Source organism: Oncorhynchus masou, chromosome 18 (genome assembly GCF_036934945.1).
Source record: "Oncorhynchus masou masou isolate Uvic2021 chromosome 18, UVic_Omas_1.1, whole genome shotgun sequence".
Lineage (NCBI taxonomy): Eukaryota > Metazoa > Chordata > Actinopteri > Salmoniformes > Salmonidae > Oncorhynchus > Oncorhynchus masou.
The window spans coordinates 55,913,344-56,057,522 of record NC_088229.1 but is presented as its reverse complement, the minus strand read 5'-3'; the positions used below and the strand labels follow the sequence as shown (position 1 = coordinate 56,057,522).

At 42.4% G+C, this 144,179-nt stretch overlaps 5 protein-coding genes across 13 annotated transcripts in view; 2 read left to right on the top strand and 3 right to left on the bottom strand.

Moving 5' to 3' along the window:
• Positions 1-22,091: 22,091 nt before the first annotated feature.
• Positions 22,092-27,599, bottom strand: LOC135503732 (heparan sulfate glucosamine 3-O-sulfotransferase 2-like). The gene is made up of 2 exons (XM_064921874.1): positions 27,079-27,599; positions 22,092-22,958 (listed from the first exon to the last, which is right to left on the bottom strand). The coding sequence occupies exons 1-2, from the start codon at positions 27,597-27,599 to the stop codon at positions 22,340-22,342; spliced, it is 1,140 nt and encodes a 379-aa protein (XP_064777946.1). The 3' UTR covers positions 22,092-22,339.
• A 10,372-nt stretch (positions 27,600-37,971) lies between these two features.
• LOC135559395 (uncharacterized) lies at positions 37,972-42,099 on the bottom strand. The gene is made up of 2 exons (XM_064993553.1): positions 41,875-42,099; positions 37,972-41,716 (listed from the first exon to the last, which is right to left on the bottom strand). The coding sequence occupies exon 2, from the start codon at positions 39,223-39,225 to the stop codon at positions 37,972-37,974; it is 1,254 nt and encodes a 417-aa protein (XP_064849625.1). The 5' UTR covers positions 39,226-41,716; positions 41,875-42,099.
• A 370-nt stretch (positions 42,100-42,469) lies between these two features.
• LOC135504874 (uncharacterized) lies at positions 42,470-46,498 on the top strand. 3 transcript variants are annotated; one of them, XM_064923787.1, is made up of 10 exons: positions 42,470-42,631; positions 42,831-42,857; positions 43,161-43,370; positions 43,460-43,662; positions 44,219-44,231; positions 44,321-44,530; positions 44,620-44,822; positions 45,376-45,391; positions 45,481-45,690; positions 45,780-46,498. In XM_064923787.1, the coding sequence occupies exons 2-10, from the start codon at positions 42,836-42,838 to the stop codon at positions 45,986-45,988; spliced, it is 1,296 nt and encodes a 431-aa protein (XP_064779859.1). In that variant the 5' UTR covers positions 42,470-42,631; positions 42,831-42,835; the 3' UTR covers positions 45,989-46,498. The 3 variants fall into 3 exon arrangements, with proteins under 3 accessions (XP_064779859.1, XP_064779861.1, XP_064779858.1); XM_064923789.1 differs by having other exon boundaries at positions 44,216-44,231; positions 45,379-45,391; XM_064923786.1 differs by having other exon boundaries at positions 42,471-42,631; positions 44,216-44,231.
• Positions 46,499-75,371: 28,873 nt separating this feature from the next.
• On the bottom strand, positions 75,372-116,588 carry LOC135504876 (uncharacterized). 6 transcript variants are annotated; one of them, XM_064923794.1, is made up of 18 exons: positions 116,392-116,588; positions 93,734-93,760; positions 93,508-93,534; positions 93,075-93,275; positions 92,716-92,915; positions 91,414-91,429; positions 90,605-90,661; positions 87,172-87,198; positions 86,740-86,939; positions 86,379-86,578; positions 85,051-85,066; positions 84,242-84,298; positions 80,812-80,838; positions 80,380-80,580; positions 80,019-80,218; positions 78,692-78,707; positions 78,009-78,062; positions 75,372-77,142 (listed from the first exon to the last, which is right to left on the bottom strand). In XM_064923794.1, the coding sequence occupies exons 9-18, from the start codon at positions 86,855-86,857 to the stop codon at positions 77,048-77,050; spliced, it is 984 nt and encodes a 327-aa protein (XP_064779866.1). In that variant the 5' UTR covers positions 86,858-86,939; positions 87,172-87,198; positions 90,605-90,661; positions 91,414-91,429; positions 92,716-92,915; positions 93,075-93,275; positions 93,508-93,534; positions 93,734-93,760; positions 116,392-116,588; the 3' UTR covers positions 75,372-77,047. The 6 variants fall into 6 exon arrangements, with proteins under 6 accessions (XP_064779866.1, XP_064779864.1, XP_064779867.1 ...); XM_064923792.1 differs by lacking the exon at positions 116,392-116,588 and adding an exon at positions 110,291-110,503; XM_064923795.1 differs by lacking the exon at positions 93,734-93,760.
• A 21,270-nt stretch (positions 116,589-137,858) lies between these two features.
• The window catches only part of lrrc4bb (leucine rich repeat containing 4Bb), a 13,856-nt gene continuing 7,535 nt past the window's right edge, over positions 137,859-144,179 (top strand). The window contains exon 1 of one of the 2 annotated variants that reach the window (XM_064923784.1): positions 137,859-138,255. The gene's annotated coding sequence lies outside the window, so the exon portion shown is untranslated. Of the gene's footprint in view, positions 138,256-143,094; positions 143,668-144,179 lie in introns of those variants that run through there. The other variant, XM_064923785.1, reaches the window with a different exon arrangement.

Below are 144,179 nucleotides of genomic sequence, written 5' to 3'. Positions count from 1 at the left end.
ATAGGTCGAGTAATAACCCCCCAGATCGGAAAGGAAGCAGAACCATGTTAAGTGTTCCTGAATAACTGGGCCTGCGGGGAGCATAGACCTATGTGGCCATCCTACAGTGCCTTCAGAAAGTATTCACACACCATTTTGTTATGTTACAGCCTGAATTTAAAATGGATCAAATTTTGATTTCGTGTCACTGGCCTACACACAATACCCCATAATGTCAAAGTGGATTTTTATTTATTTTTTAGAATTTGTAACAAATTAATTTAAAAAAAATGTAAAGCTGAAATATCTTGAGTTTTAACCTCTAGGGGCAGGATAGACAGTTGACTGGTAGATTATATTGACCTGTGGTATAGTAAGCATTCTGAAAAGAGTAGTGAATAAAGGCGTCTGGATACTAGGTTCGGTTTGCTCCTAGCAGAAGTCGGCTAGGCGAAGTGAACGTCTGTGCCTCGCATACTCCCCAAAAAACTGAAAAAAGCATCAATAGTACTGTTTGTCCCTCTTGAAACGTCGTAGCCAGTATACACTTCCTCAAAATAGTCCGAATGAATCTAAGATAACTCAAGAAATGTGTAATTCATTTTGACGTTTTTGCCAAGGAGGTTTTAGTCACGCAATTTTACATCTAACTAAGATGTTTGGTGCAGTATTTCTCAAGTGAAAACATTTGCATGAAAATATCTCTCGTTGAATGACAACAAACACTTAATTGAAGAATCCCTACGGTTGACCAATCACCGACGAAGTTGCGAAGACTTTGAGTGCGTAGACAGCGAGTCACATCACCGATTGAAAAGCAACTTGCGCACACCGCTAAATAGCTACAGTAGCCATTTCACATCAGTTGCAAGAGGTCCTGGTGCATCAGGTCTGACACCAACAAGCTCCTGGAAATCTTCAAGCCTGCTAAATAGCTAACAGAATGGCTACGCAGACTATCTGATGCCTATGTAACAGTATAGCTTCCATCCCTCTCCTCGCACCTACCTGGGCTCGAACCAGGGACCCTATTACCCATCGCGCCACAAAAGCCGCGGCCCTTGCAGAGCAAGGGGAACCAATACTTCAGGTCTCAGAGCGAGTGACGTCACCGATTGAAACGCTATTTTTATTTTTTACAATTTTATTTCACCTTGACTTAACCAGGTAGGCTAGTTGAGAACAAGTTCTCATTTGCAACTGCGACCTGGCCAAGATAAAGCGTAGCAATTCCACACATACAACAACAGAGTTACACATGGAATAAACAAAACATACAGTCAATAATACAGTAGAACAAAAGAAAACAAAAAGTCTATATACAGTGAGTGCAAATGAGGTAAGTTAAGGAAATAAATAGGCCATGGTGGCGAAGTAATTACAATATAGCAATTAAACACTGGAATGGTAGATCGGCAAAGATGAATGTGCAGGTAGAGATACTGGGGTGCAAAGGAGAAAAATAAATAGATAGATAAATACCAGTATGGGGATGAGGTAGGTAGATAGATGGGCTGTTTACAGATGGGCTATGTACAGGTGCAGTGATCTGTAAGCTGCTCTGACAGCTGGAGGGAGATGTGAGTCTCCAGCTTCAGAGATGTTTGCAATTCGTTCCAGTCATGGGCAGCAGAGAACTGGAAGGAAAGACAACCAAAGGAGAAATTGGCTTTGGGGTTGACCAGTGAGATATACCTGCTGGAGCGCATGCTACGAGTGGGTGCTGCTATGGTGACCAGTGAGCTGAGATAAGGCGGGGCTTTACCTTGCAGAGACTTGTAGATAGCCTGTAGCCAGTGGGTTTGGCAATGAGTATGAAGCGAGGGCCAACCAACGAGAGCGTACAGGTCGCAATAGTGGGTAGTGTATGGGGCTTTGGTGACAAAATGGATGGCACTGTGATAGACTGCATCCAGTTTGTTGAGTAGAGTGTTAGAGGCTATTTTATAGATGACATCACCGAAGTCAAGGATCGGTAGGATGGTCAGTTTTACGAGGGTATGTTTGGCAGCATGAGTGAAGGATTCTTTGTTGCGATATAGGAAGCCGATTCTAGATTTAATTTTGGATTGGAGATGCTTAATGTGAGTCTGGAAGGAGAGTTTACAGTCTAAACAGACACCCAGGTATTTGTAGTTGTCCACGTATTCTAAGTCAGAGCCGTCCAGAATAGTGATGCTGCACGGGCAGGCAGGTGCGGGCAGTGATCGATTGAATAGCATGCATTTAGTTTTACTTGCATTTAAGAGCAGTTGGAGGCCATGGAAGGAGAGTTGTATGGCATTGAAGCTCGTCTGGAGGTTAGTTAACACAGTGTCCAAGGAGGGGCCAGAAGTATACAGAATGGTGTCGTCTGCGTAGAGGTGGATCCGAGAATCACCAGCAGCAAGAGCAACATCATTGATGTATACAGAAAAGAGAGTCGGCCCGAGAATTGAACCCTGTGGCACACCCATAGAGACTGTCAGAGGTCTGGACAACAGGCCCTCCGATTTGACACACTGAGCTCTATCAGAGAAGTAGTTGGTAAACCATGCGAGGCAATCATTTGAGAAACCAAGGCTATCGAGTCTGCCAATAAGAATGTTGTGATTGACAGAGTCGAAAGCCTTGGCCAGGTCGATGAATACGGCTGCACAGTAATGCCTCTTATCGATGGCGGTTATGATGTTGTTTAGAACCTTGAGCGTGGCTGAGGTGCACCCATGACCAGCTCTGAAACCAGATTGCATAGCGGAGAAGGTATGGTGGGATTCGAAATGATCAGTAATCTGTTTGTTAACTTGGCTTTCGAAGACCTTTAGAAAGACAGGGTAGGATAGATATAGGTCTGTAGCAGTTTGGGTCTAGAGTGTCACCCCCTTTGAAGAGGGGGATGACCGTGGCGGCTTTCCAATCTTTTGGAATCTCAGACGATACGAAAGAGAGGTTGAACAGGGGTTGCAACAATTTCGGCAGATAATTTTAGAAAGAGAGGGTCCAGATTGTCTAGCCCGGCTGATTTGTAGTGGTCCAGATTTTTCAGCTCTTTCAGAACATCAGCTATCTGGATTTGGGTAAAGGAGAAATGGTGGGGGCTTTGGTGGGTTGCTGTGGAGGGTGCCGGGCAGTTGACAGGGGTAGGGGTAGCCATGTGGAAAGCATAGCCAGCCGTAGAGAAATGCTTATTAAAATTCTCAATTATAGTAGATTTATCGGTGGTGACAGTGTTTCCTAGCCTCAGAGCAGTGGGCTGCTAGGAGGAGGTGCTCTTATTCTCCATGGACTTTACAGTGTCCCAGAACGTTTTTGAGTTAGTACTACAGGATGCAAATTTCTGTTTGAAAAAGCTTGCCTTAGCTTTTCTAACTGCCTGTATATATTTGTTCCTAACTTTCCTGAAAAGTTGCATATTACGGGGGCTATTCGATGCTAATGCAGAACGCCACAGGATGTTTTTGTGCTGGTCAAGGGCAGACAGGTCTATTAGCGCCACCACCGCTAACTAGCTAGCCATTTCACATCGGTTACACACACCCTCTGTAATATTCATATGTGTAAACATACTGAATTGTAATTGGATGCTTTTTTACCTCCATATCATACTGTGCTATGATTGGTTAAGACCACCCAAATGGTTAGGTCATGGTCAGTTTTGATCCTGGTTGGCGATAAGTGAACATGCCAGTTATAGCTAGCTAAATAAAGAGCTACGTTAAGAAATATCCTGTAGTACTGCATTTTATTATTTTGTACAAAGTGTGCAAAACAAGACATGGTGTCAGAGTAAAAGGTCTTACAAGTTGGATTTTTGTGGAGTTCCTTCACCTCGAATGGACGGGGAGTCTACGAACTTACCCGATGCATGGCGTAAGTACAAACAGCATGTGGAGCTAATGTTCACGGGTCCTCTGAAGGACAGGGGAGAAGAGGGAAAATGCAGCTACTTGCTCCTCTGGATCGGTGAAAAAGGGAGACATATTTACAACACATGGACACTTACCGAGGCTGAATCAAAGGCACTGAAAACATACTACAATCGCTTTGAAGCATATGTTGCGCCGAAGACCAATGCGATTTTCGCTAGGTACAAATTCCATGAGAAAGTACAGGGAGCTAGCGAGTCTTTTGAACAGTTTGACTGAGCTGCGTCTGCTTGTGAAAGACTGTGATTTTGCAAACAAGGATGAGATGGTCAGGGACCGTATTGTATTTGGAATACACTCACCGCGAGTGAGAGAGAAACTTTTGAATGTTGGGTCTGAGGTAACGCTGGACAAAGCTATCGACATAGCCAGATCTAAAGGCAAACAGTGTACTAAATGTGGAAAATGGAATCACTTTGCAAAAGTGTGCAGAGCTTACAGTTGAAAAACAGTACACACAGTGAGTGAAGATGAAATGTCAATCAAAGAGTCAAACGCTGATTAACTGTTTATTGATTCAGTGACACAGAAAAGTCATATATCAGAGACAGAGCAAGCCTTTGCTGACATTGAGATAGGAACACAAGGCACAAAGCTAAAGTTCAAACTAGACACTGGTGCACAAGTAAACATTATTCCTCTGAATAATATGAGGATTCTGTGTTACGCAATATAGCCCGTTACCATATATGTGATTGAATATTATCTGCTGTTGGCTTGTGTGGATGTATGTGTTATGCAACATAGCTGACTTGAGACATTGTTAACAGTTTCAGGGCCATGGGCCTTTCTCATGATGGAAAAATACAGAATAACATGAAGACAGGAACTGTGCAATGAGTTGGGGGGGCACATTCAGAACGTAGTGTTGCGAGAACAAACAGTCTTTTGTTAGATAACAGGAGCCAGGTGCCTGATAACTGTATATTCTACACAGCTACAACGACTGACCACTGGGAGGGGCTGGGTCCAGCCTCTGCGTCAACAATCAACGATAGGCTGGGTGAGTCTAAACTACGCCCAGTCTCTACTCTGACAGGCCAGCTCGGAAGCAGGAACTACTTCTGTCATCAGAGTATATTATAATATCTTTGTCAGAAACAAGTCAGTTCTCCGTTTGCCCTGCGAGGTGGGACAGAGAGCACGTATATACGAAAATTGCATTTACCACTTATTGCTTAGCTAATAAAAAATACATAGTATACAATCGGTGACTCAATGTCATATTTATCCTGATACCAGATTCGAATTGACGCGACCCTAACAATAAGTACCGCAGCTTGACATCTGAGTGCGAGCTACAACCCACCACACGCAGACTGACTGGTTATGGTGGTGAACAGCTCCCAGTAAAAGACACATGCACTTTCAAATGCAAATACAAGGAAAGTGACATAATGTTGGACTTGTATGTTGTTGACACTAGAGCACCTGCAGTGCTAGGTCTTAAAGCATGTTTAGACATGGATCTCATCAAGCTAGTTTTATCAGTGACAGCACCAGTAGAGACAGACAATTTACTGGAGGAGTTTGCTGATGTTTTTACAGGAATAGGATTATTCCCAGGAGAATGTACCATTCACCTTGACCCAGACGCAACCCCTGTGGTCTACCCACAGAGAAAGATTCCCCTTGCTCTCCGTGCCAGTCTGAAGAAAGAGTTGGAGAGCATGGAGCAATCTGACATAGTCACCAAGGTTACAAAACCAACTGACTGGATAAACGCGTTAGTGGTGGTGGAGAAACCACGCACAGGCAAGCTCCGAGTATGTCTCGACCTAAGAGACTTGAACAAGGCTATCAAACGCCCCCATTACCCTTTACCGACGCTAGATGGCATCGCACACTACCTCAGTGTCATGGACGCTAGATAAGGCTACTGGGCTATCAAGCTCAAAGAAGAGTCATCTAAGCTCACAACATTCAACACACCATTCGGACGCTACAGGTTCCGTCGCCTGCCTTTTGGGATTATCTCAGCCCAAGACGAGTTTCAGCGAAAGATCGACGAAGTATACGAAGGCCTTGACGGAGTTGTGGCAATTGTGGACAACATCCTTGTCTATGGTCGAACCAAAGAGGAGCACGACCGACACCTCTTCGCGATGCTGCAAAGGTCCTGCGAGAGAGGAGTCCGGCTCAACCCCGAGAAGAGCACAGTTGATGCTACAGAGGTCAGCTACTTTGGACATCTTCTCACAGCGACTGGAATCAAGCCAGATCCACAGAAGATCTTAGCCATAAAAGAAATGGAGCCACCAAAGAACCGTGCAGAGCTGGAAACAGTGCTTGGCATGGTCAACTACTTAGCCAAGTTCGCACCCAGCCTCTCCAACGCTAATGCACCTCTGTGTCAAATGCTAAAGCAGTCCAGTGAGTTTCTCTGGGACAAGCAATGTGATATTGCTTTCCAGAATGTGAAAGACTTGATCACGAGAGAACCAGGACTAATCCTTGCCTACTACGACCCTGACAAAGAGCTCAGACTCAAGTGGAGGTGTAAAAGTATGGACTAGGTGCAGTGCTACTGCAAGAAGGAAAGCCCACCGGCTACGTTTCCAAATCTCTCACAGACTGTGAAATCAATTACGCTCAAATTGAAAAGGAGTTCTACGCCATTCTGTTCGGATGTAAACGTTTCCATCAGTACATATATGGACGACAAGTCATTGTGGAATCCGACCACAAGCCCCTTGAGTCAATTATGAGGAAACCACTAGCCACAGCCCTGCCAAGGCTACAGAGAATGATCCTTCAACTACAAAAATACGACTTCACAATCACTCACTGTCCAGGCAAAGACATCCCTGTCGCAGACACACTCTCCAGGAAGTTTCTTACCTATAAGGACAGCAGCCTCAGTGAAAGCATGGACATGCAAGTGCACACTGTGTACAGTAACTTACCAGTTAGTGACACAAAACTGAAGGAGATCCAAGCAGAAACAGAAAAGGACTCAGCTGAGGAAAGTCATACAGGATGGATGGCCTGAGGAGAGGAGAAAATGCCCTCACAGCGTCTCAGAATTCTGGAACCATCGTGATGAACTATCACAGATCAACGGAATAATTTTCAAAGGAGAGAACAGCATTATTCCTACCAGTCTCAGAGAAGAGATTTTGACAAAGATCCATGCTGGACACATGGAAAAGTGCAAACAGAGAGCATGGGACATTTTTTTGGGGCCCGGAATGTGCAAACAGAGGACATTGTTGGTAAATGTGCCATATATCTTGAACTACGCCCCTCAAACACCAAAGAGCCAATGTTACCTCACTGTATCCCAGACCGACAATGGCAGGTCGTGGCAACCGATCTGTTCACCTGGAACAACGAGGACTACGTCGTAACAGTGGACTACTACAGCAAATACTTCGAACTCATCAAGCTTCACAGCACCACATCTGCAGCTGTGATACACAAGCTGAAAGCAGCCTTTGCCAGGCATGGCATTGTAGAGAATTTAATATCTGACAATGGGTGCTGTTACAAATCAAATGTTTGAATCCTTCACAAAAGCATGGGAGTTCACACGTCACCACAAGCCCACATTACCCTCAAAGTAATGGCCTTGCTGAAAAATCTGTGCAGATTGCTAAATCACTCATGGACAAAGCAAAAGCAGACAAGAGAGACCCCTACCTCAGTCTCCTTGAATACCGCAACACTCCAGTTGACAACTTCAATTCCCCCAGCCCAGCTGTTGATGAGCCGCAGACTTCGCTCAATCCTTCCCAGCACCAACCAGCAGCTGCAACCTGAGGTCGTCAGCTACAAGGAAATGCAAGAAAAACATGCACGGAGACAACAACAACAATACTACGACAGATCAGCTAGACCACTGCCACCACTGATCGACGGAGAGTCAGTTAGAATCCAGGAGCATGGCCTCTGGAAGCCAGCAGTCGTCATCCAGCCAGCTGACACTGAACATTGTTATCACGTCCACACCGCAGAAGGAACGGTGTACCGCCGCAATCGTCGTCACCTACTGAACACAAAAGAACAACACACTGATGAGATGAACTGTTCCCCTGAATGAGAATGTGATGGACTAAACACACACACAGCACAACATACACCATACTTACCTGCAACACCACAAGAGCTGACTGACACAGAAGCATGCTCAGCATCATATTGCACAAGGTCAGGAAGTGAGGTCAAGCCCAGAGCTGTCCTAGACCTGTGAAATGTCAAAGGGTGTAGGCGGATCGCTGCCCTAAAAGAGTTCCAGACTGTAAACTTGTTATTGAAAGTTCACTTAAAATGCTTTGGTATTGTATTTGTTTGAAATGTTAAGATGCTATTGCTACAGTGAAAGCTGAGTTGCTGAGAATCCCTTGTTTGAAAAGTAACAGTATGTTGGATTATTGTTTCAGAGTCTATATTGATTCAGTTGGTGTAGTATGCAATATAAATGGTTACTTACCTTGAGTTCAAACTACAGAGCATGTATTCAAAAGAAACCCTTAGAATATGTAAACATTTTTATTTTGTTTTAAAAGAAGGGAGGTGTAATATTCATATGTGTGAACATACTGAATTGTAATTGGATGCATTTTACCGCCATATCATACTGTGCTTTGACTGGTTAAGACCACCCAAATGGTTAGGTCATGGTCAGTTTGATCCTGGTTGGCGATACGTGAACATGCCAGTTTTAGCTAGCTAATAAAGAGCTACGTTAAGAAATATCCTGTAGTACTGCATTTTATTATTTTGTACAAAGTGTGCAAAACAAGACACCCCCCTTTTGACCTCATTTTCCACAGCAACCAGTGATCCGTGTGAATAGCATCAATGTAACAGTATAGCTTCCATCCCTCTCCTCACCCCTACCTGGGCTCGAACCAGGGACCCTCTTGCACACACATCAACAGTCACCCTCGAAGCATCGTTAACCATCGCTCCACAAAAGCCACGGCCCTTGCAGAGCAAGGGGAACCACTACTTCAAGGTCTCAAAGCGAGTGACATCACCGATTGAAACGCTATTAGCGCGCACCACCGCTAACTAGCTAGCCATTTCACATCGATTACACCTAGTCACCTTACTCCTATACATATTTACCTCTATCGCTTCAGTATCCCCTCACATTGTAAATATGGAGTTGGAACTGACTGTCTATATGGCTTCTTACTTTCGTGTGTTCTTCTTATTTTTATTTGTGTGTTTTTATTCTACCTTATGTTATTTTTAGTGCTACATTGATATTGATTTCTGCATTGTTGGTTTTGAAACATGCAAGAAAGTAATTTCACTGTACTTGTGCACATGACATTAAAAACTTGAAACATCAGGAAATAATGTTGCGTGCACGAACAGCAGAAGATCAAAACAAACAAAATTGTCACAAAATGTCCTCATAATATATGCAATAGCTGTTCAAAACTGTTGGGGAAGCATGGGGACGCCTTAAGTGAAGAACACCTTGATAGGGGAGGTACAGTGCCTTGCGAAAGTATTCGGCCCCCTTGAACTTTGCAACCTTTTTCCACATTTCAGGCTTCAAACATAAATATATAAAACTGTATTTTTTTGTGAAGAATCAACAACAAGTGGGACACAATCATGAACTGGAACGACATTTATTGGATATTTCAAACTTTTTTAACAAATCAAAATCTGAAAAATTGAGTGTGCAAAATTATTCAGCCCCTTTACTTTCAGTGCAGCAAACTCTCTCCAGAAGTTCAGTGAAGATCTCTGAATGATCCAATGTTGACCTAAATGACTAATGATGATAAATACAATCCACCTGTGTGTAATCAAGTCTCCGTATAAATGCACCTGCACTGTGATAGTCTCAGAGGTCCGTTAAAAGCGCAGAGAGCATCATGAAGAACAAGGAACACACCAGGCAGGTCCGAGATACTGTTGTGAAGAAGTTTAAATCTGGATTTGGATACAAAAAGATTTCCCAAGCATTAAACATCCCAAGGAGCACTGTGCAAGCGATAATATTGAAATGGAAGGAGTATCAGACCACTGCAAATCTACCAAGACCTGGCCGTCCCTCTAAACTTTCAGCTCATACAAGGAGAAGACTGATCAGAGATGCAGCCAAGAGGTCCATGATCACTCTGGATGAACTGCAGAGATCTACAGCTGAGGTGGGAGACTCTGTCCATAGGACAACAATCAGTCGTATATTGCACAAATCTGGCCTTTATGGAAGTGGCAAGAAGAAAGCCATTTCTTAAAGATATCCATAAAAAGTGTTGTTTAAAGTTTGCCACAAGCCACACCAAACATGTGGAAAAAGGTGCTCTGGTCAGATGAAACCAAAATTGAACTTTTTGGCAACAATGCAAAACGTTACGTTTGGCGTAAAAGCAACACAGCTCATCACAAGGAACACACCACCCCCACTGTCAAACATGGTGGTGGCAGCATCATGATTTGGGCCTGCTTTTCTTCAGCAGGGACAGGGAAGATGGTTAAAATTGATAGGAAGATGGATGGAGCCAAATACAGGACCATTCTGGAAGAAAACCTGATGGAGTCTGCAAAAGACCTGAGACTGGGACGGAGATTTGTCTTCCAACAAGACAATGATCCAAAACATAAAGCAAAATCTACAATGGAATGGTTCGAAAATAAACATATCCAGGTGTTAGAATGGCCAAGTCAAAGTCCAGACCTGAATCCAATCGAGAATCTGTGGAAAGAACTGAAAACTGCTGTTCACAAATGCTCTCCATCCAACCTCACTGAGCTCGAGCTGTTTTGCAAGGAGGAATGGGAAAAATGTTCAGTCTCTCGATGTGCAAAACTGATAGGGACATACCCCAAGCGACTTACAGCTGTAATCGCAGCAAAAGGTGGCGCTACAAAGTATTAACTCAAGGGGGCTGAATAATTTTGCACGCCCAATTTTTCAGTTTTTGATTTGTTAAAAAAGTTTGAAATATCCAATAAATGTCATTCCACTTCATGATTGTGTCCCACTTGTTGTTGATTCTTCACAAAAAAATACAGTTTTATATCTTCATGTTTGAAGCCTGAAATGTGGCAAAAGGTCGCAAAGTTCACGGGGGCCGAATACTTTCGCAAGGCACTGTACAAGCAAGCAGATGAGGGCATTATATCGTATATATATTTATATCGCACTATCATATGGATTACTCTAATTATGTATTTTTTCTTATTCTACTACAACAGTACCCCCAGAATCCACCACAAAAGGTGGAGCATGTGGAAAGCCATGGACAACTACTAAATACACAAGACGAGTAGCCACACTTAACCTACATACTGCATAAGATCTCGGCTACGTTGTACAGTGTCCAACGAATCCCAGCCCACTCACTGAATGTCTGACATTCCCTTGTCAATAACCAAGTCTGTGTGATGTGAGAATGCAGTGAAGCGTTTCAGTCCAAGATACAGCCAACACGTGTCTATCCTACTCCCACTGACACTTCTAGTCTATAGGCTGTTTGAGAAGTGATTGACAGAGATGTTGATTATGCGTCTTCGAGCCAGGTGGCTGGCAAGGAAAGAAGCGCAGCGCACCAGATTGCTGCATCAGCCAAAGTGTAAGGCCGTCAGATTCTGGCACTGGCGTGTCTTGACAAACATCACAGGAATATTAAAGAGATCTGGAGCTGTCAATCAAAGTGAATTGTTGTTGCTTGTTAATCCTCCACTGCCTTCCAAAAATGTGTATTTTTTTGTTCCAGTATTTTCTCATTATTTTTGTCTCACCCCTTTCTTTTACTGAGTGTACAAAACATTAGGAACACCTTCCTAATATTGAGTTGCACTGCCTTTTGCCCTCAGAACAGCCTCAATTTGTCTGGTCATGGACTACAAGGTGTCGAAAGTGTTCCACAGGGATGCTGGCCCATGTTGACTCAAATACTTCCCACAGTTGTGTGAATTTGGCTGGATGTCCTTTGGGTGGTGGACCGTTCTTGATACACACGGGAAACTGTTGAGCGTTAAAAACCCAGGGGCGTTGTAGTTCTTGACACTCAAACCGGTGTGCCTGGCCCCTACTACCATACCCCATACAAAGGCACTTAAATCTTTTGTCTTGAAAATTCACCCTCTGAATAGCACACATACTGTACACAATCAGGGTATGTAAGGGATTACATCCCCTATGTAAGGGATTACAAAAAAACGGTAACTGTAATCCGTTATGTTACCAACAAAAATATTCTAATCAGATTACAGATACTTTTGAAAAACTAGATGATTACTTCAAGGTTTACTTTTAAATTCAGAAAGGATGTTTGCAAAAAAAATCTTGGACACTTCTCTGTTTTCTCAATGACATTCAAATCAGAATTGAAAAAGGTGCAAGTTTAAGTTTGTTCCACCTGAGCAAGTCTGACCACAAGTCCGAGACCACTATAGTGACACACCAAATGGGTTTGATCGATCGCGGGAAAAGAGCAGGAATAGGTTTTTGTAAGCTACAGTCCAAGCTATGTCTTCCAATGGTGCGACTGCTGTCAGCATCCAAAGATTATCCAACTTGAATAAACGCTTGGAGGTAAGGATGACAGCAGTGGTGTAGTCTATGGAGATACAGATATCACTTATTATTGATATCTACATAGCGCATTGATGTGAATCGCACAGCTGCTCTCTCATTTAGCTATTTGCGCCTTACGAATTGTGTTTGTTGTGGGTGGCTGTTCACAAATCTAAATGTGTATTTGAACATAATAATAGTTGAGTTCAATAAGTTTAAGCTGTCTATCAATCATTGTTTTTGAAACCAGTGGACAGCCAGTGAAAAATATGCTCTTGCAACAGCTGCATAGTGCGGATCCCAGCCTATGAAATAAAATGCGGCTTTTATTGCTGAATCTAATTTATGCTGCTAAAAATAAATTCCATAGGCCTAATGGACATATGCTCAGACTTGCACACTTTTGATAGACTTAAAGAGGCAATCTGTAGTTGCTACATCCATTTTTGGACTTATATGCTATACAGTACTAGTCAAAAGTATGGACACACTACTCATTCAAGGGTTTTCTTTATTTCTACTATTTTCTACATTGTTGAATAATAGTGAAGACATCAAAACTATGAAATAACAAATGGATTCATGTAGTCACCAATAAAGTGTTAAAACCAATCAAAATATATTTTAGATTCTTCAAAGTAGCACCTCCTTTACCTTGATGACAGCTTTGCACACTCTTGGCATTCTCTCAACCAGTTTCACCTGAAATTCTTTGAAGGTGCTTTTCCTTCACTCTACTGTCCAACTCACCCCCAACCATCTCAAGCACTCCATCACTCTTCTTTTGGTCAAATAGCCCTTACACAGCCTGGAGGTCATTGTTCTGTTGAAAACAAATGATAGTCCCACTAAGCACAAACCAGATGGGTTGGTGTATCGCTGCATAAGGCTGTGGTTGTCATGCTGGTTAAGTGTGCCTTGAATTCTAAATAAATCACAGACAGTGTCACCAACAAAGCACCCCCACACCATCAAACCTCCTCCTCCATGATTCACAGTGGGAACTACACATGCAGAGATCATCTGTTCACCTACTCTGCATCTCACAAAGACACAGGTTGGAACCAAAAATCTCAAATTTGGACCAAAGGACAGATCTCCACCTGTCTAATGTCCAAGTCTCTTCTTCTTATTGGTGTCCTTTAGTAGTGGTTTCTTTGCAGCAATTCGACCATGAAGGGCTGATTCACACAGTCTCCTCTGAACAGTTGATGTTGATGTGTCTGTTTCTTGAACTCTGTGAAGCATTTATTTGGGCTGCAATCTGAGGTGCAGTTAACTCTAATGAGCTTATCCTCTGCACCAGAGGTAACTCTGGGTCTTCCTTTCCTGTGGCGGTCCTCATGAGAGCCAGTTTCATCATAGCGCTTGATGTTTTTTTGCGACTGCACTTGAAGAGACTTTCAAGTTCTTGAAATTTTCCACATTGAATGATCTTCATGTCTTAAAGTAATGATGGACTGTTGTTTCTCTTTGGTTATTTGAGCTGTTCTTGCCATAATATGGACTTGGTATTTTACCAAATAGGGCTATCTTCTGTACACCACCCCTACTTTGTCACAACACAACTGATTGGTCCAAACGCATTAAGAAGGAAAGAAATTCCACAAATGTACTTTTAACAAGGCACACCTGTTAATTGAAATGCATTCCAGGTGCATTCTACCTCATGAAGCTGGTTGAGAGAATGCTATGAGTGTGCAAAGCTGTCGTCAAAGCAAAGGGTGGCTACTTTGAAGAATCTCAAATATAAAATACATTTTGATTTGTTTAACACTTTTTAACGTGGGATTCCATATGTGTTATTTCCTAGTTTTGATGTCTTCCCTATTATTCTATAATGTACAAAATAGTAAAAAATAAATAAAAACCCTTGAATGAGTAGGTGTATCCAAACTGTTGACTGGTACTGTGTGTGTGTGTGTGTGTGTGTGTGTGTGTGTGTGTGTGTGTGTGTGTGTGTGTGTGTGTGTGTGTGTGTGTGTGTGTGTGTGTGTGTGTGTGTGTGTGTGTGTGTGTGTGTGTGTGTGTGTGTGCATGTAGGTATGTATGTATATATATATATATATACATATCCATTGATTCTTGAAGAATATAACTTGAGCCCCATGAGCTTCGTTCAACTGTCACATTCCATGAGAACCCAAAATTGTAAATGAAAATAAACACTGTATAGCCCCATAACATGGTTAAAACAATACTTTTGATATCATGGATGGTCAGTCCTTGCATCTACAGGTCAGTCTATTAATCTGAGAGTGGTTACATTTCTCCAGCCACATCCCCCAGCTTTTTACCAAAACAGAGGCGGGGCGACCATTTTGTTATTGTTTCATCTGTGAATTTGCCATTTAAACAGCTGCTTTATCAAGATATCAAAGTGTCACCAACAAAAAGGTCAACAATAGGCCTATAGCAAATTCAGCATATGGTATACATTTTTCCCATGTAAATAGCACGTTTCAGGAGTATTCAAAGCATGCCATTCCATGAGCACAACATTTATTTTTCAACTTGAATAAATGAGCCCAATCATTCCTCCATGAGAACAAAATCATAAACAACAGAGTAGGGATGGCTAATAAGTCCTTAGTTTTGGGGTTATGCTCAGGTAAAACTATTTGGCTAATCTATACATCCATATTTCCAAGTCCTATTCTTGAAGATCAAGGGGTATAATGAATATTGGAATGACTGTAATTCTGATATAATTTTATCTTTACATTAAAACCAAAGTCTATCATATTATTTTTTTTGTAGGAGAAAGTGATGGGTTAGAAGAAGAATCCTATGTAACCAACCCATAAAGTAAAACGTAACATCCATATATGGCCAGCTATGTAAACTTTAACATGGATTTATCCTGCAATAGACGTCGTTCAATTGCTAACATACATTGTTGTCTTCTTCTAATGCCTTTTAAGGGGCAATTAATCTAAAAGTAACTGAATGGAATCAGATTACGTTACTGAGTTTGGGTGATCCAAAAGTTACGTTACCGATAACAATTTTGGACAGGTAACTAGTAACTAACGGATTACATTTAGAAAGTAACTTCCCCAACCCTGTGCACAATCCATGTCTCAATTGTCTCAAGGCTTAAAACTCCTTCTTTAGCCTGTCTCCTCCCCTTCATCTACTCTGATTTGAAGTGGAGTTAACAGGTGGCATCGATAAGGGAGCTTTCACCTGGATTCACCTGTTCAGTCTGTGTCATGGAAAGAGCAGGTGTTCCTAATGTTATGTACTCTCAGTGTGTATTGTATCATGTGTCTTCAGAGGTTATTTTTTCCTCTTAAGGTAGGTGATGCTTTTGATTTTGCTTTTAGTTACGATGCAGTAATACTGGGATGCAAGAAATGGAGATGGATTAAAAAACCTTCCTTTGTTGGGGAAGTGTGGCCTAACTCTTTGATCTTGCAGTGTATCATGCAAGCATATATTTCATAAGCTATCTACACACATGCGCGCACACACATGAATGTGTGCACACACACACACACACACGCATGCCCACAGATGAGAATTTGTCTCATTTGTCTCATCAAGTGAAACATATATTGGTGTTGTGCTATATGCACACCACCGTTTCAGAGTGAAAGCTCCAGAAATGAAGGTGGGTGCATCTCTGTCCTGTTCAGTTTTTGAGGAAGATAAATTAGTGTTTGGATGAACATAAAAGCTAATGTATTCATAAGAGCTATGATGAGCGCAGCTGTCAACAAGCACCTGACATCCAATCTGAAAACAAGCCGCACGGGAGGTGGCACACTCTCTATAGTGTGTGTGTGTGTGTGTGTGTGTGTGTGTGTGTGTGTGTGTGTGTGTGTGTGTGGGCGCGCGTGCACATGTGTATGAGAGTTGTTTGTTTTCTGCTTACAGTGAGCTCTATCTCAATATCTTTAAAAGTGCTAGAGCATTCCTAAGAAGTTGGCGCACACAGGATTTGCAGTAATTTCCCTACTGTCAAAGAATAATCACCATGGGAATGCTTGTTTTAACCCTCCGGCTTGGCTTAAATTGTGTTTCCTAATTGATTGTAGCTAGGATAGGATTCCTTGCATTTGGTGAAACCTGGAGTAGATCATTCGGTTCTGTTGTTGGCACCCACGTACGTTGAAGTGTCGTATGCCTTGTACTACAAAAAAATATCACAAAAGACATTTGTGTCGCTTTCACGTTGCTTACATCATTAAACTAACGTTATAGCTAAGGATAACACATTTGATATAATTATTTACTTGAATCAAATGATGTCAAATGGCATGTAATTTACAGCAACACTCGCTGTGCTCTGAAGATAAACGCAGGACTCATGTATAGTATACTGTGTTGCTATCTATTATTAGCTAACCACTACAGGTGCACGTATCCAGCCTGGGTTCTGTTTCTACATCCGGCTGACGTTTTGGTTTGCGTCAGACATAACAGCTAAGTTCATGGGGAGGAGGTCTCGGGATGGGGCCTCGTTTTGTTATTCTCCTCAGTAAGCCATCAACCATCCTGTGTATCCTGTGTAATTAGAACTCATCTCCTGGTGTGAGGACCGTCGAGGTCTGGCAGATTCACAGTTTTAATCAGTCCTTCAACTCACTTTATCTACTCCACAGAAACGCGGATAGAACAGACTCTCAGCAATCTGACAAATTGATTCAACAACAAGGCAATGGGATTGAACAACTGCTTCTAAATTGGAGGGGGGGGTTTTTACCTTCCGAATTTCGGAGAGCTGTGCGACAATAGGGGGACTTGCATTCTATCTCGCTTCATCTTCGTTTCTCCCTCTGTTGGAGTTGAAATAGGGGGATGTTGACCGCTGGTTGATTTGTGGAGTAGATGTGATGATTGGAATGAACGAGGTGAAAGTGAATGGGTGTGCGTTTCATCGTCCTTCAGATGACTATCAGAAATAGAAGTGCAACACAGCATACGCATTTTAAGCTTCTATTCTATTTTCAACATTCCATCTCAGGAATTCACACATGGACAATAAAGGATTATATTGGAGGTTAGGGGCCTATAAGGATTTCAGTAAGTTTCTTTATATATCGAGTGACATACATTGAGGTGATCCTATCTGAAAGCTGCTGTTCTCATTCACTGTATACAGTACCTTCTTGGGCTGTTTCCGGATCAGTTTGTACGAATGCTGATCCTCGGCTGCCTCACCTCTTTTTTTTTATCCACTTATCTGACTGCGTTGTGCTCACACAGTCAGTGAACAGATCTCTCTGGGAGTTTTTCCCGGTTTGGCTGATGTTGGAAGGCAGAAGTACAGGACATGTCTCTTGTATCATTAGCTGCTGGGGAGTGTGCTACAGTTGTCAGCACTTCATTTTAATTTGGCTCCAAAGCCACTAGCGGCTTTGACCACAGGGATTTCCTGTCCTCTGTGGCAGTTAAACTAAAGTAAGTGTTTGGATGGAGGTAGACAGGGTTCCATAGAGTTGCAATGTCAGCTGGTATATGTCACATCTTGATACCAAAGTACCTTATTCAATCTTGTCTGAACATCCTGAATCGAGATAACTTGTAAATTGGTCTAAAGTCCTTGTATGTAACAAAAGCACAGTACATGTCTCCTAGACTCACTTAAACTCAAAACATTTTGCTTTGCCCAAGGAAAAGACAACAATGCTTCTCAGGGTTGTCCTTGAAGTCTTATCCGGGTTTGTACACAGGGCTGTTTCTGCAGTAATAACTGGTTAGAATTACCAGAGACCGTGAGATAAGAATGAAATACCATTGGGGGGCATTCAAGATATGAAGGCACAAAGAGAACAGTGCACTGAAACGTCCTTTCGAGGTTAACGTTATCGCTCTGGGTTTCATTATTGCAAATAAGCCCAGATAATTATGGTTAAGCCTTCAAATAGCTTAGTAATGAACCTTTTTAAAAAGGTTCAAAATCAAATATATCCACTATAGATGGAGCTCAAAGTCATATTTCATAGTGCGGATATCATCAGGATATCAGGACCTTAGAAAAAGTTAGTTTAAAACGGTAACAGTGAATTGTAGTTTCATACCTCACAACACTTTTCATTCGTCCAGCCAGTATTGCAATGTGTTTTATACGTCGGGAGCCTTGCACATACCGTTGCCTTCATATAAAAAACAAGAACAGTACATTCCAACATCCTACACCCACAGTTCCTACAGTCATGAGTTTGCATAACTTGCACGGTTTCTTATCTAAGAGGATCCATATCCACACATACTCTCCCATAAAGCCAGAGAGAGAGAGAGAGAGAGATTGAGATCCTTGACCTCCAGGCAGTCTCCAGAGGAGCTTTTTTTACTGTGAGAGTCTAATCAGAGTGTAGCTGACGTGTGTCCTGCGGATCGCTCCTCTCCAGTCCCCAGGCCTAATTAGGACCCATGTGTACTGTACATAGAGCTGCCTTTCACACTGCCTGTTGGAAAAAGCTCACCTGTGTGCTCTCAATAGGCCACAGAAATGAGCTGCTGGAGAACATGATGACAAGCAGGGGCAGCGGAGGTAGAGGAAGTCCCTCAAACCAGGAGGTCCTTTCAGTTTAATGAATGCCAGCAGAGCAAGCCAGACAGAGAGAACAATTGGAGAGGGAGCGAGAAAGGGAGACAGTTGGAAAGAGAGCGAGAAAGACAGAATGTGGCTTTGGCAACATTTAATCACTTCTGTCAAGACAGTACAGCTTGTTCGGGTTTGGGAGAGCGAGAAAGAGAGAGAGAGAGAGAGAGAGAGAACAGAGGATATGTAAAAGAACAAGTCGTCTTTCTTCAACCATTCTCCTCTGTGCTCTCTAGGCTAGCATTAACACATTTATGATGGTCCTTCTCTGTTTTTACTGAGTGGTTATTTACAACTCTTGAAATTCCCCATGGCACACTAGTATGTCTGGAAGAGAGAGAGAATCATGGTTAATGAATTCATGTCAATCAATAGGATCCTTGGTTTGAAGCCCGGTATCTGTTAAATAACAGCAGAGCTTCGAGGTAACTCGATGGCACGAGGGTACCGGTCTCCTACTTTTCCTCTGGACAATGAACATGTGCTCTAAATTCCGCTCCGACAGTTCTTTGAGGAGTAATGATGAGCTACCATGGCTCTGCCACACAAAGACATGAGGACTGTTTCATTGGGTTAGAGCTCAGGCTTCCTCTCGATTCCATTTGTAGGGTCAACGTTTCACTTTTAAACACACAAAACATCGGTAGGTAAGGCTTCCATTGCATACAGATGTTGTATAATATCTGAACATAACATCAATCCGTAACACACTTAATGCTGTTTCATGAGTCACGACTCATGACCAACAGATACAGCAAAAGTATATGTACTGTACATGCTGTATTTAGAATAAGCTATCATAATTGTAAAACACGTATTGCCCCATTTAGATAAGTGCTGTTAATGTTTCCTATTAAAAATACAGGCAACTCATTTCTTCACTGCAGAATTTTGACACTCGTTTTGTAAGCCTGAGGCACACGCCTCGGTAGCCTAGTTTCAACATTCCCAGCATGCATCCAAAACTAAACTTCTTCAATACAATCATGTGACAAGTGGGATCCAAGTGGTCCCCAAATCAATTTGACAACCTGCCACAACTAGGCGCTCCCTCCTTTGTCTTTGAAAAGCTATTGGAATTCCGTACCCAACAAGGATATTCCATCACTACTAAACACAACTCAACAATTTGTGCAAATTCTATGATGGCAAAGAGTCATAAATAATAAGAAAGCTATTTATTCACGGAATTCACGAAAAAAGGACAATCAAAAATCTAATTTCTATAGTCTGATGAGCTGAAATGATTTGTCCAAATAGACCGTGTAGCTGTGATGGTACGGCCACACACTTCAGTTTTCAATTGTGACACCAACCTTTTGATTTAGCGGAGATTGATGTGAGTAAGATTGTAAAAGGCAAGAGGAAAAAAGTGTGTATGGGTTACCTTGGGAAAAGGGCGAAATGTCTAAATTCAAACAGAAGTGAGGCCACTGTATTAGAGGTGAACTTCACTGACAGAGAAGGGCTCATAAAGTATTGATCTGATTTGATCTTGCGGGGATTGGGGGATTATATATATTATATTTCTTAAATTTTTTTTTTTATTGAAACATGATAACCTTGCATCATCAAAAGCAGAAGTAAAGTGTTACATGTTACATCATTCTTATCCATGAAATGATACTGGTTAATTGCTCATTTAGTCCACAGCTAAAATCAGAAACAAATGATTGGGAAATGTTATGGTTTTGTGCTATTGCAGTCACATTGTGAGCTTTGCTGTACACTGTAAAATCTTTCCTGTTGTTTTTACGGTAACTTACAGGTTACTTACTTACAGTATGTAACTATGCTGTATGCCACGGTATCCAATACTGTTACTGTAATCTTTTACCATTGTTTTATGGTAACTTACAGACAACTGGCTGCCTGTAAGTTACTGTAAAACAACAGTACAGTGCATTACTGTAATATGTTTTACGGTAATCACAATGAATCAATTAATGAATAGTTGAATTATTTAAATTAATTGAGGGGAGATGGGGTTTGTATTTTACAGTATTTTACCATAATTGCATGGGCTTGGTGCAAGCAGGTTGGCTGCTAGGTAATGTGTTTGCATATTACAGCATATCAATGAATGGCAGTTCTGAAATGTTTGTTAAGGCCTCTAGAAGTGTAAGTGATATAAAATTCACCATTTTTGTATTTTATATCACCTGCACTTTTAGAGCCCTTAACAAAGGCTTCCAAACTGTCAGTGACTACAGGGCAAAACAGACCAAAGGACATGGTAAATACTCAACCATTAAAGGTTTGAGACTAGTTGCCATTCCAATAGGTCCCCTATACACATTTAATTGTTGGGGCACAACTATCTCACTAATGGGTGGCCAAATGCAGCTTCTTACAAGGCACGCTTCAAAATAATAGTCGGTGTACTTATGTTAGTAAATCATATAAATGCAGTACACATCTTGTTTTATAGGTTCACTCCAGACCCTCAATGCTGTGTGCTTACAGTGACGTACTGTTAAAGCAAAGTTTCTTTGTAATTTACAGTATCATTTACTGTTTACACCTAAAATCACCCAGCGTGCACTGCCATTCATGGCAATTTACTGTAAATAATTAATATGGTACTTTACTGTTAGTTTTATTGTATAATACTGTCAAAACAGCAAGAATGTTTTTCAGTGTATACAGTACATGAATCGACAGAGGCTTCCCAGCTCCCACCTCAGTTTTAGTTCAAGCCCAGAGTGCCATTTATCTTTTACAATAATATCCCTCTATGAAGATGATACTCACATTTTCCATGGTCTTGCCCCTAATCACAGTTGAGATTAGTGAGGGGAGTTACATCTATCCCATGACATTGGCTTATTTTATATATTAGTCGGCAACAGAGGAAAGCTAGTCAGCAGGAAAAGGCCAAGAGATGTTCAAAACTTTAGCGGACACTTCATCTTCACATCTAAAGCGACTAACGGGACAGTAAGTACAGTACATTCAAAGTATTTAGACCCCCTTCCTTCACTTTATCCACATTTTGTTACGTTACAGCCTTATTCTAAAATGGATGAAATGTCTTTCCCCAATCTACACACTGTATCCCATAATGACAAAGCAAAAACCAAATTTTTGCCAATTTATAAAAACATTTAAATTGAAATATCACAATTACATATGTATTCTGATCCTTTACTCAGTATTTAGGGTCGTTGTCTTGTTGGAAGGGGTCTGAATACTTTCCGAATGCACTGTACATATTTTTTAAATATGTGTATGTGATCCCTTCGAGACTTGGACCCACGACTTTAGCTAGAGCCACACTATTACCAACAGCCAAACAGGAGGTCCATAGAACCACACCCCCCAAAAAATTATTAAACTGTGCGTACATTCATGGATGACATCTTGTCTCTCCTTGTGCCACTTGTAAACTGCGGACTTCCCCACAAATCTCTATTCCCATCTAAAATCTTGACCCACCATTTCGTAAAACTTGACATTGTATGGCCTGTAGAAGTCCCGTAGCTGCTCGATAGTGTCGTGATCTATCTGAATGTGGGTTCTACCTTTAGACTTGCCCAGGCAGCGGGGTGAGCTGCTGCTCTCTGGTTTCTTCAGGCAGGGGAATCCTTTGGTCCTGTTGAAGTAGAAATGTTTGTCTGTGACGATGCGTTTCAGACCCAGGAAGTCCTGCACCCGCGCCAGTTCTCCAGCCGGGTCCGTGATGAGCCGCTCCCCGTTGACGAAGTGGATCTGGGACAGGGGGAAGTAGCGGAGCCAGTTTTCCAGGTGCAGTGCGTACATGCCGATGCGGATGGCATTCCAAGACGTGTCAACCAATCCTAAACTCTGGTTCTGGAAGGCCAGATCCTGGAAGCTGGGAATGTCAGGTGTCTTGGACAGGGTCTGCGTGTAGTCAGAGATGACCCGGGTGACAGGGTCGCGCACCACCACGATCAGCTTGGTGTCCCGGGACATGGCGGAGATCCGGCGAGGTGTCTCCCTTGTTACAAAGTAGCTGGGCGTCTTCTCCATGGTGATCTGGCTCTCCATAGTCCGTGGCATCAGGCATCTGAATAAGGAGGAAGAGACAGACAATTAATTCATGATTAAGAAGAATGGGTCAGCAATGTCATTAAATATATATAAATATACACAGTGCATTCGGAAAGTAGTCAGACCCCTTGACTTTTTCCACATATTATTATGTTACAGCCTTATACTAAAATGGTAAATAGTTTTTTTTTCTCATCAATCTACACACAATACCCCGTAATGACAAAGCAAAATCATTTTTTTGGAAATTGTTACTAATTTATAAAAAATAATAAACAAACTGAAATATCAAATTTACGTAAGTATTCAGAAACTTTACTCAGCACTTTGTTGAAGCACATTTGGGAGCAATTACAGCCATGAGTCGTCTTCGGTATCACGCTACAAGCTTGGCACACCTGTATTTGGGTAGTTTCTCACATTCTTCTCTGCAGATCCTCTCAAGCTCTGTCTGGTTGAATGGGGAGTGTCACTGCACAGCTACTTTCAGGTCTCTCCAGAGATGTTCGATTGGGTTCACGTTCGGGCTATAGCTAGGCAACTCGACAACATTCATAGATTTGTCCCAAAGCCACTCCTGCGTTGTCTTGGCTGTGTGCTTAGGGTCGTTATCCTGTTGAAAGTTGAACCTTCGCCCCAGTCTGAGGTCCTGAGTGCTCTGGAGAATGTTTTCATCAAGGATCTCTCTGTACTTTGCTCCGTTCATCTTCCCCCTCAATCCTGACTTGTCTTCGCTGCTGAAAAACATCCCCACAGCATGATGCTGCTACCACCATGCTTCACCGTAGGGATGGTGTCAGGTTTCCTCCAGACGTGACACTTGGCATTCAGGTCAAAGACTTCAATCCTGGTTTTATCAGACCAGAGAATCTTGTTTAGTTCTTTAGGTGCCTTTTGGCAAACTCCAAGCAAGCTGTCATGTGTCTTTTACTGTGGAGTGGCTTCTGTCTGGCCTGATTGGTGGAGTGCTGCAGAAATGGTTGTCCTTCTGGAAGGTTCTCACATCTCCACAGAGAAACTCTGGAGCTCTGTCAGTGACCATCAGGTTCTTGGTCATTTCCCTAACCAAGGCCCTTCTCCCCAGATTGCTCAGTTTCCTGGGAGGCCAGCTCTAGGAAGAGTCTTGGTGGTTCCAAACTTCTTCCATTTAAGAATTATGGAGGCCACTGTGTTCTTGGGGACCATCAATGCTGCAGAAATGTTTTGGTACCATTCCCCAGATCTGTGCCTCGACACAATCATGTCTCAAGGCTCTACGGATAAGTCCTTAGACCTCAAGGCTTGGTTTTTGCTCTGACATGTTACTGTCAACTGTTGGTGCTTATATAGACAGGTGTGTGCCTTTCCAAATCATGTTCAATCAATTGAATTTACTACAGATGATCAATAAGAAAAGGATGCACCTGAGTCTCATAACAAATGGTCTTAATACTTATGTAAATAAGGTATTTCTGTTTTTGTTTTTCATAAATTTGCCTAGAAGGCCAACATCCTGGAGTCGCCTCTTCACTGTTGACGTTGAGACTGATGTTTTGCAGTTACTATTTAATGAAGCTGCCAGTTGAGCACTTGTAAGGTGTCTGTTTCTCAAACTAGACACTCTAATGTATTAGTCCTCTTCCTCAGTTGTGCACCGGGGCCTCCCACTCCTATTTCAAATTCTGGTTAGAGCCAGTTTGTGCTGTTCTGTGAAGGGAGTAGTACACAGCATTTCGCGAGGTCTTCGGTTTCTTGGCAATTCATTGCATGGAATAGCCTTAATTTCTCAGAACAAGAATATACTGATGAGTTTCAGAAGAAAGTTATTTGTTTCTGGCCATTTTGAGCCTGTAATCAAACCCAGAAATGCTGATGCTCCAGATACTCAACTAGTCTAAAGAAGGCCAGTTTTATTGCTTCTTTAAGCAGAACAACAATTTTCAGCTGTGCTAACATAATTTCAAAAGGATTTTCTAATGATCAATTAGCCTTAAAAGTATAAACTTGGATTAGCTAACACAACGTGCCATTGGAACACAGGAGTAATGTTTGCTGATAATGGGCCTCTGTATGCCTATGTAGATATTCCATTAAAAATCATCCATTTCCAGCTCCAATAGCCATTTACAATATTAACCATGTCTACACTGTATTTATGATCAATTTGATGTTATTTTAATGGACAAAAAATGTGCTTTTAATTAAAAAACAAAGACATTTCTAAGTGACCCTAAACCTTTGAACGGTAGTGTGTGTGTGTGTGTGTGTGTGTGTGTGTGTGTGTGTGTGTGTGTGTGTGTGTGTGTGTGTGTGTGTGTGTGTAAACAGCAAAAAATAAACATCCGGGCTCTTCGCTGACCATGGCAGAGCACTGACATTCCTGTCTTGCAGGAATTGTCATGCTGGAGGGTCATGTCAGGATGAGCCTGCAGGAAGGGTACCACATGAGGGAGGAGGATGTCTTCCCTGTAATGCACAGCATTGAGATTGCCTGCAATGACAACAAGCTCAGTCTGATGATGCTGTGACACACCGCCCCGGACCATGACGGACCCTCCACCTCCAAATCGATCTCACTCCAGAGTACAGGCCTCGGTGTAACGCTCATTCCTTTGACGATAAACGCGAATCCGACCACCATCCCTGGTGAGATAAAACCGTGGCTTGTCAGTGAAGAGCACTTTTTGCCAGTCCTGTGTGGTTCAGCAACGGTGAGTTTGTGCCCACAGGCAACGCCGGTGATGTCTGGTGAGGACCTGCCTTACAACAGGCCTACAAGCCCTCAGTCCAGCCTCTCTCAGCCTATTGCGGACAGTCTGAGCACTGATGGAGGGATTGTGTGCTCAACACATGGTCCTGAAAAAGGACACTTCTTTTTTTGCTGAGTTTATATATATATATATATTATTGTCACATCCATTGGATAGGTGCAGTGAAATGTATTGTTGATTCTATACCTACAGTATACCTACAGTATACTTAGTAATTGTATATTAATTTAGTATGCAAAGAGTATCAGTACATCATGGCCATAGACATCAAGACAGTCTGGCTATGGGCCTGTTTCTAGTGAAACATAAAAACAATAAGGACTCTTTACCAATGTCACAGAAGGTAGTTGCCACAAGAGACTTGTGTGGGAAAGATCTCTCTCTCGCTGTCTTTCTCATATACTGTAACTAGCTCAGTCCCAGGTTCAGCAGTAATAAATCACATGTGAGATGTAATGTAGATTGGACAGAGGAAAATGACTCTCTGGGTCATAACTGGGTCAAACAAGTAGGTCACCCAAACTTTTGGTTGTTTTCTGTCAGGTACACCGATTTATTTTTGGTCACTTCAAGTTCTAAAACTCCCCCAAAACGCATGCATAGCTCTGTCTGATTGAATTTAATGAAATGGTATCCTATTCATTGATAAGAAGAAAACAGTTGCAGACAATGGCTAAAAATACAGTTGCAATGAATCAGCAGCTTCTAGCCTACTGTTGACAAATAGACAAATCATGGATCAATCTTCTGAAGACACATTCTGAAGAAGAAAGCATCTTTACTTGGAAAGTAATAGCCACTGATGCTCAAGGTCGTTTTTTGATGGATGACAAAAACACCTGAGTTGATGTGGCACAAAATATCTTCCAATTACTGTCATCCTCCACTGACCACTGTCAACATGACATGGAACTGTTGTTTGAACTTGTTTCTCTGACATTGCCTTTGCACAGATGGACAGGTCAGAGGAGGCTATATTCTCCAGGCTACACACTAGTCATGCAATTCAGTGATTCAACGCTCCTCTCCACTGACGATTGCATTGTCTCGTTCAACAGACAAACTAGTGGGCTACAATGAATTATTATGGCAAGAAACTAAGCCAGAAAATGGATGTGAACGATAAGATAGAGGAGGGAGACATGCGAGGGAAAATAATTAGGTTAATGGGTTTCAGGGGAATGACAATACATGACAGCGAGATGAATACACGTTTTGGTATTGAGCCTTCCACAAGGCTCATTTTCACTACAAAATGCCTCTTTACAAAAATCAGGACTAAACAGCAAGAGCTACGCAACACAGCCGTTGGCATGACGGTTGACTTCCGTTAATGAGCCCCCTAGGTCGACACCTGTACAGGTGTAAAATTAGATATTGTCTTACCTGTACCAGTCTAGTCCACGGTCATAGTTCCTGTCGAAAAAATGCGTTTCTGTGCCGACCGCCCGTACGTCCGGATGGATTCTTATAAACTCCAAGACCGCTCTTGTGCCGCCCTTTTTAACACCGACAATGATGGCATTTGGCAACTTCTTATTCCCGAACTTCCCACTGCCCATGTTGTTAGTGGTAGGACGGTCTGATGTGAAATTCCGAACTATGTTGTGATTAACCGAGGCGTTGCTTTGGTTTGCTTCATGTAGAGATATTTCCCTTGTCGCTCTCGCGTCCAATGGCAAAGTGCAGTAAGGAGATTTTTGCTGAAGTTCTTTGCCTCCATCACTCCTGAGGCGCAGGCAGTTCTGCGTTGGATCACTTGGTTTTTGCATGATAGCATCAGAAGAAAATAAGAGACAGTAGCATATATATGATAGTGATAGAGATAGGGAAAATATGCAGACGCATGTCCTGGTATGCCTATATGAAGACGGCGCAACTCGGCTATAGAGGAGAATGCATGCCATATCTCCACTGATTTAGATGGTGCATGGTTTTTATTTATTGATTATTTACTTGTTATCTGCGTTGTCGTTAAAAGAGTGAAGACAAAACGTGGCCTATATCCACGGGCATATTATCCCATTACGCAGCTCTGACTAATATCTCCATTCCCCAAAAACTGGCCTGGGAACAGTTTAAGTCGTGGCTAAAAGCGCACATTACAAATAGCAATCAGGGTATTCCATTCAAGCTTGTTTCAGATATCCAAATTATTTAAATATTGCGGCACATTACTTCACTTCATCCTGGATCGAACCACCATAATCACTCAGGTGTGTGCTTGCGTCAGGAAATAGTAGCCTACTGTAGTATGTTTTACTTCTTCACTTAGTTAAAAAAAAACTCCTCCTTTCCGTTATGAAATCTTGAACACATCCTATTGTAAAATCCTTGTATTTCTTATTAGCGCACTAGCCCGAAAAGCTGGGAGCGCGCGGCGCAGTTCTCTCCGTTCCGTCTACTTCACAAGACTGCCAATACAAGAGAAAAATATACATTATTGAAGGTGCGCCTGACGTCAGTTATCATCGTTTCTTTTTTTGGAGAAAAAATCTGTAGATTCCTCTAGCCTACCCAAATCTTAAACTGACGCAAGTGCCTCCTTCATTTTCTTCGCGACACCTTGGTTTGTCATAATATTTGAATTGTGCCATAGGCTTTCATTGATTTATTGCTGCTTGTCCACTGTAATGTATTAGAATATGTCTTGTATTTGGTCATCAGACTTGCTGAACCAATGCTTATACCAGCCATGTATATCAGTGTCTGGAAGGGTTCATATTTGACTATAGCATGCATATCATTATATAAATGTTATGAAAACAATTACGAGCCTACATGTCATTCATATATTATGTACTGTATATAAATACTGAGAGTATAAAACATTAGGAACAGCTTCCTAATGTTGAGTTCGACCCCCTTTTGCCCTCAGAAAATCCTCAATTTGTTGGGCTGTGGACTGCAAGGTGTCAAAAGCGTTCCACAGGGACGTCTAAGGCACTGCATCTCAGTGCCAAAGGTGTCACTACAGACCCTGGTTCGATTCCAGGCTGTATCACAACCGGCCGTGATTGGCAGTCCCATACGGCGGCGCACAATTGGCCCAGCGTCGTCCAGGTTAGGGTTTGGCTGGGGTAGGCTGTCATTGTAAATAAGAATTTGTTCTTAACTGACTTAAATTAAAAAAGGTTGAGTCCAATGCTTCCCACAGTTGTTTCAAATTGGCTGGATGTGCTTTGGGTGGTGGGCCATTGTTGATACACACAGCAAACTGTTGGGAGTGAAAAATCCAGCAAAATTGCAGTTCTTGACAGACTCAAACCGGCGTGCCCGGCACCTACTACCATACCCCTTTCAAAGGCACTTAAATCTTTTGTCTTGCCCTTTCACCCCTTAAATGGCACACATTCACAATCCATGTCTCAATTGTCTCAAGGCTTAAAAGTATTTGGACACCCCTTCAAATTCGGGTGTGGATATTTCAGCCATGCAATATCAAAAGACAAACATTGGCAGTAGAATGGCCCATACTGAAGAGCTCAGTGACTTTCAACGTGGCACTGTCATAGTATGCCACCTTTCCAACATGTCAGTTCATAAAACTTCTGCCCTGCTAGAGCTGCCCTGGTCAACTGTAAGTGCTGTTATTGTGAAGTGGAAACATCTAGGAGTGACAACGGCTCAGCAGTAAAGTGGTAGGCCACACAAGCTCACAGAACGGGACCGCCAAGTACTGAAGCGCGTAGCACGTAGAAATCATCTGTCCACTCACTACCGAGATCCAAACTGCCTCTGGAAGCAATGTCAGCACAATAACTGCACATCGGGAGTTTCATGAAATGGGTTTCCATGGCCCGAGCCTAAGATTACCATACGCAAGGCACACCTGTCCCAATGCATAGTGTCAACTGTAAAGTTTAAACTGCATGCTCATGCGGCCGCACGTGTATCTCCGTCTCATACACACAGGTGTTCTTCCTGTTGCCTTTTCATGTCCCTGCCTCAGAGTGATAGGAGCGAGGCAGGCCCTTTCCTGTTTCAGCATGACAACACTCACGTGCACAAAGCGAGGTCCATACAGAAATGGTTTCTCGAGATTGGTGTAGAAGCACTTGACTAGCCTGCACAGAGCTACACTGACCTCAACCCCATCGAACACCTTCGGGATGAATTGGAACGGCGAATGGAAGCCAGGCGTCATCGCCAGACATCACTAATGCTCTTGTGGCTGAATAGAAGCAAGTCCCCACAGCAATGTTCCAACATCTAGTGGAAAGACTTTCCAGAAGAGTGGAGGCTGTTGTAGCAGCAAATGGGGGACTGACTCCATATTAATGACCATGATTTTGGAATGAGATGTTCGACGAGCTGGTGTCCACATACCTTTGGTCATGTAGTGTAAATATTCAATAAACAAAATTACAAACACAATGTGTAAATTGTTGGTCCATGCAATGTGAAAATTGTTGGTCTCAGATTTTGTTCACAAATTTGTTTACATCTCTGTTAGTGAGCACTTCTTATTTGCCAAAGTAATCCATCCACTCTAAAATGTGCAGTTTTGTCATACAACACAATGTCACAGAAAAATTGGGCAATACGTCCAACAGGCCTCACAGACCACATGTATAGTGTTGTGCAAGAGAGCGGTTTCCCAACGTCAACATTGTAAACAGAGTGCCCCACGGTGGCGGTGGGGTTATGGTATAGGCAGGCATAAGTTACGGACAGCAAACACAATTACATTTTATCGATGGCAATTTGAATGCAAAGAGAGAGCTTGACGAGATCCTGAGGCCCATTGACGTGCCTTTCATCCGCCACCATCACCTCATGTTTCAGTATGATAATGCACGGCATCATGTACACAATTCCTGGAAGCTGAAAATGTCCCAGTTCTTCCATGGCCTGCATACTCACAAGACATGTCACCGATTGAGCATGTTTGGGATGCTCTGGATCGACGTGCACATCAGCCAATATCAAGCAACTTCACACAGCCAGTAAAGATGATTGGGACATTCCACAGGCCACAATCAACAGCCTGATCAACTCTATGCGAAAGAGATGTGTCGCACTGCATGACGCAAAGGGTGGTCACACCAGTCACTGAATGGTTTCTGATCCACGCCCCTACCTTTATTTTTTAAAGGCATCTGTGACCAACATATGTATTCCCAGTCATGTGAAATCCATAGAGTAGGGCCTAATGAATTTACTTCCTTTGACTGATTTTCTTATATGAACTGTAACTCAGTAACATCTTTGCAATTGTGGTATGTTGAAACGTACCCTTTTTCAGGACCCTGTCTTTCAAAGATAATTTGTAAAAATGCAAATAACTTCACAGATCTTCATTGTAAAGTGTTTAAACACTGATTCTCATGCTTGTTCAATGAACCATAAACAATTAATGAACATGCTCCTGTGGAATGGTCGTTAAGACACTAACAGTTTAGGTAATTAAGGTCACAGTTATGAAAACTTAGGACACTAAAGAGGCCTTTCTACTGACTCAGAAAAACACCAAAAGAAAGATGCCCAGGGTCCCTGCTCATCTGCGTGAACGTGCCTTAGGCATGCTGCAAGGAAGCATGGGGGTGGTGGTCTCACCGGGGGTGGTGGTTGGATTCGCGTTTGTCGTCAAAGGAATGAGCGTTACACCGAGGCCTGTACTCTGGAGCGGTATCGATTTGGAGGTGGAGGGTCTGGGGCGGTGTGTCACAGCATCATCGGACTGAGCTTGTTGTCATTGCGGCAGTGTAGCCTAGTGGTTAGAGCATTGGACAAGTAACCGAAAAGTTGCAAGTTCAAATCCCCGAGCTGACAAGGTACAAAATCCGTCGTTCTGCCCCTGAACTGGCAGTTAACCCACTGTTCCTAGGCCGTCATTGAAAATAAGAATTTGTTCTTAACTGACTTGCCTAGTAAAATAAAAAAATAAAAAAATAAAAATCTCAAAGCTGTACGTTACAGGGAAGACATCCTCCTCCCTCATGTGGTACCCTTCCTGCAGGCTCATCCTGACATGACCCTCCTGCATGACAATGCCACTGGCCACACTGCTCATTCTGTGTGTGATTTCCTGCAAGACAGGAATGTCAGTGTTCTGCCCAGATCTCAATCCCATTGAGCATGTCTGGGACCTGTTGGATCGAAGGGCGAGGGCTAGGGACATTACCCCCCAGAAATGTCCGGGAACTTACAGGTGCCTTGGTGGAAGAGTGGGGTAACATCTCACAGCAAGAACTGGTAAATCTGGTGCAGTCCATGAGGAGGAGATGCACTGCAGTACTTAATGCAGCTGGTGGCCACACCAGATACTGACTGTTACTTTTGATTATTCCATTTCTGTTAGTCACACATGTCTGTGTAACTTGTTCAGTTTATGTCTCAGTTGTTGAATATTGTTATGTTCATACAAATATTTACAAGTTTGCTAAAGTTTGCTGAAAATAAACGCAGGTGTGTGTGTGTGTGTGTGTATATGTGTTGCAAGTGTGTTTGTCCTTGTGATGGGTATGGATCAGTGTGTCAGTCTGTGAAGTGACCTCACCCACACATTGTTCCCAGACATCCCTCTGGAGGTTAGTGAGTGGGGGGCACCAGATCCACATCATCCACATCCTGGTCTGTCTTACCCCCAGATGAATGATACATACAGCCAGATAAGAAACCATAGGAGAAAAGGAAACAATCAGGGGAGAGCTGCTCCAGAGCAGGGAGGAGTTGAGGTGTCAACTGTGCTCCCGTAGGTGTCCACGCCGGCCCAATCTCAGTGCTCTTTGATCAAAGAATGATTTATAGGCCCGGTCGGAGAGGCTCGCTCAGCAATCCGTCTCCTGAATGAGTTTTTCTCCCAGGCAAAGGCGGGTAAATCATACCCTTGGCGCGAGATGCCTGGCTGGACAGTGTCAGCATGGCGAAACGGGCTGGTGATTAAATGTTATAATCACCGCTGTTGAGCGTGCACTGTGTTGTGTCACAACTGCCCATTTATCAGACTAACAGTTAGCCTGGGGGGGGGCAGCGTCTATCTGATTACCCACTCCTAAATCTGATCAGACACTCAGCACTTATAAATACACTGACGCAATGTTTACATTATAGATGTGCTGAACTAAGACTATCTATCTACTTTATCAATACATTTATATTTATAGTGTGAGGATTAATTTCACACCATCTCGCACATTTATCATACTAGGGTCATACTAACGTCAGCCTGGAAGCAGTATCTGATCACTCCACCAAATCTGATCAGACACTTAGCCCTTAAATACCCTGACAAAGTATGATTGTATTATAAAAATGTTGATTCTTTGAATTTGTATCTAAAGGGGTTTCGTATAATGAGTCAATCAAATGAACTATTGAAGTAAGTCTTTGAAGATGAATAACTAAATTAAGTTCAATAAGAAAACACACAATTTGACTTTACAAATATTGCAATCTCAGGGGTGTAGAGCAGTTTGTCTAGTTGTTTCTGGCTGATCCTAGTTCAGACTGAACGGTATCTGTTGATAATTGCCCCTATAGGCTGCTGCTTTATTTGTCATTGTAGAAGAGTCGACAGCTGCCACAGAGCTACTCCAGTCCTCGGAGTGTTATGCACGCTTCGCAAGTGGAATGAGGCCTACTCATAAGGCCTTGTGTGACAGGGTAAGATCCTTAGTTTCCCAGGGGACCCTAATTAGCGGTGAATATGTAAAAGGGATTAAAAATAACCCTTTATGCCTTTGTGAGAGCTTTGTCCTGAAGGGATTATGGCTAGAAGGGATCCAGCTTTTGTCAAATAAACATCAAAAGTTGAAAGTTTTGACATTTTAGTTAACCCTTACCCTTTTCATAACCTTAACCTAACTCTCCTAACCTGCTATGTTAATTCTCATAACCTGCTATGTACAGTGCATTCGGAAGTATACAGACCCCTTGACTTAAAAAAGAAAGAAAGAATGTTACAGCCTTATTCTAAAATATATTAAATAAAATGTTTTCCTCACCAATCTACACAAAATACCCCATAATGACAATGTGAAAACAGGTTTTTAGAAATATTTGCAAATGTATTGATATATTGTAACAGATACCTTATTTACATAAGTATTCAAACTCTTTGCTATGATACTTGAAATTGAGCTCAGGTGCATCCTGTTTCCATTGATCATCCTTGAGATGTTCCTACAACTTGATTGGAGTCCACCTGTGGTAAATTAAATTGATTGGATATGATTTGGAAAGGCACACACCTGTCTATAGAAGGCCCCACAGTTGACAATGTATGTCAGAGCAAAAACCAAGTCATGAGATCGAAGGAATTGTCCGTAGAGCTCTGAGACAGGATTGTGTCGAGGCACAGATCTGGGGAAGAGTACTAAAAAATTGTCTGCACCACTGAAGTCCCCGAAGAACACAGTGGCCTCCATCATTCTTAAATGGAAAAAGTTTGGAAACACAGACTATTCCTAGAGCTGGCCGCCCGGCCAAACTGAGCAATCGGGGGAGCAGGCCTTGGTCAGGGAGGAGATCAAGAACCCGATGGTCACTCTGACAGGGCTCTAGAGTTCCTCTGTGGAGATGGTTGTTCTTCTGGAATGTTCTCCCTTCTCCATAGCACTCAACCAATAAGGCCTTTATGGTAGAGTGGTCAGACAGAAGCCATTTCTCAGTAAAAGGCACATGACAGCCTGCTTGGAGTTTGCCAAAAGGCACCTAAAGGACGCTCCGACCATGAGAAACAAGATTCTCTGGTCTGATTAAACCAAGATTGAACTCTTTGGCTTGAATGCCTATGGTGAAGCATGGTGTTGGCAGCATCATGCTGTTGGGACGTTTTTAAGCAGCAGGGACTGGGAGACTAATCAGGATAGAGAGAAAGATGAACGGAGTAAAGTGCAGAGAGATCCTTGATGAAACCCTGTTCCAGAGTGCTCAGGGCCTCAGTATGGGGTGAAGACTCACCTTCCAACAGGACAACGACCCTAAGCACACAGCCAAGACAACGTAGGAGTGGCTTCTGGACAAGTCTCTGGGTGTCCCTGAGTGGCCCAACCAGAGTCCGGACTTGCACCTGATCAAGCATCTCTGGAGAGACCAGAAAATAGCTGTGCTTGAGAGGATCTGTAGAGAAGAATGGGAGAATCTTCCTAAATACAGGTGTGCCAAGTTGGTAGCATCATACCTAAGAAGACTCAAGGCTGTAATCACTGCGAAAATGTGCTTCAACAAAGTACTGAGTAAAGGGTCTGAAGGCTTATGGAAATGTAAGATTTCCGTTTTTTTTTATTAAATAAATGTGCTAAAATTTCCCAAAATATGTTTCTGCCTTGTCACTATGGGGTATATTGTGTAGATTGATGAGGGGATTTAAAAAAAAAAAACATTTTAGAGTAAGGCTGTAGCGTAAAAAAATGTGGAAAGTTAAGGGGTCTGGCTACTTTCCTAATGCACTGTAAATTCTCCTAACCTGCCACGAGAAATCAAATCTATGATCTGACAAAAGCTTGATGCCTTCTAGCCATTATCTCCTGAAGGTCCAGTGTAGTCTGTGAAGAGTTGTTACTGTGCAATTTTATTGTTTGTGTAAGGGGAAACCTTTTGGGGACCATGCAATCTATTTGAGAATAAATATTTGGGGCATGATCAATAATGTCTTGAAGTTATGTTTGTGGATTTGTATCAGTGCTTGTTTGCTTACGTTTGACAATATTTCAAATGTTTTTGTAAAATTATGTGACTACAGGAATGCCATTTTTGTTTTCAATTGTTTCCAGTTGGTTTGTGTTTGGGATTAGACTTTGAAAGCCCTCCCTTAAGAAGATTGTCTTGAAGTAAATTAATTTTGTATTTCTATGAATAATCACTGTTTATTTGTAAATGCAATGGCTAACCATTTTCTCTTCCTTTCATGTAGCATCCAGTAAAAGTAATTTGTGTCGTTGTTATACTGTAGCCTGTTTCAAGCAAGCAAATCTAAACCTTTATTCCTTTAAATATAGCTTTAAATGATTTATTGTTAAATAACCGCTTCCCTATTGTTTCCTATAAATGGGCCTCGAACCTGTGATTGTGAATGAATTTCAAACTATTATGTTTACAAAGTCTCTAATCACAAGGTGGGATTCTGTTCCCTAAAGATGAAACTTGGGTGGTGAAAGATTCTTCCTCATAGTTGGTTAAAGACATAAAGTTAAAGACTTGACTATTTTTTCAACCTCCCGTTTTGGGCTGGATGTGTCAACGTGTAGTTAATACATACAGTGGGGCAAAAAAGTATTTAGTCCTCCCACTTTTAGTTTCTACCACTTAAAAAGATGAGAGAGGCCTGTAATTCTCATCATAGGTACACTTCAACTATGACAGACAAAATGAGAAAAAAAATCCAGAAAATCACATTGTAGGATTTTTAATGAATTTGTTTGCAAACTCCACTATGGCCAAGACCAAAGAGCTGTCAAAGGACATCAGAAACAAAATTGTAGACCTGCACTAGGCTGGGAAGACTGAATCTGCAATAGATAAGCAGCTTGGTTTGAAGAAATCAACTGTGGGAGCAATTATTAGGAAATGGAAGATATACAAGACCTACAGCTCTTTGGTCTTGGCCATAGTGGAGTTTGGAGTGTGACTGTTTGAGATTGTGGACAGGTGTCTTTTATACTGATAACAAGTTCAAACAGGTGCCATTAATACAGGTAACGAGTGGAGGACAGAGGAGCCTCTTAAAGAAGGTCTGTGAGAGCCAGAAATCTTGCTTGTTTGTAGGTGACCAAATACTTATTTTCCAACATAATTTGCAAACATTCATTAAAAATCCTACAATGTGATTTTCTGGATTTTTTTTCTCATTTTGTCTTTCATAGTTGAAGTGTACCTATGATGAAAATTACAGGCCTCTCTCATCTTTTTAAGTGGGAGAACTTGCACAATTGGTGGCTGACAAAATACTTTTTTTGCCCCACTGTACATCATCTATGACAAGAACTACTGTTTTACCTCAATTAGCCACAACATTCTTAAATTGAAAGGGACTATTTCTTGAAGCTGTGCTGCGCAATTTTCCCTACATTTCCCCACACATGGGCCAGCCCCCAAGCAATTTGAGTTTCAACCAATGAGCTTCAGCCCCTTACCATATGAGTGATAGCTAGTAAGATGCACATGATTCACCCACAGTAGAGAGAGAGAGCAATGACATGCTGTACAAATCTGCACACATGTAACATAGTACCGGTACGCAATTTTCGGGGACCTCAAATGGCTCGTGAGTGCTACTTTCAGTTCTACTGGCTAAAAAGTAAACAAAAGAACCAGAGAATCTCTTTAAAGTTGCTGCTCCCTTGTCCTTGCCTACACACTAGAAGTTACAACACATGGTCTCTAACACTATCTCAGAGGAGTGTGTGTAGCTCCCTTCAGTAACCACGAGCACAACCATTCCTTGATTTTAACTGGCGGCTTTATTCTGTAGTTTTAGTCAGAATTATCACCTTCCGTGAGATCTATAAAGTAAATGAAAAATACAGTTAAGCACACTCTTACAACCTTATCTTACGAGTGACTTATTAGCTTGGCTTATTAGCTATGGCTTCCTTGACACGTTGTTTGAGCCTGGCAATAGCTTTTACCACTCTTGCCCAGTCTGAGAACTTATGAAGGTGATCTAGTAATGATCTTTCTTCCTTTGCTTGGGTATCATGGACCAGGGATTTCAGCTCTGGATCATTGTCTGAGAACTCTTCCCCCTTGACTTGTCCTTTAGGAAGTTCTTCATTCCAAAGAAAGTCTGGACCTGTGAACCAGTTGGAAGCCATGAGCTGTTCTGATGTGAGACCTCTGGAAGCATGATCCGTAGGATTCTCTTCAGAGGTCACATATCTCCATTGTTCGGGATCTGTGCTTTGCTTAATGCGTTGAATACGGTTAGCTACAAAGACGTGGAATCTTCTGGCTTCATTGTTGATGTAGCCAAGAACTACCTTTGAGTCTGTCCAGAAGTATTCCTGTAGACCTTGTATCTCTAGCTCCTTTTTGAGCATGTCACTTGTTTGAACAGCTACCACCGCTGCTGAAAGTTCCAGTCGTGGTATGGTCGTAACCTTGGAGGGGGCGACTCTCGACTTCCCCATAACTAGGGAGCAATGAACTTCTCCTGCGGTGCTGATTGTTCTGAGGTATGAGCACTCTCCATAACCTGAGGTACTAGCGTCGGAGAAGTGATGGAGCTCATAACTCTGCACCTCCTTGAAACTTGATGACAAGTGGCTTCGTTGGATCCTTACTTCAGACAAGTTTTGTAGACCTTGGAGCCAGAATTCCCACTGGGAACGTAGGTCATCTGGAAGGGGTCATCCCAGTTGATTTTGTCACGACACATCCTGCTGCAAGCTTCCCTGCCAGGACAAAGGGTGCCACAAACCCAAGCGGATCATATACAGAGGCTACTGTAGACAACACTCCTCTTCTTGTGAGTGGGCGTTCCTTGACAACTACTCTAAACTGGAACTCATCTGATGCGACACACCACAGTACACCAAGCGCTCTCTCCATGTGTGGTTCACCCAGAGCCATATCCAGGTCTTTGGCACCCTCGGCACGTTCTTCCTTGGGAATTGTGGCTATAACTTCCTTTCTGTTAGAGATAAACTTGTGCAACCGAAGTTTGCCGATGCTGCAAAGCTCTCTTGCTTCTTTCACCAGCTGGGCCGCTTCAGCTTCAGACGATACGCTCAACCCATCATCAACATAAAAGTTCCTTTCTATGAACTGGATAGACTTCTCGCTGAAGCTTCCTCGTCCTTCGGCAGCAAGATGTTTGAGACCATAGTTGGTGCAACCAGGAGATGAAGCTGCGCCGAACAAGTGGACCTTCATACGATACACTGAGGGTTGAGACTCTAGATCTCCGTTCTCCCAACAAAGGAACTGTAGGTAATCTTGGTCTTCTGTTTTCACATGAAACTGGTGGAACATGCGCTCTACGTCACACATGATTGCAACTGGACCCTTACGAAAATGACAAAGGACGCCCAGCAATGTGTTTGTCAACTCTGGACCGGTAAGGAGATGATCATTCAAGGACGTCTCTCGAAACTTAGCTGAGCAGTCAAAGACGATTCGTATCTTCCCAGGCTTTTGTGGGTGATAAACACCATGGTGCGGGATGTACCATGCTGGATGCTTGTTAATTTCCTCTTTAGAGACCTTCTCAGCATCTCCACAAGCTATAGTCTCTTCCATGAATGCTGTGTAGTCCTTGTAGTACTGCTTGTCTCTCCTTAGCCTCCTTTCCAGGCACTTGAGTCGGTGAACTGCACATGTTTTATTGTTTGGCAGATTGGGTCTTTCTTCCTTTAATGGCAGCGGCATCTCATAATGTCCATTGTCCTTACGTCTGATGCCCTCTTTCATTTTCTTCAGGAACTGGATATCCTCTTGAGATATGAGGTCCTCTTCTGCAGCTCTCTCGTTGAAGTCAGATTCAGGCGTCTTGATAATGTCCCGTGTTGTGATTACCTCTCTTACACGTGTTCTACAAACATAGTGTACTTGATTTGTGAGGTTGGTAAAAGATTGAAGGCTTGGCATCACCTATCTAACGATAACCCGATGACTCACTCCAATAGGGTTGCCATAGTCGATACATGGATTTCCATAGCCGACTATGCTCCAGCCAAGATCTGTTCTCTGAGCAAAAGGCTGATTTCCCTTACCAGACACAATTTCTCTTGGAAGGAGAGCCTGGGAGCAGTTGTAGCCAATTAAGAGACCGACATCACAGCTCTGTTGAGGAGCAATCTCCTCTGCAATGTGTTCAAGATGAGACCATGCTCTTGCAGTCTCTGGAGTAAGAATATGATCTGTTTGCAGGAATAAACTCTCTCGAGTAGGTCGTTGGCAGAGGGATTTTCTTCTCCAAGTAAAGCCCTCTAACCTGCAAACCAGACAGCTTCTGGCAGGGCACAATGGTATTCCTTGAAGCTGTTTGTTTCCATACCTTTCTTCAAGAATGGTCCATGCAGCATAGTAGGCTGACTCTGTTCCTAACATAAAGTAACTTTCGATGGCTTTCTTGGCAGGCCCACCAATATATTTTCTCAAGTAATATATCTTCTCAGTTGCTGGTATGTTCTCCCTGTCTATCAGAGTCTGAAAAGAGACCTTCCAGTCAGTGAACAAGAGTGGTTCTCCATTGAATGTTACTGGTTCTGGTATGGGGAGGAGGCTTTCACTGATGGATTCCGCTAGTAACCTGAACATGGTCTTGGTGCCGTCTTCTTGTTGTGTGCTTGTCACAACATGTTGTGGTGAGAGACTGTGAAATGAGCCTCTTCTGTGCATGACTTCTTTCACAGATTTGCAGTTAGAGTAGTTCTCTCTTCTCGTCCTCTGAGTTTTCATCTTGCTCATACACATGCATTCGCGCCTTGGCAGCATTTAGTTTCTTGAGCACTTCTAGGCGCTCTAACTCTCTACGCTTGTCTTCTAGTGTCCTTCGTCTGGCAGCATTTTCTACCTCTAACTTGACTCGCAGCCTAGCTTCTTCTAAGCTGCGTTTCACAGCCTCAGCTTCTTGCTCCGCTGTCCTCTTCTTATCTTCATCTTCAAGTCTCTGAAGCTCTTCTAGTTGGCGTTCTTGCTTAACCATTACTTCTAAAGCTGCTTGGTTAGCAGCAACTTCCGCCACAGCCTCTTGTCTCTTGACAGATGACACGCTTGAGCGTCTGGAGTTGACCTTTGAGTTGCTTTGAGACTGGGAGGAAGCACTTGAGTGCTGATAGTTGAGACTTGACTTATGTGAGAGTTCGGACATGCACAAGGAATTGCTGTCCTTCCAGTGCAACTCTATCTGGTTACTTTGACCTTCTTCCCTGCCTTTTAAATGACACCTTACAGTCTTGATAATAGACATTGTAACTGCTTCACAAGTATCAACTCTGCGTCGTATATCGTTGTCGGGAATGTCGATTTGACGCAAATTTACATAGACAAGGTTTAGCTCTGTAGAGGTATGGCTAATCTTGTTTAAGAGGTCTTCTAGTAGGTCTTCAGAGCAACAGCCTGTCAGTGACAGTTTTGCTTCCTTTACTAGAGTCTTCCACTTCTCATAGCTGACCCTGAAACGATGTTCGAGCTGTCTCCATCTTTCGTTGCGCAGTTCTCTGCCCTTTTCAGTTAACCTACGGACCATCTCACCTTTTCGTGGCTCTTGTTGTGCTATCTCATTAGCAGCCTCTGTATCATCATTCACTGGCCGAAGTGACTCCACACCAGTCTGGGCCTCTTCCTGCTGTTCTGTTTGTTCTGATGAAGGCTCGAAGTTTGTGAGGTGTTGCTGCAGCTGCTCAACTTGACCCACCCCATTTCTATCACCTTTAGTGAAACTACCTCTTTCTGACATTCTAAGTCAAGTCAAATCAATTCGAGCTAAGGTTTGGATAAGTGAGTAGGTGATTTATACTCTAATTCGCTGTAATTTAAACCTTAGTACGTGGTATAAACATGTATAATGCTTGTAACAAAGGCTTGAACAAACACCTTACCAAACAATTACACTATTAACTTACAGGTGAAAATAGAATTAATAGGTGTACGCTGACCCTTTCCAGTAATACACATACCAGCGATTAATTAAGATAGAAAGAGCAAATACATAATACCAGAGTCTTTATGAAATAGACAACTATCTCCAGTCCTTACGAATTGTAATCTTAAAGTCTCTTATTAGCTGTTCACAAGGCTAGGACCACCTTCAAACACCTTGACTTGTACTTGCATGTCTGAATTTCCTGTTAGTCTTGACCTTATGTAGCCTCACGATGCTTCCTTATGTGGAGATTTTCTTCTTAGTTTGCAGGTAGGTGCAAAACTCTTATCTGGCAGATGACAGGGTCTACCAGGATTTGGGAATCTTGTAGACGTTTTACAGCTGGATGAGATTCTTCTTTCTCTCTTGTTCGTGAAGAGCATTGAGTTCTCACTGTAGCTCCCTTCAGTAACCACGAGCACAACCATTCCTTGATTTTAACTGGCGGCTTTATTCTGTAGTTTTAGTCAGAATTATCACCTTCCGTGAGAACTATAAAGTAAATGAAAAATACAGTTAAGCACACTCTTACAACCTTATCTTACGAGTGACTTATTAGCTTGGTATAACTCTGAAGTGCTTACATGCATAACAGTTTAACCGGCGTTATAACGGGTTCAGATTAAACACATGAATAAAGGAAAAAATACCTAATTGGCTGCTTATACAGAAGGGAGGAAATCAAACTTCACACGTATTATTCCTGGCATGAATTCAAACTTCATCCTAACATACACTCTTCAACCTTTATGAACTACACCCGATGACATGAAAACTTAGCTAACTAGCAGCGCAGGATTGCCTTCCCTCCAACAGTGTGTTGCTACAATAAGGATCCCTGTTACAACAGTATTAGCTACGTAGTTCCGCTTGTATTATCATTTCTCCCGCACAGCGGACACGTAAACAATTCAAACAAACGACAACGACATAACCTGTAAGTCTAACTGTCAGTTACAGTGTGGCCCTTGGTATTTACAGTAAGTCACCATGTTTAATGTCAATGAGAGAAGCACCAACAGCACTGAGACTAAATAATGTGCTTTCTCTATTACTCTATAAAACCTTTCGTGTCATCAAATAAATTAACGTTAGTATTGCATTGAACGAAATCACAATTGACATAAAAAATACAAACTCAGATATAGGGTCAAAATATGAGAAGACAAGACATGCTAATTTATGGGGAGTACACACACGTCATGTACAGTCCCCTTCTAAGAGAGAAAGAAGGGGAGGAGTTAAGCCCTGAGTTCTTGTGAAATGAAAGTGAACAATATATTTTCTGTCTAGTCATATGGCACATCGAGAGAGAAGTTTGTTTGTTTTTAATGACTATTTCGCATTGCTATTGATAATAATCTGATATTTCTTTTTAAATCAGAAGTGGTAGTTGTGACCGGTAAGGTAAGGGGGTATATCTGATATTTTAACTTCCCAAAAATAAACAAACATTTCTATTATAAAACAAAACATGCTGAAGAGAGAGAGAGAGACAGGATATACAGTATGTGTTATTGTTTTTGAGAGAAATAGAGAACAAGACAAATAGAAAAGTAGCTTAACGATGTGTATAGTTATGGTTTCAAACTTTTTTTTTATGCAGGCAAAATGGCAGAAGCTGGTTTTCCAAGTAAGTCAACACGTCACTTTCTCAGGAGTTATTGGTTGCTTATCTTGTATTAATGTACTATATACAAACCACAGTTTAGTTAGTAGATCTATGTCATAGATTATAGATTTGGAGCAGACATGGGATTGTTGTTGAGTCTCTAACTGTTAAAAAAAAAACATTGTATCCTGTAAGCATTGTCACAATAATGGAGCTCAACAGGACACACCTTCACATAAAGTCAACTCTGTCAGCACCAAAAAGCATGGCCATGAAGTAAAAAAGGACTGTTTAATCTTTAATAAAACAGATATCCTCTTGCAGGTAAGCCAAGGATGGGAAAAGTTTGCACCTGTGTCGTAGGTCATACTTTCAATTCTGATAAGGACTTGGTAAGACAACTCACTGGCCGAGGAGACTGTACTGAAGTGTCACTAGAGGAGAGTGATGTCATCATAATGATCTGTCCTATGGTCAGTGACTTTGGAACTCTGGACCTTGATATACAACTGGAGGTGGTCTCAGACTACCTAGGTAGGTATCAAGAGGCTAATTACCTGAATACATGCTTTATTTGTTAGAGTTCTTAAACTAACCTTGTTCATCCCTCACTGTCTTGACAGCTGGTAGACCTGTTGTTCTGGTGGTGCTGCATCATGACACTTTCAACCCAGACTCCACTATACCTGACAGCAGCAGACTAGTGACCAGGGGTGAGGTAATACTCACAGTGGACTGTCTATTTAATCACAGAGGACTGCTGGACTGTCCTCGCAATAAAGAAGCAGTCGATATGATTCTGAAGAGGCTAAACGTACAACCAAAGGTATAGTTACAACTTATAGCCCACTTTAAGTTATTTAGCACAGCACTTGCCCCTCGCCACTTCAGAATATGCGAAAATGTATGATAATTCCCTTTTAGTGTAAGAGCTGTTTGAAAAGACCACCTGAAATGTCAGCCTGTTTTGGTTGGATGACGTTTTGGTTTGGCAGGTGACATCACCAGGTGGTAACATAGTTAATCAATCAATAAGATTGAGAGTACCAAACCTTTCTGCCTATGACAGGTAGTTTGCAGTTTTCCCCTCCCCACTCAGACCACTCCCAGTCAGTTCTAGCAAAATTCTTGCTTGAGAAATTGCTCTTCGCTAAGAAGCTATTTTTGTTTCTGTTTGACCATTTGAATTGAAAACTATCACAGTAAGGTACATAATTGTTACCCAGAAATGATTTGATCTTGAGATTTTTTTTAAACTGCTGCATTGGACCTTTTAATTGACTTACCTAGTTAAATATCAGTTTACAAATCTATGTTCAGCACAATGTAGAATTGAATACTATACTAATGAGTCATGTCTTAACTTTTCTCTGTTGTAGCAGGAATTCACAGAAGGTAAACCACTGCTCTAAATAAAATGTATATTATGAATTGCACAATAACAAAGGTTTCATTTTTAACAAAACTGAGGTATCCTCTTGCAGGTAAGCCAAGGATGGGAAAAGTTTGCACCTGTGTCGTAGGTCATACTTTCAATTCTGATAAGGACTTGGTAAGACAACTCACTGGCCGAGGAGACTGTACTGAAGTGTCACTAGAGGAGAGTGATGTCATCATAATGATCTGTCCTATGGTCAGTGACTTTGGAACTCTGGACCTTGATATACAACTGGAGGTGGTCTCAGACTACCTAGGTAGGTATCAAGAGGCTAATTACCTGAATACATGCTTTATTTGTTAGAGTTCTTAAACTAACCTTGTTCATCCCTCACTGTCTTGACAGCTGGTAGACCTGTTGTTCTGGTGGTGCTGCATCATGACACTTTCAACCCAGACTCCACTATACCTGAAAGCAGCAGACTAGTGACCAGGGGTGAGGTAATACTCACAGTGGACTGTCTATTTAATCACAGAGGACTGCTGGACTGTCCTCGCAATAAAGAAGCAGTCGATATGATTCTGAAGAGGCTAAACGTACAACCAAAGGTATAGTTACAACTTATAGCCCACTTTAAGTTATTTAGCACAGCACTTGCCCCTCGCCACTTCAGAATATGCGAAAATGTATGATAATTCCCTTTTAGTGTAAGAGCTGTTTGAAAAGACCGCCTGAAATGTCAGCCTGTTTTGGTTGGATGACGTTTTGGTTTGGCAGGTGACATCACCAGGTGGTAACATAGTTAATCAATCAATAAGATTGAGAGTACCAAACCTTTCTGCCTATAACAGGTAGTTTTCAGTTTTCCCCTCCCCACTCAGACCACTCCCAGTCAGTTCTAGCAAAATTCTTGCTTGAGAAATTGCTCTTCGCTAAGAAGCTATTTTTGTTTCTGTTTGACCATTTGAATTGAAAACTATCACAGTAAGGTACATAATTGTTACCCAGAAATGATTTGATCTTGAGATTTTTTTTAAACTGCTGCATTGGACCTTTTAATTGACTTACCTAGTTAAATATCAGTTTACAAATCTATGTTCAGCACAATGTAGAATTGAATACTATACTAATGAGTCATGTCTTAACTTTTCTCTGTTGTAGCAGGAATTCACAGAAGGTAAACCACTGCTCTAAATAAAATGTATATTATGAATTGCACAATAACAAAGGTTTCATTTTTAACAAAACTGAGGTATCCTCTTGCAGGTAAGCCAAGGATGGGAAAAGTTTGCACCTGTGTCGTAGGTCATACTTTCAATTCTGATAAGGACTTGGTAAGACAACTCACTGGCCGAGGAGACTGTACTGAAGTGTCACTAGAGGAGAGTGATGTCATCATAATGATCTGTCCTATGGTCAGTGACTTTGGAACTCTGGACCTTGATATACAACTGGAGGTGGTCTCAGACTACCTAGGTAGGTATCAAGAGACTAATTACCTGAATACATGCTTTATTTGTTAGAGTTCTTAAACTAACCTTGTTCATCCCTCACTGTCTTGACAGCTGGTAGACCTGTTGTTCTGGTGGTGCTGCATCATGACACTTTCAACCCAGACTCCACTATACCTGACAGCAGCAGACTAGTGACCAGGGGTGAGGTAATACTCACAGTGGACTGTCTATTTAATCACAGAGGACTGCTGGACTGTCCTCGCAATAAAGAAGCAGTCGATATGATTCTGAAGAGGCTAAACGTACAACCAAAGATATAGTTACAACTTATAGCCCACTTTAAGTTATTTAGCACAGCACTTGCACACCGCACACTGCTTGTTTAAGTGGGTTGAGTTTTGGCCAGCCTGGCGACATAAATTAGTTAAAAGACAATTAAGAAAGGGAGTTCCAAACGTCTCTGCCAATAACAGCTAGTTTTCAGTTTTCCCCTCCCCACTCAGACCACTCCCAGACAGTCCTAGGAAAATTATGTTCAGCTCAATGTATGATTGAATTGTATAAGCACTTCTTTCAATCAACTTATGGAAACCACCAAAATGACTATTGGAGGGATGCAATGAATTGTATATTGATGTTGAATTGAGTTTTCAACTGACACGAGTTGAATATATTGTACATTAAACAACAACTAAAAACAATTGTAAAAGGAATTAAACAGTTTGCCCTATTGAATGTGCATTGATTGAAACCTGAAGTCATCTGAAATAAAATCTTCAAATGCTGATGACGCCTTGCAAATGCAATAAAAACAAACAGCTTTGATGAAATGTGAAGTATCTATTTGAATTGTTATTATTATTATTATCTACTATGGGTCAGAAAAGCTCAAATATTGTGTTAAACAATCTAGGAGCTTCAAAACACTAAACTCTTGGGTCAGCCATATGGTAAATTATCTTCATTTGCAGTATTAGGCATTTTGTAAGATAAGGCAAAATTACAGTGCCCTAAATACTGTGTAATTACTGCTGTAAGTACAGTGTAGCAAGTATTGTAATGACTCATTGTCACACTGTACTTACACAGCGCTTACAGGAGTAACCCTAAACCTAGCCCTAACACTGACCATAACCTTTACCCTAAGTACAGGGTCAGTACAGTGTAACAATGAGTGATTACAATAGGCTACTTGTTACACTGTATTTACACAGTAGTAAGAGCACTGTAATGTAGATTATTTCCTGAAATCTATTTTTAGATCCCTTCACCAACCCCATGATAGGACCCTGGTAAAAACAACAACAAAAATGATTCATGGTAAGCAGGGTCGATTATGGTTAGCATCTTCAATGAGAAATCTTCAACAAGGTCACTGTAGATTGCTCAACTTCCCAGTCTAACTTTTTCTTACGATTGGCACTTGAAGAGAGCATCGGTTTCTAATGTACAAAATGTACGCATTTCCCTCCGCGTTTCACCCAAAACCTTAAACCCCTTAGAAGCAGGGTACGTTGAACACTGTTTGCTGATACAAAGACAAATGTAATTGATGTTCAACATGAGGTACATTGAAATATGACTTTGACACAGTGTCCATTCAATGTGTTTTTGCAAGGTGGGCAGGCACCATGTCTATCTACATGTGCTATTAACACATCTGCCAATGACTCATTCAAATCTATATTGGAATAATATCCAAAATTCAAATATCAAGCAGGATTTTCACTTTGAGATTGATCACAGGGAAACCACCACACGGTGGTTATTATAAAATAAGATGAGGGTTGATCAGATTCCTCTTTGGGTTCGGTTTCTGGGTGAGCTGATCTGACAGAGGTAGCAAGGCTAAAGAGTGTGACCCGCTCTTAGCTTTGCTACACTCACATTCTATGTACCTCTCTTAAAGTCCAGGGATAGTCAAATGCACTACTGTGGCTAGTAATGATTGGGTTATCATGAGGAATTTTTGAGAAAACTCAAGAAACCCAAGATTGCAGCACCAACTAGTCACAATGTTTACTGACGGTCAATGACAAAATCACCAATGGAACGTTGCCCTTTCTTTGTTACACAGTAAGAGTTTTAGTGCCATCAGGTGGATACATGCTTTTACTGCATTAAAACGTAAAGTATACATACAGTACAAAACAACTTCAGATAGGGCTAAAATATGAGGACTGATCATGAAAAAAAAGCAAGTTCATTCTAGTCTACATGTTAACTTCTGCTTCCAACATACAACGAGAAAGAAGATGAGTTCAGGTCCGTGTGTTTATGGGGCGTTCCTATTTCATCTAATCTCGAGAATGCCAAACAAGAGGAAGTGAATCGCTTTGATCATTTTTCTAACTGGAAACCAAAACGAAAATTGGATATCAACTCAACTGCCTGTTTCATTACATTGGTGTCAGAAGTGATCGGACCTTGCATCCACGACAGTGCGTGTGCTCGGCCGGTGAGCGCGTTTCTATTAAACGTAGAGGCGCAAACTAGCGTGAGGACGCGCTCTTTGAAAGCGGGGAGTAGTGTAACGACCCTGGGTTTATAAATGCGGAAATCGTCTGTGCCGCACGAGCATGCTTTTGCCTCTCAGAGTCGATAGCGCGCCGGACCTCTGGCTCGAAGGTCGCGGGTTCGAGACCTGCGCCCTGCTTGTTTCATTACAATATTTTTTTGTTCATAACTGGTCGTACACGCTCCCTAATATAGCTCATATTAATGGTGCATAGCGGTTGTGTTTACAGTCTGGGTTGAGCTGCAGTGTCGGCAGCACAGAGAAGGGATTTTACATTTGTGTGACAGGAAGATAAACATAGTGTAATGCTAGCTAAAATGCCTAATGTATCATAAAGTTAGCATGCCAATAGAACGAACTCAACAACTGAACAAAGTTGGCTTGCACTACCTGGCTAACTAACTAGCCTTAGCCGGCTAACGTTACTGCCAAATATCTTTATACTTAAACCTCATTGTTCTCACTGTGTTACTGCTGACTAGCTAGCAAGCTGGCTGGCTACAGTAGATAGCCCTACATGGCCACAGTCATGCTAGCTATTGTAAGTGAGTTTGTCCCTCATGCTAGCTAGTGGTAGCTATGTAGTGGATGTAAATGAATATTAGTCCCTCAACCTGCTGCTAAAAGATGAAGCGTAACGGCCAGAGCGAGGTAACGCTAGCTGCTGCAGAAGGTGAAATTTATACATTACTTTCTGTAGCTAATCTTTTGTCTAGTTGGTCCTTAGTGACTGAGTAGGACACAGTATGACATCTGAGCAGGTCATCAATGTAAGCTCCCGAGTGGCAGAGCGGTCTAAGGCACTCCATCTCAGTGCTAGAGGCGTTGCTACAGACCCTGGTTCGATCCCAGACTGTATCACAACCGGTCGTGATCGGAAGGTCCATAGGGCAGCGCACAATTGGCCCATCATCATCCGTGTTTGGCCTGGGTAGGCTCTTATTGCAATTAAGAATTAGTTTTTAACTGACTTGTCTAGTTAAATAAATAAAAATATGAACGATACAGAGAAACTCTGATATTACTTGATTACTGATTTCCCTCACACTCTCACCCTCTCAGGACCATTCAGGGTCCACTCACTCAGCCCTATCCACAAACTCTCAAGGTCCTATTTCCTCCTACAACACCCTGATCAGAAGCAAAAAGCCTGGTCCAATGACTTGGATACAGAACTCATCAGTGCCTAAAGCGCCCAGCAGAGAGTCCACAAGAAGCCCAGAGGGTGGTCGGTCTGGGGGTAGCCCTGGCAGCGATGAAGGATCTCCTACCTTGACATTTTTTGAAAAACAGTTTTTCCAGTGTTTAATGTTTCTGAAAGTTAAGCACACAATATGCTACAGTTCTACAGCTACAGTAGAATTCAACATTTGTTTGACAGTAGTCAACATGTACCATTATAGGCCATAACGAGATGCATTGTCGCAGATGTGTGTAGATCAACCAGTGTTCTGTTTATTTTTTTAGAAACAAAATGACATGTCATTCAGTTGTGGCTTGTTAGCTCTGATAAAGACTTACTCATGTACATATATGTGTCTAATAATATTACATATCACAGTGGATAATAGAGAGTATTAAAGCTTTGAAACAATAGCAGCAAAACCTAACCTCGACTAATTTACTGGCTAGTCTTTCACTCTCAGCTTTGTTTGACATTTCAGTCGGTCACCACTATAGGCCATATCAACATGTATTGTCATAGCATTGATATCACTTGTAGATAAGTGAAGAATGGTGCATTACCATTATCTGTTAATATTAATAAATACAGTGCATTCGGAAAGTATTCTGACCCCTTGACTATTTCCACATTTTGTTACATTACAGCCTTATTCTAAAATTGATTAAATTGATTATTTTCCTCAATCTACGCACAATACCACATAATAACAAAGCAAAAACAGGTGAATAAAATTATTGTTATTATTATACATTTTTAAAATACCTTATTTACATAAGTATTCAGACCCTTCGCTATGAGACTCGAAATTGAGCTCAGGCGCATCTTGTTTCCATTGAACATCCTTGATATGTTTCTCAAACTTGATTGAACGGCAGCATGGTCATCCAACCAACTGATTGGACATGATTTGGAAAGGCACAGACATGTCTATCTAAGGTCCCACAGTTGACTGTGCATGTCAGAGGTGTGGCATATGCTAGCGTGAGGGAGGACCGTGAGATGGCGGAAGTAGAAGTGTTGTGTTTGAAGCTGAAAACATGTCGAGTACAGTTAACGGGAAAGGTGATTGGACAACAGTGAAATTCAAGAATGGAACAAAAAGGGTCAAAATTTATGTGGAAAATGAGTCTGATGAATTATTGCTTGTTGGAGTATGTTTTTTGGATAAGGATGTTATCTTTGGGAAACCCTTTTGAAGTCAAAAGGATGGGGAAGAAGGCACCGGGTGAAAAGTCCATGCAGTCAAAGTAACCAGGAGTAGTATTTTTTAATTTTTTAAAGAATTTATTTTACCAGGTATGCCAGTTGAGAACAAGTTCTCATTTACAACTGCGACCTGGCCAAGATAAAGCAACGCAGTGCGACACAAACAACAGCACAGTTACACATCGAATAAACAGGTGTACAGTCAATAACACAATAGAAAAAGTCTATATACAGTGTGTGCAAATGGCATGAGGATGTAAGGCAATAAACAGGCCATAGTAGCGAAGTAATTACAATTTAGCAAATTAACACTGGAGGGATAGATATGCAGATTACGATGTGCAAGTAGAGATACTAGTGTGCAAAAAAATAATTACAAATATGGGGATGAGGTAGGTAGATTGGATGGGCTATTTACAGATGGGCTGTGTACAGCTGCAGCGATTGGTAAGCTGCTCAGATAGCTGATGCTTAATGTTAGTGAGGGAGACATGTCTCCAGCTTCAGCGATTTTTGCAATTCGTTCCAGTCTTTGGCAGCAGAGAAGTAGAAGGAAAGGCAGCCAAAGCAGGTGTTGGCTTTGGGGAAGACCAGTCAGATATACCTGTTGGAGCGCATGCTATGGGTGGGTGTTGTTATGGTGACCAGTGAGCTGAGAAGGTGGAGCTTTACCTAGCAAAGACTTATAGATGACCTGGAGCCAGTGGGTCCGACAATGAATATGTAGCGAGGGCCAGGCGACAAGAGCATACAGGTCGCAGTGGTAGGTGGTATATGGGACTTTGGTGACAAAATGAATGGCACTGTGATAGACTTCATTTTGCTGAGTAGAGTGTTGGAGGCTATTTTGTAAATGACATCGTCGAGGATCGGTAGGATACTCAGTTTTACCTGGGTAAGTTTGGCAGCGTGAGTGAAGGAGGCTTTGTTGCAAAATAGGAAGCCTATTCTAGATTTAATTTTGGATTGGAGATGTTTAATATGAGTCTGGAAGGAGAGTTTACAGTCTAACCAGACACCTCAGTATTTGCAGTTGTCCACATATTTTAAATCAGATCCATCCATAGAATTATGATAGGCGGGCAGGTGCGGGCAGCGATCGGTTGAAAAACATGCATTTAGTTTTACTAGCGTTTAAGAGCAGTTGGAGGCCACGGAAGGAGTGTTGCATGGCATTGAAGCTCGTTGGAGGTTTGTTAACACAGTGTCCAAAGAAGGGCCAGATGTATACAGAATGGTGTCATCTGCTTAGAGGTGGATCAGGGAATCACCTACAGCAAGAGCGACATTGTTGATATATACAGAAAAAAGAGCCGGCCCAAGAATTGAACCCTGTGGTACCCCCATAGAGACTGCCAGAGGTCCGGACAACAGGCCCTCCGATCTGACACACTGATCTCTATCTGAGAAGTAGTTGGTGAACGATGTGAGGCAGTCATTTGATAAACCAAGGCTGTTGAGTCTGCCGATAAGAATACTGTGATTGACAGAGTCGAAAGCCTTGGCCAGGTCGATGAAGACGGCTGCACAGTACTCTCTTTTATGGGTTATGATATTGTTTACTACCTTGAGCGTGGCTGAGGTGCACCCGTGACCTCTGTGCAATCCAGCTTCCAAACTGGAGAAGGTACGGTGGGATTTGAAATAGTCAGTGATCTGTTTGTTAACTTGGCTTTCAAAGACTTTAGAAAGGCAGGGCAGGATGGATATAGGTCTGTAACAGTTTGGGTCTAGTGTGTCACCCCCTTTGAAGAAGGTGATGACCATGGCAGCTTTCCAATCTTTAGGGATCTCGGATGATACAAAAGAGAGATTGAACAGACTGGTAATAGGGGCTGCAACAATGGTGGCGGATAAGTTTAGAAAGAGAGAGTCAAGATTGTCTAGCCCGGCTGATTTGTACATTTCCAGGTTTTGCAGCTCTTTCGGAACATCTGGTATCTGGAGGAAAGCCGTAAAGAAATGCTTATTGAAATTCTCAATTATCGTGGATTTATCAGTGGTGACAGTGTTCCCAAGCTTCAGTGCAGTGGGCAGCTGTGAGGAGGTGTTCTTATTCTCCATGGACTTTACAGTGTCCTAAAACATTTTGGAGTTAGAGCTACAGGATGCAAATTTCTGTTTGAAAAAGCTAGCCTTTGTTTTCCTAACTGACTGCGTGTATTGGTTCCTTACTTCCCTGCAAAGTTGCATATCGCGGGGACTATTCAATTCTAGTGCAGTCCACCACAGGATGTTTTTGTGCTGGTCGAGGGCAGTCAGGTCTGGAGTGAACCAAGGGCTATATCTGTTCTTAGTTCTACATTCTTTGAAAGGGGCATGCTTATTTAAGATGGTGAGGAAATTACTTTTAAAGAACGACCAGGCATCCTCTATTGACGGGATGAGGTCAATATCCTTCCAGGATACCAGGGCCAGGTCGATTAGAAAGGTCTGCTCGCAGAAGTGTTTTACGGAGCGTTTGACAGTGATGAGGGGTGGTCATTTGACCGCGGACCCATAGCGGATGCAGGCAATGAGGCAGTGATCACTGAGATCCTGATTGAAAACGGAAAAGGTGTATTTGGAGGGCAAGTTGGTCAGGATAATATCTATGAGGGTGCCCCTGTTTATGGATTTAGGGTTATACCTGGTGGGTTTCTTGATAATTTGTGTGAGATTGAGGGCATCTAGCTTAGATTGTAGGACTGCCGGGGTGTTAAGCATATCCCAGTTTAGGTCACCTAACATAACGAACTCTGAGGATAGATGGGGGTGGGGGGGGCAATCAATTCACATATGGTGTCCAGGGCACAGCTGGGAGATGAGGGGTGTCTATAGCAGGCAGAAACAGTGATAGACCTATAACAGGCGGAAACAGTGAGAGATTCATTTTTAAAATTAGAAGCTCAACTGTTTGGGCATAGACCTGGAAGGTATGACAGAACTTTGCAGGCTATCTCTGCAGTAGATTGCAACTCCACCCCTTTGGCAGTTCTATCTTGATGGAAAATGTTGCAGTTGGGGATGGAAATCTCAGAATTTTTGGTGGCCTTCCTAAGCCGGGATTCAGACACGGCAAGGCCATCAGGTTTGGCGGAGTGTGCTAAAGCAGTGAGTAAAACAAACTAGGGAGGATGCTTCCATGCCATGAAACCAAGGCTTTTACGGTTACAAAAGTCAACAAATGAGAGTGCCTGGGGACACGCATGGCCTGAGTTAACCCCCACATCACCCGAGGAACAGAGGAGGAGTAGGATGAGGGTACGGCTAAAGGATATCAAAACTGGTCGTCTAGTGCGTTGGGGACAGAGAATAAAAGGAGCAGATTTCTGGGCGTGGTAGGATAGATTCAGGGAATCAATTACATTTACATTTACATTTAAGTTATTTGGCAGACGCTCTTATCCAGAGCGACTTACAAATTGGTGAATTCACCTTATGACATCCAGTGGAACAGCCACTTTACAATAGTGCATCTAAATCATTTAAGGGGGGGTGAGAAGGATTACTTTATCCTATCCTAGGTATTCCTTAAAGAGGTGGGGTTTCAGGTGTCTCCGGGAAGGTGGTGATTGACTCCGCTGTCCTGGCGTCGTGAGGGAGTTTGTTCCACCATTGGGGGGCCAGAGCAGCGAACAGTTTTGACTGGGCTGAGCGGGAACTGTATTTCCTCAGTGGTAGGGAGGCGAGCAGGCCAGAGGTGGATGAACGCAGTGCCCTTGTTTGGGTGTAGGGCCTGATCAGAGCCTGGAGGTACTGCGGTGCCGTTCCCCTCACAGCTCCGTAGGCAAGCACCATGGTCTTGTAGCGGATGCGAGCTTCAACTGGAAGCCAGTGGAGAGAGCGGAGGAGCGGGGTGACGTGAGAGAACTTGGGAAGGTTGAACACCAGACGGGCTGCGGCGTTCTGGATGAGTTGTAGGGGTTTAATGGCACAGGCAGGGAGCCCAGCCAACAGCGAGTTGCAGTAATCCAGACGGGAGATGACAAGTGCCTGGATTAGGACCTGCGCCGCTTCCTGTGTGAGGCAGGGTCGTACTCTGCGGATGTTGTAGAGCATGAACCTACAGGAACGGGCCACCGCCTTGATGTTAGTTGAGAACGACAGGGTGTTGTCCAGGATCACGCCAAGGTTCTTAGCGCTCTGGGAGGAGGACACAATGGAGTTGTCAACCGTGATGGCGAGATCATGGAACGGGCAGTCCTTCCCCGGGAGGAAGAGCAGCTCCGTCTTGCCGAGGTTCAGCTTGAGGTGGTGATCCGTCATCCACACTGATATGTCTGCCAGACATGCAGAGATGCGATTCGCCACCTGGTCATCAGAAGGGGGAAAGGAGAAGATTAATTGTGTGTCGTCTGCATAGCAATGATAGGAGAGACCATGTGAGGTTATGACAGAGCCAAGTGACTTGGTGTATAGCGAGAATAGGAGAGGGCCTAGAACAGAGCCCTGGGGGACACCAGAGGTGAGAGCGCGTGGCGAGGAGACAGATTCTCACCACGCCACCTGGTAGGAGCGACCTGTCAGGTAGGACGCAATCCAAGTGTGGGCCGCGCCGGTGATGCCCAACTCGAAGAGGGTGGAGAGGAGGATCTGATGGTTCACAGTATCGAAGGCAGCCGATAGGTCTAGAAGGATGAGAGCAGAGGAGAGAGAGTTAGCTTTAGCAGTGCGGAGCGCCTCCGTGATACAGAGAAGAGCAGTCTCAGTTGAATGACTAGTCTTGAAACCTGACTGATTTGGATCAAGAAGGTCATTCTGAGAGAGATAGCGGGAGAGCTGGCCAAGGACGGCACGTTCAAGAGTTTTGGAGAGAAAAGAAAGAAGGGATACTGGTCTGTAGTTGTTGACATCGGAGGGATCGAGTGTAGGTTTTTTCAGAAGGGGTGCAACTCTCGCTCTCTTGAAGACGGAAGGGACGTAGCCAGCGGTCAGGGATGAGTTGATGAGCGAGGTGAGGTAAGGGAGAAGGTCTCCGGAAATGGTCTGGAGAAGAGAGGAGGGGATAGGGTCAAGCGGGCAGGTTGTTGGGCGGCCGGCCGTCACAAGAAGCGAGATTTCATCTGGAGAGAGAGGGAGAAAGAGGTCAAAGCACAGGGTAGGGCAGTGTGAGCAGAACCAGCGGTGTCGTTTGACTTAGCAAACGAGGATCGGATGTCGTCGACCTTCTTTTCAAAATGGTTGACAAAGTCATCTGCAGAGAGGGAGGAGGGGGGGGGAGGGGGAGGAGGATTCAGGAGGGAGGAGAAGGTGGCAAAGAGCTTCCTAGGGTTAGAGGCAGATGCTTGGAATTTAGAGTGGTAGAAAGTGGCTTTAGCAGCAGAGACAGAGGAGGAAAATGTAGAGAGGAGGGAGTGAAAGGATGCCAGGTCCTCAGGGAGGCGAGTTTTCCTCCATTTCCGCTCGGCTGCCCGGAGCCCTGTTCTGTGAGCTCGCAATGAGTCGTCGAGCCACGGAGCGGGAGGGGAGGACCGAGCCGGCCTGGAGGATAGGGGACATAGAGAGTCAAAGGATGCAGAAAGGGAAGAGAGGAGGGTTGAGGAGGCAGAATCAGGAGATAGGTTGGAGAAGGTTTGAGCAGAGGGAAGAGATGATAGGATGGAAGAGGAGAGAGTAGCGGGGAGAGAGAGCGAAGGTTGGGACGGCGCGATACCATCCGAGTAGGGGCAGTGTGGGAAGTGTTGGATGAGAGCGAGAGGGAAAAGGATACAAGGTAGTGGTCGGAGACTTGGAGGGGAGTTGCAATGAGGTTAGTGGAAGAACAGCATCTAGTAAAGATGAGGTCGAGCGTATTGCCTGCCTTGTGAGTAGGGGGGGCAGGTGAGAGGGTGAGGTCAAAAGAGGAGAGGAGTGGAAAGAAGGAGGCAGAGAGGAATGAGTCAAAGGTAGACGTGGGGAGGTTAAAGTCGCCCAGGACTGTGAGAGGTGAGCCGTCCTCAGGAAAGGAGCTTATCAAGGCATCAAGCTCATTGATGAACTCTCCGAGGGAACCTGGAGGGCGATAAATGATAAGGATGTTAAGCTTGAAAGGGCTGGTGACTGTGACAGCATGGAATTCAAAGGAGGCGATAGACAGATGGGTAAGGGGAGAAAGAGAGAATGACCACTTGGGAGAGATGAGGATCCCGGTGCCACCACCCCGCTGACCAGAAGCTCTCGGGGTGTGCGAGAACACGTGGGCGGACAAAGAGAGAGCAGTAGGAGTAGCAGTGTTATCTGTGGTGATCCATGTTTCCGTCAGTGCCAAGAAGTCGAGGGACTGGAGGGAGGCATAGGCTGAGATGAACTCTGCCTTGTTGGCCGCAGATCGGCAGTTCCAGAGGCTACCGGAGACCTGGAACTCCACGTGGGTCGTGCGCGCTGGGACCACCAGATTAGGGTGGCCGCGGCCACGCGGTGTGGAGCGTTTGTATGGTCTGTGCAGAGAGGAGAGAACAGGGATAGATAGACACATAGTTGACAGGCTACAGAAGAGGCTACGCTAATGCAGAGGAGATTGGAATGACAAGTGGACTACACGTCTCGAATGTTCAGAAAGTTAAGCTTACGTAGCAAGAATCTTATTGACTAAAATGATTGAAATGATACAGTACTGCTGGAGTAGGCTAGCTGGCAGTGGCTGCGTTGTTGACTTTGTAGGCTAGCTGGCAGTGGCTGTGTTGTTGACACTACACTAATCAAGTCGTTCCGTCGAGTGTGATAGTTTCTACAGTGCTGCTATTCGGGGGCTAGCTGGCTAGCTAGCAGTGTTGATTACGTTATGTTACGTTAAAAGAACGACAATAGCTGGCTAGCTAACCTAGAAAATCGCTCTAGACTACACAATTGTCTTAGATACAAAGACGGCTATGTAGCTAGCTAGCTACGATCAAACAAATCAAACCGTTGTACTGTAATGAAGTGAAATGAAAATGTGATACTACCTGTGGAGCGAAGCGGAATGTTGACCGGGTTGTTGAAGTTCTATTCGGTAGACGTTGGCTAGCTGTTGGCTAGCTAGCTAGCAGTATCTCCTGTGGACCGAAGTGTAGATGCAACCGCTCGCTCCAACCCGGAACCGGAATAATGTACAGATGGGTAAGGTATGGTAGGGTGCGGGTACAGTGGCGGTAAACCTAGGCATTGAGTGACAATAAGAGAGGTTGCATCTCTGGACGCACTAGTTATGCTGGGTGAGTTCACCGCATGTGTGGGAGTTGGGACAAAAGAGGTATCTGAGGCATATTGAGTGGGACTAGGGGCTCCGTAGTGAACTAAAACAATGATAACTATCCTAAACAACAGTATACAAGGCATATTGACATTAGAGAGAGGCATAAAGCAATCACAGGTGTTGATTGACAACAACAGGTAAGACAACAACAGCTAATCAGCTAATACAACAACAACAGGTAAAATGGCGATGAATGGGCAGAGAGGGTCTGTTAACTACACACAGGGTGTGAGTTCGAGGCTCGGGCCGACAGATAAACAAAATGGAGTACCGTGATTAATGAACAGTCCAGCAGGCATCAGCTATGTAGCCAAGTGATCATGAGGTCCAATGAACAGCAATAGATGAAACAGGGAAGCCGCTAGGTAATCGTTACTATGCTAGCAAGCGGGAGACACGACTTTCAAACAAAAGTTAGCAGGCCGGGCCTAGTAGAAGCGTCGGCTCTGACGTCCGGCAAAGGCCGGTTGAGGGCACAAAGGATGGAATTACGTCTGCAGACCAGTCGTGATGGAACGGCGGGTCTCCGTGTCGACAAATGGTACAGGCCAGTTGGTAAAATAGGTATTGTAGCTAGAGTAATTTTTTTTAGCTTTTGTTTGCTACCGGGGAGATGCACATGGCTCGCGGATAACTGGTGCTAGCTTCTGGACAAGGGTGTTAGCCACTATAGCCCCTCAGTAGCAGCGATGATCCAATGCAAAGGTCCAGGGCTTACAGCAATAATCCGGTGGTGTAGCGGATTCTAGTCGTGTTAGTGAAGAGTTCGGGAGGCATCAGCTGTGTAGCCGAGGGATCATAGAGTACACTGAGCAGGCCGGGAGATGGGTCTGGCTCAAGGCTGGGCCACCCGGTGGTAGCTAGCTAGCTGCGATGATCAGGAGTAATGGTCCAGTGCTTAGGGCAGGAATCTGGTGTTGTAGTGGAGAAAAACAGTCTGATATGCTCAGGGTTGATAACGCGCTATTCAGACTGGCAGGCTGGCAAGAATTATCCAGGCTAGAAATGGCTGGTGTCTGTGCTAAAGGTCAAGGCCGCTAGCAGTGGCTAACAGTTACTAAATAGCTAGCAGTTAATTAGCTGGTTAACTTCTGGTGACGAGTTGCTGATGGAGGTTCTGGCTATATGTTCTAAAAAATAGCAGATCCGTATCACATTGGGTGAGGCGTGTTGCCAGAAGGTATATTTAATTTAAAAATGGAAAAAGAGATTGAAAATACATACAAAAAAGACTAAAAATACCAAATTTACATGGGAGAATGACAAACAATGTCTGCACTGCTACGCCATCTTGCAAAACGTTGTATGGTGTTGATATCATGTGTATCTAAAGAGGAAAAGGAGCGTGCATGTGGCTCGTGAAATGATCGAAGCATGAAGTGAATAGCTTTGATTTTCGGAGCAGGGCACCAGTTAAAGGTGTTATCTCTGGCATCCGTTGGACATAGATAAGCAATATCTTAGGCAAAAAATTCCAGGAGTAGTTAATGCATGTCGCTTGACCCGAATGGGGAAAATGAGCAAAGTGTCTGTATTATTGATGTTTCATGAGTATTTACTACCCTATGTAAAGTTGGGATTTAAGACCGTTTGTGCAAAACCTGCTGCAATGCGAGAAGTGTAAAAAGTTTGGCCATGTGTCAACTGTTTGCAGACGGAAGGAATATGTTAATTTAATAGTCTGTGGATGTAAACTATTGCAACTGTGGTGGGGATAATATTTCTGAATTCCATGAGTGCCCTATTAGGGTGAAAGAGGATGAGGTGTCAAGGATCAAGGCTGTACAGCAAATCTCCTATGTGGAGGTGGTGAAGAGTGTTGAAGGGGCAAAAGGCCACAGTTCTGAAGAAGATATGGTGGTGGATGCACCACAACCAGTTGCAAATGTTATACGTCAATCAAGTGATCTGGATACACTTATTGTGAAGAAGATGGATTTGGTAGCATTTATAGCCACAGTTATTAATTGTACAGCACAAGTGTGAGAGACGCAGACTCGTTCTCAACTTTTAAGTCTTTATTGAAGACTCATCTCTTCAGTCGGTCCTATGATTGAGTGTAGTCTGGCCCAGGAGTGTGAAGGTGAACGGAAAGGCACTGGAGCAACGAACCGCCCTTGCTGTCTCTGCCTGGCCGGTTTACCTCTCTCCACTGGGATTCTCTTCCTCTAACCCTATTACAGGGGCTGAGTCACTGGCTTACTGGTGCTCTTCCATGCCGTCCCTAGGAGGGGTGCATCACTTGAGTGGGTTGAGTCACTGACGTGATCTTCCTGTCTGGGTTGGCGCCCCCCCTTGGGTTGTGCTGTGGCGGAGATCTTTATGGCCTATACTCAGCCTTGTCTCAGGATGGTAAGTTGGTGGTTGAAGATATCCCCCTAGTGGTGTGGGGGCTGTGCTTTGGCAAAGTGGGTGGGGTTATATCCTGCCTGTTTGGCCCTGTCCGGGGGTATCGTCAGACGGGGCCACAGTGTCTCCCGACGCCTCCTGTCTCAGCCTCCAGTATTTATGCTGCAGTAGTTTGTGTCGGGGGGCTAGGGTCAGTCTGTTATATCTGGAGTATTTCTCCTGTCTTATCCGGTGTCCTATGTGAATTTAATTTTGGTCCCTCTAATTCTTTCTTTCTCTCTCTCTGAGGACCTGAGCCCTAGGACCTTGCCTCAGGACTACCTGGCCTGATGACTCCTTGCTGTCCCCAGTCCACCTGGCCATGCTGCTGCTCCAGTTTCAACTGTTCTGCCTGCAGCTATGAACATTTTGAGATATCAGATGATGTAAGAAGGGCTTAATAAATACATTTGATTTGAAGAGTCCCAAATGTCCAAGAAGCTGGACATCATTATATCTGCAGCCGAGATGTTTTTGGGCCTCCAAGACTTCAAATCAAATCAAATGTATTTACATAGCCCTTCGTACATCAGCTGATATCTCAAAGTGCTGTACAGAAACCCAGCCTAAAACTCCAAACAGCAAGCAATGCATGTGTAGAAGCACGGTGGCTAGGAAAAACTCCCTAGGAAGGCCAAAACCTAGGAAGAAACCTAGAGAGGAACCAGGCTATGTGGGGTGGCCAGTCCTCTTCTGGCTGTGCCGGGTGGAGATTATAACAGAACATGGCCAAGATGTTCAAATATTCAGAAATGACCAGCATGCTCAAATAATAATAATCACAGGCAGAACAGTTCAAACTGGAGCAGCAGCACGGCCAGGTGGACTGGGGACAGCAAGGAGTCATCATGCCCGGTAGTCCGACTTAACGGCAGAAGCACTGCAGGGACTACTGTCGCCAGGAAATGTCCGGCCATCACAGGATCTTCTGAACCTGTGTAAGGAACTGATTAAAACAGAAAAGCAGGCTGATTTAATTAACATTTAGTTACTAATAGTTTGCACAATAGTTTGTAATTTAGTTATTTTTTACCCCGCAATTTTTTCCATTTTGAATTCTTATTATCCACCTGTACAGTAGGTGGCGGTACGCACATAATTGTTGCGAACGCCATGTCAGAGCAAAGACCAAGCCAACCCAATGGTCACTCTGACAGAGCTCCAGAATTCCTCTGTGGAAATGGGAGAACCTTCCAGAAGGACAACCATCTCTGCAGCACTCCACCAATCAGGCCTTTATGGTAGAGTGACCAGATGGAAGCCACTCCTCTGTCAGTAAAAGGCATATGACAACCCACTTGAAGTTTGCCAAAAGGCACCTAAAGGACTCTCAGACCATCAGAAACAAGATTTTCTGTTCTTATGAAGCCAACATTGAACTATTTGGCCTGAATGCCAAGTGTCACATCTGGATGAAACCTGGCACCATCTCTACGGTGAAGCATGGTGGTGGCAGCATCATGCTGTGGGGATGTTTTTCAGGGGCAGGGACTGGGAGACTAGTCAGGATTGAGGCAAGGATGAACAGAGCAAAGTACAGAGAGATCCTTAATGAAAAATCTGCTCCAGAGCGATCAGGACCTTAGACTGGGGCAAAGGTTCACCTTCCAAAAGCACAACAACCCTAAGCACGCAACCAAAACAATGCAGGAGTAGCTCTGGGACAAGTCTCTGAATGTCCTTGAGTGGCCCAGCCAGAGCCCGGACTTGACCTCAATCTAACATCTTTGGAGAGACCTGAAAATAGCTCTGCAGTGACGCTCCCCATCCAACCTGACAGAACTTGAGAGGATCTGCAGAGAAGAGTGGGAGAAACTCCCCAAATACAGTTGTACCCAAGAAGACTCAAGGCTATAATCACTGCCAAAGGTGCTTCAACCAAGTACTGAGTAAAGGGTCTGAATACTTATGTAAATGTGATATTTGCAGTTTTTTATTTATTAATTAAATTGCCAACATATCTAAAAACCTGTTTTTGCTTTGTCATTGTGGGGTATTGTGTAGATTTGCGATTCTTTTTATTTTTTTATATTTAGAATAAGGCTGAAACGTAACAATGTGGAAAAAGTCAAGGGGTCCGAATACTTTCCGAATGTACCGTATGTCATAAGTGTTTCCAACGTAGGTTTAGAGATAGCTCTGTCATTTCCAATGCTAGAGACCTGGCAGTGTGGTGCCAGGATAATAACCTCTCCATCAACATGATCAAGACAAAGGAGATGATTGTGGACTACAAGAAAAAGAGGACCAAGCACTCCCCCATTTTCTTTGACGGGGCTGGAGGCATCTGCTCGGACTCCGACTTCAAGGCACTACAGAGGGTAGTGGGTATGGCCCAGTAAATCATCCAGGACCTCTATACCAGGCGGTTTAGGAAGGCCCTCAAAATAGCCAAAGACTCCAGTCACCCTAGTCATAAACTGTTCTCTCTGCTACCACACATCAAGCGGTACCGGAGCTCCAAGTCTAGGTCCAAAAGGCTTAACAGCTTATACACCAAGCCATAAGTCTCCTGAACAGCTAATCAAATGGCTACCCGGACTATTTGCATATCCCGCCCATTTTTACGCTGCTCTAATCTGTTTATTATCGATGTATAATAACTTTACCTCTACCTACATGTACATATTACCTCGATTACCTAGACTAACCGGTGCATTGACTCTGTACTGCTACCCCTTGAATATAGCTTCGCTACTGTTATTTTATTGTTGCTCTTTAATAAAACCTTTTTACTTCAGTTTATTTTAGTAAATACTTTCTTAACACTTATTTTTCTTAACTGCATTGTTGGTTAAGGGCTTGTAAGTAAGCATTTCACTGTAAGGTCTACACCTGTTGTATTCAGCGCATGTGACAAATATAATTTGATTTGAAGGTGAGTGTTGAGCCAATATCTTCTCTGTATATATCTGCAGATCCAGAGGCATCAGGCAGTAGGTCCTCTGTTTTCCTGGCCAACTGAATTGTGGTAGAAAATTCTAATGACATTCTGATTCATAATCTAGCTCTACTGGACTCCCGTCCTGAGCCTGCCGTTGGCTTGAGCTGGAGCTTGCTGTTATTTAAGTCCCGTCGTGGGACTATCCTGGTGTTGCATACTTCAGTTGCATTGTGGTCACTTCTCGCTCTGTGCTGTTCCTCCCAGGACCCCAAAAAAACGTGGCAATGGCTGGCGTGAACCCACGTAGACCTCTCTGCAACCTTGACCGCTGTCTGGGTTGTCAGGAGCCCCTGGAATGGACCAGTCCAGCACTGTTGGTGCCAAGTCTATCTGCAGGGTCCTTGATGACCACCCAATCTTCTGGCTGCAATTTGTGGAGCTGTCCTCTTCTTTGGTTCAGGCAAAGTTGCTTCTGTGACGGGGTGAGTGACTGGTTGCTGGGAAGTCAGGCGCAGGAGAGCAGAGATGGGTGATAACAGGAGAACTTTAAATATACAGCCTGGCCCAAAGGCACAGGCGAGGCAGCAAAAAGCACAACCACGGTAACATGAACCGGATTCAACAAAACAAACAAACCTAAGTTTGAAACAAACCTAGGAAACAGAGGGTAATATACATTTAGTCTGATGAGGGAATGTGAACCAGGTGTGCGGGAAAACAAGACAGAACAAATGGAAAATGAAAGGTGGAGCGGCGATGGCTAGAAGACCGGTGACGTTTACCACCGAATGCCGCCCGAACAAGGAGAGGGACCGACTTCTCCGGAAGTCTGACAACTTCAGAGCATTGTTAAGTGCAGTACAGAGCATAGTAACTTGCGATTCCAGTAGTGTACTTGACAGGTATTCGACCTGTCCTTAAGAAAAATTTGATCAACAGTTCATCATTATGCAATCATTCATTCGCAATCATTCTGGTATTGTGTGCATCCACACATTAATTCATGGGGTACCCCCTCATTTGCTTCGTTCTTTAACAGTATCTACATTTCTTAACAGCAGTCAACTCTTAGCTCAATCAGTTAACTAATTCCAGGCCTATTTTAAATTCAATTTGGTTCACTTAAATTCAAATCCAAAGGTCACTCAACTCAATTCTGCTTACTTAAATTCAGTGCCCGAGAGTACGGGTATTCTTTCTACCATTACTTCTCCCTTTTGACACATTGGCTCACTTCCCCAGGCCCTGCACCTTATTGCAGATCAGAAACATCCTGTAGAGAAAACAACATGTTGTTCAATAAAATAGCCTCCCAACAAGTTTTCAACCAATTTAGAATGTGAAATTGTCTTCCCAGATGAGGTGAAGAACCCATGTTGCCAAAGTCATCCACTACCCCAGATGCATACCTGCTGCCAGTATACACCTTAAACAAAATGCATGCACAGGTGAGAGCAAACAATTCTGCAGCTTGGGATGACAGATGTGGTGGTATATTTAGCACTCTCTAGGGAAGTGGCAGCCATAGTTAATGTATAAGACACTAGTGGTTCTCCTTCAGTACCCATGGAGTCCACTGTATCTTGTCATTCATCACCATCTTGTGGTCAGATAGTGTCTGTACAACCTCAGCATAGTCATGCAGCCAGGCTCTACAATAGCCTGCCATTCCTGGGTGTCAACACATAGTACCAGTCAAAAGTTTGGATACACCTACTCATTCCAGAGTTTTCCTTTATTTGTACTATTTTCTACATTGTAGAATAATAGTGAAGACATCAAAACTATGAAATAACACATATGGAATCATGTAGTAACCAAAAAAGTTACTATATATTTTATATTTGAGATTCTTCAAAGTAGCCACCCTTTGCCTTGACAGCTTTGCACACTCTTGGCATTTCCTCAACCGGCTTCAAGAGGAAGTCACCTGGAATGCATTTCAATGAACAGGTGTGCCTTGTTAAAAGTTTATTTGTGGAATTTCTTTCCTTCTTAATGAAACCCCACCTCTTCAAGGTGTGCCTTGTTAAATGATTTAGATTTAAAGTGGCTTTCCACTGGATGTCAGAATTTCTTTCCTCTGGATAAGAGCGTCTGCTAAATGACTTAAATGTAAAAATGTAAATGTAATGTGTTTGAGCCGATCAGTTGTGTTGTGACAGGTAGGGGTGGTATACAGAAGACAGCCCTATTTGGTAAAGAACAGCTAAAATAAGCAAAATAAGAAAGTCCATCAGTACTTTAAGACATGAAGGTCCTTAGGAACATTTCAAGAACTTTGAAAGTTTCTTCAATTGCAGTCACAAAAACCATCAAGTGCTATGATGAAGCTGGCTCTCATGAGGAAAGGAAGCTCCAGAGTTACCTCTGCTGCTGTTAAGGGAATTTTTATCAATAATGACTAATTATGTATACATTTCAATCAGGACTGACTAATCAGAATACTATTATGTTACTGTATATGTACTAATCAGAATACTATTATGTTACTGTATATGTACTCATCAGAATACTATTATGTTACTGTATATGTATGCATTGTCTTTCTTAATCCGAGTACTAAATATAATGTGTGTAAATATAATCAAGAATTAGAACAATGACTGTCTGTTCCTTGGTAGAAATGAATGAACTATATATTCAGACTGGCTAGAATGCTTATCTACACAAGAAGACCTTGGCTCGGTCATAAATTATATTAAATTGGTAGGGAGACGATGTGGGAAGGCTTGAGATACTGCCTTTGTACCAGAGTGGGAGAAGAGATGGGTTGGTACTGGAACTAATGACGTCATTTTCAGTTTATAACCTGTGGTAAACTGTATCGTGTTCAGTACTCTCGTGAATAAACTCTGCTGTTTGACTTTAAGACTGGGCTCTGTCCATTATTAGAAAATAAGGGTCTTACAAATCCTTATGAATTGACAGAGAGTTTAATTTTAATTGGGTATTAAAACATAGAGCAATTTAATTCCTGCAACAGCTGCAAAGGATAAGTTCATTAGATTTACCAGCCTCAGAAACTGCAGCCCAAATAAATGCTTCAGAGTTCAAATGACAGACACATCTCAACATCAACTGTTGAGAGGAGACTGAGTGAATTAGGCCTTCGTGGTCAAATTGCTGTGAAGAAACCACTACTAAAGGACAACAATAATAAGAAGAGACTTGCTTGGGCCAAGAAACGCAAACAATGGACATTAGACCAGTGGAAATCTGGCCTTTGGTCTGGAGTCCAAATTGGAGATTTTTGGTTCCAACCGCCGTGTGTATGTGAGATGCAGAGTAGGTGAATGGATGATCTTCGCATGTGTGGTTCCCACCGTGAAGCATGGAGGAGGAGGGGGTGTAATGGTGTGGGGGTGCTTTGCTGGTGACACTGTCAGTGATTTATTTAGAATTCAAGGCACACTTAACCAGCATAGCAACCACAGCATTCTGCAGCGATATGCCATCCCATCTGGTTTGAGCTTAGTGGGATTATCATTTGTTTTTCAACAGGACAACACACACCTCCAGGCTGTGTAAGGGCTATTTGACCAAGAAGGAGAGTGATGGAGTGCTGTATCAGATGACCTGGCCTCTACAATCACCCAACCTCAACCCAATTGAGATGGTTTGGGATGAGTTGGACAGCAGAGTGAAGGAAAAGCAGCCAACAAGTGCTCAGCATATGTGGGAACTCCTTCAAGACTGTCGGGGAAAGCATTCCAGGTGAAGCTGGTTGAGAGCAAGTGTAACGACGTTCTTCGTTTGTCGAAAGAGAGTCGGACCGAAATGCAGCGTGTTGGTTACTCATGTTTATTAGTGAAACAAACAACGGAACTATACATGAAATAACTAATAAAATACAAAACAACAAACGGAAAGTGAAACCTATTACAGCCTATTTGGTGAACACTACACAGAGACAGGAACAATCACCCACGAAATACAAAGCGAAACCCAGGCTACCTAAATACGGTTCCCAATCAGAGACAATGAGAATCACCTGACTCTGATTGAGAACCGCCTCAGGCAGCCAAACCTATTTAACACACACCCCTAATCAGCTACAATCCCAATAACTAAAAAACCCCACTAAGAATACAACAAACAATAAACCCATGTCATACCCTGGCCTGACCAACTAATTAACTAAAACACAAAATACTAAGACCAAGGCGTGACAGAACCCCCCCCCCTAAGAGTGTGGACTCCCGAAGCGCACCTAAAAACCATAGGGAGGGTCCGGGTGGCGTCTGTCCATGGTGGCGGTTCCGGCTTTGGACGTGGACCCCACTTCATAAATGTCATTGTTCCTCCCCTTCCGTCCTGGGATGATTCACCCTACCGTGGCTGAATAGTCCTCACCCAGAAACCTACTGAACAGAGGAGCAGCTCGTGACTGAGGGGCAGCTCGGGACTGAGACTCGGGACTGAGGAGCAGCTCGGGACTGAACTCGGGACTGAGGGGCAGCTCGGGACTGAATTGCAGCCCAGCACTGAGAGGCAGCCCAGTACTGAGAAGAAGCCCAGTACTGAGATGAAGCCCAGCCAGGCAGTTGAATCCGGCAGATCCTGGCTGACTGGCGGATCCTGGCTGACTGGCGGATCCTGACTGACTGGCGGATCCTGGCTGACTGGCGGATCCTGGCCGACTGGCGGATCCTGGCTGACTAGCAGATCTGGCAGATCCTGGCTGACTGGCGGATCCTGGCTGACTAGCAGATCTGGCAGATCCTGGCTGACTGGCGGATCCTGGCTGACTGGTGGATCTGGAAGAGTCTGGTTGACTGGCAGATCTGGAAGAGTCTGGTTGACTGGCAGATCTGGAAGAGTCTGGCTGACTGGCAGATCTGGAAGAGTCTGGTTGACTGGCAGATCTGGAAGAGTCTGGCTGAATAGCAGATCTGGAAGAGTCTGGCTGACTGGCAGATCTGGAAGAGTCTGGCTGAATGGCAGATCTGGAAGAGTCTGGCTGACTGGCAGATCTGGAAGAGTCTGGCTGACTGGCAGATCTGGAAGAGTCTGGCTGACTGGCAGATCTGGAAGAGTCTGGCTGACTGGCAGATCTGTAAAAGTCTGGCTGACTGGCAGATCTGGAAGAGTCTGGCTGACTGGCAGATCTGGAAGAGTCTGGTTGACTGGCAGATCTGGAAGAGTCTGGCTGACTGGCAGATCTGGAAGAGTCTGGCTGACTGGCAGATCTGGAAGAGTCTGGCTGACTGGCAGATCTGGAAGAGTCTGGCTGTCTGGCGGAACTGGAAGAGTCTGGTTGACTGGCAGATCTGGAAGAGTCTGGCTGACTGACGGCTCTGGCTGCTTCATGCTGACTGGTGGCTCCGGCTGCTCCATGCTGACTGGTGGCTCTGACTGCTCCATGCTGACTGGCGGCACTGGCTGCTCCATGCTGACTGGCGGTTCTGGCTGCTCCATGCTGACTGGCGGCTCTGGCTGCTCCATGCAGATTGACAGCTCTGGCGGCTTCTTGCAGACTGACAGCTCTGACTGTTCCATGCAGATTAACAGCTTTGGCAGCTCCTTGCAGACTGGCAGCTCCTTGCAGACTGGCAGCTCCTTGCAGACTGGCAGCTCTTTGCAGACTGGCAGCTCCTTGAAGACTGGCAGCTCCTTGCAGACTGGCAACTCCATGCAGACTGGCAACTCCATGCAGACTGGCAACTCCATGCAGACTGGCAACTCCATGCAGACTGGCAACTCTGGCTGCTCCAAGCAGACTGACAGCTCTGGCTGCCCCATGCAGACTGGCAGCTCTAGCTGCTCCATGCAGGCTGGCAACACTGGCTGCTCCATGCAGACTGGCAGCTCTAGCTGCTCTAAGCAGCCAGAGAAAATAGTAAACCTTGAATGAGTAGGTGTTTCCAAACTTTTGACTGGTACTGTATGTTGTTTTGTAACTGACTGTGGTACAGAGAATTGCAGCCTCACGCTCTACCATTTCCTCCCATTTAATATAATATCATGTCCTAGATACTTAATGGATTAACGTATTAACGTACACCCAGCAGGCCCAAGTATCCTCCTACGAAGCCAGAAACTGGACACCTAGCCATGACCCGGGACTGGAAGATGCTTGTCGATATTGGCCAGCAACTAATTTTTCCACCTGAGATTGCTTCTACCAACCTTAGGCCAGACATGGTACTCTGGTCCCCTTCACGAAAGGCTGTGTACATCATAGAGCTCACAGTCCCGTGGGAAAACTCTGTTGAAGAGGCCTACGAGCGTAAGAAACTGCGTTACACAGAGTTGGCAGCAGCCACAACTCAGCATGGCTGGACTGCAAAATGTCATATGCTGAAAGAACTTGGAATCCATGCGGTCAGCTGTTTCTCAGGGAAAGAGGCTGGATCTGGATCAAACGGAAGGACCCTTGCTGGGCTATAACTTCATGACCCCCCACCTGAGAACCCAATTCAGATCCCTCCAACTTGAGTCCAGCTGGGACATCTTAATTGGGCATGGGACACAAGCTAAGGCTTGATCACCCTTTAGCTGGCCACCTTTGATGAGGGTGTTTAGTGATTAAAGGCTGAAACACCCACTGATTCGAAGGCACACTACTGAGGATGTGTCCCAAAATTGACATCTTAACCCAGTCTAAGAAATAAACCTCCCATGCCACTCTGTCAAGATCACGGCAAATCTCATGCGAGTGCATTCCATCTATTGGCACAATGGACAGTTTTTAACATCTCGTCCCGTGTTTTATGATTCTACAATGTAGAAAATAGTAAACCTTGAATGAGTAGGTGTTTCCAAACGTTTGACTGGTACTGTATGTTGTTTTGTAACTGACTGTGGTACAGAGAATTGCAGCCTCACGCTCTACCATTTCCTCCCATTTAATATAATATCATGTCCTAGATACTTAATGGATTGAGACACAAGCTGCAGTTTTTTTCTTAGAAACTTGGCCATTTTCAGCAAGGAACACTAACAGAGCTCTGGTGTCGACTTTGCATGCTTGTTGGTTTTCAAGACACAGTAACATGTTGTCGACATACTGTTTTAACGTACATCCAGCAGGGGGTATGAAACCCTCTAAATTGTTTGACCAAAGCAGCAGAAAAAAACACTGCAGCTGATACCGTATAACCTTAGGGGCTTACCTTAGGGGCAAACGGTCCAAACCCAACGTTTGTTTAAAAATGTAAGGACGAACCAGAACTGTGATTCTGGAGCAACGGGAATGCTAAAGAAAGCATTAGCCAAATCAACAACTGAAAACCATTTAGCCAGTGCTGGCACTGCAGATAGTACTGTAACGGGGTTTGGCACAACGGAGCGCTTGCATGAACTGCATCGTTAACAGGTCTGAGATCTTGAACAAAACGCCAATCACCTGAAGCTTTTCAGGCAGGAAGAATGGGGGTGTTACAGGGACAGTCTGGACAAGGCACCATTGCTCCTCTTTCTACCAATGAAGCATGAACAGTGTCAATCTCCCACACTGCCTCCTGACTCGGAGGATACTGGGCTCGGCCGGGTCTGTGTGCTCTCAGGTGTGACGTAAGCGGTTTCACCGCCCTCATTTACCCAATGTCATACTTATCTTTATCCCACAGAGAGTCTGGGAGAACAGCCAACAAGGGTGGCTCAGTCTCCATGGAAACCATCTGTTTATTTGGCTTTGCATGATCTAAACCATGCACGCCTCGCTGTACAGCAGCAACCCAACAGCAAGGCACACATAATGTGTGCTCGTGGAGAATTTTAGACCCATCCGCTCTACCTTCCCAGTCAGTAACCTGCAAGACAGATCTCAACCAGACACCAGTATCCTCCCAGGCAACGTCATCTGTCAAATCAATTCAAAGTTTATTTGTCACGTGCGCCGAATACAACCGGTGTAGACTTTACAGTGAAATGCTTACTTACCGGCTCTAACCAACAGTGCAAAAAAAGGTATTAGGTGAACAATAGGTAAGTAAAGAAATAAAAACAACAGTAGTGAGGCTATATACAGTAGCGAGGCTATATACAGTAGCCTTAGCTGCTGAAACATGTGGTACCCTGTCACTAAAAATAGAAAATAAAGCTTGTTCTTTAGACATGCAAAATTGGGGCCCACTATATGTCACTGCATAGTAAGCTCTCTTGTGGTGTGGTACCTGTCAGCCAGTTCTGTTCATACTATAAATCTCTCGTCACTGGTACAATGTAAATCAGTCTGTGGCATAAAACTACCAGTTTGTTTCCAACAGCTGCAGGCTGTTGAGAAAATCTCTTCAATTGGGTCACAATGTGATCCGTCATTGTGCTGTATATCCCATGCATAGTACCAATCACACGTTGGGTCAGTTAGGCAGCGTCATGAGATGGCATGTCCCCTGAGGCTGTATAACAGTGAAGCCCTTTTCTTTAAAAAAGAATGTTAATTCCCAATGTACAGAGAAGATCTCTTCCCACTAAATTTACAGGGCAACATGCAGAACAAATGAACTGATGTTTTATGCATGTCATTACTTTAACAGGTAGGGGCATCGTGAACAACTCTTTCATAGTCACTCCCGAGGCTCCCACAGTGCTGACTGAATCATTTCACATGGGAGGTTAGGACATAGATTTAGAATTTTTGACAGACATTGCAGCGCCAGTATCTACTAGAAAATTGATTGACTCATCACTGACGAAGAGACACACCTTTGGCTCCTCACAGGGGCTTGAAAACATCTTTAAATGCTTTCCAAGAGTGTCAACTGTCACTACCTCGCGTCAGTCCATATGTGGGATGTAAAGGGTCGTTTTCAGTGGTGGTCCAGTTTTCAAACCCACCACGTTTGGTAGGTTTGCTTTGACATGTTCTAGTGAAATGTCCCTCCGGTCCACAGATATAGCAGGTCAAGCTATTACCTTGTGGTGTCTGTTGTCCAGCCCGTCCTTCAGCACTGTCCCCCTTTTCTTGTCTCCCTCTACCTCTTCCTTTTCCTCGCTGTCCATCATTTTGAGGTCCTCCCTGAGCCTGCTGGCCCTGTCCATGATAGAAGGCCAGCTGTGCAGCTTGTAGTTTCACAACCTCCCTTTTTCATTCTCTGTTTCGTCTTATCTTCTTGAGACAGTTGCTTCCTCTCAGCGTGTTTACAGTGTTCAATGACCGTCTGTCGCTGGTCTGATGCCACTATGTTGGCATAAAACGTTTTCCAATCTATGCCTGTAGTCTTCCAGTGACCCTTTAGCTTTCTGCGTGCAACTATGGATGGCTGTCCAATCAGTTATGGGTGGATAATGTTATTTTATGCAAACACAGTCCAGCCAGCTGGGTCTGATAAAGTCTGTCCTCCGTCCAGCGAAACGGTAGTCATTGTAGTCGTGTGTTGAATGGGTTCCACCTGTGCTGGGGCTGCCTCTGAGGGGTCTGTTGGTCCTGCAGTTGTATCAGGTATTGTTAGGGGAGCTGCGGTGGGGGAGGTGCCTGAGCGGGCTGCTGTTGGACAACCAGGGCGGGTGCTGGTGGGTACAGGGGTATAATAGGGAGGTGTAAAGTTATTATCATAAATCATCCCAGTCTACTTGCCTTAGATTTCTTGGTTTCTTCCAAGTCCTGTAACTTCTTTCTACATTCTGCCAATAAAGCTTCACTCAATGTGCCTTTTTAAGGGAAAATCTTATTCCTTGTGCCAGAGAGGTACCTGCTAGGGGTACCTGCTCCAGAATGTCCCTGCCCCACTTATCCACCATTACCTCACCATTACCTTTACCGGTCCTGTCAGCAGGTCGGGCAGACAAGGCTCTCCCTTACTGCTCTTGGCTCCCATTGTGAAACCCCGTCCACACACACACACACACACACAAACACAATATTTTGTCCCCACATGGTAGTTCCTCCTAAGCAAATGTTCTGTTTAAATGTAAGTTTGATATGTATAGCTGGTTTCTCAATCATAATCAACTGTTTTACCAGCCCACTGATTAATTCATTTTCTTTCATAACATTTTTCTAACCTGCAGGAGTATTTTTTACTTCAATCTCAGGATTGTGCCATGGGACCACATAACTAGTAAACATGTCATGTCATCCCATGGCCGCTTCTCTGCTTCAACAGAGAACCCTACCCTGCTCCAACAGGGCAACTTGTCACAGAATTCCTCCTTCATTTAACACAGGTAATGCGTGGAGAACAGGAGGGCTTCTTAAAGAAAAACTAACAGGTCTGTGAGAGACGGAATTCTTACTGGTTGGTAGGTGATCAAATACTTATGTCATGCAATAAAATGCAAATTAATTACTTAAAAATCATACAATGTGATTTTCTGGATTTTTTTTTTGATTCTGTCTCTCACAGTTGAAGTGTACATATGATAAAAATTACAGACCTCTACATGCTTTGTAAGTAGGGAAACCTGCAAAATCGGCAGTGTATCATATACTTGTTCTCCCCACTTTATACCCACGACTGCGTGGCCTTCATCATCAAGTTTGCTGATGACACGAGCTGATCACCAACAATGACAAGACGGCCTACAGGGAGGAGGTAGGCACTCCGGCGGTGTGGTGCCAGGTAAACAACCTCTCCCTCAAAGTTAGCCAAACAAAGGAGCTGATTGTGGACTTCAGGAGGAACCTGGCTTGACACGCCCCCATCCTCATCAACGTGGGCCGCCGTGGAGACGGTCAATAACTTCAAATTCCTTAGTGTACACATCTCAGAGAAGCTGAAATAGTCTAACCACACAGACACCATAGTGAAGAAGGTACGACAGCGACTCTTCAGCCTCAGGTTGCTGAAAAATGTTGCCTTGTCACCGAGAGCCTTCACAGTGTTCTACAGGAGTACCATCGAGAGCATACTCCTGGGCTGCATCACAGCCTGGTACGGCAACTCCACCACTGCGGACCGCAAGGCTCTTCAGAGGGTTATGCATGCAGCCGAACGCACCATTGGGTGCACACTGCCTGACCAACAAAACTGACCAATAGTGTCTATCCTCAGACCATCAGGCTGCTGAATAACCACCACTAGTCAGCTATCTGCTCCCCCTCCCCCCTGTTACTCCCCCTATGGACATTCTTTCTCCTACTGCACCCCCCAAATGGTCATGCTGCTTGCTCCCCTTATGGTCATCCCACCCCCTCAACAGTCTTTACTCTGCCTCCGGCAAAATGGAGATTTATTTATTTATCATTGCCACAGTTGCTATTATGTACATAGTGCTATTTATATTTAAATCATTTTTTTTAAATGACCATTTTCATTATTTTATTTCACTTAGTCCTGCATGTCGGTGCTCGACGCTTAAAGATTTTCACTGTACCCTGAAATCACACCTGCAACCCTGTACACGTGACTAAATCACTCTGAATCAATCAAATCTAAGAAGTGGTGAATCTGTTCTACGTGCTCTATTTCTATGCATCCCAAGGTGATGGAGTCCAGGTGAGTGTCATTATGCGCGTAACGCTGGTGACAGGTGTGCACCATAATAATCAGCCTGGTGACCTAGAGGCTGGAGAGGGAGCACATGCGACCGTATCCTGTTGCAGCCCCTCTACGCCCACACCGTCTCTGTGAGTACAGATACTGATTCAACAAACCGTAAGCGGATCAAATACTTCACTTTTGAGTACTTTAATACACATATACAGTAAGTGAATTTGTCCCAATACTTTTGCTCCCCTAAAATGGATGGAAATACACTCAAATTAAAGTTGACAGTCTGCACTTTAACCTCATAGCCATTGTATCATTTCAAATATAAATTGCTGGAGTACAGAGCCAAAACAAACAAACGTCACTGCCCGAATACTTTCGGAACTCACTTATTTGGGAAATGACATTTACAGAGATGCCCTCTTACCTCACTCCAACTCATAACATTTCTACAATACTGAAGTGTCCATGAAAATCACACTGCTTGCAATCCATTTAAACAGCATTTTGCACACTGTAATAAATCTTCTTGGGTGCTGACTACTTATGTGTTGAAGAGTTACAGATTCCGTGATAGAAATGAAAAGGTCACCGTGAATGCAGTTTCCTCTAAAGTGGGAACATTCCCTTTCAATTTCAATGACGCTGTAAAGCTGAACTTCAGCAATGTGGATTGAATAGAGCCCTTACACTTTCACCTTTAGTCAGGTGATATCAATTAACTCCTCCCTCTCCCTTTTCTCTGCACGTTGGAACTAGCGCTAAGGCACATGAAAGCTGTTATGGGCTAAAGCCCATTCACTTACTGTACAGCATCTATTACTAAATTGAGTACAAGTTCTCCTTAAGAAAAGTATGCATCATGTTCACGTCAGTGACAGTACGAGCTAAATCACGTTTGCACAGCTGGACCTGTATGCGTCAGAAACAAAATGAGACCTCAGACAATTTAATTTCATAATCCATTTTATTATCCAAAGACAAGGCTGAGTAGGCTCACGTGATAACATCCTTTTTGAGATTTAAGTTCGTTCCTCATAGACATCATGACACATTAGTGCAACTCTGATCAAAACAAAATGCACAGATTCTTTTGTACATCTTAAAAATGGTACAAGGCCATGACCATATTCACAATGTGATATATGTACCTGTAGAATATATTCTTTATGGGTAACACATGATTAAATGGGTATACATGTGTGACATTATTTAAACTTTATTTAACTAGGCAAGTCAGTTAAGAACAAATGCTTAATTACATTGACGGCCTATGAACTGCATTTGTTCAGGGGCAGAACGACAGATTTGTACCTTGTCATCTCGGGGATTCGATCGAGCAACCTTTCAGTTACTGGCCCAACGCTCTAACTACTAGGCTACCTGCCGACCCTACATGAGTGTTGAATTTACACCTGCGCCAGGATTCGTCTCCTAACTTTTTGCTGATTATCTCGTGTGAGTCTAAGGCTCATGATATGTTTCTGTAAAAGTTATAAAGAAACGATGACTATACAGACCATTCACCAAAATACGGTTTGATATACACTGAGTGTACAAAACATTAGGAACACCTGCTCTTTCCATGACATAGACTGACCAGGTGAAAGCTATGATCCCTTATTATTGTCACTTGATGAATCCACTTCTATCAGTGTTGATGAAGGGGAGAAGACAGGTTAAAGAAGGATTTTTAAGCCTTGAGACAATTGAGACATGGATAGTATATGTGTGCCATTCAGAGGGTTAATGGGCAAGACAAAAGATTGAAGTGCCTTTGAACGGGGTATGGTAGTTAGGTGTCAGGCACACCGGTTTGAGTGTGTCAAGAACTGCTATGCTGCTGGGTTTTTCATGCTCAACAGTTTCCCATATTTGTATCAAGAATGGTCCCCCACCCAAAGGACATCCAGCCAACTTGACACAACCGTGGGAAGCATTGGAGTCAACATGGGCCAGCATTCCTGTAGACCGCTTTCGACAACTTGTGAGTCCATGCCTCGTTATTGTGTTACTTTTTACTTTAGTTTATTTGGTAAATATTTTCTTAACACTTCTTGAACTGCGCTGTTGGTTAAAGGCTTGTAAGTAAGCATTTCACGGTAAGGTCTACACTTGTATTCGGCACGTGACAAATAAAGTTTGATTTGATATTGTATATCAGTGCAATTGTTTTGTTATAGAGTATAGTACAGGTTATAGAGTATAGACTTCGCAAACCGAAACTCCCAATTTCTAACAGGTGTGGACCCAGACCTTAATCACACAGCTCACCAAATTAGAAATATTTAGGTTCTGGGTTAACTGAGATCAGACTGCTCTAAGGAGGGACGACAATCCACACTTTGGTTTTGGTAGAAAAGTCACTACCAAGAAGCGCTTATGTTAGCATTTTCAAACTAAAACATTATTTTGATCAGCAAAAAGTGTCTGAAGTTTCACATCACAACAATGTGACTGTTTTGGAATAAAATGGTCATTGTACTAAACATTAATAGAATGACCAGGTGAAAGCTATGATCCCTTATTGATGTCACTTGTTAAACACCCCCCCCCCCCCCTACATGCACAGAGTAGTCGACGTTTAAGCACCACCTTCGCCCAATCCTGGTACATCCAAATAATCAGTGATGAAAACCCAAACAATGGGCAGACTGCTGCTCGTTATCCTGTGCATTCCATCCCGTCACAACCGATTCTTCAGGTTGAGGTGCAGAATCTGTCCAGGAGAGATTAAGATCAGTCCCTAGACTGCTTAGGGTATCTGAGGTCCTAATTTTGCTGAACAATCCTATTACGTTGAAATTAAAGAGTTGCAACTGTCAAAAGGCCCAGTAAAGGTGGTGCCACACAAAGTCATGAGTGAAAATAGTCTGCGGTTGAAAGGCTGATGCCCTCGAAGCGTTTAAAGGTTTATACATGTAACATTTCTACATCAATTACATATATCAGTAGTAATGAAGGAATAAAAATCTGCTGGAATGTCTACCAATGGCATGTCCATCCTTTTGTGAGAAATTGCACTGGTCACTCAAAACATTTATAAAGTATAAATAGCCCACACTTTAGATGAGGCCATGCAAAAATATTTAACTAATGACTAGTAAATGGTTGATAAGGACCTACAGTGGGTCCAAAAAAGTATTTAGTCAGCCACCAAGTGTGCAAGTTCTCCCACTTAAAAAGATCATAGGTACACTTCAACTATGACAGACAAAATGAGAAGAGGAGACAGGTTAAAGAAGGACTTTTAAGCTTTGAGACATGGTTTGTGTTCGTGTTGCATTCAGAGGGTGAATGGGCAAGAAAAAATATTTAAGTGCCTTTGAACACTGCTTTGAGTGTGTCAAGAACTGCAACGCTGCTGAGCAGTGACTTCTGTGGGTAGACCACAGAGCATGAAGCTAAACCAAATGTATTCCTTTCTAATTTCATGTGTGGACAACAAAGGGCTACAGTTATAGGACTGGTAATGTACATTTCCAACATGTTGTGGAGATGATAGAATGTAACACATTTAGACCTATCCTGTAATTGGTGTAATTATTTTACCATTAACATACATAGCAATTAAAATCAACTCACCTGGAGATGGTTTTGCACGTTTTGATAATGCGCATTGCCATTTATTTAATAAATCTGGGAAAACATAAAATGATATAATAACTAATAAACATTATTTTCAAAAGTCACATTTCAATCCAACAAGCATCCCAACACGGGTATAAGATATTTATACAACGGGTCTAATCCTGAATGCTGATTGGTTAGAACCGCATTCCAGCTGGTGTCTTTTCCACAAGTTACCACCGGCTAAATCTATGACATTAAAACCCAGAATGTTGTGTAGGTATTTATTCAGGCCGAGATTCAATCCGACCGCGGATTGTCAATGTGTCTCCTGAAGGCAATTTCCAGCATTCGTAGAGATCTCATTCACGAATCTCATTGTCGACAACCCGCAATCGGATTGAATTACTGGCCTTAGTTTCTACAGTGGCAGCCAGAGCCATATGTTTAGAATATATGTAACTAGAATATTGTAGGCAGTGGCTGTGAACCAAATGTTTGAAAACTGGAGGTGAGTTACACTTCTTAATCCTTATAATCTCTGCTATGCCAGAGAACCAAAAAAAAAGAGTCTGACTCTCAGTGATTTCTCATCTTTAAAACTTTGAGTAATGCCAACACAGAAAAGCGAGTAACATTGTTTAAAGTTTCCGTAAATGGAGGTTTCCTTAACATGATAGAAGTAGTCATTACAGTACCTTTTAGTGGTTCCAGCTGCAACAGAGAAAAACATTCAGAAATTACTCTACAAAAAGATGTATCCCGCACAACTCTATGAAAGTGTACTGACTTGATAAGAATCTATTATAAACGTTGTACCCTAACTGTACAACTATGCTAATATCTTCAGCAATGAAGCGATGGCTGAAATGAGAATACTCATTACTATGCTCAAAGTTTTCCAGGACTTACAGTGCATTCGGAAAGTATTCAGACCCCTTGACTTTTTCCACATTTTGTTACGTTACAGCCTTATTCTAAAGTTGATTGAAAAAAAATCCTCATCAATCTACACACAGTATGTATAAAAATACATAACTGAAATATTACATTTGCACAAGTATTCAGACCGTTTACTCAGTACTTTGTTGAAGCACCTTTGGCAGCGATTTACAGCCTTGAGTCTTCTTGGGTTTGACTCTACAAGCTTGGCACACCTGTATTTGGGGAGTTTCTCCATTCTTCTCTGCAGATCCTCTCAAGTTCTGTCAGGTTGGATGTGGAGCGCCGCTGCACAGCTATTTTCAGGTCTCTCCAGAGATGTTTGATCAGGTTCAAGTCCGGGCTCTGGCTGGGCCACTCAAGGACATTCAGAGACTTGTCCCAAAACCACTCCTGCATTATCTTGGCTGTGTGCTTAAGGTCGTTGTCCTGTTGGAAGGTGAACCTTTGGGCCTAATCTGAGGTCCTGAACAGGTTTTCATCAAGGACCACTTTGTACCATTCATCTTTCCCGACTAGTCTCCCATTCAGGTCAAAGAGTTCAATCTTGGTTTCATCAGACCAGAGAATCTTGTTTCTCATCGCACAAGAGTTATTTAGATGCTTTTTGGCAAACTACAAGCGGGCAGTCATGTGCCATTTACTGAGAAGTGGCTTCCATCTGGCCACTCTACCATACAGGCCTGATTGGTGGAGTGCTGCAGAGATGGTTGTCCTAATGGAAGGTTCTCCTATCTCCACAGAGGAACTCCGGAGCTTTGTCAGAGTGACCATCGGATTCTTGGTCACCTCTGACCATGGCCCTTCTCATTATTAAAGTGACCAATGATTCCATGTCTATGTAAATAGGGCAGCAGCTTCTAAGGTGCAGGGTTGAGTAACCGGGTGGGGGTCTGAATACTTTCTGAATGCACTGTATTCACCTTTTTTAACTAGCAATCATTACTCTTAAGACTATCAGACTCTGTATAGGTGATATGACACATTTGAATGTGTCAATAAAAAAACATTACAAAAGTATGCATGGGGAGTATGAGAGAAATGTACTACAGGTACATGTAGGTTGTTGGTGGGGTGAATTACCATTGGCTGTATGTTCAGATGGCTCCAAATCGTACGGACTGCTTCTGTATTGCGAGGACAGTCCAGTAGTCCCTGGATCTCATGGAACAGACAGTCCACTGTTAGAATATCACCTCTGGTCACCACTCTGCTACTGTCAGGTACTGCGCAGTCTGGGTTGAAGGAATGATGCATCGCCACCAAAACAACACGTTTACCAGCTGTATAGAGAGTGACAAAAAAATGTTTAGCATAACAAAAAGCTAACAAATAAAACATTCAGATAATTAGCACCTTGCTAGATTCATAGGTCAACACGGACATGGATTTCATATAAAACATTTCAGATATACAGTATATGTCAATAACTTTGCTTCGTTACTTGGGATCTCCTGCAGTGCTGCTTCAATATCAGTCCCAGCACGACTGACGATAGGACAGAAAGTTATGATGACATCACTCTTCTCCGGGGTCATCACTTCAGTAAAGTCTCGTTGCATGGTGAGTTGTTCCAAAAAGTCCTTATGAAAATCCAAGGTATTGCCACTGACAACAGTGAAGAATTTTCTCATCCTTGGATTACCTGCAAGAGTATATTAATGAGGGAACCTTTATTGTTAATTCCGTGACCTTAAATCATTAATGCAGATGCCTTATGTAAAAATAAAAAATAAAAAAAGGTGGTGTATCAGCTCAGCTACTTTTGTAACAGCTTACAACTTTATAACTGACATATTTAGATGAAATGTCAGACCAGTCCATCTAAGCAAGAAAAATAACCAATGCCATCTGAGAAAGTAACATGTTGACTTACTATGAACACTGGACTCTGCCATTTTGCCTGCATAAAAAAAGGTTTGAAACCATTAGGTAACTTAGTTGTATTGTTTTTGTTATATTTTCCCCTTCCCAGTAAAACACGTCTATTGAAATTGGAATGTTGTGTTTATTTTTGGAAATTGAAAGTAAGATTTCTTGGGCTCTATGCTACCCACACTCATTTGCAATTTCGACCTGTTAAAGCTGTCACTCTTCTGTTTTCAAACCTTAGCGCCAGGATTGGTCATTTACCTGTCTTGGACGACTCGCTTGCGCTGAGGTGTGAGTGGTGGCAATATGTGAGGTGTGGTGTTGAAAATGTGTGCCAAAGTGCCAATTTCAGGCAGCGCTGATGGGATATTTAAGACCAACCAAAACCTGGTCTCTTGGAAGTAACGTGTTTGCTATTATGGCATGGATTTTGACAGCGGAAGCGCAGCCTATCCAGCTGTGACCTACAGTGACCATTTGCCCATGGAACAAGAGGGATGTGCATTTTGTACCAGTAAACCTCGTATTTAGAAACATTTTTTAAAAATGATTATTTTTAATAAAATATTTATTAAAAACCAAGCATAGCCTCCCCTCCTCTCAATGAAAGCTATTTATTTTGTCCTGCCCAATGCATTCGCCAAGTAGTTGCGACTATCACAAAGGGTTTGGCTCATCAGACGGCTTTAAAATAAATCTTAAATCACCAAAGTTTTATTAGAAGATCAAGTTTGGGACCATCCCCTTTTATCTATCTAGGAGGCTATTGTACATTATTTTAGCCAGCTCCTGTTATTATTTTGGATGTGTGTGAAAACCCCTCCATGTAGGCAATTTGTTCATCATGGAAGAAGAGATGATCTGGTGACACTCATATTTAGAAACAATTGTGTCATTTTCCTGTAACAATTGCTTGTATTCCGTTTCGTTTGACCCGTGGTAGGCTACCCTTACCCTACTATAACGAAAGCTAGATTCAACAGCAATGTGTCTGGTGTCTTTCTTATCCTGGCCATCCATTAGTCAAGAAGCCTACTCATAAAAGGTTTCTAAAATGGTCTACTCGGGAGGCTTTTGTATTTTTCACAATTCACACACTGTAGCTCGTCATGAAGTGCATAGGATACTCTATTCGGCTTGTATCCATCCCCATTCCAAAAAGAGCGCCTCTTGTCCGGTTACCATAGACACACTCCTCCAAACATATTGAAATTATTCAGTCCTATAACGCCATATCATCGGCAGGCCTAGCCTATATCTACACCATTCATAGACGCTAACTCCCTTTAGCGCCAATTGACAATAGTATCTTCTTGTCGGGGGAGTTTTGTTAAAGGAATGGTTGCACGCACGATATACTGTATACTCAACAGAAATATAAACGCAACATGTAAAGTGGTGCTCCCATGTTTCATGAGTCGAAATAAAAAGATCCCAGAAATTTTCCATATGCCCAAAAAGCCTAGTTCTCTCAAAGTTTGAGAACAATTTTTTAAAGATCCATGTTAGTGAGCATTTCTGATTTGCCAAGACAATCCATCCACCTGACAGGTGTGGCATGTCAAGAAGCTGATTAAACAGCATGATCATTACACAGGTGCCCATTGTGCTGGTGACAATAAAATGCCACTCTAAAATGTGCTGTTTAGTCACACAACACAATTCACAATTGCACCCTCCCGTGCAATTGGCATGCTGACTGCAGGAGTGTCCACCAGAGCTTTTGCTAGATAATTGTATGTTAATTTCTCTACCATAAGCCGCCTCAAATGTTGTTTTAGAGAATTTGGCAGTATGTTCAAATGGCCTCACAACTGCAGACCATTTGGAACCACGCCAGCCCTGGACCTCCACATCCGGCTTCTTCACCTGCGGGATCGTCTGAGACCAGCCACCCAGACAGCTGCTGAAACTGGGGGTTTGCACAACCGCAGAAGTTATAGAAAATCTGTCAGAAACCGTCTCAGGGAAGCTCATCTGCGTGCTCATCATCCTCACACAGGGTCTTGACCTGACTGCAGTTTGGCGTCCTAACCGACTCCAGTGGGCAAATACTCACCTTCGATGGCCAATGGTATGCTGGAGAAGTGTGCTCTTCACGGATTAATCCTGATTTCACCTGTACCGGGTAGAGTGTGGTGTTGTGTGGGCGAGATGTTTGCTGACGTCAAAGTTGTGAACAGAGTGCCCCATGGTGGCAGTGGGGTTATGGTATGGGCAGGCATAAGCCATTAGACAACGAGCACAATTGCATTTTATCGTGGGCAAATAGGATCTCATCATGGTATCTCTGTGCATTCTAAGGCCCATTGTCGTGGAACTCAGCCTCCGCCCTCAACTAATGTTTCAGCATGATAATGCACAGCCCCATGTCGCAAGGATCCGTACACAATTCCTGGAAGCTGAAAATGTCAGAGTTCTTCCATTGCCTGCATACTCACCAGACATGCCACCCATTGAACATGTTTGGGATGCTCTGGTTCTGTGTGTACAATAGCGTGTTCCAGTTCCCGCCAGTATCCAGCAACTTCGCACAGCCATTGAAGAGGAGTGGGACAACATTCCACCGGCCACAATCAACAGTCCAATCAATTCAAAGCTAAACAGATGTGTCGCGCTGCATGAGGCAAATGGTGGTCACACCAGATACTGACTGGTTTTCTGATCCACACCCCTACTTTTTATTTAAGGTATCTGTGACCAACAGATGCGTATCTGTATTCCCAGGCATGTGAAATCCATAGACTAAACTCGGTCCTCAGGACCCCAAGGGGTGCCGCTATTGTTTTTGGCCCTAGCATTACACAGATGATTCAAATATTCAAATAATCATCAAGTTTAGGTCTTAAATCAGCTGTGGGGGGGGTAGGTCAAAAACCAAAACAAGCACCCCTTGGGTTCCTGAGGACAGAGTTTGGGAAATGCTGGATTAGAGTAACAGCAATGAATTTATTTCAATTGACTGATTTCCTTATATGAACTGTAACACAGTAACATCTTTGAAACTGTTGCATGTTGAGTTTATATTTTCTAATTTAATGCCGATTGCTGTCACTCCATCTAAATGGTCTTTATGCAGGTTAAAGAAGGACTTTTAAGCTTTGAGACAATTGAGACATGGTTTGTGTTCATGTTGCATTCAGAGGGTGAATGGGCAAGAAAAAATATTTAAGTGCCTTTGAACACCACTTTGAGTGTGTCAAGAACTGCAACGCTACTGAGCAGTGACTTCTGTGGGTAGACCACAGAGCATGAAGCTAAACCAAATGTATTCCTTATTTCATGTGTGGACAACAAAGGGCTACAGTTATAGGCCTGGTAATGTACATTTCCAACATGTTGTGGAGATGATAGAATGTAACACATTTAGACCTATCCTGTAATTGGTGTAATTATTTTACCATTAACATACATAGCAATTAAAATCAACTCACCTAGAGATGGTTTTGCAAGTTTTGATAATGCGCATTGCCATTTATTTATTAATGAATCTGGGAAAACATAAAATGATATAATAACTAATAAACATTATTTTCAAAAGTCACATTTCAATCCAACAAGCATCCCAACACGGGTATAAGATATTTATACAACGGGTCTAATCCTGAATGCTGATTGGTTAGAACCGCATTCCAGCTGGTGTCTTTTCCACAAGTTACCACCGGCTAAATCTATGACATTAAAACCCAGAATGTTGTGTAGGTATTTATTCAGGCCGAGATTCAATCCGACCGCGGATTGTCAATGTGTCTCCTGAAGGCAATTTCCAGCATTCGCAGAGATCTCATTCACGAATCTCATTGTCGACAACCCGCAATCGGATTGAATTACTGGCCTTAGTTTCTACAGCCTTTGGCCTGCAATAGCATGCCTGGATCAACGGTAATCAAATTGTTGGGGACCATGATTCAGCCTCTATTGTGCATGTAATATGCCCTACAAACTACAAATTGCACCTTTAACAGATGACAGTGGCAGCCAGAGCCATATATTTAGAAAATATGTAACTAGAATATTGTAGGCAGTGGCTGTGAACCAAATGTTTGAAAACTGGAGGTGAGTTACACTTCTTAATCCTTATAATCTCTGCTATGCCAGAGAACCAAAAAAAAAGAGTCTGACTCTCAGTGATTTCTCATCTTTAAAACTTTGAGTAATGCCAACACAGAAAAGCGAGTAACATTGTTTAAAGTTTCCATAAATGGAGGTTTCCTTAACATGATAGAAGTAGTCATTACAGTACCTTTTAGTGGTTCCAGCTGCAACAGAGAAAAACATTCAGAAATTACTCTACAAAAAGATGTATCCCGCACAACTCTATGAAAGTGTACTGACTTGATAAGAATCTATTATAAACGTTGTACCCTAACTGTACAACTATGCTAATATCTTCAGCAATGAAGCGATGGCTGAAATGAGAATACTCATTACTATGCTCAAAGTTTTCCAGGACTTACAGTGCATTCGGAAAGTATTCAGACCCCTTGACTTTTTCCACATTTTGTTACGTTACAGCCTTATTCTAAAGTTGATTGAAAAAAAATCCTCATCAATCTACACACAGTATGTATAAAAATACATAACTGAAATATTACATTTGCACAAGTATTCAGACCGTTTACTCAGTACTTTGTTGAAGCACCTTTGGCAGCGATGTACAGCCTTGAGTCTTCTTGGGTTTGACTCTACAAGCTTGGCACACCTGTATTTGGGAGTTTCTCCATTCTTCTCTGCAGATCCTCTCAAGTTCTGTCAGGTTGGATGTGGAGCGCCGCTGCACAGCTATTTTCAGGTCTCTCCAGAGATGTTTGATCAGGTTCAAGTCCGGGCTCTGGCTGGGCCACTCAAGGACATTCAGAGACTTGTCCCAAAACCACTCCTGCATTATCTTGGCTGTGTGCTTAAGGTCGTTGTCCTATTGGAAGGTGAACCTTTGGGCCTAATCTGAGGTCCTGAACAGGTTTTCATCAAGGACCACTTTGTACCATTCATCTTTCCCGACTAGTCTCCCATTCAGGTCAAAGAGTTCAATCTTGGTTTCATCAGACCAGAGAATCTTGTTTCTCATCGCACAAGAGTTATTTAGGTGCTTTTTGGCAAACTACAAGCGGGCAGTCATGTGCCATTTACTGAGGAGTGGCTTCCATCTGGCCACTCTACCATAAAGGCCTGATTGGTGGAGTGCTGCAGAGATGGTTGTCCTAATGGAAGGTTCTCCTATCTCCACAGAGGAACTCCGGAGCTTTGTCAGAGTGACCATCAGATTCTTGGTCACCTCTCTGACCATGGCCCTTCTCACTATTAAAGTGACCAATGATTCCATGTCTATGTAAATAGGGCAGCAGCTTCTAAGGTGCAGGGTTGAGTAACCGGGTGGGGGTCTGAATACTTTCTGAATGCACTGTATTCACCTTTTTTTAACTAGCAATCATTACTCTAAGACTATCAGACTCTGTATAGGTGATATGACACATTTGAATGTGTCAATAAAAAAACATTACAAAAGTATGCATGGGGAGTATGAGAGAAATGTACTACTGGTACATGGAGGTTGTCGGTGGGGTGAATTACCATTGGCTGTATGTTCAGATGGCTCCAAATCGTACGGACTGCTTCTGTATTGCGAGGACAGTCCAGTAGTCCCTGGATCTCATGGAACAGACAGTCCACTGTTAGAATATCACCTCTGGTCACCACTCTGCTACTGTCAGGTACTGCGCAGTCTGGGTTGAAGGAATGATGCATCGCCACCAAAACAACACGTTTACCAGCTGTATAGAGAGTGACAAAAAAATGTTTAGCATAACAAAAAGCTAACAAATAAAACATTCAGATAATTAGCACCTTGCTAGATTCATAGGTCAACACGGACATGGATTTCATATAAAACATTTCAGATATACAGTATATGTCAATAACTTTGCTTCGTTACTTGGGATCTCCTGCAGTGCTGCTTCAATATCAGTCCCAGCACGACTGACGATAGGACAGAAAGTTATGATGACATCACTCTTCTCCGGGGTCATCACTTCAGTAAAGTCTCGTTGCATGGTGAGTTGTTCCAAAAGTCCTTATGAAAATCCAAGGTATTGCCACTGACAACAGTGAAGAATTTTCTCATCCTTGGATTACCTGCAAGAGTATATTAATGAGGGAACCTTTATTGTTAATTCCGTGACCTTAAATCATTAATGCAGATGCCTTATGTAAAAAAAAAAAAAAAAGAAAAGGTGGTGTATCAGCTCAGCTACTTTTGTAACAGCTTACAACTTTATAACTGACATATTTAGATGAAATGTCAGACCAGTCCATCTAAGCAAGAAAAATAACCAATGCCATCTGAGAAAGTAACATGTTGACTTACTATGAACACTGGACTCTGCCATTTTGCCTGCATAAAAAAAGGTTTGAAACCATTAGGTAACTTAGTTGTATTGTTTTTGTTATATTTTCCCCTTCCCAGTAAAACACGTCTATTGAAATTGGAATGTTGTGTTTATTTTTGGAAATTGAAAGTAAGATTTCTTGGGCTCTATGCTACCCACACTCATTTGCAATTTCGACCTGTTAAAGCTGTCACTCTTCTGTTTTCAAACCTTAGCGCCAGGATTGGTCATTTACCTGTCTTGTACGAATTCGCTTGCGCTGAGGTGTGAGTGGTGGCAATATGTGAGGTGTGGTGTTGAAAATGTGTGCCAAAGTGCCAATTTCAGGCAGCGCTGATGGGATATTTAAGACCAACCAAAACCTGGTCTCTTGGAAGTAACGTGTTTGCTATTATGGCATGGATTTTGACAGCGGAAGCGCAGCCTATCCAGCTGTGACCTACAGTGACCATTTGCCCATGGAACAAGAGGGATGTGCATTTTGTACCAGTAAACCTCGTATTTAGAAACATTTTTTTAAAATGATTATTTTTAATAAAATATTTATTAAAAACCAAGCATAGCCTCCCCTCCTCTCAATGAAAGCTATTTATTTTGTCCTGCCCAATGCATTCGCCAAGTAGTTGCGACTATCACAAAGGGTTTGGCTCATCAGACGGCTTTAAAATAAATCTTAAATCACCAAAGTTTTATTAGAAGATCAAGTTTGGGACCATCCCCTTTTATCTATCTAGGAGGCTATTGTACATTATTTTAGCCAGCTCCTGTTATTATTTTGGATGTGTGTGAAAACCCCTCCATGTAGGCAATTTGTTCATCATGGAAGAAGAGATGATCTGGTGACACTCATATTTAGAAACAATTGTGTTATTTTCCTGTAACAATTGCTTGTATTCTGTTTCGTTTGACCCGTGGTAGGCTACCCTTACCCTACTATAACAAAAGCTAGATTCAACAGCAATGTGTCTGGTGTCTTTCTTATCCTGGCCATCCATTAGTCAAGAAGCCTACTCATAAAAGGTTTCTAAAATGGTCTACTCGGGAGGCTTTTGTATTTTTCACAATTCACACACTGTAGCTCGTCATGAAGTGCATAGGATACTCTATTCGGCTTGTATCCATCCCCATTTCAAAAAGAGCGCCTCTTGTCCGGTTACCATAGACACACTCCTCCAAACATATTGAAATTATTCAGTCCTATAACACCATATCATCGGCAGGCCTAGCCTATATCTACGCCATTCATAGACGCTAACTCCCTTTAGCGCCAATTGACAATAGTATCTTCTTGTCGGGGGAGTTTTGTTAAAGGAATGGTTGCACGCACGATATACTGTATACTCAACAGAAATATAAACGCAACATGTAAAGTGGTGCTCCCATGTTTCATGAGTCGAAATAAAAAGATCCCAGAAATTTTCCATATGCCCAAAAAGCCTAGTTCTCTCAAAGTTTGAGAACAATTTTTTAAAGATCCATGTTAGTGAGCATTTCTGATTTGCCAAGACAATCCATCCACCTGACAGGTGTGGCATGTCAAGAAGCTGATTAAACAGCATGATCATTACACAGGTGCCCATTGTGCTGGTGACAATAAAATGCCACTCTAAAATGTGCTGTTTAGTCACACAACACAATTCACAATTGCACCCTCCCGTGCAATTGGCATGCTGACTGCAGGTGTGTCCACCAGAGCTTTTGCTAGATAATTGTATGTTAATTTCTCTACCATAAGCCGCCTCAAATGTTGTTTTAGAGAATTTGGCAGTATGTTCAAATGGCCTCACAACTGCAGACCATTTGGAACCACGCCAGCCCTGGACCTCCACATCCGGCTTCTTCACCTGCGGGATCGTCTGAGACCAGCCACCCAGACAGCTGCTGAAACTGGGGGTTTGCACAACCGCAGAAGTTATAGAAAATCTGTCAGAAACCGTCTCAGGGAAGCTCATCTGCGTGCTCATCATCCTCACACAGGGTCTTGACCTGACTGCAGTTTGGCGTCCTAACCGACTCCAGTGGGCAAATACTCACCTTCGATGGCCAATGGCATGCTGGAGAAGTGTGCTCTTCACGGATTAATCCTGATTTCACCTGTACCGGGTAGAGTGTGGTGTTGTGTGGGCGAGATGTTTGCTGACGTCAAAATTGTGAACAGAGTGCCCCATGGTGGCAGTGGGGTTATGGTATGGGCAGGCATAAGCCATTAGACAACGAGCACAATTGCATTTTATCGTGGGCAAATAGGATCTCATCATGGTATCTCTGTGCATTCTAAGGCCCATTGTCGTGGAACTCAGCCTCCGCCCTCAACTAATGTTTCAGCATGATAATGCACAGCCCCATGTCGCAAGGATCCGTACACAATTCCTGGAAGCTGAAAATGTCAGAGTTCTTCCATTGCCTGCATACTCACCAGACATGCCACCCATTGAACATGTTTGGGATGCTCTGGTTCTGTGTGTACAATAGCGTGTTCCAGTTCCCGCCAGTATCCAGCAACTTCGCACAGCCATTGAAGAGGAGTGGGACAACATTCCACCGGCCACAATCAACAGTCCAATCAATTCAAAGCTAAACAGATGTGTCGCGCTGCATGAGGCAAATGGTGGTCACACCAGATACTGACTGGTTTTCTGATCCACACCCCTACTTTTTATTTAAGGTATTTGTGACCAACAGATGCGTCTCTGTATTCCCAGGCATGTGAAATCCATAGACTAAACTCGGTCCTCAGGACCCCAAGGGGTGCCGCTATTGTTTTTGGCCCTAGCATTACACAGATGATTCAAATATTCAAATAATCATCAAGTTTAGGTCTTAAATCGGCTGTGGGGGGGGGTAGGTCAAAAACCAAAACAAGCACCCCTTGGGTTCCTGAGGACAGAGTTTGGGAAATGCTGGATTAGGAGTAACAGCAATGAATTTATTTCAATTGACTGATTTCCTTATATGAACTGTAACACAGTAACATCTTTGAAACTGTTGCATGTTGAGTTTATATTTTCTAATTTAATGTCGATTGCTGTCACTCCATCTAAATGGTCTTTATGCAGGTTAAAGAAGGACTTTTAAGCTTTGAGACAATTGAGACATGGTTTGTGTTCATGTTGCATTCAGAGGGTGAATGGGCAAGAAAAAATATTTAAGTGCCTTTGAACACCACTTTGAGTGTGTCAAGAACTGCAACGCTACTGAGCAGTGACTTCTGTGGGTAGACCACAGAGCATGAAGCTAAACCAAATGTATTCCTTATTTCATGTGTGGACAACAAAGGGCTACAGTTATAGGCCTGGTAATGTACATTTCCAACATGTTGTGGAGATGATAGAATGTAACACATTTAGACCTATCCTGTAATTGGTGTAATTATTTTACCATTAACATACATAGCAATTAAAATCAACTCACCTAGAGATGGTTTTGCAAGTTTTGATAATGCGCATTGCCATTTATTTATTAATGAATCTGGGAAAACATAAAATGATATAATAACTAATAAACATTATTTTCAAAAGTCACATTTCAATCCAACAAGCATCCCAACACGGGTATAAGATATTTATACAACGGGTCTAATCCTGAATGCTGATTGGTTAGAACCGCATTCCAGCTGGTGTCTTTTCCACAAGTCACCACCGGCTAAATCTATGACATTAAAACCCAGAATGTTGTGTAGGTATTTATTCAGGCCGAGATTCAATCCGACCGCGGATTGTCAATGTGTCTCCTGAAGGCAATTTCCAGCATTCGCAGAGATCTCATTCACGAATCTCATTGTCGACAACCCGCAATCGGATTGAATTACTGGCCTTAGTTTCTACAGCCTTTGGCCTGCAATAGCATGCCTGGATCAACGGTAATCAAATTGTTGGGGACCATGATTCAGCCTCTATTGTGCATGTAATATGCCCTACAAACTACAAATTGCACCTTTAACAGATGACAGTGGCAGCCAGAGCCATATATTTAGAATATATGTAACTAGAATATTGTAGGCAGTGGCTGTGAACCAAATGTTTGAAAACTGGAGGTGAGTTACACTTCTTAATCCCTATAATCTCTGCTATGCCAGAGAACCAAAAAAAAAGAGTCTGACTCTCAGTGATTTCTCATCTTTAAAACTTTGAGTAATGCCAACACAGAAAAGCGAGTAACATTGTTTAAAGTTTCCGTAAATGGAGGTTTCCTTAACATGATAGAAGTAGTCATTACAGTACCTTTTAGTGGTTCCAGCTGCAACAGAGAAAACATTCAGAAATTACTCTACAAAAAGATGTATCCCGCACAACTCTATGAAAGTGTACTGACTTGATAAGAATCTATTATAAACGTTGTACCCTAACTGTACAACTATGCTAATATCTTCAGCAATGAAGCGATGGCTGAAATGAGAATACTCATTACTATGCTCAAAGTTTTCCAGGACTTACAGTGCATTCGGAAAGTATTCAGACCCCTTGACTTTTTCCACATTTTGTTACGTTACAACCTTATTCTAAAGTTGATTGAAAAAAAATCCTCATCAATCTACACACAGTATGTATAAAAATACATAACTGAAATATTACATATGCCCAAGTATTCAGACCGTTTACTCAGTACTTTGTTGAAGCACCTTTGGCAGCGATGTACAGCCTTGAGTCTTCTTGGGTTTGACTCTACAAGCTTGGCACACCTGTATTTGGGGAGTTTCTCCATTCTTCTCTGCAGATCCTCTCAAGTTCTGTCAGGTTGGATGTGGAGCGCCGCTGCACAGCTATTTTCAGGTCTCTCCAGAGATGTTTGATCAGGTTCAAGTCCGGGCTCTGGCTGGGCCACTCAAGGACATTCAGAGACTTGTCCCAAAACCACTCCTGCATTATCTTGGTATTGCCACTGAACCTTTGGGCCTAATCTGAGGTCCTGAACAGGTTTTCATCAAGGACCACTCTGTACCATTCATCTTTCCCGACTAGTCTCCCATTCAGATCAAAGAGTTCAATCTTGGTTTCATCAGACCAGAGAATCTTGTTTCTCATCGCACAAGAGTTATTTAGGTGCTTTTTGGCAAACTACAAGCGGGCAGTCATGTGCCATTTACTGAGGAGTGGCTTCCATCTGGCCACTCTACCATAAAGGCCTGATTGGTGGAGTGCTGCAGAGATGGTTGTCCTAATGGAAGGTTCTCCTATCTCCACAGAGGAACTCCGGAGCTTTGTCAGAGTGACCATCGGATTCTTGGTCACCTCTGACCATGGCCCTTCTCATTATTAAAGTGACCAATGATTCCATGTCTATGTAAATAGGGCAGCAGCTTCTAAGGTGCAGGGTTGAGTAACCGGGTGGGGGTCTGAATACTTTCTGAATGCACTGTATTCACCTTTTTTTAACTAGCAATCATTACTCTAAGACTATCAGACTCTGTATAGGTGATATGACACATTTGAATGGGTCAATAAAAAAACATTACAAATGTATGCATGGGGAGTATGAGAGAAATGTACTACTGGTACATGTAGGTTGTTGGTGGGGTGAATTACCATTGGCTGTATGTTCAGATGACTCCAAATCGTACGGACTGCTTCTGTATTGCGAGGACAGTCCAGTAGTCCCTGGTTCTCATGGAACAGACAGTCCACTGTTAGCATATCACCTCTGGTCACCACTCTGCTACTGTCAGGTACTGTGCAGTCTGGGTTGAAGGAATGATGCATCGCCACCAAAACAACACGTTTACCAGCTGTATAGAGAGTGAGAAAAAAATGTTTAGCATAACAAAAAGCTAACAAATAAAACATTCAGATAATTAGCACCTTGCTAGATACATAGGTCAACACGGACATGGATTTCATATAAAACATTTCAGATACAGTATATGTCAATAACTTTGCTTCGTTACTTGGGATCTCCTGCAGTGCTGCTTCAATATCAGTCCCAGCATGACTGACGATAGGACAGAAAGTTATGATGACATCACTCTTCTCCGGGGTCATCACTTCAGTAAAGTCTCGTTGCATGGTGAGTTGTTCCAAAAAGTCCTTATGAAAATCCAAGGTATTGCCACTGACAACAGTGAAGAATTTTCTCATCCTTGGATTACCTGCAAGAGGATATTAAAGAGGGAACCTTTATTGTTAATTCCGTGACCTTAAATCATTAATGCAGATGCCTTATGTAAAAAAAAAGAAAAAAGAAAAGGTGGTGTATCAGCTCAGCTACTTTTGTAACAGCTTACAACTTTATAACTGACATATTTAGATGAAATGTCAGACCAGTACATCTAAGCAAGAAAAATAACCAATGCCATCTGAGAAAGTAACATGTTGACTTACTATGAACACTGGACTCTGCCATTTTGCCTGCATAAAAAAAGGTTTGAAACCATTAGGTAACTTAGTTGTATTGTTTTTGTTATATTTTCCCCTTCCCAGTAAAACACGTCTATTGAAATTGGAATGTTGTGTTTATTTTTGGAAATTGAAAGTAAGATTTCTTGGGCTCTATGCTACCCACACTCATCTAAGCAAGCAAATCTGAGAAAGTAACATGTTGACTTACAACGAACACTGGACTCTGCCATTTCGTCTGCATAAAAGAAAGTTTGAAACCATCACTACACACAATCATTAGGTTACCCCCCCCCCCTTATTTAACTAGGCAAGTTAGTTAAGAAAATATTCTTATTTACAATGACGGCCAAGGAACAGTGGGTTAACTGCCTTGTTCAGGGGCAGAACGATAGATTTTTACCTTGTCAGCTCAGGGATTCAATCGAGCAACCTTCCGGTTACTGGCCCAATGCTCTAACCACTAGGCTACCTGCCGCCCCTACTTAGTAGTATGGTTTTTGTTATATTTTCTCCTTCCCATTAAAAAAAGGTCTATTAAAATTATTTTTGGAAAATGAAAGTAAGACTTCTTGTGCTCTATTTTACTATTTTATTTCGACCTGTTAAAGCTGGCACTCTTCTGCGCAAGGATTGGTCATTTACCTGTCATATGAACTCGCTTGTGCTGAGGTCTGAGTGGTGGCAATATGTGTTATTAAAAATGTGTGCCAAAGTGCCAATTTCAGGCAGTGCTGGTGGGGATATTTAAGACTAACCAAAACCTGGTCTCTTAGAAGTAACGTGTTTGCTATTATGGCATGGATTTTGACAGCGGAAGCGCAGCCTATCCAGCTGTGACGTACAGTGACCATTTGCCCATGGAACAAGAGGGATGTGCATTTTGTACCAGTAAACCTCGTATTTAGAAACAAAAAAAACTATTTTTAATAAAACATTTAGTAAAAACCAGAGGTGCATTTGGAGTGCAAGTTGGTCAGGATAATGTCTATCAGGGTGCCCATGTTTACGGATTTAGGGTTGTACCTGGTGGGTTCCTTGATGATTTGTGTGAGATTGAGGGCATCTAACTTAGAATGTAGGACTGCCGTGCTGTTAAGCATATCCCAGTTTAGGTCACCTAACAGAATGAACTGAAGCTAGATGGGGGGCGATCAATTCACAAATGGTGTCCAGGGCACAGCTGGGAGCTGAGGGGCGTCGGTAGCAGGCGGCAACAGTGAGAGACTTATTTCTGGAGAGATTATAATTTTTAAAATTAGAAGTTCGAACTGTTTGGGTATAGACCTGGAAAGTATGACAGAACTTTGCTGACTATCTCTGCAGTAGATTGCAACTCCTCCCCCTTTGGCAGTTCTATCTTGATGGAAAATGTTGTAGTTGGGTACGGAAATCTCAGAAAGGTACCAGCTACATCACAAATGTTAGTTTTGTTCGATAAAGTCCTTCTTTATATCCCAAAAGTCAGTTTAGTTGGCGCGCTTCATTCAATAATCCCCCGGTTTCACCTTGTTCAAAATGCATACAAAAGGAATCGCAAATGTTACCAATATACTTCGTCCAAACAAGTCAAACAACGTTTCTAATCAATCCTCAGGTACCCTAATATGTAAATAAATGATTCAATTTAAGACGGAAAATAGTATGTTCATTCCTGGAGATAAATAACCAAGTGCGCACCCTCATCAGAGCGCGCCAAACACTTTCCAACCAAGCAGAGGCATAACTAAAGTCAGAAATAACAATAAAATAAATCACTTACCTTTGAAGATCTTCCTCTGTTGGCAATTCAAAAGGTCCCAGCTACATCACAAATGGTTGTTTTGTCTGATAAAGTCCTTCTTCATATCCCAAAAAAGTCAGTTTAGTTGCCGCTCTTCATTCAATAATCCACCGGTTTCCCTCATTCAATATGCATACAAAAGGAATCCCAAACGTTACCAATATACTTAGTCCAAACAAGTTAACCTCTTGAAACTCCCCATCCCGGATCCGGGATCGTGACTAAAGCCTCAGGCTCATTAGCATAACGCAACGTTAACGATTTCTGAAAATCGCAAATAAAATGAAAATAATGCGCCTACTCTCAAGCATAGCCTTTTCTTAACAACACTGTCATCTCAGATTTTCAAAATATGCTTTTGAACCATAGCAATTCACTAATTTGTGTAAGAGTATGCTAAGCTAGCTTAGCATTTTGAGTAGCATTTAGCACGCAACAATTTCACAAAAACCAGATAACCAAATAAATAAAATCATTTACCTTTGAAGAGCTTCGGATGTTTTCAATGAGGAAACTCTCAGTTACATAGCAAATGTGCAGTTTTTCAAAAAAATATTATTTGTGTAGGACAAATCGCTCCGTTTTGTTCACGTTTGGCTATGAAAAAGACCTGTATACAGTTATAGCCTGAAGCTCATTAGCATAATGTAACGTTAACGATTTCTGAAAATCGCAAATAAAATGAAAATAATGCGCCTACTCTCAAGCTTAGCCTTTTCTTAACAACACTGTCATCTCAGATTTTCAAAATATGCTTTTGAACCATAGCAATTCACTAATTTGTGTAAGAGTATGCTAAGCTAGCTTAGCATTTTGAGTAGCATTTAGCACGCAACATTTACACAAAAACCAGATAACCAAATAAATAAAATCATTTACCTTTGAAGAGCTTCGGATGTTTTCAATGAGGAGACTCTCAGTTACATAGCAAATGTGCAGTTTTTCCTGAAAGCGTCTTTGTGTAGGAGAAATCGCCTCGTTTTGTACATCACATTTGGCTACCGAAACGAACCAAAAATTCAGTCACCTACAACGTCAAACTTTTTCTGAATTAACTCCATAATATCGACCGAAACATGGCAAACGTTGTTTGGAATCAATCCTCAAGGTGTTTTTTCACATATCTCTTCATTGATATATCGTTCGTGGAAGCCTGCATTCTTCTCTGAATTCTGTGGAAAAATACTTGCAGCTGACTTTTGCGCACCAATTTCGGCGCAGGACACCGGGCGGACACCTGGTAAATGTGGTCTCTTATGGTCAATCTTCCAATGATATGCCTACAAATACGTCACAATGCTGCAGACACCTTGGGGAAACGACAGAAAGGGCTGACTCACTCCTCTCGCATTCACAGCCATATAAGGAGACAATGGAAAACTGAGCCTCAAAAATACTGCTCATTTCCTGGATGCCGTTTCATCTTGGTTTTGCCTGTAGCTCACGTTCTAGGGCACGCACAGAAAATATATTTGCAGTTCTGGAAACGTCAGTGTTTTCTTTCCAAAGCAACCAATTATATGCATAGTCGAGCATCTTTTTGTGACAAAATATTGCGCTTAAAACGTGCACGTCTTTTTATCCAAAAATGATATAGCGCCCCCAGAGTTTCAACAGGTTAAACAACATTTCTAATCAAACCTCAGGTACCCTAATATGTAAATAAACAATACAATTTAAGACGGAAAATAGTATTGTCATTACCAGGGATAAATAACGAAGTGAGCGCACTCACAGGAACACGTTACAAACACTACAGCCAAAATAGGAGCCACTTACAAAAACTACAAATTCTAGCTCATTTATCAAAAAACAAGCCTGAAATTCTTTTTAAAGACTGACATCTAGTGGAAGCCCTAGGAACTGCATTCTGGGAGGTATTCCTTTTATATTCCCATTGACAGCAATAGTAATCAGTGGTGAGCTGAAAAAAAAACAATTCTGGATGGATTGTCCTCGGGTTTTTGCCTGTCATATCAGTTCTGTTATACTCAGACATTCTTTTTCTATCCAATACTACCAATTATATGCATATCCTAGCTTCTGGGCCTGAGTAACAGGTAGTTTACATTGGGCACCTCATTCATCCAAACTTCCGAATACTGCCCCCTATCCATTAGATGTCATCCTGCTTTTGTGCAGAATACACTGCACTGTTTCAGGTGCAACCTTTATGGTCATGTTGCAGCAGAGTGGGAGGGAGATTCCAAGATGTGGGAAGTGTGTAGAATGGCATGGGACAGAGGATTGTATAGTTTCGGTGGATAAAGTTGTGCGTGTCAACTGTAGGGGTGCTCATGTTGCTGGGGATTGGAAGTGTCCAGTGTGAGATGGGCAGGTTGAAGTGGTCAGAGTCAGGGTAGTGCAGAGCGTGTCGTATGCTGATGCAGTGAAGAAAGTGGAGGAGGATGGGTCAAGGATGATGGATCTTGAGAGGATCCCAGTGAGCAGTAGATTTGTGCCAGCACAGAGGGATAGGGTGATGAGTGAGAAATGCTTCAGTGAGGATGGCTTCTTAGCATTCATAGCCATTGCTATTAACTGTACTGCAGAAATGGAACGTAAATCACAGAGAATAGATGTTATGGTGGCTGATGCAGAGAAGTATTTGGATATATGAGATTTGACTTCAGAAGAGTTATAGGGTGTGTTGAGGGGTGGTGTCCCGTCTTTCCAGGCCATTGGCATGGTACAGGAGTAGATAAGGTCAAAGTAGTGGAATGGGGTAGTGGGGTTTTAATGAGTGTAGGTGGCAGCGGCAGAGCTGTACCTGGGAGTATGAGATTTGTGGTACATATGTGTAGGGTTAGTTGATGGCAAAATTTTGTTCCTTTTAGGAACAGAAATAATGAAGAGAATTTTATGTAGGTAGGCTGTGACTGGCCTCACTTTAGTACAGTAGGTGGCAGTGTAGGCACCTTTAAGTTGTATACGATCCACCGAAGAAGAAGAACCATTCAGAGATTGAATGGCCAAGACAAAAGATCTATATCCCTTTGAACAGGGTATGGTAGTTGTTGCCAGGTGCACCGATTTGAGTGTGTCAAGAACTGCAAAGCTGCTGGGTTTGTCACGCTCAACAGTTTCCCGTGGGTATCAACAACGGTTCACCACCCAAAGGACATCCAGCTAACTTGACACTGTGGGAAGCATTGGAGTCAACAAGGGCCAGCATCCCTGTGGAACGCTTTTGACACATTGTAGTCCATGCCCTGACAAATTGAGGCTGTTCTGAGGGGAAAAGGGGTTGGAACTCAATATTACAAAGGTGTTCCAAATGTTTTCTACCAACAATCTTTCCCTGATGGTGGCAGCGCACTGTTTACCAGCAGGCATGTTTGGTCAAAATGCAAGAATATTGGGAAGAGGTCAGGGGAACCCCTGGCACTTCAGTCATGTTATACTGCTAGAAGATTATAAAAAATGAAGATGGAATGCAATCTAAGTGGACCGGTCCATGCAAAACAAACTGACCCAGTCACATGGATGTACCAAAGTCACTAAAAGTGGCAGTCATAAAGCCTCTCTTGAAAAAGACAAACCTTGACCTGGAAAATGTTTTTTTAAACAATTGGCCTATATCAAATCTCCCATTCCTCTCAAATGTTTGAAAAAGCTGTTGCGCAGCAACTCACTGCATTCCTGAAGACAAATGATGTATACAAAATGCTTCAGTCTGGTTTTAGACCCCATTATAGCACTGGGCCTGCACTTGTGAAGACGATAAATTACCTTTTAATGGCGTCAGACCAAGGCTTTGCATCTGTCCTCGTGCTCCTAGACCTTAGTGCTGCTTTTGACACCATCGATCACCACATTCTTTTGGAGAGATTACACGGACAAGTTCTAGCCTGGTTTGATCTTATCTGTCAGAAACATATCATGGATGATTAATCATCTGACAAATCAATTGTAAGTTTCGGCATTCCTCGAGGTTCCATTTTAGGACCACTATTGTTTTCACTATATATTGTACCTCTTGGTGATGTCCTTCAGAAACACAATGTCAACTTTCACTGAAATGTTGAACGACACACAGCTGTACATTTCAATAAAACATGGAGAAGCCTCAAAATTGCCTTGCCTGGAAACCTGTGTTTCATACATAAGGTAGTGGATGGTGGCAAACGTTTTACTTTTAAACTCAGACAAAACAGAGAGAGAGATCTACTGTTGGTTCTTACAATTAATCTTGATGATTGTACAGTCATCTCAAATAAAAATGCGAAGGACCTCTCTTTTGATGAGCATATCGAAATAAAATATTTCAAGGGCAGCTTTTTTCCATTTTCGTAACATTGCAAAGATCAGAAACGTTTTGTCCAAGAATTATGCAGAAAAGCTATTTCATGCTTTGTCACTTTTAGATTAGACTACTGCAATGCTCTACTATCTGGCTAACTGGATAAAGCACTAAATACACTTCAGTTAGTGCTAAACACGGCTACTAGATTCTTGACTAGAACCCCAAAATGTGATCATATTACTCCGGTGCATGGCTCCCTACACTGGCTTCCTGTTAAGGCTAGGGCTGATTTCAATGTTTTACTGCTAACCTACAAAGCATTACATGGGCTTACTCTTACCTAGCTCTCCGATTTGGTCCTGCCATACATACAGTTGAAGTCGGAAGTTAACATCCTTAGGTTGGAGTCATCAAAACTCATTTTTCAACCACTCCACAAATTTCTTGGCAAGTTGGTTAGGACATCTACCTTGTGCATGACACAATTTTTCCAACAATTGTTTACATATTATTTCACATACAATTCACTGTATCACAATTCCAGTGAGTCAGAAGTTTATATACACTAAGTTGCCTGTGCCTTTAATAAAAAGCTTGGAAAATTCCATAAAATGATGTCATGGCTTTAGAAGCTTCTGATAGGCTAATTGACATCATTTGAGTCAATTGGAGGTGTACCTGTGGATGTATTTCAAGGCCTTCAAACTCAGTGCCTCTTTGCTTGACATCATGGGAAAATAAAAAATAAAGTATAATTAAAATAATTATATATAAAAACATACAATAAATAAGTCATAATAAAGAGTAAATAAATTATAATAATGAGACATTGGATCATATAGTCAGTCACCTGCCATAAGCTACATACTATACATTATGTGTGAAACATTATAAGGATTTTATAGAGATTCAATCAATGTGATGTGAGGGAAGATTCTCCATATAGTCAATAAAAGGTTGCCAAATTCTGTAACATGTCTCTAACTTATTCCTCAAGCAGTAAGTGATTTTCTCCAGTGGGATACAACTAACTTCCGATAGCCACATTGCAATTGGCAGGGAGGAATCGGATTTCCATTTCAAGGCAATACATTTCTTGGCAACCACTAGCAATATTTCTGTTAGTTTAAAAGTATGGCTTTGCCTAAGATTGGAGTTAGTAAATTTACCCAGTAGACAGACCTCCAGGTCTAAAGGGAATGCAACCCCGTGAATTGAGGATATGGTATCGCATACCCCCTGCCAGAAACCGTGTAGTTTTGACCACTGCCAAGTGTAATGGAGGAATGTTCCTTCATCTGAGCCACATCTAAAACATAGGGAGGAGATATCAGGGTTGAACTTGTGCAGTCGAGATGGGGTGATATAGAGCTGATGGAGGGAATTAAACTGGATCAGTCTGTATCTGGAGTTCAATGTGGATGTAACACCATCCCTGCATAGGTCACTCCATAGATCCTCATCAAGATCAATACCCAGATCTTTTACCCATCTAAGTCGGGGTTTATCTAGCTCAGGCAGTGTTAGTCCTGATATAAGAGCATCGTAAACATGGGAAACGGTCTTGAACAGTGATTGGTCTGCGTGGCAGAGTTGTTCAATAGGTGACATCTTAGGTAGGTTCCAGTGTCCCTTGAGAGTCACCCTAATAAAGTTTTGTAATTGTAGGTAGCTAACTCTGGAGGGAAGCCATCTTCCCCAGGAGATTTATTAGAAGGTAAGGATTTAATGGCCTCCAGCAATTCAAGAACTGTGAAGTCTTCACTCATGTGCTCTCTGTCTTCCTCTGACAGGCATGGGAGGTTGAGAGAGGAGAGAAAGGAGTCGATCTCTGATAGATCATCACTTGATTGGGAAGTGTAGAGGTCTTCGTAGTATTTCTTAAAAGTATCATTAATTTCAGTAGGGTTGAAAGATATCTCATTAGTAAGAGTTTCTATAGCATTAATTGTCCACTTTCAGTTGCCATGCCAATACTTTGAGAGCTTTCTCTCCAAGCTCGTAATAACGCTGGTTTGATTTAGTGATGGCCCTCTCAGCTTGATATGTGTTCAGAAAATTATATTTCAGTTTTTTATTTACCAAAAGACTGTATAGATTTTTAGTCGGGCCTCTTTGGTAGGTTCTCTAGCTCAGAGATTTCAGATTCAAGGGCATTCAGTTCCACACTGTGTTTTCTCTTCAGCCCTTTAGTATAGGAAATGATCTGCCCCCTCAAATAGGCTTTCAATGTGTCCCAAAGAATGAAACTGTCAGGAGCGGAGGGTTTGTTTGTCAAAGTAAAAATATTAATCTGCTCTTTGATGAATGCACAAAATGCAGGTTGCTTTGGGAGTGTAGAATTTAGTCTCCATCTATATGCTCCATTTACCTTGGTAGGAATGGAGATTGCTTATTGATCAATCTGGGGAGATACTCGATATCTAACACTCTATGAAACAGTTGTGTCGAAAGTAAAAAGTTATCTATGCGTGTGTGTGTTGTGTGAATAAAAAGAGTAGTCCCTATCCTGTGGGTGCAACTGTCTCCAGATGTCTAGTAAATTCACATATTTCACGAATGACATGGTGAGCTTGCCGGCTTTGGTAAGAAGTGAGCGTTTATCAGAGGACCTATTAAGAACTGTATCTAAACAAAAAAAATAATCTCCTCCAACCAGTAGCCATCCTGGTGGTGTTTGAGCAACCTGAAGGAAAACATTTTGAATAAACATATGTTCATCAAAGTTAGGAGTATAAATATTCCATAGGGTCCAAACTCTGAAAACATATGCCCCTGCACCAAAAACAAACTTGCCCAAGGGATCAGAGATGGTGTTGTTAACGCAGAAGGGGATATGTCTACTTATCAAAATTGCAGTTCCTCTTGCTTTGGAGTTAAGAGGACGCAAAAACTTGTCCAACACATTCCCTCTTCAATTTCTTGTGTTCACTGGCTGTAAGATGTGTTTCTTGTAAAAACACAATGTCAGCCTTTAATTTCTTAAGGTATGTATAGACTATTTTCCTTTCCCCCCCTTTTTTCTCCCCAATTTCGTGGTATCCAATTGTTAGTAGTTACTATCTTGTCTCATCGCTACAACTCCCGTACGGGCTCGGGAGAGACGAAGGTCAAGAGCCATATGTCCTCAGAAACATAACCCATCCAAGCCGCACCGCTTCTTAACACAGCGCGCATCCAACCCGGAAGCCACCCGCACCAATGTGTCGGAGGAAACACCGTACACCTAGCGACCTGGTCAGCGGGCACTGCGCCCAGCCCGCCACAGGAGTCGCTAGTGCGCGATGAGACAAGGATATCCCTACCAGCCAAACCCTCCCTAACCCGGACGACGCTAGGCCAATTGTGCGTCACCTCATGGACCTCCCGGTCGCGGCTGGCTGCGACAGAGCCTGAGCTCAAACCCAGAGTTTCTGGTGGCACAGCTAGCACTGCGATGCAGTGCCTTAGACCACTGCACCACCCGGGAGGCCCAGACTATTTTCCTTTTAATCGGACTGTTAAGACCTTTTACGTGGAATGTGACATATTTTAGTGGATTAAGCATAGGTTGGGTTTCAAATATGTAACTGAATGGAAATCTCTCATATGTAAATAGTCAGGAAAGGTTTCAACTTTAGATGATAACACAGAAGTGACTTGTGTCTCTTTAGGAAGAAAACAACAATAAACAGAAAAAAAAGAAACCCCACCCACCTCGATTGTCAGACTAAAACAACAATCCCAACAATCAAACATGAATACACTTGTAGAGATACGTTGCTGCTCGCTTTCCATCTTGCTCTTACTAGCTAAACCTTGCCGTAAACTAAAACCTGCGAGCTCTCTAAGTTGAAAACAAACGTTGTGAATAGACATTTATGGCTGAATATTTACTGCCCACAGTAAGGGCTGCTTGAGTCTCTTTTCAGGAGAGGAGAAACATAAATGGGGTGGAAAGCAGCGGGCCTAAGCCCACTAATTTGCGTCGCTCAGTGGATATTGACTAAACCAATATATACTCTCCTGTAAATGTAATAGAACTCACCCTGGGGGACAGTTAGTTGAACATGTACAAATCAATTATAGTGACCGGATAGCGGGGTAAACGGATCCAAATTCCAAGAAGACATCAGCAGTTCAGTCCCAGGACAGCCCGGATATGAGAAAACAAACAAACTGCATCTTATCCACCAGAGAGACTATCCTGGTTCAGACGCGGTTCAGTTCTTTGAGAAAAGTAAACACTTCTCCCGGTGTGTTGAAGAGATGGCTTCGGCCTTTGTACTGAACTTTCATCCGCACAGGGTGGATGAGGTAGCCGGTGATGTTCTTCTCCTTCAGTGCTTTGGCGGCAGGTATGAACTGCTTGCGACGTCTGGCGAGATCCGCGCTCATATCTGGGAAAAGGCTGACCCTCTTGCCATCAATGGTGATGTCCCCTTTGGCTCTTGCGAGTTGCAGTATCTTCTCTCTGTCCTGGAAACGGAGGAACCTGATCAGGACGGCCCGTGGGGGCTCATCTGGCCCGGGGCTTTGGCGCTGATGTTCTGTGGGTGCGTTTGATTTCCAGTGGCTTGGTGAGGTTGATCATGCCTAGGACATCCGGGATCCATTGAGTGAAGAAACAGACCAGGTCACGGCCCTCTCTGTCCTCTTTCAATCCCACCACACGGATATTACTACGTCTGCTCTGGTTCTCCATCTGGTCTACCTTGTTTTTGAGGTTAGCATTGTCCTTCTGCAGTTGTATCAGAACCTGGTCATGTCGAGTGATGGTATCTTCAACTGTGCTAATGCGCAACTCAACCTCAGTCGTTCTTAAAAGGAGATCAATCATGGAGGATTTCAGGTCGTCAATGGAAGAATGGAGTTCAGGCGATTTCTTGTCAATTTTCAGAGAAAGACCTTTGTTACCATCCTGAATTTCCTGGAGGAGAGTAGCCAGCATGTCGGCAGGCTCGCAAGAGGCTAATGCTAATCTTGCTAGCTGTAGCGTTATCTTGGGAATCAACAACGTTTTGGTTGTCCTTCCTGCCTCTCGGTCGGAGGTTTGGCTCTTTGAGAAGGTAAGTACTTGACAATTTATCAGCCGATCTTAGAATATTGTTTCAACGTTGTTATTTAGGAGATAATGAAATAACTTTGAAGAGCTCGGTTTGTCAACCTCTGCTCAGCTCCGCGGAATAACGTGCTCCCCGAACTGCCTGACCTTTATTGGCCGATATAGCTTGCAGGATGTTAGTTAGCCATTATACCTGGATTTACTGCTGCCAGAATTATTCTTCAGGCTAGTATGTGGCAAGCCATAGGTACGATCGGCCAACAACAGAGTTTTAGCCAATTTGGTTATGGACATTCAATGTCTACTAAAATGGTAAAGGTTTATCTTGACTTTGTGTAAAAGTATGAGAAATGCTGATGTGCTGAACTGCCAATAAGTGATGTGTTTCAAGCTTGCTTGTGGTTAGCCAATAAGAGCAAGCCAGCAGGGGTGTAAAATGGGCTATGCTAAAAGCTGTGTAAGTGTTTTTTTTAGGCCATGGAGAATAAATAAATCGCAGGATATGGTCAGATGATGGCTTGATTCCAAGTGTCCCAATATTTTTCAAAAACATTAGGACTCCGTATGATGTGGGTCTTCAATCTTATGTGAACAGTGGCTTCACTCCTGTTTGTGTAGTGCTCCTCTTTACTTCACTTTTCCCAAATTGTCCCTAATTCTCCCAAAATACCAATGTAAAGTGATATGTCATATTGGGACTTTTAGTTGGAAGGATGAAACAAATCAGAATGTTAGCAGCAACCTTATTCTGTAATCTTCCTTTTAAGATCCCCAACACTTGCTCTAAATGTTAATGTGCATTGTTTTCAGTACAGTTTTGGAAACATAAGGAATGTATCTGTCATATCAGCGACAAAAAATAAAAATGTTAAATTACTATCCACCTTTATAAGGTTAGGTTCAGGGTTCCCACGCGGCCATATTTTCATGTTACAGCACTTGTTTACGGAAAACAAACGAAAGACGGATTACCTGTGCTAACTAGCTACCTGCGTCTCCGAACACCTGTGTGTAAACGGAAGACTGACACCACAAATGTGTTGTCACTGAAAAATGCTGGTCGGCTGCAACTGCATTAAAACGAGTTAAAACAGTGTACAATAAGAGTAAATTTTGCATTTGTGAAATTATTTTTGATGTGATATGAAAACAGAGGGCTTTGTTTCTGGACACTTACCGCAATTGAGAATCGATTCATGTCTAGATGGAGTATTGGATTGTTTTGGCTGTAAGATCCTTGGACTATAAAGAAAACATTTGGCTCCTTTAATCCATTATTGGGCCAGGCTATGTCTTGCTTATTGAGAACATGCCTCACACATAAAATCTAAATATAACGTGCTCCTAACCAACTAATATTTTCTTTTTTGTTTTATTTGTAACTTTTTTTTTTAAACTTATTTTTGTATATAATGTTGCTGCTACCGTCTCTTATGACCAAAAATAACTTCTGGACTTCAGAACAGCTATTACTCACCTCAAACTGGACGAAGATTTTTTCTTTAACGAGTCTGACATGAAAGATATACTGCTTTCTCGGGAACGGGCCCACATCAGTCATTTGCATGAAGAAAATACAGAGAAAAAAGGGGCGGAGTTTGGGCTACCTTCTGAGAATTCATAGGTGAGTGAGTAAACCCCCACTGCCATCCGTTCTATTGGCCAACGTGCAATCGTTGGAAAATAAAATGGATGATCTACGATCAAGATTATCCTACCAACGGGACATTAAAAACTGTAATATCTTATGTTTCACCGAGTCAATGCTGAACGACAACACAAAATATAGAGCTGGCTGGATTATCAATGCATTGGCAGACAAAGAAGCTTCGTCTTGTAAGACAAGGGGCGGGAGTGTGTGTCTATTTGTCAACAACTGTCACGTCCTGACCTTAGTTCCTTTTGTAAGTCTCTATTTTAGTTTGGTCAGGGCGTGAGTTGGGGTGGGCATTCTATGTTTTTGTATTTCTGTGTTTGGCCTGGTATGGTTCCCAATCAGAGGCAGCTGTTTATCGTTGTCTCTGATTGAGAATCTTACTTAGGCAGCCTGTTTTCCCACTGTGATTTGTGGGTAGTTGTTTTCTGTCTTTGCATTAGTTACCAGACGGAACTATTTTGGTTGTTCTTTTTGTTTACTTTATTGTAGTGTTCAGTTCAGTTTAATAAAATGACGAACACTTACCACGCTGCATATTGGTCCGATCCTTCCTCCTCAGAAGAGGAGGAAAACCGTTACAGCAGCTGGCGCACAATGTCTGATATTAAAGAAGTCTTGAGGTATTGCTTGCCTGAGGTAGTACCTTATGATAAGTTGTAGACCAGAATATCTACCAAGAGAGTTCTCATCTATATTATTCATAGCCCTCTATTTACCACCACAAACCGATGCTGGCACTAAGACAGCACTCAACCAGCTGTATAAGGCCAGGCCATAAGCAATCATGCCAAGAGTGTGCAAAGCTGTCAAGGCAAAGGGTGGCTACTTTGAAGAATCTCAAATATAAAATATATCTTGATTTGTTTAACACTTTTTTGGATACATGATTCCATGTGTTACTTCATAGTGTTGATGTCTTCACTAGTGTTCTACAATGTAGAGAAGAGTACAAAAATAGAAAAACCCTTGAATGAGTAGGTGTCCAAACCTTTGACTGGTGCTGTACATGGTCACTTTAATAATGTTAACAGACTGCTTTACCCAATTCATATGTACAGTGTGTTCGGAAAGTATTCAGACCCCTTTTTCCATATGAGAGAAAAAAAAAAAATCTACACACAATAACCCATAATGACAAAGCGAAAAAATTGTTTTTAAATGTTTGCTAATTTATAAAAAAAGTCAAACAGAAATATCTTATTTACATAAGTATTCAGACCCTTTGCTATAAGACTGAAATTGAGCTCAGGTGCATCCTGTTTCCATTTATCATCCTTGAGACGCTTCGTGTGGAAAGAAATTTGCAACACAAGCAAACATGGAGAGTGAATGTGACACAAAGCACGGAGACACGGCTCGTAAAAAATGAACTACTTCGGTGGCATAGACGTGGTTTGCGTATGAAAAGTCTGAAATGAAACAGAAAACCGTCCTCCACAAAATAAGCCGCAGGCCAGTCCCGACAACATGCTCAAACACCACTAACCTATTTTACCACTTACGCAAGAATCATGTGAAACAGTCTACGGATGAGATCCCAAAAAGTACAGTCGAGTGCTCGAAACAAACCCCCGACTCAGACATTGAGGCTTTTGCCTGCGGCACACCAAATGGCAAAGAATCATGAAGATGGAAGGAGATAACAGCTGCTGTTACAACTTACAAAACATGGCCCCAATTTACACGGTCGAGAAATGCCTGTTTTGCATGTTATTTTGGCTTTAATATGCGTCACATAACAATTTGCATTTGGAATATATATATATTAGGTCTATATTTATTTCGTTTGCAACTACTGTTGAAGTGTTTTCTATTTACTTTTTAGATTTTATACATTAATATTTTGTTACATGCTTAATTGAAAATTTGCACAAAGGTTATAAATAAAATATGAGTAAGTATCTTTTGTTGAGTATAATTAAAAATGTAATAAGAAATAGGCCTTTACATCTGGTCGTTTTATATAAACCATCTATTAATTGAATTGACAGAAAATGTGCTATATGTATCGTTATATGAAATGGCCTATATCAGGATATGAGATTTTGGCTATATCGCCCAGCCCTAATTGGAATCCACATGTGGTAAATTGAATTGATTGGACATGATATGTAAAGGCCTACACCCTTCTTATATAAGGTCCCACAGTTGACAGCGCACGTCAGTGCAGAAACCAAGCCATGAGGTCAAAGAAATTGTCCATAGATCTCCAAGACACGATTGTCGAGGCACAGATCTGGGGAAGGATACCAAAAGCCACTACTCAGTAAAAGACACATGACAGCCCCCTTGAAGATACTCTGGTCTGGTGAAACCAAGATTGAACTATTTAGCCTGAATGCCAAGTGTCAAGTCTGGAGGAAACCGAGCATCATCCCTACTGTGAAGCATGGTGGTGGCAGCGTCATGCTGAGGGGATGTTTTTTAGCGGCAGGGACTGGGAGACTAGTCAGGATCGAGGGAAAGAAGAACGGAGCAAAGTACAGAGAGATCCTTGATGAAAACTTGCTCCAGAGCGATGAGGACCTCAGACTGGGTTGGAGGTTCACCTTCCAACAGGACAACAACTCTAAGCACACAGCCAAGACATTGCAGGAGTGGATTTGGGACAAGTATCTGAATGTCCTCGAGTGGCCCAGCCAGAGCACGGACTTGAACCCGATCGTACATCTCTGGAGAGACCGGAAAATAGCTGTGCAGCAATGCTCCCCAACCATTATGACAGAGCTTGAGAGGATCTGCAGAGAAGAATGGGAGAAACTCCCCAAATACAGGTGTGCCAAACTAAACTGTAATCACTGCCAATCACTCAGGAGTGGCTTCTGTCTGACCATTTATTAGTCTATAAATAAATAACTTTGCCAAAAGTCGCAATCTCCCATATCTTATTCGACAAGTAGTTGTTCTAAAATGTTTATTGCTTGCCTACATTTTACTCCCTCCGGTTTAATAACACATATACATTAATTATTCATTTTGGTTGTTAAGACGTGAAGTATGCTCCATAGAAAGTATTTGATTGTGATGTGTGCCACAAAATATTTGACTCTAGTGACAAAATTAAGGAAATTAGGGGGGGGGGGGGCATTTTCTTGCCTGCCGAAATTCTTATTTTTGACCAATAAAACACAAATAGCCAAACCGAAAACTGCAGACATTACTAGTGCCTCCCCCGCGATCAACCCGCCATTAAAAAATAAAATGAAAAGTAGCCTAACATGAACATTGACAGCTGCCTTGAAGGACAAATAACAAATGGTTTCTGCTACTAAGATCAGTGAAATGTAGGCTAAACTGACAACGGAGTGAAGAGCAGAAATCTCAACTAGCAAGCAAGTCGCAGCAATGAAGATTTGAGTGTGGTGAGCGTTCACGCGAAGGGGGTTTTCGGCACAACACCGGTTTCGGTTCAGGTATGTGAGATGTAATGTAAACCCCAATTAGACGGAAATCCTCATTATTTCGGTTAATGATTTTCAATTTGAGCGTCATTATTTCTATATAGCCTACACTTACTCGTTCAGAACTACTAACGCGAGTGGGACGTTAGGCTTCGTGACAATGACAAGAGCAGCTGCGCTAAGGTTTACCATTGCGTTAGGTTTGATAAAATAGAGCGATCGAGAAGAAACGCACACCTATTAAGACGAGGTGCTGGCAAGCGGAGTAGAAAACTTGAAAATAAAGGAGTGATGCAAAAATTGAATTACCAACGTTTCGACAGCCAAGCTGTCTTCATCAGGGTATAATCACAAACACTGCGGGATGACTCGTTTATATAGTGTCAAAAGACACAGGTGTCTGTAATCATGGCCAAGCGTGGCCTAATATCATTGGTTAATAATCAAATATTAAAATGTCATACAAAGAACAGCATACAAATGGATAGCATACGATCATAGATTAATTTGACTACACAAGTTTACAAACAATTACAATGGCAAAGTCACAATAATCACAAGAATGGCTTCAGATCAAAGTCTACCTTGAGACCGAAGTGCGCAAGGGTCTTTAAATTAGTAAAATAGAGCCCCTTACCTTTAATGGTCTTCCACTTCAGATTTGTATTTATTTTTAATTTAATTTGTATTTATATTTACCGAGGAAAGTCCGTAGCTGATAAAAAAAATAGCTGATTTATATCTACATCAATGTATGAAAGTCATAAAAAACAACTATCCCTTCATAAAACAATATCATAACCACCATCATCCGAGGACAAGAAGTGTGACCGAAACACTTTTACTTTCGCTTTTCCTCAGGCGAAACTGGTTCCTGTGCTTATGGAATGTTCATGGGTGCAGTCCAAACATTTTAAAGACACACCATATCCCCCCAGCCATCAAATTAAGTGGACACTTCTGATGGCTGCAGGGCAAGGGTCGAGAAAGAAATTATTTTTAAATGGACCGTCCTTACCCGGAAATTCGTAACTCGTTCATCCCGCAATGATTTTGTTTTCAGCTACCGGTATCTTGTGGGTGCTTTATATGCGCTACAGTCAATTATGATTGCATATCTACTTACATTAAATATATAATTATTAATATACGCATACTGTATTATAGCTAGTAAATTTAATTAGCTAAATAACGTTAGAATCCAGGTTCTCCTTCAGGTCCAGGTTCTCCTTTACCCAAATCCAGATAGCAGATGTTCTGAAAGAGCTGCAAAACCTGGACCCGTACAAATCAGCTGGGCTTGACAATCTGGACCCTCTATTTCTGAAACTATCCGCCGCCATTATCGTAACCCCTATTACCAGCCTGTTCATCCTCTCTTTCATATCGTCTGAGATCCCCAAGGATTGGAAAGCTGCCTCAGTCATCCCCCTCTTCAAAGGGGGAGACACCCTGGACCCAAACTGTTACAGACCTATATCCATCCTGCCCTTCCTATCTAAGGTCTTCGAAAGCCAAGTCAACAAACAGGTCACTGACCATCTCGAATCACAACGTACCTTCTCCGCTGTGCAATCTGGTTTCCGAGCCGGTCACGGGTGCACCTCAGCCACGCTCAAGGTACTAAACGATATCATAACGGCCATCGATAAAAGACAGTACTGTGCAGCCGTCTTCATCGACCTTGCCAAGGCTTTCGACTCTGTCAATCACCATATTCTTATCGGCAGACTCAGTAGCCTCGGTTTTTCTGATGACTGCCTTGCCTGGTTCACCAACTACTTTGCAGACAGAGTTCAGTGTGTCAAATCGGAGGGCATGCTGTCCGGTCCTCTGGCAGTCTCTATGGGGGTGCCACAGGGTTCAATTCTCGGGCCGACTCTTTTCTCTGTATATATCAATGATGTTGCTCTTGCTGCGGGCGATTCCCTGATCCACCTCTACGCAGACAACACCATTCTATATACTTCCGGCCCGTCCTTGGACACTGTACTATCTAACCTCCAAACAAGCTTCAATGCCATACAACACTCCTTCCGTGGCCTCCAACTGCTCTTAAACGCTAGTAAAACCAAATGCATGCTTTTCAACCGTTCGCTGCCTGCACCCGCACGCCTGACTAGTATCACCACCCTGGATGGTTCCGACCTTGAATATGTGGACATCTATAAGTACCTAGGTGTCTGGCTAGACTGTAAACTCTCCTTCCAGACTCATATCAAACATCTCCAATCGAAAATCAAATCTAGAGTCGGCTTTCTATTCCGCAACAAAGCCTCCTTCACTCACGCCAAACTTACCCTAGTAAAACTGACTATCCTACCGATCCTCGATTTCGGTGATGTCATCTACAAAATAGCTTCCAACACTCTACTCAGCAAACTGCATCCAGTTATCACAGTGCCATCCGTTTTGTCACTAAAGCACCTTATACCACCCACCACTGCGACCTGTATGCTCGAGTCGGCTGGCCCTCGCTACATATTCGTCGCCAGACCCACTGGTTCCAGGTCATCTACAAGTCCATGCTAGGTAAAGCTCCGCCTTATCTCAGTTCACTGGTCATGATGGCAACACCCTCCCGTAGCACGCGCTCCAGCAGGTGTATCTCACTGATCATCCCTAAAGCCAACACCTCATTTGGCCGCCTTTCGTTCCAAGTTCTCTGCTGCCTGTGACTGGAACGAATTGCAAAAATCGCTGAAGTTGGAGACTTTTATCTCCCTCACCAACTTCAAACATCTGCTATCTGAGCAGCTAACCGATCGCTGCAGCTGTACATAGTCTATCGGTAAATAGCCCACCCAATTTTACCTACCTCATCCCCATACTGTTTTTATTTATTTACTTTTCTGCTCTTTTGCACACCAATATCTCTACCTGTACATGACCATCTGATCATTTATCACTCCAGTGTTAATCTGCAAAATTGTAATTATTTGCCTTCCTCCTCATGCCTTTTGCACACAATGTATATAGACTCTCTTTTTTTCTACTGTGTTATTGACTTGTTTATTGTTTACTCCATGTGTAACTCTGTGGACGAGGGTGTGTCTTTTATGGGTTTGAACAACAACCCATATTTAATCTCGGCAAGGCCAAACAAGAGGAAATGACTGATTTTATAATTTCTCTTTGAAAACCAAAACAAAAGTTTGGTATCAATTCGTTTTCTCGTTTATGGTTTCCAAATCTAGTAACAGATAACAAATACAGATACAATTGATTAAATGTTTTAAATTAATTTTTGTTCATACCTGGAAGTACACGCACCCTAACATTATGTAACGACCCTGGGTTTATAAGCGCAGAAATCGACTCTGCCGCACGAGCATGCTTTTGCGGCACAGTCGATAGTGCGCTGGACAGCCAAGCTGTCTTCATCAGGGTATAATCACAAACACTGCGGGATGACTCGTTTATATAGTGTCAAAAGACACAGGTGTCTGTAATCATGGCCAAGAGTGGCCTAATATCATTGGTTAATAATCAAATATTAAAATGTCATACAAAGAACAGCATACAAATGGATAGCATACGATCATAGATTAATTTGACTACACAAGTTTACAAACAATTACAATGGCAAAGTCACAATAATCACAAGAATGGCTTCAGATCAAAGTCTACCTTGAGACCGAAGTGCGCAAGGGTCTTTAAATTAGTAAAATAGAGCCCCTTACCTTTAATGGTCTTCCACTTCAGATTTGTATTTATTTTTAATTTAATTTGTATTTATATTTACCGAGGAAAGTCCGTAGCTGATAAAAAAATAGCTGATTTATATCTACATCAATGTATGAAAGTCATAAAAAACAACTATCCCTTCATAAAACAATATCATAACCACCATCATCCGAGGACAAGAAGTGTGACCGAAACACTTTTACTTTTGCTTTTCCTCAGGCGAAACTGGTTCCTGTGCTTATGGAATGTTCATGGGTGCAGTCCAAACATTTTAAAGAACCACCATATCCCCCCAGCCATCAAATTAAGTGGACACTTCTGATGGCTGCAGGGCAAGGGTCGAGAAAGGAATGATTTTTAAATGGACCGTCCTTACCCGGAAATTCGTAACTCGTTCATCCCGCAATGATTTTGTTTTCAGCTACAGGTATCTTGTGGGTGCTTTATATGCGCTACAGTCAATTATGATTGCATATCTACTTACATTAAATATATAATTATTAATATACGCATACTGTATTATAGCTAGTAAATTTAATTAGCTAAATAACGTTAGAATCCAGGTTCTCCTTCAGGTCCAGGTTCTCCTTTACCCAAATCCAGATAGCAGATGTTCTGAAAGAGCTGCAAAACCTGGACCCGTACAAATCAGCTGGGCTTGACAATCTGGACCCTCTATTTCTGAAACTATCCGCCGCCATTATCGTAACCCCTATTACCAGCCTGTTCAACCTCTCTTTCATATCGTCTGAGATCCCCAAGGATTGGAAAGCTGCCTCAGTCATCCCCCTCTTCAAAGGGGGAGACACCCTGGACCCAAACTGTTACAGACCTATATTCATCCTGCCCTTCCTATCTAAGGTCTTCGAAAGCCAAGTCAACAAACAGGTCACTGACCATCTCGAATCACAACGTACCTTCTCCGCTGTGCAATCTGGTTTCCGAGCCGGTCACGGGTGCAACTCAGCCACGCTCAAGGTACTAAACGATATCATAACGGCCATCGATAAAAGACAGTACTGTGCAGCCGTCTTCATCGACCTTGCCAAGGCTTTCGACTCTGTCAATCACCATATTCTTATCGGCAGACTCAGTAGCCTCGGTTTTTCTGATGACTGCCTTGCCTGGTTCACCAACTACTTTGCAGACAGAGTTCAGTGTGTCAAATCGGAGGGCATGCTGTCCGGTCCTCTGGCAGTCTCTATGGGGTTGCCACAGGGTTCAATTCTCGGGCCGACTCTTTTCTCTGTATATATCAATGATGTTGCTCTTGCTGCGGGCGATTCCCTGATCCACCTCTACGCAGACGACACCATTCTATATACTTCCGGCCCGTCCTTGGACACTGTACTATCTAACCTCCAAACAAGCTTCAATGCCATACAACACTCCTTCCGTGGCCTCCAACTGCTCTTAAACGCTAGTAAAACCAAATGCATGCTTTTCAACCGTTCGCTGCCTGCACCCGCACGCCTGACTAGTATCACCACCCTGGATGGTTCCGACCTTGAATATGTGGACATCTATAAGTACCTAGGTGTCTGGCTAGACTGTAAACTCTCCTTCCAGACTCATATCAAACATCTCCAATCGAAAATCAAATCTAGAGTCGGCTTTCTATTCCGCAACAAAGCCTTCTTCACTCACGCCGCCAAACTTACCCTAGTAAAACTGACTATCCTACCGATCCTCGATTTCGGTGATGTCATCTACAAAATAGCTTCCAACACTCTACTCAGCAAACTGCATCCAGTTATCACAGTGCCATCCGTTTTGTCACTAAAGCACCTTATACCACCCACCACTGCGACCTGTATGCTCGAGTCGGCTGGCCCTCGCTACATATTCGTCGCCAGACCCACTGGTTCCAGGTCATCTACAAGTCCATGCTAGGTAAAGCTCCGCCTTATCTCAGTTCACTGGTCATGATGGCAACACCCTCCCGTAGCACGCGCTCCAGCAGGTGTATCTCACTGATCATCCCTAAAGCCAACACCTCATTTGGCCGCCTTTCGTTCCAAGTTCTCTGCTGCCTGTGACTGGAACGAATTGCAAAAATCGCTGAAGTTGGAGACTTTTATCTCCCTCACCAACTTCAAACATCTGCTATCTGAGCAGCTAACCGATCGCTGCAGCTGTACATAGTCTATCGGTAAATAGCCCACCCAATTTTACCTACCTCATCCCCATACTGTTTTTATTTATTTACTTTTCTGCTCTTTTGCACACCAATATCTCTACCTGTACATGACCATCTGATCATTTATCACTCCAGTGTTAATCTGCAAAATTGTAATTATTTGCCTTCCTCCTCATGCCTTTTGCACACAATGTATATAGACTCTCTTTTTTTCTACTGTGTTATTGACTTGTTTATTGTTTACTCCATGTGTAACTCTGTGGTCTGTTCACGAGGGTGTGTCTTTTATGGGTTTGAACAACAACCCATATTTAATCTCGGCAAGGCCAAACAAGAGGAAATGACTGATTTTATAATTTCTCTTTGAAAACCAAAACAAAAGTTTGGTATCAATTCGTTTTCTCGTTTATGGTTTCCAAATCTAGTAACAGATAACAAATACAGATACAATTGATTAAATGTTTTAAATTAATTTTTGTTCATACCTGGAAGTACACGCACCCTAACATTATGTAACGACCCTGGGTTTATAAGCGCAGAAATCGACTCTGCCGCACGAGCATGCTTTTGCGGCACAGTCGATAGCGCGCTGGACAGCCAAGCTGTCTTCATCAGGGTATAATCACAAACACTGCGGGATGACTCGTTTATATAGTGTCAAAAGACACAGGTGTCTGTAATCATGGCCAAGAGTGGCCTAATATCATTGGTTAATAATCAAATATTAAAATGTCATACAAAGAACAGCATACAAATGGATAGCATACGATCATAGATTAATTTGACTACACAAGTTTACAAACAATTACAATGGCAAAGTCACAATAATCACAAGAATGGCTTCAGATCAAAGTCTACCTTGAGATCGAAGGGCGCAAGGGTCTTTAAATTGGTAAAATAGAGCCCCTTACCTTTAATAGTCTTCCACTTCAGATTTGTATTTATATTGAATTTAATTTGTATTTATATTTACCGAGGAAAGACCGTAGCTGATAAAAAAATAGCTGATTTATATCTGCATCAATGTATGAAAGTCATAAAAAACAACTATCCCTTCATAAAACAATATCATAACCACCATCATCCGAGGACAAGAAGTGTGACCGAAAAACTTTTACTTTCACTTTTCCTCAGGGGAAACTGGTTCCTGTGCTTATGGAATGTTCATGGGTGCAGTCCAAACATTTAAAAGACACACCATATCCCTTCAGCCATCAAATTAAGTGGACACTTCTGATGGCTGCAGGGCAAGGGGCGAGAAAGGAATGATTTTTAAATGGACCGTCCTTACCCGGAAATTCGTAACTCGTTCATCCCGCAATGATTTTGTTTTTAGCTACCGGTATCTTGTGGGTGCTTTATATGCGCTACAGTCAATTATGATTGCATATCTACTTACATTAAATATATAATTATTAATATAGGCATACTGTATGATAGCTAGTAAAATTAATTAGCTAAATAACGTTAGAATGCCTAGCTGGAACTTCTGAAGAAGGAAAATGTTTTATTTCTACAACTTCCAAAAGATAACCAAACAAAAACATCATTACTTTTACGAGACGTGTTTGTGACGTCCTGTGCATTATTAGCACAATTTCTAACTTATTTACATTCGTTTTTACGTTATATATGTTGACTCCATATTGACGTTGAGGTTTTAATTTTTGACTGATTTTTCTTAGTGGATGTACAATCGTCGCAAATTGAATTATGGGGAGTTTCAGGCCCCGAAGTGAACATAATTGTACACTCGCAAAGTCTACTAAAAACGAGGGCTGAGGGGCTTACGTTGCAAACTTCCCTTGCTTGGCTAATCATTTGAACCGCCCGCCAAGATGGTGACGGGGATTCCCCGAAGGGCATAAGGCGAGGGTAAGTGGACGAGGGTGTGTCTTTTATGGGTTTGAACAACAACCCATATTTAATCTCGGCAAGGCCAAACAAGAGGAAATGACTGATTTTATAATTTCTCTTTGAAAACCAAAACAAAAGTTTGGTATCAACTCGTTTTCTCCTTTATGGTTTCCAAATCTAGTAACAGATAACAAATAAAGATACAATTGATTAAATGTTTTCAGTTAGTTTTTGTTCATACCTGGAAGTACACTCACCCTAACATTATTATTATTATTATTATTACTAAAAATAGTAATGTTAGCTAAGATGCCTAACTTATCATGCCAATAGAACAAATTCCACAACAAATTAACATAGTTGGTGTGTGCCCACAGGAGAAGGGACACAGTACTGTATCTGAGATAATCATCATGAACTTCATCCAGTTACATCAGCCAATACATTTAAGTTTAAAATCAGCCTTTTTATTGGTGTGGGTATAATTCATAAACCTCCTTTTCTGCTAAATGAAAGGCAGATGTAGTAAAGGCATACTGGTGAGGATACTCCATGAATTGCTACGACAATACCTTTCAGGGCCGCTGATGATCAATGATACAGAGAAAGTCTGATATTACTTCATTACTGATTCCCCCACACGTCTCTCCCTCTCTCTCATTCACAGGGCCATTCACACAGTCCAGTCACTCAGCCCTATCTAGAAGCTTTCAAGGTCCTTCATTATTTCCTCCTACAACACCCTAATGAGAAGCATAAAGCCTGGCACCATAACTGCAAGTTTGCATATCTCTCTAACCCTGCTGTACCCTACCTTGCAATGGCAATCTGACTCTAGAACAGTATTACACAATTTAAGTGGAATGCTCAACAGTGATTATTGGTCTCGCTCGCTCTGCCATCCTCACAGTTCATACTCAGATGGTAGGCAGGCTGTTTGATGGCACCTACAGCCCTGTTTGAGGGACAATTGGACAGAACATGTCAGACTGCTTGGACTTCAGCTGAAACCCTCCTCTCCTTCCCCATCTTTCAAGGAAAGCCCCTTCTTTACACTTCGTGTTTGGAATGATGCTTTCAATGGATATCACTTTCTCATGTAGTGTGGTATTACCTATAGATTACTCTTTACTTGTTCCCTATGTGTTAGAATACTGTATTTTTTTAATTTTGTACCTTTATTTAACTAGGCAAGTCAGTTAAGAATAAATACAATGACGGCTTACCAAAAGGCAAAAGGCCTCCTGCGGGGACGGGCTGGGATTAAACGTTTAAACTAAACTAAAAATATAGGACCAAACACATGTCACGACAAGAGAGACACCACAACACTACATAAAGAGAGACCGAAGACAACAATACAGCATGGCAACAGCGCAACATGGTAGCAACACAACATGGTAGCAACACAACATGGTAGCAGCACAAAACATGGTACAAACATTGTTGGGCACAGACAAAAGCACAAAGGGCAAGAAGGTATAGACAACAATACATCACATGAAGCAGCCACAACTGTCAGTAAGAGTGTCCATGATTGAGTCTCTGAATGAAGAGATGGAGATAAAACTGTCAAGTTTGAGTGTTTGTTGCAGCTCGTTTTTATAAAACCCTCTTAGGCTTCACCCCCCCCCCTATCTGAGATCTACTGCAGCCCTCATCCTCCACATACAACACCTGTTCTGCCAGTCACATTCTGGTAAAGGTCCCCAAAACACACACATCCCTGGGTCACTCCTCTTCAGTTTGCTGCAGCTAGCGACTGGAACGAGCTGCAACTAACACTCAAACGGGACAGTTATCTCAATCTCTTCTTTCAAAGACTCAACATGGACACTCTTAATGACAGCTGTGGCGGCTTCGTGTGGCATATTGTTGTTATATATAGTTGTCTCTACCTTCTGCCTTTTGGTAGGCCGTCATTGTAAATAAGAATTAGTTCTTAACTGACTTGCCTAGTTAAAGGTTAAATAAAATAAAATAAAAAATGGTATGGAAAATTACAAACTCTTGCGCACATGCCCTGTATAAACCTTAAACCTGTACATTTCCGTTGTCTGTTTTTGTCATGTAAGAAGAAGCGTGGGTTTTTTCACTCTGATCTTTGTGTAACTTAGTAACAAGGCCAAAGACAAAGGGCTGTCTCTAAGAGTGACCAGTTTTTGGTCCATCCTGTTCTTTTTGTGGCATCTTTCAATGGCACAGCTGTGTGGAGATATGAAGAGAACAGAGGCTAGCTTGAGCAGCAGCAGCTTGACAGCAACAAAACTAGCTTTATCACTTGTTTGTACGCTATGTTCCCACCAGGCTCTCACACATCTGCTAAACTGCCATGTAGACAAAGGTTATAAAAGCTGAGACCCAACTCTTGTTTGTTGGGCTCTTAAAACCTCTTTGGGATAGGGGGCAGCATTTCCACTTTTGGATAAATAGCGTGCCCAATTTCAACTTCCTGCTACTCATGCCAAGAATATAAGATATAGATATTATTCATAGATTTGGATAGAAAACACTCTGAAGTTTCTAAAACCGTTTGAATCATGTCTGTGAGTATAACAGAACTTATGTAGCAGGAAAAACCCTGAGGACTAACTGTTCAGAATGTTTTATTTTTTTCCTATCTTTTTTTTCCCCATCTTCCCTATTTTGTCTTTGCCATTGGAAATTTAATAGAAATATACTTTCAGTTCCTACATCTTCCACACGATGTCGCCAGTGTTTGGAATATGGCTGAGGTTATTTCTTTGTCTTAGCAGGAAGTAGGCCAACTCGGAACGGTGGACCCTTTTCTGAGTTGCGCAAGATGTGTAAAGCAGAGCTTTTTTCTTTTCGTTGATGTATTGAATACAGATTGCCCCGTCTACAATTTGATCGATTATTAACGTTTAAAAATACCCAACGTTGTATTACAAAAGTAGTTTGAAATATTTTGGCAAAGTTTATAGGCAACTTTTGAAATATTTTGTTACGATTAATTCCGTCCATATATGTCAACAATTTCCATTTATAAAGCCCGTTTGATCCATAACAGCTTAGAAAAACGCAAATTCACTACAAAATATTTCAAAACTGTTTTAGAAACTTCAGAGTGTTTTCTATCCAAATCTATGAATAATATGCATATCTTATATTCTTGGCATGAGTAGCAGGAAATTGAAATTGGGCACGCTATTTATCCAAAAGTGAAAATTCTGCCCCCTAGCTTTAAGTTAAGAACTTTATCCTTGAGTGTGATCATTTCAGTAATTGCTACTTTGCTTTTGCTCTCATGTGATCACCACATACATTTGTAAGAATAAATGTATAAAGGAAAGTAATGCTATGTCTGTATGATCTGGTTTCTGAATGGAATTCTGTGCTGAGCCTACTTTTAACTAGCCTTTACCAAATTAGTCAGGACAACATGGTGTTGATGTCCTTTAAACTTGAACCGCAATTCTGATTCAACCACAAAGGATTGAAGACCATTAGCCTGTCTTGGGGAGGAAGCTAAAAGATTTGCCAAGGACCATCAGGCAAAACAAAGGCTTGATGCTGCATTATGCTCGCTCCACAGGGAGCAAAGTACTGTACTCTCTATAGTTGTTGTCTCTAATGCTGATAAACCTGTGTGTAACACATGTCCTGTTGGATGAGCAAGGACTATCAGCTAAATTCAACACAAATTACAAAAAGATTACAGTGTGACCTATACACTGCTTTCAGTGTGACAATCAGTGAGAAGGTCAGAGGTCTCTCACCTCTGCATACAGCGCAGGAAAACGTGTCCTTCATAACCTGCTGCTGAAGGATTTGCTGGTGGATCCTGGTCAGCTGCTGCACAGAGGCCACCACTGCAGGAAGAGAGTCAGCTGCAAGAACCACTTCCTTTATCTTGCAATAAACCTTGAAGGAAAAGGTGTCTTAAATATTACGGACTACAAAGGGAAACCCAGACACGAGCTGCCCAGTGACACAAGCCTACCAGACGAGCTAAATGCCTTTTATGCTCGCTTTGAGGCAAGCAACACTGAAGCATGCACGAGAGCACCATCTGTTCTGGATGACTGTGTGATAACGCTCTTGGTAGCTGATGTGAGCGAAGACCTTTTTAAACAGGTCAACATTCACACAGCCGTGGGGCCAGATGGATTACCAGGACGTGTACTCACAGCATGTGTGGACCAACTGGCAAATGTCTTCACTGACATTTCCAACCTTTCCCTGACTGAGTCTGTAATACCTACATGTTTCAAGCAGACCACCAAAGTCCCTGTGCCCAAGGAACAAAGGTAACCTGTCTAAATGATTACAGCCCTGTAACACGCATGTCGGTAGACCCACTCCAATTCGCATACCACCCCAACAGATCCACAGATTACACAATCTCAATCGACACTCCACACTGCACTTTCACACCTCGACAAAAGAAATACCTATGTATGTGCAAATGCTGTTCATTGACTACAGCTAATCGTTCAACACCATAGTGCCCACGAAGCTTATCACTAAGCTAAGGTCTTGGGACTAAACACCTCCCTCTGCAACTGGATCCAGAACTTCCTGACGGGCCGCCCTCAGGTGGTAAGGGTAGGCAACAACACGTCTGCCACGCTGATCACCCACGACTGCATGGCCAAACACGACTCCAACACCCTCATTAAGTTTGCTGATGACACAACAGTGGTAGGCTTGATCACCGACAACGATGAGACAGCCTGTAGGGAGGAGGTCAGAGAACTGGCAGTGTGGTGCCAGGACATCAACCTCTCTCAATTTGAGCAAGACAAAGGAGCTGATCGTGGACTACAGGAAAAGGCGGGCCAAACAGTCCCCCATAAACATCAACGGGGCTGTAGTGGAGCGGGTCGAGAATTTCAAGTTCCTTGGTGTCCACATCACCAACTATCTATCATGGTCAAACACACCAAGACATTCGTGAAGAGGGCACGACAAAACCTTTTCCCCCTCAGGAGACTGAAAAGATCTGGCATGGGTCCCCAGATCCTCAAAAGGTTCTACAGCTACACCATTGAGAGCATCCTGACCGGTTGCATCACCGCCTGGTATTGCAACTGCTCGGCATCCGACCGTAAGGCGCTACAAAGGGTAGTGCATATGGCCCAGTACATCACTGGGGCCAAGCTTCCTGCAATCCAGGGCATATAGAATAGAGTTAAGCCCATCAAATTGTCATAGACTCCAGTCACCCAAGTCATAGAATGTTTTCTCTGCTACCCCATGGCAAGCGGTACCGGAGTGCCAAGTCTTGGACAAAAACGCTCCTTAACAGCTTCTACCCTCAAGCCGTAAGACTACTGATCAATTAATCAAATGACCACCAAACTATTACATTGACCTCCCTTCCATTTGTACTGTACACTGCTGCTATTCGCTGTTTATTATCTATGCATAGTCACTTCACCCATACCTACATGTTGAAATTACTCCTAACCTGTACCCCCGCACACTGACTTGGTAACGGTACCCCCTGTAAAAAGCATCGTTATTATTATGTTATTGTGTTACTTTTAATTTTTTTCTACTTCAGTTTATTTGGTAAATATTTTCTTAACTCTTCTTGAACTGCACTGTTGGTTAAGGGATTGCAAATAAGCATTTCACAGTAAGGTCTACACTTTTTGTATTCGGCGCATGTGACAAGTGTATCTTCCTTCCTGCACCTTAAAAAAGATTAAAACAAAATATTGACATGCAGGGCAACATCTCCTGATATCATGTCCTTGTAAATAAAGAAAACAGTAATTTACTGCTACTCATCAGCTTGGCAGCAAACTTGCACCTAAACCCAATTTCCCGCACAACCCACGCTTCTTACATCTAAGCTCCATTGCCTTATCCAGACCCCAATATATTTGTATTGGTACAATCTAACCTAGACCTTAGATATGACTGTTACGGCTTTCGTTGTGGGAAGGCGAGTCGGACCAAAATGCGGCGTGGTAATTTTCATACATGTTTAATGAACGAATAAACACGAACAATACAAAACAACAAACGTAACGTGAAAACCTAAACAGCCTATCTGGTGACAACAAACACAGAGACAGGAACAATCACCCACGAAACACTCAAAGAATATGGCTGCCTAAATATGGTTCCCAATCAGAGACAACGATAAACAACTGCCTCTGATTGAGAACCACTCCAGACAGCCATAGACTATGCTAGATACCCCCACTAAGCCACAAACCTGATACCTAACAAAACCCCAAGACAAAACACACCACAATAAACCCATGTCACACCCTGGCCTGACCAAATAAATGAAGAAAAACACAAAATACTTAGACCAGGGCGTGACAATGACATTGTATTAATTGACCATAGGTTCATGCTTATTTGCAGATAAATCCTTTCCTTACAGTGGCTTGCAAAAGTATTCATCCGCCTTGAAGTTTTTCCTATTTTGTTGCATTACAGCCTGGATTTAAATATATTTTTATTTGTATTTCATGTCATGGACATACATAAAATAGTACAAATTGGTGAAGTGAAAAAAATAACTTCAATTGTAAAATGGAAAAGTGGTGCGTGCATATGTATTCACCCCCTTTGCTATGAAGCCCCTAAATAAGATCTGATGCAACCAATTACCTTCAGAAGTCACATAATTAGTTTGGACTTAAATAAAGTGTCACATGATCTGTCACATGACCTCAGTATATATACACCAGTTCTGAAAGGCCCCAGAGTCTGCAACACCACTAAGCAAGCGGCATCTCCAAGCAAGCGGCACCATGAATACCAAGGAGCTCTCCAAACAGGCCAGGGATAAAGTTGTGGAGAAGTATAGATCAGGGTTGGGTTATTAAAAAAATATCAGACACTTTGAACATCCCACGGAGCATCATTAAATCCATTATTAAAACATTTAAAGACTATGGCACCACAACAAACCTGCCAAGAGAGGGCCACCCACCAAAACTCACGGACCAGACAAGGAGGGCATTAATCCAAGAGAACAAAGAGACCTAAGATAACCCTGAAGGAGCTGCAAAGCGGAGATTGAAGTATCTGTCTATAGAACCACTTTAAGCCGTACACTCCACAGAGCTGGGCTTTACAGAAGAGTGGGCAGAAAAAAGCCATTGCTTAAAGAAGAAAATAAGCAAACACGTTTGGTGTTCGCTAAAAGGCATGTGGGAGACTCCCCAAACATATGGAAGAAGGTACTCTGGTCAAATGAGACTAATATTGAGCTTTTGGCCATCAAGGAAAATGCTATGTCTGGCGCAAACCCAACACCTCTCATCACCTCAAGAACACCACCCCCAGCATGGTGGTGGCAGCATCATGCTGTTGGGATGTTTTCATTGGCAGGGACTGGGAAACTGGTTAGAATTGAAGGAATGATGGATGGCGCTAAATACAGGAAAATTCTTGAGGGAAACCTGTTTCAGTCTTCCAGAGATTTGTGACTGGGACGGAGGTTCATCTTCCAGCAGGACAATGACCCTGAGCATACTGCTAAAGAAACACTCAAGTGGTTCAAGGAGAAACATTTAAACACTCAAGTTTTCAGTTTTGTTTGTTTCACAATAAAAATAATTTGCATCTTCAAAGTGGTAAACTTGTTGTGTAAATCAAATGATACAAACCCCCCCAAAAAAATCTATTTTAATTCCAGGTTGTAAGGCAACAAAATAGGAAAAATGCCAAGAAGGATGAATACCTTCGTAAGTCGCTGTATATAATGTGCACTCACAATAACCCTACTAATGAACTAATTACCTACATGACGCAGGTGTATTTCTATGAATAACTGATAGAAAGCAGGCATATTAATGGATATAGGGATAGGAATAAAGAACACATTTTATATTTTCTACAATTGAAAAACTAGTGGGCAGCAGTAACCATCAGTAACCAATCCCCTCAAGTCCTGGATCATCTGAGCAAATGAGGGGGTACAGGTCCTCCTGACATTTGCTGTTGTCAATTTAATCTCAGGGTCCTACTTCACCCTGATGCATGGAGCTCTTTAACTAACTGTTCACCCATGGCTGGGGCAGTGGTTGGGCGTGTCCACATGCCAGTGGGCATGCACATAAAACCTCTGTGGTCTACTGCTACGGAAAGATTGCAAGCAGTTTAGCCTGTCGTAAGTTAGCTAGTTACCATACAAGATGGCGCCGACAGAGATGGTCGCCTCACTTCAGGGCCTTAGGAATCTATGCAGTAATGCGTTTTTTTATGTATTATTTCTTACATTGTTAGCCCAGAAAATCTCAAGCGTTATTACATACAGCCGGGAAGAACTACTGGATATAAAAACAACATCAACTTAGCAACATTATGACCAGGAATACGACTTTCCCGAAGTGGATGCTTTGTTCGGACATCCACTCTGGACATGGGATCTTATACCAGAGGCCGACCCAAAACAACACAGTCACCGCAGGAGAGGCCTATGGAGTGGAGTGGCTTACGGAGCGGCCTACTGGTCAGACTTAGAAGGCGAGCACACCATCCACCGCTTCCGAGCATATCACTCGCCAATGTCCAATCTCTAGACAACAAGGTGGATGAAATTAGGGCACAAGTTTCCTTCCAGAGAGACATCAGAGATTGTTACATTCTCTGTTTCACGGAAACATGAATCACTTTGGATATGTTGTCAGATTCGGTACAGCCACCTGGTTTCTTCATGCATCACGCCGACAAAAACAAACATCTCTCTGGTAAGAAGAAGGGCAGGGGTGTCTTGCCTTATGATTAACGACGCATGGTGTAATCATAACAACATACAGGAACTCAAGTCCTTTTGTTCACCTGACCTAGAATTCCTTACTATCAAATGCCAACTGCATTATCTACCAAGAGAATTCTCCCCAAGCAGATACCTCAACAGCCCTGAAAGAACTTCACTGGACTATATGTAAACTGGAAACCATATACACTGAGGCTGCAATTATTGTAGCTGGAGATTTTAACCTCTTGAGTGTAGGGGGCAGTATTTTGATGTTTGGATGAAAAACGTACCCATATTAAACTGCCTATTTCTCAGGCTCAGAATCTAGAAAATGCATATAACAGTCAGATTAGGATAGAAAAGCATTTTTGGCAACAATGCAAAACGTTATGTTTGGCGTAAAAGCAACACAGCTCATCACAATGAACACACCATCCCCACTCTCAAACATGGTGGTGGCAGCATCTATTATGGTTTGGGCCTGCTTTTCTTCAGCAGGGACAGGGAAGATGGTTAAAATTGTCGCGGACCGGGCGAGCAAACATAACGGAACCAAATCAGGAGGTATTTGGATATAAAAATAATCTTTATGGAACAAAAGGAACATTTATTGTATAACTGGGAATCTCGTAAGTGCAAACATCCGAGCAGATCATCAAAGGTATGCAATTTAATTTATTGCTTTTCTGACCATCCCCAATCTACTTGGCTGCTAGCTGTTTGTAATATTTTGTCTAATGAGAGAGATGTGCTTACATAAACGCTGGGAATCCCGCTAAGGGGATGGGTGCATCAGCTAATCTGAGATGGATGGAGCCAAATACAGGACCATTCTGGAATATTCAATCAATCCCTATCCCAGTCTGCTGTGCCCACATGAAAACCTGATGGAGTCTGCAAAAGACCTGAGACTGGGACGGAGATTTGTCTTCCAACAAGACAATGATCCAAAACATAAAGCAAAATCTACAATGGAATGGTTCAAAAATAAACATATCCAGGTGTTAGAATGGCCAATTCAAAGTCCAGACCTGAATCCAATCGAGAATCTGTATTTTTTTGTGAAAGAACTGAAAACTGCTGTTCACAAGTGGGACACAATCATGAAGTGGAACGACATGTTCAAAAATTGAAATTGGCCGTGCAAAATTATTCAGCCCCCATTAAGTTAATACTTTTTTTAAACAGCTGTAAGTCGCTGTTCACAAATGCTCTCCATTCCAACCTCACTGAGCTTTTGCTTTATGTTTTGGATCATTGTCGAAATCTCCGCTGTTTTGCAAGGAAACCATGATGCTGCCACCACCATGAATGGGGATGGTGTGTTCAAATGAGCTGTGTTGCTAAAATAACGTTTTGCATTGTTGCCAAAAAGTTCAATTTTGGTTTCATCTGAGTCTCTCGATAAAGGCCAGATTTGTGCAAAACTGAGTTCATCCAGAGTGATATCCAATCAGTCTTCTCTTATGAGCTGAAAGTTTAGAAGGAGGTCTTGGTAGATTTGCAGTGGTCTGATAAATTTCAATATTATCGCTTGCCTCCTTGGGATGCGAAACTTCTTCACAACAGTATCTCGACTGCCTGGTGTGTTCCTTGATGATGCTCTCTGCGCTAGACTATCACAGCTGCAATCGCAGCAAAACAGGTGGATTGTATTTATCGCTTTAGGTCAAAGTATTAAGAGTTTAAGGGGGCTGAATAATTTTGCACGCCCAATTTTTCAGTTTTTGATTTGTTAAAAAAGTTTGAAATATCAAATAAATGTTGTTCCACTTCATGATTGTGTCCCACTTGTTGTTGATTCTTCACAAAAAAATACAGTTTTATATCTTTATGTTTGAAGACTGAAATGTGGCAAAAGGTTGCAAAGTTCAAGGGGGCCGAATACTTTCGCAAGGCACTGTAGCGCCACTTTAATGTCTACATATCCTGTATTACTCATCTCATATTTACAGTTGAAGTAGGAAGTTTACATACACCTTAGCCAAATACATTTAAACTCACTTTTTCACAATTCCTGACATTTCATCCTAGTAAACATTCCCTGTCTTAGGAAATTTAGGATCACCACTTTATTTTAAGAGTGTGAAATGTCAGAATAATAGTAGAGAGAATGATTTATTTCAGCTTTTTTTCATCACATTCCCAGTGGGTCAGAAGTTTACATACTTAAATTAGTATTTGGTAGCATTGCCTTTCAATTGTTTAACTTGGGTCAAACGTTTCGGGTAGCCTTCCACAAGCTTCCCACACTAAGTTGGGTGAATTTTGGCCCATTCCTCCTGACAGAGCTGGTGTAACTGAGTCAGGTTGGTAGGCCTCCTTGCTCACACAATCTTTTTCAGCTCTGCCCACAAATTTCTATGGGATTGAGGTCAGGGCTTTGTGATAGCCACTCCAATAGCTTGACTTTGTTGTCCTTAAGCCATTTTGCGATTGGGATGGTGTTCTTCAGCTTGCAAGCCTCCCCCTTTTTCCTCAAAACATAACGATGGTCATTATGGTCAAACAGTTCCATTTTTGTTTCATCTGACCAGAGGACATTTCTCCAAAAAGTACAATCTTTGTCCACATGTGCAGTTGCAAACCGTAGTCTGGCTTTTTTATGGTGGTTTTGAAGCAGTGGCTTCTTCCTTGCTGAACAGCCTTTCAGTTTATGTCGATATAGGACTCGTTTTACTGTGGATATAGATACTTTTGTACCTGTTTCCTCCAGCATCTTCACAAGGTCCTTTGTTGTTGTTCTGGGATTGATTTGCACTTTTCGCACCAAAGTACGTTTATCTCTAGGAGACAGAACATGTCTCCTTCCGGAGTGGTATCATGGCTGCGTGGTCCCATGGTGTTTATACTTACGTACTATTGCTTGTACAGAATAACGTTGTAACTTCAGGCGTTTGGAAATTGCTCCCAAGGATGAACCAGACTTGTGGAGGTCTACAATTCTTAGCCTATCAGAAGCTTCTAAAGCTGTGACATCATTTTCTGGAATTTTCCAAGCTGTTTAAAGGCACAGTCAATTTAGTGCATGTGAACTTCTGACCCATTGGAATTGTAATACATTGAGTTATAAGTGAAATAATCTCTCTGTAACCAATTGTTGGAAAAATGACTTGTGTCATGCACAAAGTAGATGTTCTAACCGACTTGCCAAAACTATAGTTTGTCAACAAGAAATTTGTGGAGTGGTAGAAAAACAAGTTTAAATGACTCCAACCTAAGTGTTTGTAAACTTCTGATTTCAACTGTATAGGGGGTACCGGTACTGAGTCAATGTGCGGGGGTACAGGTTAGTTGAAGCAATTTAAGTAATATGTACATGTTGGTAGGGGTAAAGTGACTATGCATAGATAATAAACAGTGAGCAGCAGTGGATAAAAAAAGGGGGGGGGTGTCAGTGCTAATAGTCCAGGTAGCTGTTCGATTAGCTGTTCAGCAGTCTTATGGCTTAGGGGTAGCCTTTTGTACCGAATCTTGGCCCCCGGTGCCGCGTGCTTGTCATGTGGTAGCAGACAGAACAGTATATGACTAGAGTGTTTGGAGTCTTTGGCAATTTTTAGAGCCTTCCTCTGACCCCGCCTGGTATAGAAGTCCTGGATGTCAGGAAGCTTGGCCCCAGTGATGTACTGGGCTGTACACACTACCCTTTGTAGCGTGGTGATGCAACCAGTCAAGATGCTCTCAATGGTGCACCTGTATAACTTTTTGTGTGAACACCTAGGAACTTGAAACTCTCAACCTGCTCGGCCCTCCTTTTCCTGTAGTCCACAATCATCTCCTTTGTCTTGAGGTTGTTGTCCTGGCACCACACTGCCAGGTCTCTGACCTCCTCCCTGTAGGCTGTCTCATCATTGTCGGTGATCAGGCCTACCACCATGTTGTTGCTATGTTGTTGGAAAACTTAATGATGATGTTGGCGTTGTGCTTGGCCACACAGTCATGGGTGAAAAGGGAGTATAGGAGGGGACTAAACATGCACCCCTGAAGGGCCCCCATGTTGAGGATCAGTGTTGCAGATGTGTTGTTGCCTACCCTTACCACTTGGGGGCAGCCCGTCAGCAAGTCCAGGATCCAGTTGCAGAGGGAGGTGTTTAGTCCCAGGGTCCTTAGCTTAGTAATGAGCTTTGAGGGCACTATGGTGTTGAATGCTGAGCTGTAGTCAATGAAAAGCATTCTCACGTAGGTGTTCCTTTGTCTGTGTGGGAAAGGGCAGTGCTGAGTGCAACAGAAATGGTGAAGCAGGTATTACGTCCTCGACATTAAGGACAGGGGCCATGGCACTCAGGTTCTAGAGCTGCTAGACCAGGTAGAGAAGATTATGTCAGGAAACATATAGAGCAGGGGTCTCCAATCCTGTTCCTGGTTCCTGGAAAGCTACCATCCTGTAAGTTTCCGCTCCAACCCTAATCTAGCGCACCTGATTCTAATAATTAGCTGGTTGATAAGCTGAATCAGGTTAGTTTCAACTGGGATTGAAAGGAAAACCTACAGGAGAGTAGCTCTCCAGGAACAGTGTTGGACAGCCCTGATATAGAGCTTCTATAGCAGTCAGACCTACCTGGTGGCAGAGGCCCAGGTCAGAGAGATGGAAGGAAATGTACAAAAGGAACTAGAGAGAAAACAAAGGGAGGAGTGGGAGATGAAAGAGAAGGTTAATAAAGAGATGCAGGTCTCTCTGAAGAAGATAGAGGGAGTTATTCAGGACCATGAAAGAAATATCAGGACACTCAGTGAGCGAATTACTGACCTGGAGAGACAGGTGAAAGAAGAGCGGGATGAGGAGAAGAAAAGAGATCTAAGGATTAAGCTAAAAATTAAGTCTGATCGAAGGGATGAGATTGAGAAAGAGCGAGAGAAGGAGAGGAGGGAGAGGGAAGAGATGCACAGGGAGGATATAGGAAAGATGAGACAGCATGAAGAAGAAGCCATAGTTGAAGCAGAGAGAAAAATGATGAAGGTGGTCCTACCTGAGTTACAGAGGAGCATCATGATCTCAGTGACAAAGATGCAGAGTGAGTTCAGCAGACAGCTGGAGGAGAAGAACAGAGAATTGAGAGATTGATACAAAAGCCAACCTCTCAGTGAGAATTGTTTTGAGGAAATCTAGTTTATGGAACCATACACACACAGAGGCCAAGAGAAGACAAACATAATTTGGGGTTACTGAGACTGTTGCCTTCATGTGATCAGAGAGGAGAAAAGATAGAGTGTATCATGGAGTTACTGTATTCATCCCACACTGCTGGGGCAAGAGGAATATTTACCTGTATCAGTTGATCACAGTCACATTGTAAAGAGATAAAAAAAGTGGGTAGTTCAAAAGGCACTTATGTGAATAGTTGGAGGTGACACTCATTAGAGTTATTATGATGTGATAATTCATCCAACACATCGGTAACAGTCTTCAGTAAAAGATGGGTGAATGAAATGCTGTAAATATTTTCATATCTACAGTACCAGTAAAGAGTTTGGACATACCTACTCATTCCAGGGTTTTTCTTTATTTTTACTATTTTCTACACTGTAGAATACTTATTTCCCTCATTAAAATGCAAATCAATTTATAACATTTTTGACATGCGTTTTTCTGGATTTTTGTTGTTGTTATTCTGTCTCTCACTGTTCAAATAAACCTACCATTAAAATTATAGACTGATCATTTTTTTTGTCAGTGGGCAAGCGTACAAAATCAGCAGGGGATCAAATACTTTTTTCCTCACTGTAAGTGTATAAGTGAAACTCATTAACGTTGTAGTTTTCTCCTGTGTTCACTAGGTGACAGCAGAGGACACTGGTTGTTCAGGGGAGTACAGCAGCAGACATATTCTTGCTGTAAACCATCAACTATGTATACATTAATCATTAGTAGTATTGTGAAATACATGTACTTAATCAGCACAAGGTACACTATAGATACAAAAGTATGTGGACACCCCTTCAATTTGGTGGATTCGGCTATTTCAGCCACACCTGTTACTGACAGGTGTGTAAAATCGAGCACACAGCCAGGCAATCTCCAGAGACAAAAATTGGCAGTAGAATGGCTTTGCTGAAGAGCTCAGTGACTTTCAACATTGCACCGTCATAGAGTTTTGAACAAGTCAGTTTGCGAAATTTCTGCCCTGCTAGAGCTGCCCCGGTCAACTGTAAGTGCTGTTATCATGAAGTGGAAACATCTAGGAGCAACAACGGCTTAGCCTCGAAGTGGTAAGCCACACAAGCTCACAGATCTGGACAGCTGAGTGCTGAAGCAGGTATTGTCTGTCCTCGGTTGTAACACTCCCCACGGAGTTCCAAACTGCCTCTGGCAGCAACATCAGCACATTAACTCGGCTGGAATGGTGTAAAGCTCGTCGCCATTGGACTCTGGGGCAGTTGAAACGCGTTCTCTGGAGTTATGAATCATGGTCTGGGGCTGCTTTTCAGGTTTCAGGCCCCTTAGTTCCAGTGAATGGAAAGCTTAACACTACAGCATACAATGACATTCTAGATGATTCTGTGCTTCCAACTTTGTGGCAACAGTTTGGGGAAGGCCCTTTCCTGTTTCATCATGATAATGCTCCCACGCGCAACACAAGGTCCATACAGAAATGGTTTGTTGAGATCGGTGTGGAAGAACTTGATTGGCCTGCACAGAGGCCTGACCTCAACCCCATCGAACACCTTTGGGATGAAGTGGAACGCCAACTGCAAGCCAGACCTACACTAATGCCTGACCTCACTAATGCTCTTGTGGCTGAATGGAAGCAAGTCCCCACAGCAATGTTCCAACATCTAATAGAAAGCCTTCCCAGAAGAGTGGAGGCTGTTACAGCAGCAAAGGAGGGCCCAACTCCATATTAATGCCCATGATTTTGGAATGAGATGTTTGAAGAGCAGCTGTCCACATACTTTTGGTCATGTAGTGTATTTTCACAAAGTATTGTCAAAAGTGTCATTATTTCTTTTAAAATAAATTGGATTTATTATCCCTGACATTTGCTATCTGATAAACATTGGTATCTAGGTAGCAAATTTGGGGCAATCATTTTCCTGAATAAGCCATGTTATATCCTTCGCTAAATATTTATCAATTCTGTGCTTGCTAAATTATCATAATAGCTTCTTCATGCTTCTAAATGTTTATACATTTTTTAAAGTAATTAAATATATATGAATTGTTAATGAAGGGGTGGCAGGTAGCCTAGTGGTTAGAGCATTGGACTAGTAACCTGAAAGGTTGCAAGATCAAATCCCTGAGCTGACAAGGTAAAAATCTGTCATTCTGCACTTGAACAAGGCAGTTAACCCACTGTTCCTAGGCTGTCATTGAAAATAAGAATTTGTTCTTTAACTGACTTGCCTAGTTAAATAAAGGTTAAAAAAGTTTAGGAATGCTTATTACAAATTAGCACATTTGTGTTGTTTTGTTGATGGGAAAAATAAACTGTAATAATGTTTATTGTTACCTTAAATAAAGTAAAAAGTAAATTATTTGTAAAATAAAGTTACATTTTAATTAAGTAAAAAAATTAAGAAACATAATTCATAATATTACTTTCAAGTTAGGCATTTTGATTAACGTCTGTCTTAATATGTTTTTTTAACTAATACATAATTGTAAACTATTTTCTGAAAGTCATTCTTGAATATGCCCTATTATATTGGAATACATCCTCACCGCATCACTGCACATACTGCTAGCAATCATAACAGGCCCACATCTGCACATAAACATGACTGCACGCACATAACGCACGCACACACACACACACACACACACACACACACACACACACACACACACACACACACACACACACACACACACACACACACACACACACACACACACACACATATATATATACACACACACACACACACACACAAACACACTGTGTACAAACCAAAGCGATTTCTCACAGACGGGAAATGATGTCAGGTCTTGTCTCCAAGGAGATGGAGGCAGTTGCTAAGATACTGTGACACTAGAATCTCTCCTCTGGCTCTCTCCCTCCCTCACACAGCACACAGCGTTGTCACCATGAATAGCACTAAATTCACTCAGTATCTATCTCTTTCTGTATCACAAATGACATTGAACGTTTTTCTATCTTTTCAGTCACAGTTATAAATAGAACAGATCCAAAAGACTAAAGTGCCAAAATATCAATTCGTTAGCAAGCTCACATCAGATGCCTATCAAGCAGACTGCTATTTTGTATACTAGAATCTCAAAGCATACTTAATGACCCACATTGTCAAACAATGCGTGTACGTGAATGGTCACCACAATAGGAATGCGCACAACCAGCTTGGCTATCTGAAAAAAACAGGGCATAGAGACAGCTATCCAACATCCTTGATCCAAAGTGTCATGGAATTGATGAATACGTAGCGTCACCCTCCTGTGTGTCTCCACAGTCCTAGCTGTACCTCTCCAGAGCTATCAGCATGTTACATGTGTCTTGCGATGACATGCCACTGCCAAATCTCCATCCTCCCCCCTCTCTCTGGCAGGATTAGTGCCATCCACTGTATTTCTGTCAGGTAGCCTCTCTGTACTGATGACACAAGCAATACAGCTATAAGTGTTTGTTCATTCGCCTACACACACACGCACGCACGCACACACACACACACACACACACACACACACACACACACACACACACACACACACACACACACACACACACACACACATACACACAAGTACACACGCACGCGCGTACACACCAGCACACACGTACTGCCACACATGCAATGACAGCGAGGACAGAGCGTTGGGAGAGGGGGGCAAGAGGTAAAGCAGGGGGTGGGGTGATCTTTGGTCATGTGTATGGAAACATTTTAAATGGTGCAGGGGTTGGAAGGGAAAGAGATGTACGGAGGAAGAAGAGAGAGAGAGAAGGGATTGAAAGAGAGCCAGAAAGGGACAGTGGGATTGGGAGAGGACTAAGATTTCAGAAGGAGTGTGGGGGGAATGCAAGAGACCAGGGGAAGAGGGAGAAAGAAGGAAAAGAGGCATATCCTCTGCACCACTGTGTGACTGGAAATTTAATAGAGAGAGAGAGATGGAGGGGGAGAGAGAGTCAGAGGCGGAGAGAGGGGGAGGGAGAGGAAGAGAGAAGCAAAAGGCACAGAGACCTCATTGCTGTGCGGCTCTTAGCGAAAGCTATCGGTTGTGAGCAATGCTCATTACGGCATTCGGGGAGAGGAAGGGGAGGAGTCGAAAAGCGAGGGAGTGGAGAGTATATCTGAGGGGTTCTTCTGGTGAATACTCTTGTCTGTGCTCTACTCCACAGCCTGTACTGTGGAGATAGATGGGGTGAGGGGGAATGGGGGTGGAGGGAGTGATGCTATAAGCTACACATTTGAACTTATCATGGGTTCATGCGGGTGCAGCTTGAAAATTGATTGAGAGCAAATGCTGTGGATTGCTGAGAATAGCTATAGTCTTGTGCTTTTTTTAAATTGAACACAACTCTCAGTGGAATGCATGGAAACAGAGTGACAGGATCCAGTGCATTGTACAACAGGTGACTAGAGTTGGCTGGTGTGAAGGGCCATGCTACCGTTCAAGGTGGGCGGTATACACCAAGTGGAGCAGTGTCACTGTTTCTCCTAAACTCCATTACTTTCAGTTTAGGGATCTATTTACGAGAAGGAAAGGACAAGGAACCGACTAACAGGACCACATGCCACACACAGCATCCTGACACACATAATTGCTGTCCAAGGCTGTTATGTCCAGACAAAACCATTCGCTGTTATACCCATTGAGCAAAAATTCAGATCAGATGGTCAATGTTTTCTTGATTGCTTGGTTATCCATATGTCATAATAAGCATTGTTTGGGAGGAGTAAATAATGCAGTTCAACTAGTAATTTAACAAAATTTTGCAGTAGCTTGGTGGTACACTATATATACAAAAGTACGCATACTTTTGTTTGTGCTATATGTTGCTGACACGTATAGTGTACCACCAAGACAAACATTGGCAAAATGGCCTTTGTTAAATTAACGTAGTTAAGATGCCACTTTCCGCATTATTGACAAACGTCTCCCTCCCAAACTGTAATGCTGTTATTATGACATATGGATAACCAAGCAATCAAGAAAACATTGACCACTCACTACTGAGTTCCAAACTGTCTCTGGAAGCAACATCAACACAATAACTGTTCGTCAGGAGCTTCCTGAACTGGGTTTCTATGGCCGAGCAGCCGCACACAAGCCTAAGATCATGCACAATGCCAAGCGTTGGCTGGAGTGGTGAAAAGCTTGCAGCCATTGGACTCTGGAGCAGTGGAAACACGTTTTCTAGAGTGATGAATCACGCTTCACCATCTGGCAGTCCGACGGACGAATCTGGGTTTTGCAGATGCCCGGAGAACATTACCTGCCCCAATGCATAGTGACAACTGTAAAGTTTGATGGAGGAGGAATAATGGTCTAGGGCTGATTCTCATACTTCGGGATAGGCCCCTTAGGTCCAGTGTAGGGAAATCTTAACACTACAGCATACAATGACATTCTAAACTATTCTGTGGTTCCAACTTTGTGGTAAACATTTTGGGAAGGCCCTTTCCTGTTTCAGCATGACAATGCCCATGTGCACAAAGCGAAGTCCATATAGAAATGGTTTGTTGAGATCGGTGTGGAAGAACTTGACTGGCCTTCACAGAGGCCTGACCTCAACCCCATCGAACACCATTGGGATGAATTGGAATGCCGACTGCATGCCAGGCTTTATCGCACAACATCCGTGCCCGACCTTGTGGCTGAATGGAAGCAAGTGCCCCACAGCAATGTTCCAACATCTTGTGGAAAGCCTTCCCAGAAGAGTGGAGGGTGTTTAAGTAGCAAAGAGGGCACCAACTCCATATTAACGTCCATTATTTTGTAATCAGATGTTCGTTCGTCGAACATGTGTCCACATACGTCTGGTCATGTAGTGTAGTTTAATTAAATTAAAACTTACGGAGTGTTTTTCTATGTTGCCATGTAGCTTGGTAAACTACATTTTTCAGAGTAGCTTCCCCAGCACTGCTAATAAGCTGTATGCCATGACGCCACAACCTTAGATAAACTACAAAAATACAAAACCCTAATTGAAAAGCCATTGCCTCAATGTTTATTTTTTTTCTTCTTCTAGGAAACCTTTATACTGTGTTAAACCAATGTTGATTGGTCAGGTCAGATCTGATATTTGTAGGCCATCATTGTCAATAAGAATGTGTTCTTAACTGACTTGCCTAGTCAAATAAAGGTTAAAAAAATACAAATTTAAATAAGGCAACATTTGTGCAACAATAGTACAACTGAAAATGCCCAGGGGTAGTGAAATAGCTACTTTGCCCAAAGGCCCAGTGGCAATATGCTCACTCACTCTGAGATGCAATTGGGAACCAGCAATATCTTGATCTCAAAGCCACTAAGCAGACTGCAGCGAAACCTCATGCAACTTTTCCTGAAATGTACCGAATCAATCAATTAATCGAGCAATAGAGTGCTGAGTCATATCAAACACTTAACACTCTGTGACCACTGTCCGTAGCCCACCATAGATCTATCTAGGTTCTCTCAAACCCACTGGACCTGATATCCCACTCACCCTACAAACATAGGTTATAGTAGGACCTGCACAACGACTGCAAAGACCATGAGGATAGTGTAGTGCATTAGCGCCATACGTCTTGGAATACATGGCGAGTTTCTTGATCATGGCTCTCCATCATAAATGGTTGGTCTTCTGTGGTCCATGTTGAGAGCTTACGCTGCCTTCGTGGCATTCAGCTGCAGACCTACGGAATGTGCGTATACTGCCGCTTATGCTGAAGCGCAAAAATACTCTGCCCAACGGGCGCCGTCGCGTTTGCTGCCTGCGCGCGTCTCCAAGGATAAGAAGACGCTTGGATGCATCCAATCCGGATTTCGTTTTTATTTGAACTAAATACCGCTTTATATATTGTATCGTTAACGTTTATTCGCCCTTTTTTATGGTGTGTGTGGATTCTGCTTATATTGAACGTGCTATCGGTGTATGAAGTCCCTGTTGCGTTGCTGCTGCGGAAGACAAGAACAAGAGCCGAACTCACAGCCGTGGAATCGAGCGAATCAATTTAGAGAAGAGAAAATGAGAAATAGATAGAGAGGTTGGGGGACTGGCGACAGGAGAGGGATCGAAAGGAGGGGAAAACGTCGACCTCACGCCGCAGCAATTGAAACAGAAAGGTATGAGTCTATTGCACATAGCCTAATACTGGTAGAAACGTCTGAAAAGATAGTCGTAGTCAACCTATTTCTTATTTTGGTTTGTTTCTGCGGATATCAGGTGGCGACATTGCTGTTTTATTAGCTAAAATAGTATATAAATGGATACATGGCATAACTAGTAGGTTCCAATTAACGTTCGACATTTTGAAAATCAAAGCTGATGTATTGAAATGATCTTGTGTTGAAATGTATTCTTAAGATCATTTCAACCCTAAAAGCTGTTGAAATCATATTGTCACCATATGTAATGTGGTGTAGTAATATACCTTCATAACGTTAAATATCATTATTCTTGTTGCAATTGTGTAGTTGTCATTATTCCACATTCAAAGAGACAGTCGATGCAAGCCATTTTGTAATGCAGCATGTGCCGAATTAGGCCTATTCTAAGAATTTCAATTGCGTTCCATAGAAGGTGCGCCGTAGCGCGAGGCCAGCTGCATTAATGAAATTATATGTTAATTTATATTCACTAGGGTTTATTGTGCTTTGACCATACATTGAGAATAGATGACACCTATTTGTCATATAAATTCCTTGGAAATGATCTAATTCGACTTTTCATTCCAATGTTTAGACTCTCCATTTTATGCTGTAAAATGTCAGACCAATTAAGGAGAGAAAAAATCTCTCCTGCAATTGAAGTGTTTGAAGCACCATTTTGACCTACCTAATTTCCCCAATAGGCTAACACTCTGATTGCCACTATTTTGAATATAGCCTCCTCCTAACAGGAAGCCCACGTCCAACAACTCCGAATCAATTTGGTGTTGTCATAGTTACAGTAGGCCTAGACGTTAGCGCTGTTGCAGCTTTGTGTTAGTCTCAGACCAGCGGTAAATATCAGGCCTAATTTAGCGTGGTATTGGGTACTAGGGGGTAACTTGCCCCCCCCCTAAAGAACAATGTCTAATTGCTGACACAAAAAAAGCATGTGAATGCCATGCTTAGGCGAATAAACTATAAAGGGTAAAAAATGTCTACAATTAGTTTTTTTTATTGAAATGTTGTTATTAGAAAACGGCCGTTTTTGTAAAGTACCGGTGGACAGTTGCCCCTGTAGACGATTATGGAATAGGGTTTGACAAACGTGTGTTAAAAAACTAGCTACGGCTAGTTGTCTAAATTTAATTATTTAAATCAAATATGGGGCGAAGGGTGTTGCACATGCCACCATTAATAGCCGCACTATGAGGAGATTTGATGTGAAGTCCCTCTTTTTAACTCACCTGCACATACATTTTGTTGTTCCTTTTCCATACAATCCATGACATACAATTGAACTAAATATTATTTGAATAATGAAGATTTGAAATCCCAGCAGTCTTTAAAATTACATTCAAGGTTTTCAATCTTTGTTTTTAATTCATAAAAATGAATATTAATTGGGATGGAATATAACTAATAACATAAAATAACATTGGAATATAACATTTAATAACAACAACAATAACTTACCTAATTAACTCAGTTTCACATTGATATGGCAACTCTCTTATGCTCTATTATTGCACGATTCTAATTTGTACAAAGGTGACAAATAAAGATATTCCCAGTAAAATTGAAGCACAACTCATGAGCCCACCTCCTGCACTGCTCACACCTAAACCAGTCCCCACCTGTGACTGAAAACAAGGGGTTGATGTGCAAAATAGCTAAAAGGCTATAAAGTAACATTAACTGCAAAGCAATCAGTCACTAGTGGAAACATTTACAACTGCAATTAAGTTACGTTATCTTTTTATGTATTTTACCTTTGATGATTTGGTAGTAAGGTTGCTAGCTAGCACTCCTAGCAGCTAATGCTAACTATCTGCTAACTATCTGCTAACTATCATATTACTACTTTACAAAAAAAGGATCAACATGTGTCTCTCTAAACACGTGGATAATTCATCTTAAGGCTTTCCTCCTTGTATAGTTAAAAAAACAAATAATAAATCTAACTTCATTGGAATATATCTACAACTCTTTCAAATGTTCCAAAAATTTGATACATTTATCAGAAAATTGTTTTGTTGAAATATCTCCATAAGTTGTGATGACACAGAGGATTTTTTTGTTGTTGTTGAGCAAGAGCAGTGGCAGCCAGGGAAAGAGTTGGGTACCCTACAGGATCTCTCTTTATGCTCAGGTCGTCTTTAGCCCGGGGATATTGAAAGCCACAACAAAGCCACAATTGGTATCACTTTACTTTGACTTTACTAGACTGGTGTGCTTTAGAACCTGTTATAATCATATAAGCTATGAGCTTTTATGATGTCTTATAACAAGGCTTATAATAGACTTATGTTAGGCCTATGTCTCTATTATGTATCACCTTTTCAACTTACTCAAAATGGCTGTTATTTATTCAGGATCATTTTGACACTATTATAATAGTCTACATGATACACTCGACAATGCATTGTAACTGCATCATAATGGACATTAGAGTTGCTGGCTATTGAAGTCAATTGAAACCGCTGGCTAGTTAAGTAAAGTGTTACCCCACTATTCACCTCAACAGATCCAAAGAATAAACCATTGGTGGACAGTGATTACACACTAATCATGTGTTGGTGTAACATTTGGCCAGCAGGTTGCAGATCGTTTGTTTCTTCACGACTGAGCGCTTTCTTCTCCCAGAACTGATTGTGTATAGTCGATCAATATCTACATGGGTGCAACTGCAACCAGCTCTTGACATGAGACAAATTCATTGCATCAGTGTAAAGACTATAGTGTATGGGGGGGGGGGGAGTAAGAAGAGCCTATAGGAATAAAACCGGAGCCATGTTATATGAACATAATGTAATGTTCTGTATTTGCGACAGGACATAAAATAAAAAGGCTACAGACTACTCAACCTGGTCTTCCACTGGAGGTGGAATATGTGGTATGGGGTAACTTAAGAGTTCGCAGTGTGTTTTTCCCCCAGTGCTTTTTAGTGTCGCCCAAGATTGGCAAAAACCACCTCCCGAACAGAAGTTCACTGTAGTTGAAGGGAGTAAAGGGCAAGGGGGTTCAGTAAACTAAGTCAATCAAATAATGAGGCACACATTCGTGTACGTTCCCTGGTCTTATTGTGCTAGACACATTGAATTGAGAGAGAATGTTATGAGTTGACATATCTAAGTGGACTATAGGTAGCCAACGTTCACCTACAATAAGAGAATGTGCACTATAGAATTGCATTGTTGCAGATGCCTGCCTCCACAGTGCACAGCCTGTATGAGAGAGTCGTCTGAAACCAAGAGATACCGTACGTCCATGGACAACAATATGTGTTCTGTTTTGATGGCTTTGGAATGACTCTTAGTAAAGGGCGATCATTTCCCCATGCAGCCATGAGCTCATAAACTCGCTTTACAGTGGTGTGTCCCTCTGTTGTCTTGTAAGACCCAACATACACTACTTATGTAATAAAAAATAGACCTCTGCTGATCAAGATCGCCACAATAAAAGAGAACATTTTCACAATGATGGACAAGTCCAACACTGGTTGATTCAACGTTGTTTCCACGTAATTTCAATGAAATTACATTGAACCGACGTGGAATAGACGTTGAACTGACTTCAGTGGGCATCATCTCAGAGATATCATCCTGGAGTGTAGGCCCCACATTTTTTCAGTTTAAATGTAACCTTTATTTAACTAGGCAAATCAGTTAAGAACAAATTCTTATTTACAATGATGGCCACATAGATCGTGAAGGGACACCCGGGGCACATATTGAATATATTCCCCTCCCCAAATGCGACTGTCCATTGCAAAGACCGATAAACTATCTAATGCACAGTGACACAACAATCATTTGTCTCAACACTGAAATTATAGTGGAGAATCATGGATTTGGTGTGTGGTGTGTGCAAGTGTTTGTGTGCGTGTGTGTTTGTGTGTGTTGTGTGTGTGTGTGTGTGTGTGTGTGCACGTGTGAGGGCGGGTAAAGAACATTTCCACAGACCTATATTTAGGATAAGCTTCTTAAAGGTCCAATGCAGCCATTTTTATTTCAATATTAAATTATTTCTGGGTAACAATTAAGTACCTTTTTAAAAAAAAAAAAGCTTCTTAGCAAAGAGAAATTTCTCAAGCTAAAATTTTGCCAGGACTGTCTGGGAGTGGTTTGAGTGGGTGGGGGAAAGTGAAACTTTCCTGTTATTTGCAGAGATGTTTGGCACTGTCTTTCTTATCGGTCTATTAACTAATATTCTGCATGGTGATGTCACCATGGAAGGCCAAAACCTTTCAAACAGCTCTTACACTCAACATGCATTATCACCATTTTCACAATTTTATAGTATTATTCCAACCTCATAGTGTGGAAATATATATAAAACATAAGAAATCAAGTTTTTGACTACACTGGGCTCTTTAATAGCTGCTTTTAGCAATATCTTAACACCCGTTGATGTGGATCTAATCTGCAGCCTATGCGCACATTAGGATTCATGAAGAGTATGTTTCCCTATGCTGTGATCGTGAGAGGCAGGGGTTGGCTTTAGTGTGCACTGTTCAATGTGTGCAACGTGTATGTTTGAGGTATCATCTCTGGATCAGGTACTTTGACATTGTGGTATGGGAAGTTTGTGTATTTTACCTTTATTTATGTTAAGTTCGGTCTAAAGATATCATGGACTCACTTAGGCTACTCGATCATTTCAATAGGTAGGCCTAGTTCTACTACTAGAGCGGTAAACCACAAGCCAGATATTTCAGATTATTTTAGAACATTTGTAAAGCATAACTTTTTAATGACACCTTTGTCAGAGAAAGAAACATGCTATGTCTACTGAGCAAGTATGGGCTGTTGACATGCAGGCACCCTTGTGTACTCTTAGGTACACAAATCTAGTACCGGGGCAGACCCCCCTTTGCCTCCAGTAAAGCCTGAATTCTTTGGGGCATGGAAACGTTGCTCAATTGGTATAAAGGGACCTACCGTGTGCCAGAAAAACATTCCCCACACTATTACAACACCGCCACCAGCCTGTACTCTGTACTTTCTACTCTGCCATCAGCATAACTCACCAGAAACTGGATTTCGTTGGACCAGGTGATGTTTTTCAACTCAACAATTGTCCAGGGTTGGTGATCGTGTGCCCCCTGGAGCCGCTTCTTCTCGTTTTTAGCTGGTCGGAGTGGAACCCGGTGTGGCCGTCTGCTGAAAAAGCCCATCCGTGACAACGATCGACGTGTTGTGCGTTCTGAGATGCTGTTCTGCACACCACTGTTGTGCCGCAATGTTATTTTCCTGTTTGTGGCCCGCCTGTTAGCTTGCACGATTCTTGCCATTCTCCTTCAACCTCTCTCAACAACGAGCTGTTTCCCCCACAGGACGAACGCTGACTGAATGTTTTGTGTTTGTCACACCATTTACCAGAGAGGTATGATATAAATGGATATACAAGAGTTTGAGCACAGGTAGCTTTAGTTTGAACAACAGGGCCTTGAACCACAGTAGTATTGTATTGAGGTTCTGATAAGGGTCTCCATATTTGTCGGTCTTAAAGAGACAGTACAGGGTAGTTTGTGGGAGGGAGGATGAATGGAAAGGTAAGAGAAAGGGGGATACCTAGTCAGTTGTCCAACTGAATGTATTCAACTGAAATGAGTCTTCCGCATTTAACCCAACCCCTCTGAATCAGAGATGAGAGTGGGATCCCACGTTTGTATACATGCTAAGATAACTATGTTAGCTATTTTACTTCCCAATTTGTAGAAGCAGAAATTGGCAGAAACTACCATGTAAAAATGATATGGTAAACGGGTACCCAGCATTAACCTATAAATTACTTGTTTGTGTCTTCATAAGACAATTATTTTCAAATGTGGTATGTGTACATCATGAGTAGCCTGATGGTAATCACACTAGAGGTGCAAGGGCTGAGCTGCTTAA

Excerpts from the sequence above, each read along its gene's own strand:
- LOC135503732 (XM_064921874.1), bottom strand. The coding sequence starts at position 27,599 with ATGGCATGCATTCTCCTCTATAGCCGAGTTGCGCCGTCTTCATATAGG. Across the intron at positions 22,959-27,078 it reads CGTGGACTAGACTGGTACAG|ATGCCTGATGCCACGGACTA; the intron begins GTAAGACAATAT and ends CTCCTTATTCAG.
- LOC135559395 (XM_064993553.1), bottom strand. The coding sequence starts at position 39,225 with ATGCCAAGCCTTCAATCTTTTACCAACCTCACAAATCAAGTACACTAT.
- LOC135504874 (XM_064923786.1), top strand. The coding sequence starts at position 42,836 with ATGGCAGAAGCTGGTTTTCCAA. Across the intron at positions 43,371-43,459 it reads GGTGGTCTCAGACTACCTAG|CTGGTAGACCTGTTGTTCTG; the intron begins GTAGGTATCAAG and ends CTGTCTTGACAG. Across the intron at positions 45,691-45,779 it reads GGTGGTCTCAGACTACCTAG|CTGGTAGACCTGTTGTTCTG; the intron begins GTAGGTATCAAG and ends CTGTCTTGACAG.
- LOC135504876 (XM_064923794.1), bottom strand. The coding sequence starts at position 86,857 with ATGCAACGAGACTTTACTGAAGTGATGACCCCGGAGAAGAGTGATGTC. Across the intron at positions 80,839-84,241 it reads ACTTGCAAAACCATCTCTAG|GCAAAATGGCAGAGTCCAGT; the intron begins GTGAGTTGATTT and ends TTTTTTATGCAG. Across the intron at positions 80,219-80,379 it reads AGCACTGCAGGAGATCCCAA|CTGGTAAACGTGTTGTTTTG; the intron begins GTAACGAAGCAA and ends CTCTCTATACAG.